Genomic DNA, 144,179 nt, shown 5'->3' on the forward strand with positions numbered 1-144,179 from the left:
TTAGGATACGGGCAGCAGAGTTTTGGATGAGCTCAAGTTTACAGAGGGTGCAAAGTGGGAGTCCAATCAGGAGAGCAATGGAAAAGTCGCATCTAGAGGTAACAAAGGCAAGGATGAGAGTTTTAGCAGGAGCGGAGATGGTCAATGCTATGGAAGTGAAAGTAGAGTCTTGGTGATGGAGGCGATATGGGTTCAGAAGCTCAGCTCAGTGTCAAATAGGATGCAATGGTTGTGAACAGTCTTGTTCAGCTTCAGGCAGTGGCCAGGGAGAGGAAGGGAGTTGGTGGCTAGGTAACAAATGTTGAGACAATGGCTTCGGTCTTCCTAATATTTAATTGGAGAAAATTTCTGCTCATCGGACAAGCAGCATGACAAATCAAGAGACAGTGGAGCAATGTTCCCCGTAATTCTTTTGGGTGCGTGACCCCTTTAAGGAACTGCGTGGTTCATTCAGTGCCACGCACGTGCCAAATTTAACATTGAAAAAGCCATCCAGGCTGCGCAGGACCAGCAGAGAGCTGCATGGCCATGCAGCTTAGAGGGAACGTTGCAGTGGAGATGTCAAGAGAGGTGGTGAAGAGGCAAAACTGGGTGTTGTCTGTGTATATGTGGCACACTGTACATGAGGGGGCCAAGCATTGATCCATGGAGCAATCCGGAGGCAACGGTGCAGGAGCAGGTAGAAGAGAAGCAATTGCAAATGATTTGCATGCAACTAATGGATAGATAGGAATGGAACCACGCAAGGGCTGTCCCACCCAGCTGGACAACAGAAAAGAGGCATTCGAGGAGGATGGTGTGGTTAACCATGTCAAAGACTGTTAACAAGTTGAGAAGAGGAGGGATAGTTTACCAGTCAGTCACATAGGATGTCATTTGTGACTTTAATAGGGGCTGCTTCAGTGCAATGGCGAGGTGGAAACCTGATTGGAGGGGTTCAAACACGGAGTTGTGGTAAAGATGGGCATGGATTTGGGAGATGACAACACGTTCAAAGACTGGAGAGGAAAGGAGATGGGGTAGGTTCCAAGGATAGAGAGGGCAAGTGTGGATTTTTTGAAGAGGGGTTTGATGATGGCAGATTTGAAGGGGAGGGAAAAAGTACCACAGCTGCATGAGGGAAGATGGGAGAGAAACTCAAGAAAGGTAAGAGTTCAGGGTTTGGGCAAGGGCAAACCTTAGGAGGAGAAGTTTGGCTTGGTGGGATGGGGAATGGAGGGAAGCAACAGAGGCATGGTCTCAAACTATTATTTTTGAATTGGTGGATCTTGTTCCTGTTGGTTTCATGGACAATGTCATATGAAGAAAGGTTGAACCTATACTCATTGGAATATAGAAGACTTAGAGGTGAACTCATTGAAAAGTATAAGATTCTGAGGGGGCGTGACAGGCTAAATGCAGAGAGGATGTTTCCCATTGTGGGGAATCTAGAACTAGGGGACATAGTTTCAGAATAAGGGGTCGCCCATTTAAAACAGAAAGGAGGAGAAATTTCTTCTCAGAGGGTTATAAGAAATAGCAGGAGTAGCCATTTGGCCATTCGAGCCTGCTGCTCCATTCAATAAGGTCATGGCTGATCTGATCATGAGCTCAGCTCCACTTCCCTGTCCGCTCCCCATAAACCCTCCACTCCCTTATCGCTCAAAAATCTGTCTTTCTCCACCTTAAATATATTCAATGACCCCACCTCCACCACTCTCTGTGGCAGTGAATTCCACAGATTTACAACCCTTTGAGAGAAGAAATTCCTCCCTTTCTCAATTTTAAATGGGCGGCCCCTTATTCTGAAACTATGCCCCCTAGTTCTAGATTATGCCAGGAGGGGAAACATCTTCTCTTGATAATTCGGAAGGACAGACAGAAAGGAAAAGGAGGTGTGGTAGCACATAAAGGATGGGATCAGTGCGTTAGTGAGAAACGATGTTGGCTCAGAGAATCAAGATGTTGAATCAGTTTGGGTGGAGATAAGGAATATTAAGTGAGAAAAGTCGCTGGTGGGCATAGTCTTTAGGCCCCCTAACAATAACTACAATGTTGGATGGAGTATAAATCAAGAAATAATGGGGGCTTGTAGTAAAGGAACAGTAATAATGGGTGATTTTAATCATCATATTGATTGGACAAATCAAATTGGCCAAGGTAGCCTTGAGGAAGAGTTCATAGAGTGTATTCGGGATTGTTTCCTTGAACAGTACATTGCGGAACCAGGCTATCTTTAGTTCTGATACTGTGTAATGAGTCAGGATTAATAAATAATCTCATAGTAAAGGATCCTCTAGGAAAGAGTGATCATAACATGGTTGAATTTCAAACTCAGTTGGAGGATGAGTAAATTAGATCTCAAACCAATGCCCTGAGCTTTAATAAAGGAGACTACAAAGATATGAGGGTAGAGTTGGTTAAAGTGGACTGGGAAAATAGACTAAAGTCTGGGACGGTTGATGAGCAGTGACAGACATTTAAGGAGATATTACATAACTCGCAACAAAATATATGAGAAGGAAAGACTGTAAGAGAAGGGATAATAATCCGTGGCTAACTAAGGAAATAAGGGATGATATCAAATTGAAAACAAGGGCATGCAATGTGGCCAAGACTAGTGGGAGGCCAGAGGATTGGGAAACTTTTAAAAGCTAGCAAAGAACGATTAAAAAAATGATAGAGACGCAAGATAGATTATGAAAGTAAACTAGCATGAAATATAAAAACAGTAAGAGTTTCTACAGGTACATAAAAAGGAAGAGTGGCGAATGTAAATGTTTGTCCCCTAGAGGATGGGACTGGGGAATTAATAATGGAGAACAGGGAAATGGCAGAGACATTGAACAAATATTCTGTATCGATCTTCATGGTAGAAGACACTAAAAACATCCCAATAGTGGATAATCAAGGGGCTATAGGGAGGGAAGAACTTAATACAATCACCATCATGAATGAAGTAGTACTCGGTAAAATAATGGGACTAAAGGCAGACAAGGTCCCCTGGACCTGATGGCTTACATCCTAGGGTCTTAAAAGAAGTGGCTGCAGAGATAGTGGATGCATTGGTTGTAATCAAAATTCCCTGGAATCTGGAGCAGCCCCAGCGGATTGGAAAACCGCAAATGTAATGCCCCTATTTAAAAAAAGGAGACAAGCATAAAAGCAGGAAACTATAGACCAGTTAGCCTAACATCTGTCGTTGGAAAAATGCTGGAGTCCATTATTAAGGAAGGTGTACCAGGACATTTGGAAAAGCATAATTCAATCAAGCAGAGTCAGCATGGTTTTATGAAAGGGAAATCATATTTGACAAATTTGCTGGCATTCTTTCAGGATGTAATAAGCAGCTGGATAAGGGGTGGGGTGGGGGGGGGGAAATCAGTGGATGTGATGTATTTGGATTTCCAGAAGGCATTCGATAAGGTGCCACATAAAAGGTCACTGCACAAGATAAGGTTCACGGGGTTGGGGGTAATACATCATCATGGATAGAGGATTGGCTAACTAACAGAAAACAGTCGTGATAAATGAGTCATTTTCCGGTTGGCAAATAGTGACTGGTGGGGTGCCGCAGGGATCGGTGCTGGGTCCTCAACTATTTACAATCTATATTAATGACTTGGATGAAAGGACCGAGGGTAATGTAGCCAAGTTTGCTGACGATACAAAGATGGGCAGGAAAGCAAATTGTGAGGATACAAAAAATGTGCAAAGGGATATAGACAGGCTACGTGAGTGGGCAAAAATCTGGCAGATGGAGTATAATGTGGGAAAATGTGAGGTTATCTACTTTGGCAGAAAAACATAGAAAAGCAAACTACAATTTAAATTGAGAAAAATTGCAAAGTGTTGCAGTACAGAGCAACAAAACATTTTTATGCAGGTACAGCAAGTAATCAGGAAGGCAAATGGAATGTTGGCCTTTATTGCAAGGGGGAATCGAGTATAAAAACAGAGAAGTCCTGCTACAACTGCACAGGGTATCGGTAAGACCACACCTAGAGTACTGCATACAATTTTGGTCTCTGTATTTAAGGAAGGATATACTTGCATTGGAGGCTGTTCAGAGAAGGTTCACTAGGTTGTTTCCAGAGATGAGGAGGTTGACTTATGAAGATAGAAAATAGGTGCAGGAGTAGGCCATTTGGCCCTTCAAGCCTGCACCGCCATTCAATGAGTTCATGGCTGAACATGCAACTTCAGTACCCCATTCCTGCTTTCTCGCCATACCCCTTGATCCCCCTAGTAGTAAGGACTACATCCAACTCCTTTTTGAATATATTTAGTGAATTGGCCTCAACAACTTTCTGTGGTAGAGAATTCCACAGGTTCACCACTCTCTGGGTGAAGAAGTTTCATAGCATTAAAAATAGATTTTATCCTTTGTGACACCCAGATGTGGAATATAGCAGGGATTCAGACCCCTGTTCAAAAGGACATTCATGAATCGGAAGAGATCTAGGAATGTGACGATTATAGGATATGGTTGTGGTAAGGAGATACACTGTTGGTCATTGTTCATCAAAATCTCAGATGCCCTGTTATCAGCTCGCACTTCCAGAAACTCCGTGGGCAAATTTCTGGTAAACCTAAATATGCACGAGCAAGTCTAAAACAGGGCATGCTGCGAGATGTCCCGCTCCAGCAAACTCTGGGTCCATGTCTGAAAGTTTGGTCAATTAGCACACAATATTTTAGCAAAAATTGATTTTACCTAGATATGTACTGAACCAATGGTCTATAGTTGATTTTGTTTTTAAACTGGGTATTAGATGATGGAAGTTGTAAGTGATTAATGCAAGGCAGAATTTTTAAATAAGTGTAAAAAATAAAATCAACAGATTGTTACAGCATTCAAAAGCTGAAAAATTTCTCTTATAAAACAAATTGGAAATTCATTCAATTTTTTTTTAAAGCACACCTAGTGTTAAATTGCAAACTCAATTACTTAACGAATCTTGCACATTATGATTTACCTGTAGGTATCTTCCAACATAGTCTATTTGTTTTCTCTAACAATCTCAATAGAATTGAGGCAGGTAAAAAATAAGTCTCTTCTGTCTACTAGCTTTAAGTGTTTTGAGAATTGAGTTTGGGCAGTCTAACATGCATCAGCCTACAGCACAAAAGTAATTGGCAAGTTCACTGAAACAACACAGGATAGCTGGTGTGGAATGTGGTTGGGACAGAATAAATGGCAGCTTTACTCTGCATCTGGCTGTGCTATACCTGACAGTGGAATACTTGATGCTACCGGGTGCCTAAAAGTTCCATTCTCTAGCACTAACAAAAATTTATTAAGATCTTGAACTTACACAATGCTCACTGCAGAAAGCAAAATCTGGTCCAAACGGCGGCAGCCATTCATTACACTTGCCCACAGACTTTCTACAGGATTTTGCATTGGAACTTACTGTAATTAGAGAGCCATTTCAATGCAGCGCCCTCTGGAGGGGATCTAGGAACTATGTGAATAGAGCAAGCAACTGTGTATCTCCATAAAAACATTCCAGATGTATGCTCTCTTTGATAATCATCACCTTATGGTTCAATATGATATCAGCCGTGGCTCAGTGATTGCACTCTCGCCTCAGAGTCAGAATGTTTTGGGTTTAAGTCCCACTCCAAAGACATGCACACAAATTCTAGGTTGACAATCCAGTGCAGGACTGCAGGAGTTCTGCACTGTTGGAGGTGCCCTCTTTCAGATGTGACGTTAAACTGAGGCTCTGTGTACCCTCTCAGGCACATGTAAAAGATCCTATAGCACTATTCAAAAGAGAAGGGGAGTTCTCACTGGTATCCTGGCCAATATTTACCCCTCAACCAACATTGTTAAAACAGATTATCTGGTCATATATCTCATTGCTGTTTGTGGAACCTTGCTGTGCACAAATTATCTGCTGCATTTCCCTACATTACAACAGAGATTATACTTCAAAAGTACCAAATTGGCTGTAGAGAGCTTTGGGACATCCGGAGATTGTGAAAAGCACTATGTAAATACAAATTCTTTATTTAAGTTCTTTCAAAATGTTAATTGTGACATTACCTATTTTTACAACCAGCTATTTTTTTTTTGTGGATTAACAAGACTTCTACAGAAACAGATTATAGATTTATAAAGAAACAATGACCACTGTCAAGTGGGAATATTAGAATGAGGCTATTGAACTTATCAGTAGTGAACACATGAATGCAAGCAACTTTAAAAGGAAAATATTACTTATTCAGCAATGTGGGGTGATACATCATACTGCATTCTGATATACAGTTTGTGGCTACCTCACAAAAACAGTAACTGCAATATAAAGTATTTTATTTAACTGTTTATGCAACTTAAAGAAGAATTACTCATGGAATCTCAATTTCAAACTGTAATCAATTCAAATAGAAAATAAGAAAGTTGCCCAGTTAGTGCCGAAGGGTCATGGACCGAGGGAAGACTTTTCAAATTAGGTTTTGATCAGGCTAGTCACCAAATACAGTATTGGGGGTCGCTGCTGAATGTTTAGTAACCAAAAAAAGCACCTCCAACTGAACATTTGGTCAATCTCCATTTCCAAAACTGCCAACTGTCTATGTTCTTCGTTTTACCAGAACCAATCTCGTGACATAAATTCAGCTAGCAGTTAGCAAGCTCTTGCTTCCACCCCAGCACCACATCCGCACACACAAACCTAAACCATCTTAAGACTTTAAAGCGTACAAAAAGATTCAATTTTAATGGTGGCACAGCCAATCAAAGCTAGGTGAACAAGTTGTAAGACTAAAAAAAGGCAAAAATCACACTTCCTTCACTGATTCTAATGAAATACCAAAAGGAAACGGGTGCACATAAACCAAATAAAGCAGAACTTTCTGATTTACTCTAGTTGGGGGGGGGGGGGGGGGGTGGGAAATGAAGTAGATCAATTACAAAAATAGCATGCGTCAGCACAATACATAAAAAAAATAGATGCTTTTATGATTTCTAGCCTTTCACATGCGCTCCTGCCAATCCATGCTGGTTATAAATTATATTGCAATTCCCATTCTATGCATCAGCCATATTGTTATTATACCATTAACTTCCATTTTGTGGTCTTCTCTTTCTACTGCTTCCACTCTTCTTCTCCACCCCTCCACCAAACCAAGGCTTGATGCCACCAAGACAAGGAATAGAGAGGCAAGGAATAAAATTATTCACTGAAACATCTCTTTCAATTATTCATCTTTCAAAGTCTGACCCTTGGCCTCCGAATCAAAATGAGGTTAATCCTTCTTTTCCAAATCTGCACACTTTCCTTGCTGCATCATACAGCGGCGTACAATGCTGTCGAAGCTTCCCAAGTAAAACAGAGCAATTGTGCGGAAAAGGCCCATGGTAACGATCTGCTGAAGACCCTCTGTAATAGTAGTGACAGATAGGTTGAGTAAGTTGGGTCTATATTCATTGGAGTTCAGAAGAATGAGAGGTGATATCGAAACATATAAGATAATGAAGGGGTTCGACAAGGTGGATAAACTAGGGGACATAGTCTCAGAATTAGGGGCTGCCTATTTAAAACTGAGATGAGGAGGAATTTCTTCTCTGAGGGTTGTAAATCTATGGAATTCTCTGCCCCAGAGAGCTGTAGAGGCTGGGTCATTGAACATATTTAAGGCGGAGATAGACAGATTTTTGAGCGATAAGGGAGTAAAGGGTTATGGGGAGCGGGCAGGGAAGTGGAACTGAGTCCATGATCAGATCAGCCATGATCTTATTGAATGGCAGAGCAGGCTCGATGGGCCAAATGGCCTAATCTTGCTCCAATTTCTTATGTCCTGCATCTACCATGTCCATCCCTCAGAATCTTATACGTTACACTAAGATCACCTAATTCTTCTAAATTCCAATGAGTATAGGCCCAAAGTACTCAATCTTTCTTCATGAGTCAACACCTTCGTCTCAGAAATCAACCTAGTTAACCTTCTCTGAACTGTCTCCAATGCAATTATATTTCTCTTTGAGGAGACCAAAACTGTATGTAGTACTCTAGGTGTGGTCTCACCAACACCCTGTACAGTTGTAGCAGGACTTCTCTGCTTTTATGTTCCAACCCCTTTGCAATAAAGACTAACATTCCATTTGCCTTCCTGATTATTTGCTATACCTGCATACTAACTTTTTGTCTTTCATGCACAAGGACCCCCAGGTTCCTCTGTGCTGCAGCATTTTGTAATTTCTTTTCATTTACCGTATATACTCGCGTATCATGCGACTTTTGAAGACCTAAATTGTAACCTAAATTTGGGGGGTAGCATGATACGCGAGATACAAAATTTGCGGGTGTGAAGTGCTGGCCAAGATTAGGCTGTTAGGCTGTTAAGCAGACCGTATCCATTTACGGTAAGTCAAATAGTACATATGTATATCAAATAAAGATGATTTTGATAAGACTGCTGTTTTACTTGCTGATACACACGTAATGTTTACGCTTTCCAAATCAGCTGAGAGGCATATCAAAATTCACGGGTGTCTCATCCATGTTTCCAATGCACAATAACTTATAGCTGTTAGCTTTGCGATGTTTGATTACAAATGTTTGAAAACTAGTCAGTCACTTTTTCTTCTAATTCTTTTGGGAGTTTCTGTGCAATTTTTGTTTTTCTTCTTAACACAAAGTCATGTCTTTTCATGAACCGCGTACACCATCTGGGACTTGCAGTAAACACACGAATGCCCATTTTTCTTGCTTCTCGTAAAGCATAAAGTCTTATTTTAGATCGTGTTATAATATAACCATTTTCTCGATTTTCGGACATCCACTTTGATACTTTATCTTCTAAATGCGGCCAATGACATTTCGACCCACGATTTGCGCATTTATAGGAAGGAGTTTCCTTCAATTTTTCTTTGTTTTCTCCAGTTTCGGACACAGCTGTCTCCGACACCAAACAGCTTTGCAGCTTTAACGTTGTTGCTTTGTTCCGCTTCGGCAACAACTTGCAGCTTAAATTTGGCAGTATATTTCTTCGCAGATCTTTTCTCCATAGTGGCTAAGGGTAGAATGCAAAACAGCTGTTTCTCATTCGGTTGTTTACGGCGGAAGAGTCGTTTCATGATTCGGTTGTTAAGGTCTGTATTCGATCGTTGTTATGTGTTAGGGTACTTGTTACGTGTTGGGTACTTGTTAAACTTGTTTGAAAGCCTAGCCTAGTGTCATCTGGTATCTCAAAAAAGTGACTCACATGCTACATAAGATATATGATAAAATCATGTTTTGGGGACGAAAATTTAGGGGTCGCATGATACGTGAGATCGTAGGATACGTGAGTATATACGGTAAATAATAATTTGCTTTTTTATTTTTCTTGTGAACGTGGATAACTTCACTTTCCCACATTATACCCCACCTGCCAAATGTTTGCCCACTCATTTAGCCTGTCTATATCTCTTCACAAAAGTTTTGTGTCCTCCTCACAACTTGCTTTCCCACCCATCTTTGTATCATCAGCAAACTTGGCTACATTACACTCGGTCCCTTCATCCAAGTCATTAATACAGATTGTAAAGAGTTGAGGCCCCACTGATCCCTGTGGCACCCCACTAGTTACGGTTTGCCAACCTGAAAATTACCCTTCATCCCGACTCTGTTTCCTGTTAGTTAGCCAATCCTCTATCCATGCTAATATATTATCCCCAACCCAGTGAGCTTTTATCTTGTGCAGTAACCTTTTATGTGGTATCTTATCGAATGCCTTCTGGAAATTCAAATATATGACATCTAATAGTTCACCCTTATCCACCCTGCTCGTTACATCCTCAAAGAACTCCAGCAAATTTGTCAAACATGATTTCCCTTTCATAAAACCATGCTGACTCTGTTTGATTGTATTATGCTTTCCCAAATATCCTGCTACTGCTTCCTTAATAATGGACTGCAACATTTTCCCAATGACAAATGTTAGGCTAATTGGTGTAGTTTCCTGCTTTCTGTCTGCTTTTTTTTTTTAAAAATAGGGGTGTTACATTTGCGGTTTTCGAATGCGCTGGGCCCTCTCCAGAATCCAGGGAATTTTGGTAGATTACAACCAATGCATCCACTATTTCTGCAGCCACTTCTTTTAAGACACTAAAATGCAAGCCATCAGGTCCAGGGGACTTGTCCACCTTGAGCCCCATTATTTTACCGAGTACTTTTTCTTTCGTGATAGTAAGTGTTTTAAGTTCCTCCCTCCCTATAGCCCCTTGATTATCCATTATTGGGATGTTTTTAGTGTTTTCTACCATGAAGAGTGTTACAAAATATTTGTTCAAAGCTTCTGCCATTTCCATCCCCCATTATTAATTCCCCAGCCTCATCCTCTAGGGGACCAACATTTACTTTAGCTACTCTTTTCCTTTTTATATACCTGTAGAAACTCTTACTGTTTTTATATTTGTTGCTAGTTTACTCTCATAATCTATCTTTCCTCTTTTTTTTTTTAAAGCCGTTATTTGCTGGTTTTTAAGTTTCCCCATCCTCTGGCCTCCCACTAATCTTGGCCACTATGTAGGTCATTGTTTTCAATGTGATACCATGCTTTACTTCCTTAATTAGCCACGGATGCTTCTCCCTTCTCTTAAAATCTCTCCTTCTCACTGGAATTCATTTTTGTTGAGTTATGAAATATCTCCTTAAATGTTCACCACTGCTTATCAATCGTCTTACACTTTAATCTATTTTCCCAATCCATTTTAGCCAATTCTGTCTTCATACCTTTGTAATCTGCTTTATTTAAGCTCAGGGCACTGGTTTGAGATCTAACTTTCTCACCCTCCAACTCAATCTGAAATTCAACCATGCTATGATCACTCTTTCCTAGAGGAACCTTCACTATGAAATTATTTATTAATCCTGGCTCATTACACAGTACCAGATCTAAGACTGCCTGCTCCCTGGTTGGTTCCACAATGTACTGTTCAAGGAAACTATCCTGGATACACTATGAACTCTTCAAGGCTACCTTGGCCAATTTGATTTGTCCAATCAATATAATGATTAAAATCACCCATGATTATTGTCATTCCTTTTTTACAAGCCTCTGTTATTTCTTGATTTATACTCCGTCGAAAGGTGTAGCTAGTGTTAGGGGGTCTTTAGACCATGCCCACCAGTGACTTTTTCCCCTTATTATTTCCTTACCTGCACCCAAACTAATTTTACATCTTGATCTTCTGAGCCAATATCATTTCTCACTACTGCATTGATCTCATCCTTTATTAACAGTGCTACCTCACCTCCTTTTCCTCTCTGTCTAACCTTCCTTTGGTATTCTCTACCTCAGAGAGCAGTGGAGACTGGGTCATTGAATGTGTTTAAGGTGGAGATAGACAGATTTTTGAAAGGTAAAGGAGTCAAGGGTTATGGGGAGCGGGCGGGGAGGTGGAGCTGAGGCCAGGATCAGATCAGCCATGATCTTATTGAATAGCGAAGCAGGCTTGAGGAGCCAATTGCCTACACCTGCTCCAATTTCTTATGTTCTTATGTTCACTGGAGCATGGTGGGCAATCGCAATCCTCAGTTTAACTTTGTCTGAATAAAATGAGCAAAAGGAATGAATTTGGCATATTTCATAACAAATATTAGGATAGAACGTCCAATTAGCAAAGTTCACACAATAAAGATAGTGCATATAGAAATGCTGTACAAGTGTATTACATGTTCATACATGAAGTTTTTGCAACCAGAAGTTTAATTCTACTGGATCCAGCTATGAGTAAATATGGTACATTCCTACTTACTGTAATCTGTACACTGTCAAATTTATTCTTTGTATTTATTTCTAATGAGACCCAGTGTCTATTTACATCATGGGTCTCATTAGAAATAAACATAAAGACTATAGGAAAACAGCAGGGGAATGGGATTAATATGCGAGCTCTTTCAAAGAGTCAGCACAGGCACAATGGGTCCAATGGCCTCCTTCTGTGCTGTAAGATTCTATGGCCTAGAAATTCCAGAGCACAGCCAAAGCTGGACACAGTTAACGGCTGCCAGAATTAATAGTTCTGGCAACACCAGTATATTGGTGCTGCTTGCGAATTAAAATTAGTGCAGTGCTAAATTTGCTGTGTAAAGCTGGTTGTTGGGTGGTAGTCTCAGCAGGAGGTCCAACGTAGCATGGCCAACATTCTATTAAAGCCAGTCCGTCAGTTTAGAAACCAGCGTTGGTCACTTCTAAAATGAAAAAAAAATCATTTAAAAATAGGCCGCTTTTAGTGCTCAACTATCATTTAAAAATAGGCAGCTTTTAGTGCTCAACTATCTTTTGAAAAAATAAACATTAAAAATAAATCCCAAATGGCAGTCTTCAGCTCTTGAAGCTGAATTGCCATCTGCTCCCAAGAAAAATGCTTCAGCACTAACAAAAATGGCTAAGCAAGCCAGGAAAAGGGCACCCAGGGTCTCACATGCAGCACTCCAGCCTTGTGCAGGGAATCAACACTGCAAGAGAGGCCCTCCAGAAAGAAGGATGTGGGACCACATCACCGAGGCAGTCACTGCCAGCACGTCCCCAGTACCCAAAGAAGCTTCATGACCTCAGACCACTTCAAAAGCAATCTTCTACCAACTGCAGCACCAGCCACACATACTTCTCAATACATGACTCCCCCAATCACTCACCTACCAACAATCTGTACCAAACAACAAAGCGCACCTCCCATTCCTGACTTCATCATACCCCCTTGGAGGAGACAGTGCTAGCCATTCTTGGCAGAGCATGGCCAAGCCCTTGGCTAGTGGCGGGACTGAAAGGATACAACTCCACTCTTGGGCCTTCCTCATTTCACATCCAAGAAATGCAGCCTGCTCAGCCAGTGGGTGACCAAAAAGAGGGAGAGGAGACACGGTCACTTGATTTCACACTCCCAGCAACCAGCTCTTCAAGGTCGACCCGCAAAGCCATTTGCAGTCTATCCCTCAAAGTCAGCAGCCTTCCACCAGCTATGCTGCAGCCATTGGAGTAGCACCACATTGCATCAGTTGGATAGGCAAAGACACGCACAAGACAACCACTAAAGGAATGCATAAGGGCAGTTAGTTGATTTCTTGATGTCATATAGGATGAATAGATATATAAAGTTGGGTTGAAAAGTTTGCTTTGTGGTAGCTTTTATTTCAACATTGTAGCCAAGAGGATACTGTGATGGTCAGTAAGAGGGAAGTTAAGGTGTGGGACAAATGTTGAAAGGGGAATTGGGATGATTCCATCAGAAAGTAGCTGTCTGGTTTGCATTCTTCTTTCTGCTTCCTCCTCTTCTGCGTCTTCCTCTTTCCTCTGCAAGCGGATGTTGGAAATCTGAAATAAAAGCAGAAAATGCTGGAAATACTCAGGTCAGGCAGCATCTCGATCGAAGGCATGAACTCTCTTTCTTTCTCCATGGATGCTCCCTGACTTGCTGAGTACTTCCAACATTTTCTGTCTTCTCCGACACCTTCCTTTACCATCTAATGCCTTGCAAGCATCCAGCCGCAGTCCCTGCACACTTTAAAAGCTTTTAACATCTATTGCACCAAGCCACGACTTCAATAACATTTTTAAAAATCCAGTCCAAAAGCTTAACAGCAAACTTACCTGAAAGATATGTGTGTTTCTTTAAGTAGCTCTGACAGCATCTCTGTGGGTCTGCTGCACGCTCGCTTTTCTGAGCAAGCTGAAGACCCAGCGCAAAGGTCCAAATTCGCAGAGCGTGGTGTCAAGTCGCCATTGCACGACGATTGACATCACACACTGCAGATTTACATGTCTAGGGCCAGTGCTGCTAACGGCTGGGCTATGACCCTCATCCAAATGGCGGCCGCAGAGTCCCGCACCAGAGGCGAGTGGAAGTGAGATGGCCACTTTTTTTTTCACAAAACGGGCCTTACTGGTTGGTAGTCAGTAAATTTCTAGTGCCATGTTCTATATACTCCTATACACAGTAGGAATAAAATGGAATTGGTAGCAGGACTCAGTTTCATGGTTGCAGACTTCACAGGCACCTTCTCCAACAGGAATATACAGAATCAGATACCCGAATGATCCACATCCCATGATCAGCACCATTTAATCTACTGTACGAATGGAAACCAAGTCTGGTGAAATTGCCCTTGTGCGGTTTCTGGAAGCACATAACATGACTGAAATAGGTTGCCTGTCACAGCACTTGGATCCAGTTCGAACACAGTGGCAACTCAGCCTTACACCCGGTGACTATTATGGGGTAGATTTTAACTTTGTGCAATAGTGTAAAACATAGAAAATAGGTGCAGGAGTAGGCCATTCGGCCCTTCGAGCCTGCAACACCATTCAATAAGATCATGGTTGATCATTCACCTCAGTACCCCTTTCCTGATTTCTCTTCATACCTCTTGATTCCTTTAGCCGTAAGGGCAATATCCAACTCCCTCTTGAATATATCCAATGAACTGGCATCAACAACTCTCTGCAGCAGGGAATTCCACAGGTTAACAATTCTCTGAGTGAAGAAGTTTCTCCTCATCTCGGTCCTAAACGGCTTGCCCCTTATCCTTAGACTGTGACCCCTGGTTCTGGACTTCCCCAACATCGGGAACATTCTTCCTGCATCTAACCTGTCCAGTCCCATCAGAATTTTATATGTTTCTTTGAGATCCCCTCTCATTCTTCTAAATTCCAGTGAATGCAGGCCCAGTCGATCCAGTCTCTCCTCATATGTCAGTCTTGCCATCCCGGGAATCAGTCTGGTGAACCTTCGCTGCACTCCCTCAATAGCAAGAACGTCCTTCCTCAGATTAGGAGACCAAAACTGAATACAATACACTCCAGGTGAGGACTCACCAAGGCCCTGTACAACTGCAGTAAGACCTCCCTGCTCCCATACTCAAATCCCCTAACTATGAAGGCCAACATGCCATTTGCTGCCTTCATCGCCTGCTGTACCTGCATGCCAACTTTCAATGACTGATGTACCAGGACACCCAGGTCTCGTTACACCTCCCCTTTTCCTAATCTGCCACCATTCAGATAATATTCTGCCTTCATGTTTTTGCCATCAAAGTGGATAACCTCACATTTATCCACATTATACTGCATCTGCTATGCATTTGCCCACTCGCCTAACCTGTCCAAGTCACCGTGCAGCCTCTTAGCATCCTCCTCACAGCTCACACTGCCACCTAGCTTAGCGTCATCTGCAAACTTGGAGATATTACACTCAATTCCTTCATCTAAATCATTTATGTATATTGTAAATAGCTGGGGTCTCAGCACTGAGCCCTGCGACACCCCACACAACAGGTGATAGCGAATCGGCACCCCGTTTTAAAACGGGCTGGCGATTCACTAGCGCCTGTTTTACACTATCACACTAAGCCCGGGTCAGCCCACACTGCGATATGTGCGCGCACTAGGCCTGTGCAGCAGAGCAGGTCTCCAGTCGTCCTGGTTAATCCTTACCACTGGATAAAGGCCTAGCTCTGTCAAGTCAGTGTGGTGGCTGATATGCAACGGTCACCACACATTAAAAAAAATCCATGCACAGGCATCTTCCACCCCCTCAATTGGAGTTCAGGACTGGAACATCAGGTCCTTCATTGAAACATCTGTGAACTCATGTGGAAGCAAGTCATCCTCGTTCGAGGGACCGCCTATGATGATGATGAAGTCAAGATCTAGCCCTAGGATACTATATGAGGCAATGTAGAGTAGAATGGCAATTAAGTGACTGTGGTCCAACAGAATCTCGCATCAGATCCCTAAGACAAAATGCAAAGCAAGAACTTGTTTTTATATAGAGCCCGAAATTGATGAGCTCACCGCCCAGTGCTGCCGACATTCCTCTGGAAGATCCGCCTAGTGCCACCTTTGATGTAGGCTGAAGCGGGCGGGAGGGGCGAACCGCCCGCTGACATCAACGGACGGCCAAGTGGCGCAACTGACCTCCCGCCCGCCGAGCTCCCATATTGATGCGGGCGAGAGTTGGCGGGAGTCAGCACCAGAATGGGGACGCTCACTGGCTGGAGGCTGGTCTGTCCCCGACGGTCAGTATGAAGATACTGAAAAAAAGATTAGTAAACATTTTTTTTTCCCCCACAGCAACTTACCTTAATGGGGTCCCCTGAAGGTCTTCCAATGTTTTTTTTTCCTGATGATTTTTATTTTCAGGTCTTCGACCCTCCGTGGGCCTGTCTTCATCCTCGGGTGGCACTTGGGTGGCATCGCCTCTGCCCCCAAGAATGAGATCTCCCGCTGCCTGCCTCCCAGATTGGCGGTGTAAATCCCTCATTCGCCACCCGCCAACCTTCGAGGGACCTTGGTGATAAAAATCCTGCCCAAAGAACCGTCGGGTACCTCGGCGGCCATCTGGCTGGCACTTGGGACGGCAGAGGCCTTCATCAATTTCAGGCCCATAGTGTCTTCTCACATCTTTTGGGAAGATCACAAAGTGCTTCATGCACAATTAATTCTTCAAAGTGCAATCACAGTTATGCAAGTATTTTGCATGCAGCAGCCCCACATAGCCAGCACTGAGATGGAAAAAAAGTTTATCTATTTTTGGTGGAGTTAATCAAGCAAAGAACGATGGCCAACTCTGCTCATTTTTAAATAGTGCAACGGGATGTTTTAATGTCCTTCTGAACCATTGGAACAGGCAGACGGGGTTTGTATCAAGATCTCATCTGAAGGACAGCATCACTAACAATGGAACACTTTCCATTTTACTGCACTGAAGTATCAGCCTGAAATTAAATTTTAATCCACAGCCTTCTGTCTCAGTGACAGACGTGATACCCAACTGAGCCATGCTGACAACAGTCCAGGTCAATAGAGATCATAGACTTTACAGCACAGAAAGAGGCCATTCAGCCCAACTGATGTATGCTCACACAACCACCCTCCAACCTTACTTCATCTCAATTTGTCCCTCATGCATTTATGTAGCTTCCCCTTAAATGTATCTATGCTATTCGCCTCAACTACTCCTTGTGGTGGTAAGTTTCATATTCTAGGCACTCTCTGGGTAAAGAGGTTTCTCCTGAATTCCTTATTGGATTTAGTGGTGACTATCTTCTATTTATGACCCTGTGTTTTGGACTTTCCACAAGTGGAATCATCTGATCAGTGATGGACTTGTTCTGCCTGACATTACAGGCCCTGCACTCCTAAGGGCAGAGTTTTAATTGGTTAGTTCACTGGCTGGTGTTGTGGTTGCTAAGGGGACTGTTTCCTGCGGCAAATAAAAACAGAAAATGCTGGAAATACTCAGCAGGTCACACAGCATCAGTGGTGAGAGAAACAGTTAAGGTTTCAGATCGATGACCTTTCGTCAGAACTGGAAAAAGTTAAAGATGTAACAGATTTTAAGCAGGTACTGAGGCAGGAAAAGGGGGCAGTGGAGGAAAGAAAAACAGGTTGTATTTATATAGCGCCTTTGACATTGTAAAACATACCAAGGCACTTCACAGGAGTGTGAAAGACAAAAAATTGGCATCGGGCCACATAAAAAGAATCAAGCACAGATGACCAAAAGCTTTTAGGTCAAAGAGGTTTTAAGGTGCGTCTTGAAGGAAGAAAGAGAGGAAAAGGTTTAGGCAGGGAGTTCTAGAGCTTGGGGCCCAGGCAACAGAAGGCACAGCCACCGATGGTTGAGCGATTATAATCAGGGATGCTCAAGAGGGCAGAATTAGAAGTGCGCATCTTGGGGAGTTGTGGGGCTGGAGGAGATTACAGAGATCGGGAGAGGTGAGGCTATGGAAGGATTTGTAAATGAGGATGAGAATTTTGAAATCAAGGCGCTGCTTAACCGGGAGCCAATGTAGGTCAGCAAGCACAGGGATAATGGGTGAATGGGAATCGAGACATGGGCAGCTAAGTTTTGGATGACCTCAAGTTTACGTAGGGTAGAATGTGGGACGCCAGCCAGGAGTGCATTGGAATAGTTAAGTCTAGAGGTAACAAAGGCATGGAGGAGGGTTTCAGCCGTGGATCAGTTGAGGCAAGGGCAGAGACGATGATGTTACGAAGGTGGAAATGGGCAGTCTTAATTATGTGGTCGGAAGCTCATTTCGGGGTCAAATAGGATACCAAAACAACAAAAGGTGATGGGGTGGAAGACAAGAGAGATTAATTGACAAATGGTATGATTGTATAAAGCAAAAGGAGAAGGAAATGGGCCAATGGGACTCGAAGAGGTGTAAATGGGTATAGTAGAATCAACAGCTGCCATCTGAAAAAATAGGGGCAAATGTTATGGTCAGAAATTGTTGAATTCAATGTTGAGTCCAGAAGGCTGTAAAGTGCCCAATAGATAGGGTGCTGTTCCTCGAGCTTGCGTTGAGCTTCATTGGAACAGTGTAGGAGACTGAGGACAGAGAGGTCAGAGTGGGAGTGGAGCAGGGAATTAAAGTGACAGGCGACCGGAAGCTCGGGGCCACACTTGAGGCCTGAATGGAGTCCACAAAGCGATCACCCAATCTGCGTTTGATCTCCCCAATGTAGAGGAGACCACATCGTGAGTAGCGAATACAGTATACTAAATTGAAAGAAGTACAAGTAAATCGCTGTTTCACCTAGGAGTGTTTGGGGCCCTGGATAGTGGGAAGGGAGGAGGTAAAAAAGCAAGTGTTGCACAGGAAGGTGCTGTGGGAAGGACCAGGGTGTCACGGAGGGAGTGCTCTCTTCGGAATCCTGAAAGGGGAGGAGAGGGGTAGATGTGTTTGGTGATAGGATCATGCTAGAAGTAGCAGAAATGGTGGAGGATGATCCAATGAATGTAGAGGCTGGTGGGGTGAAAGGTGAGGACAAGGGGAACCCTATGGAGGTTCTGGGAGGAGAAGGGGTCAGAGCAGGAGTGAAATGGACACAGTCAAGGGCCCTGTCAACCACAGTGGAGGGGAATCCTCGTTTGGGGAAAAAGGGAAGTCATATTGGAAGCACTCGTATGGAAGGTGGCATCATCAGAACAGATGCAACAGAGGCGGAGAAACTAGGAGAATGGAATAGAGTCTTTACAGGAAGCGGGGTGAGAGGAAATGTAGTCCAGGTAGCTGTGGGAGTCAGTGGGCTTATAATGGATCTTTGTCAATAGCCTATCCTCAGAAATGGAGACAGAGAAGTGGAGGAAGGGAAGAGTCGGAGATAGACCATGTGGAGGTGATGGAAATGTAGAAATGAGAAGCAAAGTGAATGAAGTTTTCCAGTTCAGGGTGAGAGCAGGAAACAGCACCGATAGTCATCACTGTACTGGAAAGAGTTGAGGGAGGGGCCCAGAGTAGAACTGGAGAAAAGGCAGGCAGAGCAACACCTTTTATTTGGAGATAGTGAGTGGAGTCAAAGGAGAAGTAGTTCAATATGAAGTTGTCCAGGTGGTAGAAGGTAGTGGGGACTGGTTGGGCCTCTGTTCAAAGAAGAAGCGGAGTGCCCTCAGACCATCCTGGTGGGGGATGGAGGTGTAGAGCGATTGGACGTCCATAGTGAAAAGGAGACGGTTGGGGCCAGGAAAATGAAAACTGTTAAGCATAAGAAATAGGAGCAGGAGTAGGCCATTTGGCTGATCTGATCATGGGCTCAGCTTCCCTGACCGCTCCACATAACCCTTTATTCCCTTATCGCTCACAAATCTGTCTATCCCCGCATTAAATATATTCAATGATCCAGCCTTCACAACTCTCCAGGGCAGAGAATTCCACATATTTACAACCCTACGAGAAGCAATTCCTCATCTCAGCATTAAATGGGCGACCCCTTATTCTAAAACTATGTCCCCTACTTCTGGATTACCCCATGAGTGGAAACATCCTCTCTGCATCTACCTTGTCAAGTCCACGTCATTACCTTATATGTTTCAATCAGATCACCTCTCATTCTTCTGAACTCCAATGAGAAGAAGCCCAACCAGCTCAACCTTGCTTCATAAGTCAACCCCTTTATCTCAGGAATCAATCGAGTGAACTTTCCCTGAACTGCCTCCAATGCAAGTACAGGTTGAGCATCTGAAATCTGGAATGTTCCGGAATCCGGACCAATCCTTGGCAGGGTCGTCTAGAATCCCGAAAATGTTCCGAAATCCGGACTCTCCTCCCCCCTCCCCCCCCCCGAACTTGCCTCCCCTCCCCCGCCGGGCTTGCCTCCCCTCCCCCGCCAGGCGGGCCTCCCCTCCCCTTCTCCGCCGGACTCGCCTCCCCTCCCCTTCCCCACTATACTCGCCCCCCCCTCCTCCCCCCCACCGGGACACCTGGACTCCCTACCCCTCCCCAGCCAGGACGCCTGTACTCTCTTCCCCTCCCCCGCCAGGACTCGCCTCCCCACCCCCGCTGGAACGCCTGGACTCGCCTCGTCCCCCCCTCCACTGCCACCCCAAATACACCACATCCACTGGTTCCCCCTTATCCAACCTGCGCTTTACATACTCAAAGAACTCCAGCAAATTTGTCAACATGATTTTCCGTTCATAAAACCATGCTGACTCTGCTTGATTGAATTGTGCTTTTCCAAATGTCCTGGTACACCTTCCTTAAATGATGGACCCCAGCATTTTCCCAATGACAGATGTTAGGCTAATTGGTCTATAGTTTCCTGATTTCTGTTTGCCTCCTTTTTTAAAATGAGGCATTACATTTGGGGTTTTCCAACTCACTGGGACCTCCCCAGAATCCAGGGATTTTTGGTAGATTACAACCAATGCCTCCACCATCTCTGCAGTCACTTCTTTTAGGACTCTAGGATGCAGGCCATCATGTCCAGGGGACTTGTCCACCTTTAGTCCCATTATTTTACCGAGTACTTCGTCTTTAGTGACAGTGATTGTTTTAAGTTCCTCCCTTCCTATAGCCCCTTGATTATCCATTATTGGGATATTTTGTGTGTCTTCTACCGTGAAGAGTGTTACAACATATTTGTTCAAAGTCTCTGCCATTTCCCTGTTCACCATTATTAATTCCCCAGTCTCATCCTCTAAGGGACCAACATTTACCTTAGCTACCCTCTTCCTTTTTATATGGTGCAACGAGACCTGGGTGTCATGGTACATCAGTCATTGAAGGTTGACATGCAGGTACAGGAGACGGTTAAGAAAGCAAATGGCATGTTGGCCTTCATAGCGAGGGGATTTGAGTACAGGGGCAGGGAGGTGTTACTACAGTTGTACAGGGCATTGGTGAGGCCACACCTGGAGTATTGTGTACAGTTTTGGTCTCCTAACTTGAGGAAGGACATTCTTGCTATTGAGGGAGTGCAGCGAAGGTTCACCAGACTGATTCCCGGGATGGCAGGACTGACATATCAAGAAAGACTGGATCAACTGGGCTTGTATTCACTAGAGTTCAGAAGAATGAGAGGGGATCTCATAGAAACATTTAAAATTCTGATGGGTTTAGATAGGTTAGATACAGGAAGAATGTTCCCAATGTTGGGGAAGTCCAGAACCAGGGGTCACAGTCTAAGGATAAGGTGTAAGCCATTTAGGACCGAGATGAGGAGAAACTTCTTCACCCAGAGAGTGGCGAACCTGTGGAATTCTCTACCACAGAAAGTTGTTGAGGCCAATTCACTGAATATATTCAAAAAGGAGTTAGATGTAGTCCTTACTACTAGGGGGATCAAGGGGTATGGCGAGAAAACAGGAATGGTGTACTGAAGTTGCATGTTCAGCCATGAACTCATTGAATGGCGGTGCAGGCTCGAAGGGCCGAATGGCCTACTCCTGCACCTATTTTCTATGTTTCTACATACCTATAGAAACTCACTGTTTTTATATTTCTTGCTCGTTTACTTTCATAATCTATCTTGCCCCTCTATTATTTTTTTAGTATTTTCTTTGCTGGTTTTTACAAGTTTCCTAATCTGCTGGCCTCCTACTAGTCTTGGCCACTTTGTATGCCATTGTTTTCAATTTGATACCATCCCTATTTCCTTAGTTAGCCATAATGGTTCTCCCTTCTCTTAGTCTTTCCTTCTCATTGGAAGATATTTTTGCTGAAAGTTATGAAATATCTCCTTAAATGTCCACCACTGCTCATCAACCATCTTACACTTCAATCTATTTTTCCAGTCCACTTTAGCCAACTCTGCTTTCATACCTTTGTATTCTCCTTTATTTAAGCTTAGGACACTGGTTTCAGATCCAATTCTCTGATCCTCCAACTGAATTTGAAATTCAAGCATGCTATGATCACTCTTTGCTAGAGGATCTTTTACTAGTAGATCATTTATTAATGCTGTCTCATTACACAGTACCAGATCTAAGATAGCCTGCTCACTAATTGGTTCCGCAACGTACTGTTCAAGGAAACTATCCCGGATACACACTATGAATTCTTACTCCAGGCTACCTTGGCCAATTTGATTTGTCCAATCAATATGAAGATTACAATCGCCCATGATTATTGCCGTTCCTTTCTTACAAGCCTCCATTATTTCTTGATTTATACTCCATCCAACAGTGTAGCTAATGTTAGGGGACCTATAGACTATGCCCACCAGTGACTTTTCCCCCTTATTATTCCTCATCTCCACTCAAACCGATTCAACATCTTGATCTTCTGAGCCAATATAATTTCTCACTACTGCACTGATCTCATCCTTTATTAACAGAGCTACCCCACTTTTTCCCTTTCTGTCTATCCCGAATTGTGAAATCCCCATGAATATTTAGTTCCTAGCCTTGGTCACCTTGCAACCACGAATGTGTAATGGCTATCAGGCCATACCCATTTATAGCTATTTGTGTCATCAACTCATCTATTTTGTTAAGAATGCTATGTGCATTCAGATAAAGAGCTTTTAATTTTGGTTTTTCAACCATTTTTCCCTGCTTTGACCCCACTTTCTGATACACTCTTATGTTTATACATTCTGTCCATTCCTGTCACGCTCTGGTTATCATTTCCCCCATCGCTACCCTGCTCTATTGCCTTCCCCTTGCTCTTTGACTTTTTAAATTTCCACTCACCAGAATCCTCCCCCGCACTAATTAGTTTAAAGCCCTGCTTATTTGATTGGCCAGGGCACTAGTCCCAGCACGGTCTAAGTGAAGCCTGTCCGAATGGAACAGCTCCCTCTTACCCCAGTACTGGTGCCAGTGGCCCACGAACCAAAACCCATTTCTCCCACACCAGTCTCTGAGCCACGTGTTTAACTCTCTGATCTTATTTACCCTGCAAATCTGTTTGTGACTCAGGTAGTAATCCAGAGATTATACCTTTATGGTTCTGCTTTTTAATTTCTTATATTCCCTCAGTAGAACCTCTTTCTTTGTCCTATCTATGTTGTTGGTACCCACGTGGACCACGACAACTGGATCTTCCCCCTCCCACTCCAAGTACCTCTCCAGCCCTAAGATGTCCATAACCCTGCCACCGGGCAGGCAACACAGCCTTCGGGACTCATGCTCTCGGCTGCAGAGAAGCGTATCTACCCCCTTAACTATACTGTCCCCTACCACTACAATGTTTCTTTTTACTCCTCCCACTTGAATGGCCCCCTGTATCGCTGCACTGTGGTCAGTTTGCTCATCCTCCCTGCAGTCCCTGCTTTTGTCCACACAGGGAGCAAGAATTTCATACCTGTTGGACAATTGCAAGGGCTGAGGCTCCTCCAATGCTACATCCTGGGACCCCCATACCTGCCTCACTCAGTCACACCCTCCAGTCCCTGACCACGGACCAAATTTGAATTAATTAAACCAAGGGGTGTGACTGCCTCCTGGAACGCAGCGTTCAGGTAATTCTCCCCCTCCCTGATGTGTCGTAGTGTCCGCAGCTCGGACTCCAGCACATCAACGTGGAGCTGAAGTTCCTCGAACTGCAGATGTGGTTGCCGTGGACCTCAATGGTGTCCACCAGCTCCCACATGTTGCAGCACTGACACATCACCCGTCCTGCCATCTATAATGTATTTAGTTAATTAGATTTAGTTTTTAATCCCGGCTCTTAATTTAAAGCAATGCCCAAGAGAGAGAAACTCACCAATCACTTACCTGCCTTCCTGTGACGTCATGCGTTGACTTTTACTACTTATCTCAGCAGGTCAGTTGCTGCTGGTTGGGTTGGCTACTCAGCTCTCTGGTCCTTTGTAGGGTTGCTTCATGACACCCCACCAATCCGCTCTCGGGCTCCGGTGACGTAGAATGTAGTCGCCCTCTTCACCTTTGTCACCGTCTCTGAGCTGCTCCCTGTGGTGGCTGGCTGGCTGTGTGCTGGGGCTGGGATTGCTGCTGTTCTTTATCCTCAGCCGCCGGTGGTGTTCCCTCACAGGTCGGGGGGTCGGCACCGTGTCATGGTAGAGCGTTGAAAGAGTCGCGGATGTAGGGGGGACGAAGAGGAGAAAAAAAGTCGAGATAGGAAGAAATCAATTCGATCGGGCAAAAACAGGCTGAAACGATGAGTCTACCAGGGCACTCCTGTTTATGGATCTTGCGAAGAAGGTAGAAGATGCTGTGCGGGGTTGGGGGGCTATGAGGTTTGCGGGCGTGGAGGGAAGATCTTCAGAGGAGATGAGTCTTGGAAATGATGGCTTGATGTTCAGTGGTGGGGTCATGATCCAAGGGGAGGTGGTGTCAGATAGTTGACGTTCAGCCTCTGCAGGGTAGAGGTCAGTTTGCCAAACAACAGCGCCACCCTTGTCAGTAGGTTTAAGGACAATGTTAGGGTTGGATCTGAGAGAATGGAGTGCTGCAAGTTCAGAGAGAGGTAGGATGGAGTGAGAGAAATTGAGATGGCCGATGTTATGCCACCAGTTCACTATCTAGAGAGGGCAAGAGGGAGGGGTCCAGGTAGAATGAGAATTCTGAAAATGGGGGAACGGGTCTGTGCAGAGAGGGGGAAAGACTCCTGGCCGAAGAAATGGGCATGGAGGCGAAGGTGGCGGAAAGAGTTGAGAGTCACGCAGAGCTCGGAATTCATTGAGGTGGGGACGTAAGGGGATAAAGCTCAGGCCTTTGCTGAGTACTAATCATTTGGGGTCAGAGAGGGGAAGGTCAGAAGGAATAGTGAGATCAGAAGGGGTGAGATTAGAAACAGCGATGGGGTCAGAAGAAAGTGGAGGGAATGCAAGTTCCGGAGGGGAGTTGATATCCAGGAGTTATTGAAGCTTGTGATCCTGAAAGCAAGAAAAATAGTTTTTTGTTAAAAGCGCTGGATGAGGCGAAGGATAACATGAAACTGCGGACTGGGACAGCTTTAACACAGAGTGAGTCAGTGCTGCTGAAGAGGCAAGAGTTTCCTGCAGCATACAGGTGAAGGAAAAATAAGTTGCTAGAGTTTAAGGCCTCGATATTAACCCCTCACAATGGGCAAGAGGGGTTCGGGGGGGGTTTAAAAGTTTTTTTAAAATGGAGAATGCGTCCTCAACCTGCCATGTATGCGCCTGCTGCCATTTTTATGGCGGTGGGTAGCATGGTGTGCAAGTTTCCCGCTGGCAGAACACTTCATTAACGTATTTAAATCAGGCTCCCATAGTGCAATTGGGAGACCAATTTAAATTTAAACAGTTGCCAGCCGTGTTTCCCAGGGCTTGGGAAACCCGGCAGTAAAATGAGAGCAGTTGGCTCCAGAAGGCAAGTGGTATTTACAGCATTCCTTGTGGGTCAGGAGTGCCCCCCTCTCCCCCCACCACCCCTCAAAAAAAGCCTTTCCTTCTGCCGATCGCGGCAGCCTGACTTCAATCTCCCCCCACCCGCCGACCTCTGACTCCCTCCCTCCACCAAGCCCCAACCTCGCCTTCCTGATCGTCAAAGATCGTCCCCAGGGATCCCCAGTTGCCGCTGGTTTTCCCGCCCGGAAACATAGAAACATAGAAAATAGGTGCAGGAGTAGGCCATTCGGCCCTTAGAGCCTGCACCGCCATTCAATGAGTTCATGGCTGAACATGCAACTTCAGTACCCCATTCCTGCTTTCTCGCCATACCCCTTGATCCCCTAGTAGTAAGGACTTCATCTAACTCCTTTTTGAATATATTTAATGAATTGGCCTCAACAACTTTCTGTGGTAGAGAATTCCACAGGTTCACCACTCTCTGGGTGAAGAAGTCTCTCCTCATCTCGGTCCTAAATGGCTTACCCCTTCTCCTTAGACTGTGACCCCTGGTTCTGGACTTCCCCAACATTGGGAACATTCTTCCTGCATCTAACCTGTCTAAACCCATCAGAATTTTAAACATTTCTATGAGGTCTCCTCTCATTCTTCTGAACTCCAGTGAATACAAGCCCAGTTGATCCAGTCTTTCTTGATAGGTCAGTCCCGCCTTCCCGGGAATCAGTCTGGTGAACCTTCGCTGCACTCCCTCAATAGCAAGAATGTCCTTCCTCAAGTTAGGAGACCAAAACTGTACACAATACTCCAGGTGTGGCCTCACCAAGGCCCTGTCCGACTGTAGCAACACCTCCCTGCCCCTGTATTCAAATCCCCTCGCTATGAAGGCCAACATGCCATTTGCTTTCTTAACCGCCTGCTGTACCTGCATACCAACCATCAATGACTGATGTACCATGACACCCAGGTCTCGTTGCACCTCCCCTTTTCCTAATCTGTCACCATTCAGATAATAGTCTGTCTCTCTCTTTTTACCACCAAAGTGGATAACCTCACATTTATCCACATTATACTTCATCTGCCATGCATTTGCCCACTCACCTAACCTATCCAAGTCATCTGCAGCCTCATAGCATCCTCCTCGCAGCTCACACTGCCACCCAACTTAGTGTCATCCGCAAATTTGGAGATACTACATTTAATCCCCTCGTCTAAATCATTAATGTACAGTGTAAACAGCTGGGACCCCAGCACAGAACCTTGCGGTACCCCACTAGTCACTGCCTGCCATTCTGAAAAGTACCCATTTACTCCTACTCTTTGCTTCCTGTCTGACAACCAGTTCTCAATCCATGTCAGCACACTACCCCCAATTCCATGTGCTTTAACTTTGCACATTAATCTCTTGTGTGGGACCTTGTCGAAAGCCTTCTGAAAGTCGAAATATACCACATCTACTGGTTCTCCCTTGTCCACTCTACTGGAAACATCCTCAAAAAATTCCAGAAGATTTGTCAAGCATGATTTCCCTTTCACAAATCCATGCTGACTTGGACTTATCATGTCACCTCTTTCAAAATGCGCTGCTATGACATCCTTAATAATTGATTCCATAATTTTACCCACTACTGAGGTCAGGCTGACCGGTCTATAATTCCCTGTTTTCTCTCTCCCTCCTTTTTTAAAAAGTGGGGTTACATTGGCTACCCTCCACTCGATAGGAACTGATCCAGAGTCAATGGAATGTTGGAAAATGACTGTCAATGCATCCGCTATTTCCAAGGCCACCTCCTTAAGTACTCTGGGATGCAGTCCATCAGGCCCTGGGGATTTATCGGCCTTAAATCCCATCAATTTCCCCAACACAATTTCCCGACTAATAAGGATTTCCCTCAGTTCCTCCTCCTTACTAGACCCTCTGACCCCTTTTATATCCGGAAGGTTGTTTGTGTTCTCCTTAGTGAATACCGAACCAAAGTACTTGTTCAATTGGTCTGCCATTTCTTTGTTCCCCGATATGACTTCCCCTGATTCTGACTGCAGGGGACCGACGTTTGTCTTTACTAACCTTTTTCTCTTTACATATCTATAGAAACTTTTGCAATCTGTCTGAATGTTCCCTGCTAGCTTCTTCTCGTACTCCATTTTCCCTGCCCTAATCAAACCCTTTGTCCTCCTCTGCTGAGTTCTAAATTTCTCCCAGTCCCCAGGTTCGCTGCTATTTCTGGCCAATTTGTATGCCACTTCCTTGGCTTTAATACTATCCCAAATTTCCCTTGATAGCCAAGGTTGAACCACCTTCCCTTTTTTATTTTTACGCCAGACAGGAATGTACAATTGTTGTAGTTCATCCATGCAGTCTCTAAATGTCTGCCATTGCCCATCTACAGTCAACCCCTTAAGTGTCATTCGCCAATCTATCCTAGCCAATTCACGCCTCATACCTTCAAAGTTACCCTTCTTTAAGTTCTAGACCATGGTCTCTGAATTAACGGTTTCATTCTCCATCCTAATGCAGAATTCCACCATATTATGGTTACTCTTCCCCAAGGGGCCTCGCACAACGAGATTGCTAATTAATCCTCTCTCATTACACAACACCCAGTCTAAGATGGCCTCCCCCCGAGTTGGTTCCTCGACATTTTGGGAAAACCATCCCTTATGCACTCCAGGAAATCCTTCTCCACCGTATTGCTTCCAGTTCGGTTAGCCCAATCTATGTGCATATTAAAGTCACCCATTATAACTGCTGCACCTTTATTGCATGCACCCATATTTTCCTGTTTGATGCCCTCCCCAACATCACTACTACTGTTTGGAGGTCTGTACACAACTCCCACTAACGTTTTTTGCCCTTTGGTGTTCTGCAGCTCTACCCATATAGATTCCACATCATCCAAGCTAATGTCCTTCCTAACTATTGCATTAATCGCCTCCTTAACCAGCAATGCTACCCCACCTCCTTTTCCTTTTATTCTATCCTTCCTGAATGTTGAATACCCCTGGATGTTGAGTTCCCAGCCCTGATCATCCTGGAGCCAAGTCTCTGTAATCCCAATCACATCATATTTGTTAACATCTATTTGCATAGTTAATTCATTCACTTTATTACGGATACTCCTTGCATTAAGACACAAAGCCTTCAGGCTTGTTTTTTTAACACCTTTGTCCTTTTAGAATTTTGCTGTACAATGGCCCTTTTTGTTCTTTGCCTTGGGTTTCTCTGCCCTCCACTTTTCCTCATCTCCTTTATGTCTTTTGCTTTTGTCTCCTTTTTGTTTCCCTCTCTCCCTGCATTGGTTCCCATCCCCCTGCCATATTAGTTTAACTCCTCCCCAACAGCACTAGCAAACACTCCCCCTAGGACATTGGTTCCGGCCCTGTGCAGGTGCAGACCGTCCGGTTTGTACTGGTCCCACCTCCCCCAGAACCGGTTCCAATGCCCCAGGAATTTGAATCCCTCCCTGCTGCACCACTGCTCAAGCCACGTATTCATCTGCGCTATCCTGCGATTCCTACTCTGACTAGCATGTGGCACTGGTAGCAATCCTGAGATGACTACTTTTGAGGTCCTACTTTTTAATTTAGCTCCTAGCTCCTTAAATTCGTTTCGTAGGACCTCATCCCTTTTTTTACCTATGTCGTTGGTACCAATGTGCACAACAACTGGCTGTTCTCCCTCCCTTTTTAGAATGTCCTGCACCCGCTCCGAGACATCCTTGACCCTTGCACCAGGGAGGCAACATACCATCCTGGAGTCTCGGTTGCGGCCGCAGAAACGCCTATCTATTCCCCTTCCAATTGAATCTCCTATCACTATCGCTCTCCCACTCTTTTTCCTGCCCTCCCCTGCAGCAGAGCCAGCCACGGTGCCATGAACTTGGCTGCTGCTGCTCTCCCCTGATGAGTCATCCCCCTCAACAGTACCCAAAGCAGTGTATCTGTTTTGCAGGGGGATGACCACAGGGGACCCCTGCATTACCTTCCTTGCACTACTCTTCCTGCTGGTCTTCCATTCCCTAGCTGGCTGTGGACCCTTCTCTTGCGCAAGACCAACTCGCTACACGTGTTACTCACGTCATTCTCAGCATCGTGGATGCTCCAGAGTGAATCCACCCTTAGCTCCAATTCCGCAACGCAGTCAGTCAGGAGCTGGAGGCGGATACACTTCCTGCAGATGTAGTTGTCAGGGACACCGGAAGTATCCGAGTTCCCACATGGTACAGGAGGAGCATATCACGTGACCGAGCTCCCCTGCCATGACTTAACCCTTAGATACACTTAAATTGGCAACAACAATGTTAAAAGTTACTGACTGATATAAAAAAAGAAAGAAAAAGAAAAGCTATTCACCAATCACCAGCCAATCACTTAACTCCCTTGGCTGTGACGTCACCCTTTGATTTCTTTTTACTTCTTTTTTGCTTTCTCTCCCAGCTGGAGCTGTACAAGCCTCGCCTCTCTCGAGGCTCCCCGGACTGCCCGACTGTTGAGCCTTTATAGGCCGCTGCCTCTCGCCGACTCCCGCCTCTCAAACTGTCAATTTGTCTGGTTGCCGGGCGGAAAACGGAAGAAATTTTTTTTAAACGAGGCCCTTCCGTTAAATTCAGCAGGACCTCTACCTCCTCAGGTTTCCCCCCCATCACGCTGCTGCGTACTCTCACGATCCTCCCCACAAATATCGAGGCCTTAAATGTTTCCATGTTCTATTATGTTTAGAAAAGGCAATATAAGCAATTGCTCAAATTATTACTGATGGTCTCTATCAGAATCAGAAAGCACAACAACAGATGCACAAAGCCGCAGATTAAATCTCTAGTCTTTCTTATTCTAAATGGGGACAGGGTGGGGCTGGGAGCATGGAGAGAAAACAAACAAACTTGTTCACATTTCGATGCATCAGCTTGGCGGCTTGGCAGATGAGGTCAAGCCAAGCACGATATTAGCAGTGTTAAGGTGCTGTGGTGTAAACATTGAGGTGCAATGATGTTGAATGGATGATGCAATTCAAAAGATGCCACTGAGGTTTGGGGAAAGCTTAAGGTTATGAGAAGTTATGTTTTCTGGGGTAGTTCACCCTCTCCTCTACTGGCAGAGTCCACCAACACACTCATTTTCCAAGTCTAATTTAGATATTTTTTAATTCTTTTTGAATGTAGGCAGTGCTGGCAAGACTGGAATTTATGCCCATCCCTCGTTGCCTCGAAGGTGGTGGGCCTTCTGCTGAAACCACTGGTACTGATTTTATACAAGTGAGTGCCTTCCTCAGCACTTCAGTGGGCAGTCAAGAGTCAACCACATTGGCGTGGGACTGGAGTCACATGTAGGCCAGACCAGGTAAGGACGGCAGGTTTCCTTCTCTAAAGGACATTAGCGAACCAGTTGGATTTTTAACGATATTTTTTAATTCTTTTTGAATGTAGGCAGTGCTGGCAAGACTGGAATTTTTACTGATACCGGTTTTTAATTGCCAGAAATTTGAGTCAGGTTTTTAAAGCGAAAGTTGTGAAGCAGTGAGGCCTAACAAAAGGCTCGAAGAACACCGCAATGCAGGAGTAGTTAGAAATTAAGTTTGCTTCAGTTAAGCAAGGTGATCCACTGATATAGCATATTTATTAAAAAAGACTTGCATTTTACATAGCACCTTTCATGACCACCGAATGTCTCAAAGCGCTTTACAGCCAATAAAGTATTTTCTGGAGTGTAATCACTGTTGTAATGTGGGAAATGTGGCAGCCAATTTGCACACAGCAAGCTCCCACAAATAGTAATGTGATTATGACTATATCATCGTTTTTTGTTTATGTTGATTGAGGGATAAATATTTGCCAGGACACTGGGGATAACTCCCCTGTTCTTCAAAATAGTGCCACGGGATCTTTTATGTCTGCCTGAGAGAGCAGATGGGGCCTCGGTTTAACACCTCGTCCAAAAGACGACACCTCCGACAGTGCAACACTCCCTTGCACTGCACTGGAGTGTCAGCCTAGATTTGTGCTCAAGTCCCTGGAGTTGTGCTTGAACCCACGAGGCGAAAGTGTTACCCACTGAGCTACAGCTGACACTGCTCTGACATTACACAAAGACAAGTGGTAGCAATTGAACTAAGTGAATTTGATCTTAACTATTGCTCTGTACGCTCACTCGCTGTGAAATAAAGCTGCTTCATGATTCGTGTCAAATCTCCTCTCACCAAATGTTTGTTGGATCCACCTTTGGAGAGACTGAAGGTGTACATGTGAAAGAAATAATTATCCTGTTCAAATCAGTCTGAGATACTATTACTACATCCCTGGGATACACCATCCAGCAACTTAACTCCCAAAATGCTTAATTTGCTTACGGGGGTGATTGTGATGGAGGTTCAGATTCAGGTCAACCTTCTGTAGCAGACTCAGTAATCAGATACCTTAATTATGTAAGTTGACAATACTCTAGGATAGGATACGGATAGTGACAAGCCAACCTTACTCACTAATAGAACCAGGAGGGGGCTACGCAATGGGGACCAGTATGCTGCCTGCTTGGCTCTAAATAACCCCGGAAACCAATATTCTTAAAAAGGTAGCTGGACCAGCAGGGTGAAGCTGAAAAACTGCACAGTTTTAGCTGGTTGAAGTCCTGCACACATTTGGGGTGATGGGGGCGGGGCTGTCACTAAGACTTGGTTCCTCCAAACTGCATTTAAGCTCTCTGAACGTTGGTAAGTGTAGCTTGTCCCTCTGGAGACAGTGTGTGCATTCTATCGCGCAAACAGAAGTTCAGCATGTGTTGATTTTTCAGTAGCTTTGTATGGAGACTTGCCAGGTTTCTGTACCCAACTAACCATATGGAAAAAAAATTAAGAGTCAATTGCCCTTATTGGCTGGATTTATTCTATCCAATATGCAACAAAAATTAAAAGTTTCACATGATGCTGCCAGCCACTGACCATGGCACAGATCACAAGATCAATTATCAGCTATTTTATAGGCAAGGACTTTTTTGTGCAGATATAAAAACATATTTTTAAAATCACGATTACCCTTCAGTCCCAGCATTCTGTTGAACTCAGTAATCACATTCTGATTTGTGTTATATTAGCGGTCAATGAAAATTACTCAAATACAGTTACACCACATGTCTGATGGGAATTGCTACAAGAATTTTCTTGCATGTGATTGATGTCTGTACACATTATATTATGGTAATTTTCAACTAATCACTTTCACCATCTCCTCTGCTGTTTACAATTAACCATCATTTCTATTAGTGATCAATGAATACAAAAGTTCCAAATTTCTATTGCATTAAAGTGTCGACATACAATTAACTATTGACCTTTGTATATTATTGGTTTAAAGTAAAGCTAACTTAAACTGATCTGGAATGCACTGCCTGAAAGGGTGGGTGGAAGCAGTTTCAATAGTAACTTTCCAAAGGGAATTAGATATATACTTAAAAAGGAGAAATCTGCAGTGCTAAAGGGACTAATTGGATAGCTCTTTCAGGAGAATCAGCACAGACACAATGGGCCGAATGGCCTCCTTCTGTGCTGTATGATTCTATGATTAGGTCCTTGTACCCAACACACGGAATTCCAAAATCCTCGTTTATAAATCAATTCCGTCTTTCGGATGAGACGTTAAACCAAGGCCACATCTGCCCTCTTAGGTGGATGTAAAAAATCCCATGTCACTATTTCGAAGAGCAGGGGAGTTATCCCCGGTGTCCTGGCCAATATTTATCCCTCAATCAACATAAACAAAAACAGATTATCTGGTCATTATCACATTGCTGTTTGTAGGAGCTTGCTGTGCACAAATTGGCTGCCACGTTTCCCACATTACAATAGTGGCTACACTCCAAATGTACTTAATTGGCTGTAAAGCTCTTTAGGATGTCCGGTGGTGTGAAAGGCGCTCTATAAAGTCGGAGAGGCGGGAGTTCGGGCGGCAGATCGGTGAGAGGCCTATAAAAGGCCCAGTGAGACCAGGAGCTCGGGGAGTCGGAGAGACGGGAGTTCGAGCGGCAGATCGGCGAGAAGCCTATAAAAGGCCCAGCTTGTGCAGCTCCAGCCGGGAGAAAAAGCAAAAAAGTGGAAAGAAATCAAAAGGTGACGTCACAGCCAAAGGGGTAAGTGATTGGCTGGTGATTGGTGAGTAACTTTTCTTTTTCTTTTTCATATCAGTAAGTAACCTCTTAGCATTGTTGTCGCCAAATTAAGTATATCTAAGGGTTAAGTCATGGCAGGAGAGCTCGGTCACATGATATGCTCCTCCTGTACCATGTGGGAACTCAAGGACACTTCCAGTGTCCCTGACGACTATGTGTGCGGGAAGTGTATCCACCTCCAGCTTCTGACGGACCGCGTTGCGGCCCTGGAGCTGAGGGTGGATTCACTCTGGAGCATCCACGATGCTGAGAATGACGTGAGTAGCACGTTTAGTGAGTTGGTCTTACCGCAGGTGAAGGGTCCCCTGCGGTCATCCCCCTGCAAAACAGATACACCGCTTTGAGTACTGTTGAGGGGGATGATTCATCAGGGGAGGGCATCAGCAGCCAAGTTCATGGCACCGTGGCTTGCTCTTTTGCACAGGAGGGCTGGAAAAAGAGTGGAAGAGCAATAGTGATAGGGGATTCAATTGTAAGGGGAATAGATAGGCGTTTCTGCGGCCGCAACCGAGACTCCAGGATGGTATGTTGCCTCCCTGGTTCAAAAGTCAAGGGTGTCTCGGAGCGGGTGCAGGACATTCTGAAAAGGGAGGGCGAACAGCCAGTTGTCATGGTGCACATTGGTACCAACGACATAGGTAAAAAAAGGGATGAGGTCCTACGAGACGAATTTAAGGAGCTAGGAGCTAAATTAAAAAGTAGGACCTCAAAAGTAGTAATCTCGGGATTGCTACCAGTGCCACGTACTAGTCAGAGTAGGAATCGCAGGATAGCGCAGATAAATATGTGGCTTGAGCTGTGGTGCAGCAGGGAGGGATTCAAATTCCTGGGGCATTGGAACCGGTTCTGGGGGAGGTGGGACCAGTACAAAGCGGACAGTCAGCACCTGGGCAGGACCGGAACTAATGTCCTAGGGGGAGTGTTTGCTAGTGCTGTTGGGGAGGAGTTAAACTAATATGGCAGGGGGATGGGAACCAATGCAAGGAGACAGAGGGAAACAAAATGGAGACAGAAGTAAAAGACAAAAAGATGAGTAAAAGTGGAGGGCAGAGAAACCCAAGGCAAAAAACAAAAAGGGCCAATGTACAGCAAAGTGTAATAAAAAGGCAAGCCTGAAAGCTCGGTGCCTCAATGCGAGGAGTATTCGGAACCCAGGAGAGGGCTCTGAGCGAGTTAGAGTGGGTGAGAGCGCAGATGAACAGGACCCCAAGGAAGAATGCAAAAAGCAGGAGGCAACAGAGCAGAGTAGCACTGGGGTAAGTGTAAACCACAAGGTGATAGGAAGGGACAATATGTATGAATATAAAGGGGCTGCAGGAGGGGTCAAAACTAAAAATCATGTTTAAAAACTAGTATTAAAACACTCTACCTAAATGCACGCAGCATTCGACATAAAGTAAATGAGTTGACGGCACAAATCATTATAAATGGGTATGATTTGGTGGCCATTACAGAAACGTGGTTGCAGGGTGGCCAAGACTAGGAATTAAATATACAGGGGTATCTGACAATTCGGAAGGAGAGACAAGAAGGGAAAGGAGGTGGGGTAGTTCTGTTAATAAAGGATGATATCAGGGCAGTTGTGAGAGATGATATTGGCTCGAAAGAACAAAATGTTGAATCATTGTGGGTGGAGATTAGAGATAGTAAGGGGGAAAAGTCACTGGTGGGTGTAGTTTATAGGCCCCCAAATAATAACTTCACGGTGGGGTGGACAATAATCAAGGGAATAATAGAGGCATGTGAAAAAGGAACGGCAGTAATCATGGTGGATTTTATCGATTGGTCAAATCAAATTGCACGGGGTAGCCTTGAGGAGGAATTCATAGAATGCATACAAGATTGTTTCTTAGAACAGTATGTTACAGAACCTACAAGGGAGCAAGCTATCTTAGATCTGGTCCTGTGCAATGAGACAGGAATAATAAACGATCTGCTAGTAAAAGATCCTCTCGGAATGAGTGATCACAGTATGGTTGAGTTTGTAATACAGATTGAGGGTGAGGAAGTAGTGTCTCAAACGAGCCTACTATGCTTAAACAAAGGGGACTACAGTGGGATGAGGGCAGAGTTAGCTAAAGTAGACTGGGAACACAGACTAAACTGTGGCACAATTGAGGAACAGTGGAGGACTTTTAAGGAGCTCTTTCATAGTGCTCAACAAAAATATATTCCAGTGAAAAAGAGCAGTAAGAGAAGGGATAACCAGTCGTGGATAACCAAGGAAATAAAGGAGAGTATCAAATTAAAAACCAATGCGTATAAGGTGGCCAAAGTTAGTGGGAAACTAGAAGATTGGGAAAATTTTAAAAACACAGCAAAGAATGACTAAGAAAGCAATAAAGAAAGGAAATTTAGATGATGAAAGTAAACTTGCGCAAAACATAAAAACAGATAGTAAAAGCTTTTACCGATATATAAAACGGAAGAGTGTGACTAAAGTAAATGTTGGTCCCTTAGAAGATGAGAAGGGGGATTTAATAATGGGAAATGTGGAAATGGCTGAGACCTTAAACAATTATTTTGCTTCGGTCTTCACAGTGGAAGACACAAAAACCATGCCAAAAATTGCTGGTCACGGGAATGTGGGAAGGGAGGACCTTGAGACAATCAATATCACTAAGGGGGTAGTGCTAGACAGGCTAATGGGACTCAAGGTAGACAAGTCCCCTGGTCCTGATGAAATGCATCCCAGGGTATTAAAAGAGATGATAGAAGTTATAGCAGATGCATTCGTTATAATTTACCAAAATTCTCTGGACTCTGGGGAGGTACCAGCAGATTGGAAAGCAGCTAATGTAACGCCTCTGTTTAAAAAAGGGGGCAGCCAAAAGGCAGGTAACTATAGGCCGGTTAGTTTAACATCTGTAGTGTGGAAAATGCTTGAAGCTATCATTAAGGAAGAAATAGCGGGACATCTAGATAGGAATAGTGCAATCAAGCAGACGCAACATGGATTCATGAAGGGGAAATCATGTTTAACTAATTCACTGCAATTCTTTGAGGATATAACAAGCATGGTGGATAGAGGTGTACCGATGGATGTGGTGTATTTAGATTTCCAAAAGGCATTCGATAAGGTGCCACACAAATGGTTACTGCAGAAGATAAAGGTACGCGGAGTCAGAGGAAATGTATTAGCATGGATCGAGAATTGGCTGGCTAACAGAAAGCAGAGTCGTGATAAATGGGTCCTTTTCGGGTTGGAAATCGGTGGTTAGTGGTGTGCCACAGGGATCGGTGCTGGGACCACAACTGTTTACAATATACATAGATGACCTGGAAGAGGGGACAGAGTGTAGTGTAACAAAATTTGCAGATGACACAAAGATTAGTGGGAAAGCAGGTTGTGTAGAGGACAGAGAGAGGCTGCAAAGAGATTTAGATAGGTTAAACGAATGGGCTATGGTTTGGCAGATGGAATACAATGTCGGAAAATGTGAGGTCATCCACCTTGGGAAAAAAAAAGTGAAAGGGAGTATTATTTGAATGGGGAGAAATTACAACCTGGGGGTCCTTGTGCACGAATCCCAAAAAGTTAGTTTGCAGGTAATCAGGAAGGTGAATGGAATGTTGGCCTTCATTGCAAGAGGAATGGAGCACAAAAGCAGGGAGGTCCTGCTGCAACTGTACAGGGTATTGGTGAGGTCGTACCTGGAGTACTGCGTGCAGTTTTGGTCACCTTACTTAAGGATATACTAAGCCTTGGAGGGGGTACAGAGACGATTCACTCGGCTGATTCCGGAGATGAGGGGGTTACCTTATGATGATAGAGTAGACTGGTTCTTTACTCGTTGGAGTTCAGAAGGATGAGGGGTGATCTTATAGAAACATTTAAAATAATGAAAGGGATAGACAGGATAGAGACATAGAGGTTGTTTCCACTGGTCGAGGAGACTAGAACTAGGGGGCACAGCCTCAAAATACAGGGGAGCCAATTTAAAACCGAGTTGAGAAGGAATTTCTTCTCCAAGAGGGTTGTGAATCTGTGGAATTCTCTGCCCAAGGAAGCAGTTGAGGCTAGTTCATTGAATGTATTCAATCACAGATAGATAGATTTTTAATCAATAAGAGAATTAAGGGTTATGGGGAGCGGGCGGGTAAGTGGAGCTGAGTCCACGGCCAGATCAGCCATGATCTTTTTGAATGGCGGAGCAGGCTCGAGGGGCTCGATGGCCTACTCCTGTTCCTAATTCTTATGTTCTTAAATGCAAGTCGTTCTTTATAGTCTCACCCCGCACTGCTAATGCAACCTCCTCCAGCCCCAGGTTCCAGCTCATGGCCTAAATGTAAGTTATTGTTGTTCTATCAGTGGTAATGGAAAGAAATGGTTAGACAGTGAGTGCAATAGCTGAGCAGACAGCTATTTGGAGACCAGCATGTCACAATACTGGAACAGTAGAGCAGTGGTTCGAAAACTGAACCAGTGATCCAGAGAACAGAGTTCAAACCTGCTGTCATCACTCCTCTCCTCAAAAAACCAACCCTTGACCCCACTTTGTTTGCTAGCTATTGCCCCATCTCCAACCTCCCTTTCCTGTCCAAAGTACTTGAACGTGTTGTCGCCTCCCAAATCCGTGATCATCTTTCCATGAATTCAATGTTTGAATCCCTTCAATCTGGTTTTCGCCCCTGCCACAGTACAGAAGCTGCTCTCATCACAGTCACAAATAACATCCTTTGAGAGCGAGAGAAATGTAAACTCTCCCTCCTCGTCCTTCTGGACCTGTCTGCAGCCTTTGACACAGTTGACCACTCCATCCTCCTCCAACGCCTCTCCACCAACGTCCAGCTAGGTGGGACTGCACTTGCCTGGTTCCATTCTTATCTATCTAATCGTAGCCAAAAAATCACCTGCAATGGCTTCTTCCCATTCCCGCATCGTTACCTCGGATCTGTCAAAGATCTGTCGTTGGCCCCCTCTTATTTCTCATCTGTATGCTGCCCCTTGGAAATATAGTCCGAAAACATGGAGTCAGTTTTCACATGTACGCTTACAACACCCAGCTCTACCTCTCCACCACTGCTCTCGACCCGCTTGGTATCTATATTGTCAGATTGCTTGTCCGACATCCAGTACTGGATGAGCAGAAATGTTCTCCAATTAAATATTGGGAAGACCGAAGCCATTATCTTTTGTCCCTGCCACAAACTGCATTCCTTAGCCACTGACTCCATCCATCTCCCTAGCATCAATCTGAAGGTGAACAAGACTGTTCGCAGCCTGGGTGTCATATTTGACCTTGAAACGAGTATCCAGCCACATATCCGCGGCATAACTAAAACCGCCTTTTTCCACCTCCGTAACATTGTCCGCCTCCGCCCCTGCCTCAGCTCTTCTGCTGCTGAAATTCTCATTCGTGCCTTTGTTACCTCTAGACTTGACTACTCCAACTCACTCCTGGCTGGCCTCCCATATTCTACACTATGTAAACTTGAAGTCATCCAAAATTCAGCAGCCCATGTCCTAACTCGCACCAAGTCAAGATCACCCATCACCCCTGTGCTTTCTGACCGACACTGGCTCCCAGATAAACAATGCCTCGATTTCAAAATTCTCATTCTTGTTTACAAATCACTCCATGGCCTCGCCCCTCCTCATCTCTGTAATCTTTTTCAGCCTAACAACCCCACAAGATGTCTGCACTCCTCAAATTCTGGTCTCTTGAACATCCCTCATTATAACTGCTCAACCATCGGTGGCCATGCCTTCAGCTGTTTGGGCCTTAAGCTCTGGAAGTCCCTCCCTAAACCTCTCCATCTCTCTTTCCTCCTTTAAGACACTCCTTAAAACCTAACTCTTTAAACAAGCTTTTGGTCATCTGCCTTAATTTCTTCTTTTGTGGCTCGGTGTCAAATTTATCTGATTTGTCTTGCAACACTGCTGTGAAACACCTTGGGACATTTTACTACGTTAAAGGTGTTATATAAATAAATTTTAAAAAAAAAATTATAAATCTCACCATAGTTCTAAGAATTTGAATTTAGTTTAATAAAAAAATTGGTATCTGTAAAGTCATGAAATCAGAACAATCCAACTTGTTCATTAATGTCCTTTAGGAAGCCTGGCCCATATGTGACTCTGAACTGCACTCTGAAGTGACCTAACAAAGCCATTTGCTTGCATCAAATTGCTTTGCAGCAGTTCAAGAAGGTGGCCCACTACCACCTTCTCAAGGCAGTTAGGGACGAGCAATAAATGCCAAGCTTGCCAGCGACACCCACATCATGAGAATGAGTTAAACAGACTGAGCTGAGATTGATGATGGTGCTGTGTCAGGGATCCAGCATAACTGCAGAGGAACATCCTCTCTGAGCTAAGAGTGGAAAGAGGACTGGTGAAGGGGGTGGTGCTAAATATTTTGTTCAAAAGGTTGGAAGTGGTGGTTTATATGTTGATTAAAAAAAGATGCCATCTAAAGAGCAACAGCATAATCAGAATTGTATAAATTATATATCTCTTCCAGTCGGTGTCACGGTGCTTCTTTCTCACTCAATTCTTTTTGTCACTAATATTTTCTTTTCCTTTATCGCTGGCACACACTTCAGTAATATTGGTATCATTTTGTCTCACTTAGGTCGTTGTTAAAATCTCAATATTTCTTCGTCTCTCTTTTATAGATCTCCAATATCTTTGTGGCTGTCACTCTTCCTCCTTTACTGATGTACTTAATATCTATTTTTAAAGGCAGAAAAATGATATAATGGGTAGAAAATTGCAGTCGGAGTCTTCCTTCGGATGAACGCCTCCGGCCTAAAAAATTTGTAAAAATACCTGGTGGTCACCTTAGATTGCAGTCGGAGGCCTTCATTCGATGTGCAGCGTATGGGGAGATGACTTCCCCGTAGGTAGGGAAATGCTGGAGTCACGTGGGCCTGAACCACCAATCACTAGGTAGTATTTTCATTGTTAAAAATGGGATCTTGCACAAACAGAGATCCCATTTTTATCAATGAGAAAACCCTCCTAAAACATGAAACACAGCATAACAACAAAAAAAAACTCACATTTAAAATTAATTGAAATTAAATGCAATTAAATGTTTTAGAAAAAAATAACTTTTGGAATTTTTTTTAATGTGTTTTAATAGGATTAAAAATAAACTTACCTTAATGGACAGGGTTTTTAAACATAATGATTAAATTTAACTTTTATATGTTTTAAAACTCTTACACTGGCAAAAGCGATACACGTAAAAGTTTGAAGGACATTCGCTGAGCATGAGTTGGGAATGCAGAGGATATGTTAAGAGAAATCTTGACAGATCGGAAAAGCCGGTTTTCGGCTCTTTAATTGCATAGATCATATTCATATAAAAAAATGGAGGAGGATTTGTTTGCAACTGCTTCATTGATATAAAAGCAAAACATTATATACTGGCCATAAACCAAAAGGAGGGGGGGTCAGAAAATATATAGCTGCTAGTGTGGAGGGACCCTGCTAATAATGGGCAGAGTAAAAACACACTTTATACCTAGACAGGGTGTGGTTCAGATCTAGTACGGTTTGATTGTCAATAATCCTCATCTCCTTTCACCTGTTGAGTGTCAGTTTTCATGTTTGCTGATAGTGACAAATTCCAGCTCTCTCCCACTTCTTGTATCAGCCGTGGCTCAGTGGGCAGCACACTCACTCACCTGAGTCAATGTTGTGGGTTCAAGTCCCACTCCAGGGACTTGAGCACATAAATCTAGGCTGACACTCCAGTGCAGTGCTGAGGGAGTGCTGCACTGTGGGAGGTGCCGTCTTTCGGATGAGGCATTAAACCGAGGACCCATCTGCTCTCTCAGGTGGACGTAAAAGATCCCATGGCACTATTTCGAAGAACAGGGGAGTTATCCCCGGTGTCCTGGCCAATCAACATAACAAAAACAGATTATCTGGTCATTATCACACTGCTGTTTGCGGGAGCTTGCTGTGCGCCAGTCAGCTGCCGCGTTTCCTACATTACAACAGTGACTACACTTTAAAAGTACTTCATTGACTGTAAAGCACTTTGAGATGTCCGGTGGCTGTGAAAGGCACTAGTCTTTAAGTGTAAATCCTTGTCCTCATCTACAAATCCCTTCACCCTATCTCTGCTTCTCCTCCAGATTTCCATGTCCTCCTGGCCCCGACTCCGGCATCCTGTGCATTCTCCATTCCCTCTGCTCCACCATCGGTCGCACAGTCTTTAACCTTCAGATTCCTACTTTCTGGGACGACCTCTTAAATCCCTTCAGTGTCTCCATGCTCAAAATGCTTTTCAAAACTCATCTCTTTGGCCAAACTTTCAGTCACTTTTCCTAATACTCTCAAAGGCTCGCTGTCTGTGCCTTTCTTCTGTGGAGTATATGGGACATTTTTATCTTTAACATTAAAAGCATGTATTAATGCAAGTAGTTGTTGTTTTCACCTGCTCTTGGCCTGGTTGTGGTTTCACCCCGACTGCAGGTCTATTAACATACTTTCAGCTGTGGCTCAATGGTCACACTCTCGCCTCTGAGTCAGAAGGTTGTGGGTTCAAGTCCCACTGCAGATAATCCAGACTGACACTCCAGCACAGCACTGAGGGAGTGCTGCACAGTCGGAGGTGCCGCCTTACGGAAGGTACATTAAACTGAGGTCCTGTATACCCGCTCAGGTGGATTATCTGATCATTATTACATTGCTGTTTGTTGGAACTTGTTGGGCACATATTGGCTGCCACATTTCCTACATTACAACAGTGACTACTTTTCAAAAAGTACTTAATTGGCTGCAAAGCGCTTTGGGATGTCCTGAGGTTGTGAAAGGGGCTATATAAATGCAAGATTTTCTCTCTTTACTTTGACCTTTCACAATCTGTCAGCAGACAAGACGGGTCAGACTGATCACAACAACACCTTTTCCTGGCTTAAGTGTACACATTTGATATGTCCTCTCCTCTTATTGCATTAATGGCTCCAGATTGATAAACTGTTCCAGTATGTTGATATCTGAAAGAAACAAAGCATATGGCGATGCTGGTTAACAGTGGAGGTATGTCAAAATTGTATTGAAGTACCAACTTAATATTAACAAATCATTTTAAAAGCAAGAAAAAATCAAGAGCAGACACATAGAGACAGATAATGAAAGTTTAGCAAAATAGAACTAAATTATTCTCAGATTGCTTTTAACATTCATGAAATACCCAGAGCACAGCAGAGTAGAAAAGCGCAAATAGAAAAGGGGAACCTTCCAACAGACCATACTGACAGACCATTCCCAGAATCCCATGCTGGCTCCAGCGCAGTCTTTTTGCTCAGTGAGAAGCTCAAGCATCCCAGGGAAGAAGTGTGTGCGTGTGGGTTAATTCAGTTCCCTCAATCTGTTTAGGTTAGAAACTCATCCAAACATTTTCCCCAATGTCAGCATCAAGTTTGAATATTGTTATTTAAGACCTTTTGGTGTCCCTCAATCCATGAAGTCAATCTATTTCACATGCATCTCTCACTCTCTCCTTGGAGAGATATCCAAAACCGTCTGTCTGTGTCCATCCTTACAAAGCGCTCTGTATATTTTGAGATCTCTACCAAGTATGAGAAATCATGAAGCTCTATTCGAGTTGCATGGACATCAAGCACTGGCCATGGCTCAGAACAGGAACACAATGCATTGATGCTAATTCTGCCAGTCCAATCAGAAAAGGAGAAGTGTGCTTCAACAGCAGAAATTAAGGGAGTGTTTAGGAACAGATTTCACCGGGATATTGGAGGTGCTACCTTGGAGATAAACAGTAGCGTGGAATGCCTGGGCATGATTGTAGACTCAAATAGGTAAAACTCTATAGACAACAAATTCTCTCACGTGGGCATAACTGGTGATACTAGCAGATTAATGTTTAACATAGTACATCAGCGTTTCCCTGACAACGGAGGCAACTGGAGGGAGATTTAAACATCAGTGTCTCCCTGACAACAAAGGCAACTGGAGAGAGATTTAAACATCAACGTCTCCCTGACAATGGAGGCAACTCGAGCCTGGAGCTATTACAGGTGCTATCAAGACGACAAAATAAGAAATAAAAAGTAATAAAATGATATCACAGGGATGGAGGTCAGTGATTGGTTCTTCCAGATTAATTGAATCACTGGACAGGGAATGAATCTTAAAGACAGCTAATCTCATTTAATTTGCTTCAATTGCTGATTTTCTAATTTTAAACTTGATTTATAATTATGGTATATATTATTTAATTTTGTTTAATTCTAATTAATCTTTATTATATTGATTTTACTATTGTATAATCCTTATTGTATTATTTACAATGTAATTTCAATTTTAAGGTTTTTTTTCCCCGCCTGTGTGTATCTGTGTGCACAATTTGACTGCCGCATCGGACCCGAGCTTTTAACCTCTTTTTACACTTCCTTCTCATGCTTTTTCTCTCTTTCCCTCAATGGTCAGTATCTAACGTGTTGTAAAATTGTTGTGAAGCACCTTGGGACGTTTTACTACATTAAAGGCAACTATATAAATAAAAAAGTTACTATATTCGTATGGCATTCTTCTGTCCACTATTTTAATCCAGGTATTAAATGCTCCCATGCAGCTACCAACAGAGCAGTGTGGCAGATTCCCGATGACTAGTTATTCATCTCCTTCCATTCCCTAGTCACAAGGGCATTTCAGAATAATTTTTAGCAGTTGGATTGGGCAACGACATTAGATTTTAAACAAGACTACTGCCTGGCTGTTCCATTAATGTATCAATGGGTTGGAGATCAGTTTCACATCCCTCATCAGATATATAAGGTAGAGATAAAGACAGATGCAGAATGTGCTGATCTCTGCAGGCTCTTGAAAGTCAATTTTTGGTTAACAGTTTCTTTGCTAACAAACTACTTATATTTACATAGTGCTTTTGACGTAGTTTCACAGGAGTATTATGCGATAAAAATTTGACTGAGAAATTAGCGCAGGGACCAAAAGCTTGGTCAAAGAGGTATGTCTTAAGGAGCGCCTTGAAGGATGAAAGAGGGGTAGAGAGAGGTTTAGGCAGAGAGTTCCAGAGCTTGGGGCCTAGGCAACAGAAGGCATGGCCACCAATGGTTGAGGGATGCTCAAGAGGACAGAATTAGAGGAGCGCAGACATCTCGGGGGGGGGGGGGGTTTGTGGGGCTGGAGGAGATTACGGAGATAGGAAGGGCCATGGAGGGATTTGAAAATGTGGATGAGAATTTTGAAATCGAGGCATTGCTTAACCGGAAGTCAATGTAGGTCGGCGAGCACAGGGGTGAAGGGTGAGTGGAACTTGGTGCGAGTTAGGACACGGGCAACAGAGTTTTGGATGACCTCTAGTTTAGGTAGGATAGAATGTGGGAGGCCAGCCAGGAGTGCAGTGGAATAGTCAAGCCTAGGAGGTAACAAAGACATGGATGAGAACTTCAACAGTGGATGAGCTGCGGCAAGGGCTGACACGGACGATGTCACGGAGGTGGAAATAGGTGGATGCAGTTGAAAGCTCATTTCAGGGTCAAATATGACACCAAGGTTGCGAACAGTCTGGTTCAGCCTCAGACAGAAGTTGGGGAGAAGGATGGAGTCAATGGCTAGGGAACGGAGTTTGTGGCTGGGTCCAATAACAATGGCTTCGGTCTTCCCAATATTTAATTGAAGAAAATTTCTGCTCATCCAAAACTGGATGTCAGACAAGCAGCCTGACAATTTAGAGACCGTGAAGGGGTCGAGAGAAGTGGTGGTGAGGTAGAGCTGGGTGTCATCAGGGTACATATGGAAACTGACGTTGTGTTTTCAGATGACATCGCCAAGGGGCAACAGGTCATGAGAAATAGGAGAGGACCAAGGATAGATCCTTGGGGGACACCAGAGGTAACGATGCGGGGGCGGGAAGAGAAGCCATTGCAGGTGATTCTCTGGCTATGATTAGATGGATAAGAATGGAACCAGGCGAGTACAGTCCCACCCAGCTGGACGACGGTGGAGAGGCGTTGGAGAAGGATGGAGTGGTCATCCATGTTAAAGGCTGCAGACAAGTCAACTAGGATGAGGAGGGATAGTTTACCTTTATCACATGTCATTTGAGACTTTGATGAGAGCCGTTTCGGTAACGTGGCTTGCGTGGAAACCGGATTGGAGGAATTCAAACATGGAATCGTAGGAAGGATGTGTGCGGATTTGGGAGGCGACAACACGTTCATGGACTGGAGAGGAAAGGTTGGAGATGGGGCGGTAGTTTGCAAGGGCGGAGGGATCGAGGGTTGGTTTTTTTGAGAGGGGTGATGATGGCAGATTTGAGGGCAAGGGAGACAGTACCCAAGGAGAGAAAATGGTTAACAATGTCAGCTAACATGGGTGCCAGCATTTTGGTAGGAATAGGATCAAGGGAGCAGGAGGTGGACAGGATGAGCTCGGAAAGGACATGAGGGGAGATCGGAAAGAAACTGGAGAAAGCTGTGAGGTCAGGGCTAGAGCAGGGGGCTCCACTTGAGGAAGTTTGCCTAGTGGGCTAGCGGAAGGAAAGAAAGAGGCGGCCGAACGGATAGTCTCAATGAAGTCCATGCGTTCCTCACATTTATTATCGGAGGTGAGGGTGGAGACTGGGGAGAAGGGTTTAAAAATACAGTTAGCAGTGAAAGCCAGGGTTTATCTTTACATTCCTGAATGATTCCGGAATAGTGAGCAATTTTGGCAGACAAGAGCAGGACCCGATAATGCCTTATGTGGTCCAGCCAGATCTGGCGGTGAATGGCTAAACGAGTTGTCCGCCATATCCGTTCAAGTCTGCATCCCTTGGACTTAAAGGGAGCGAAGATCAGGGCCGAACCAGCAGGAATGGCCAGGGTGAGAGAGAATAATCGTTTTAACAGGGACTAGGGCATCAAAGGTGGTGGTGAGGATGTGATTGAACAGATCGGTAGCTGCAGAGGTGTCATGGTGAATGGAGGGTCAAAGGCTGGACAGTTGAGAGTTCATAAGTCATCATCATCATCATCGGCAGTCCCTCGCAATCGAGGAAGACTTGCTTCCACTCTTGAAGTGAGTTCTTTGGTGGCTGTACAGTCCGATACGAGAGCCACAGACTCTGTCACAGGTGGGACAGATAGTCGTTGAAGGAAAGGGAGGGTGGGACAGGTTTGCTGCACGCTCTTTCCGCTGCCTACGCTTGATTTCTGCATGCTCTCGGCGTTGAGGCTCAGCGTCCTCCCGGAAGCACTTTCTCCACTTAGGGCGGTCTTTGGCCAGGGACTCCCAGGTGTCAGTGGGGACGTCGCACTTTCAGGGAGGCTTTGAGGGTGTCATTGTAAGGTTTCCGCTGCCCACCTTTGGCTTGTTTGCCGTGAAAGAGCTTCGCGTAGAGCACGTGCTTTGGGAGTCTCGTGTCTGGCATGCGAACTATGTGGCCTGCCCAGCGGAGCTGATCAAGTGTGGTCAGTGCTTCAATGCTGGGGATATTAGCCTGGACGAGGACGCTGATGTTGGTGCGCCTGTCCTCCCAGGTGATTTGTAGGATCTTGTAGAGACATCGTTGGTGATATTTCTCCAGTGACTTGAGGTGTCTACTGTACATGGTCCATGTCTCTGAGCCATTCAGGAGGGCGGGTATTACTACAGCCCTGTAGACCATGAGCTTGGTGGCAGTTTTGAGGGCCTGGTCTTCAAACACTCTTCCTCAGGCAGCTGAAAGCTGCACTGGCGCACTGGAGGCAGTGTTGGATCTCGTCGTCGATGCCTGCTCTTGTTGATAGGAGGCTCGCAAGATATGGGATGTGGTCCACGGTGTCCAAGGCCACACCGTGGATCTTGATGACTGGGGGACAGTGCTGTGCGGCGAGGACAGGCTGGTGGAGGACCTTTGCCTTACGGATGTTTAGCGTAGGCCCATGCTTTCGTACTCCTCAGTAAATACGTCGACTATGTCCTGGAGTTCAGCCTCTGTATGTGCGCAGACACAGGTGCTGTCCACGTACTATAGCTCGACGACAGAGGTTGGGGTGGTCTTGGACCTGGCCTGGAGACTGCGCAGGTTGAACAGGTTCCCACTGGTTCTGTAGTTTAGTTCCACTCCAGCTTGTTGACTGCGAGGTGGAGCATGGCGGCGAGAAAGATTAAGAGGGTTGGGGCGATGACGCAGCCCCTGTTTGACCCCGGTCCGGACGTGGATTGACTCTGATGGATCTGTTGGTAAGGATCACAGCCTGCATGTCGTCGTGGAGCAGGCGGAGGATGGTGACGAACATTTGGGGGCATCCGAAACGGAGAAGGATGCTCCATAGACCCTCACGGTTGACAGTGTCAAAGGCCTTTGTAAAGTCGAAGAAGGCCATGTATAAGGGCTGGCGCTGTTCCCTGCATTTTTCCTGCAGCTGTCGCGCTGCAAAAATCATGTCCATTGTGCCCCATAAGGGACGAAATCCGCACTGTGACTCCGGGAGGAGCTCCTCGGCCATGGGAAGACGACGGTTGAGGAGGACTCTAGCGATGACTTTCACAGAAGGAGGTAGAGTTGGGGTTGAGAGGGTGGAAGGGGAATGTGGGTGGAGAGCGATATGAGGAAGTGGTCAGAGATGGCCTTATCTGCGAGTAACACGATGGGAGTAGCGAGGCTACGGGAGATGGCAATGTCAAGGGGCTGGCCGTGAATATAGGTTGGGGAGTTTACATGGAGGGAGAGATTAAAGAAGGACAGGAAGCTAGTGAACTCAGGAGAGTGGGCATGATGAATTGAGATGGAGCTTGAAATCACCGAGGATGAGAAGTCGTTCGGTGCAGAGGGAGGAAAGTAGTGAAGAAATATCAGTAATAAAATTTATTGGGACAAGTTTATACTACAACTTCATCATACATCGCTGTGACGGGGTTTATGAGGCACTTCTCCAATTCTGGCCTCTTGAGCATCTGCAATTTTCATCATTCCATCATTAGTGGCGGTGCATCCACCTGCCTAAGCTCTGGAATTTCCTCCCCGAACCTCTCCGCTTCTCCTCCGTTAAAATGCTGTTCAAAATCTACCTCTTTCATCAAGCTTTTGGTCACCAGTCCTAATGTATCTTTATGTGGCTCTGTCATATTTTACCCAGTAACACCCCTGCAAAGCACCATGGGATGTTTTTACTACTTTACAGGTGCTATATAAAAGCAAGTTGTTGTTGTTAAAGTCGCATTAGAACTGAGGTTAGGGCCGGACCCGATTTTGGAAAGGAGTGAGCCGAGGCCACCCTGGAGGAAGCAGTCTCGCTCGCACTCTTTGGGATCAGCAGTACGAGGAGTTAAAAAGCACTCCGGGGAGGGGGAGGGGGCAAGGGAAAAAAAAAAGAGTCCTGATCTAAATTCACACGTGAAGAACAGCTACTGGGGGGAGGTATCTATGGGTTTCCCTCTAACCAAAAAGTGCTCAGACAGTTGCAACCAACATTTAGCAGAAGCTGAGTGGTCAATTTTCTATCCTTCATGTGAAGTCCTGCTCACGCACTGTAAAAACAATCCAAGCAAAGTGTTCCACAGCTCCCTCTATCATCATTTAAAAAGTCTTCTCTACATTTAAAATAAAACCCATCACTTCTTTCAATGTTAAAAGAAAGTTTCAAGTAGACTTCAAACTTGTTAAGTTTTAAATCCATCTTACGGATGCGATGTTAAACAAAGCCCGTCTGCTCTCTCAGGTGGACATAAAAGATCCCATGGCACTATCGGAGAGCAGGGGAATTATCCTCGGTGTCGGGGCCAATATTTATCCTTCAATCAACAGAACAAAAAACAGATTATCTGGTCATTATCACATTGCTGTTTGAGAGAGTTTGTTGTGCGCAAATTGGCTGCCGCCTTTCCCACATTACAGCAGCGATTACACTTCAAAAATACTTCATTGGCTGTAAAGTGCTTTGAGACGCCCGGTGGTCATGAAAGGCGCTATATAAATCCAAGTCTTTCTTTTTAAGATTACTCACAAAAGTATGTTATCTAGGTATGAAAAGCATGGTTATAAAAACCTCAGCTGTATCATAAAGCCAGTCAAGTTCATTTTAATTCAAATGCATTATCTGGAGAATAATGAATTAATGGTGTTAATTGGAAATAGTGCAACTTCCGTTTTTAAAAAAAAGTTGACTTTTTCCAAATGAAAAACTATATTTCTCTCTATTTGGTCTTGAGAGAATGAATTTCTTCACAAAAAAAAGTGCAACGGAGAGTGAACATATTTGTAAACAAATTTTACTTGCACCAGGAACCCTATCCGAAGAGTGGGACAAAAACATGTTTATTAATGAAAATGCTAATCGAGCACTGTGAAATGGGGAGTGACACAGGTGCATAATTAACAGGCTGGCACACAATGAACCTTAAACTGCCACCGTGGGAGTGATTTTATTGCTTTGTTTTTTTTATTGGAAGCTGGATCTGACCTTTCATGCAATGCTTTTATTATTCTGCATGTTTTTCCAGAGTCCCACTCCCTGCCTTTATCGACTCTCACCCGGCTCCCTCGTTTTCTCTGGCTGCTCTTCACCAGGCAGTTCCAACGCTGTGGGAGGCAGAGTGAAAAGAACATTATCAAAGAGGGAAAGAAGAAGAATGAACTGCAAGGAAGGGGGAAAGAGAGACAATAGTGAAGAGACAAAAGCAAGGAAAAGAATGAGAAACAGAAGTGAAGGAGGAGAGAGAGTCATATTTTGCAGAGTTGTCACTACCAATATTCTGAAAGGGGACTGAGAGGCCAAGTATTTTTTTGGTGGCACACAATCTGAAAAAACATCAAACCACTAATTCAGATAATTTTGTTGAAATTTATTGCCAAGAATGACAACTTAAGCCAGGTTTGTGAGATGGTCTCTGAGCAGGCCAAATTTCCAGTGTCCCTATCATTAGGGTTGGACACCATATCTACACTGCCAGCTCCCATGAAGAAGAACTTACATTTATATAGCACCTTTCATGACCACAGGACGCCGCAAAGTGCTTTACAGCCAATGAAGTGCCTTTGAAGTGTAGTCAGTGTTGTAACGTAGGAAACATGGCAGCAAATTTGCACATAGCAATGTCCCACAGACAGCAATATGTTAATGACCAGATGGTTTTTTTTAAAATGATGTTGGTTGAGGGATAATTATTGGCTAGGACACCAGATAGAACTCCCTTGCTCTTCTTCAAAATAGTGCCATGGGATCTTTTATGTCCCCGAGAGGGCAGATGGGTCCTCGGTTTAACGTCTCATCCGAAGAACAGCACCTCCGACAGTGCAGCACTCCCTCAGGATTGTACTCTGAGCATCAGCCAAGATTTGGTGCTTGGGTCTCTGGAGTGGGACTTCAGCCCACAACCTTGTGTCTCAGAGGGGAGTGTGTTGCCACCGAGCCATGGCGGACACAGACTATAGCACGGAACTGAACTTTGTACGTTTTAGTCCATCTCGTGAGATCGCCCAAACCCTCAAGAACATAAGAAATAGTAGGACATTTGGCCCTCCTAGCCTGCTCTGTCATTCAATAAGATCACAGCTAATCTTCCACCTCAACTCCACCTTCCCACACTATACCCATATCCCTTAATATCCAAAAATCTAGCAATCTGTCCTGAATATTTTTTTTTATTTGATTCGTTCTGGCAAGGCCAGCATTTATTGTCCACCTCTAATCGCCCTCGAGAAGGTGGTGAGTCACCATTTCAGAGGGCAGTTAAGAGTCAACCACATTGTGGGTCTGGAGTCACCTACAGGCTGGACCGGGTAAGGACGACAGATTTCCTTCCCTTAAGGACATTAGTGAACCAAATGTGTTTTTAATGACAATCTGGTAGTTTCACGGTCACTATTACTGATGCTAGCATTTTATTCCAGATTTTTTTTTAATTAACTGAAATTAAATTCCTCAGCTGCCATGGTTTGAACTCACGTCTCTCGATCATTAATCCAGGCCTCTCGGTTACTAGTCAAGTAACGTAACCATTATGCTACCGTAGCCATAAATATGCTCAACGACTGATAATCCACACCTTTCCGGGGTCAAGAATTCCAAAGATTCACAACTCTTTGGGTGAAGAAATTTCTCATCTCAGTCCTAAATGGCTGACCCCTTATTCTGAGACTGTGTCCTCTAGTTCTAAACTCCCCAGCCAAGGGAAACATCCTCCCAGCATCTACCCTATCAAGCTCTAAGAATTTTACATGTTTCAATGAGATCACCTCTTATTCTTCCAAACATGAGAATAAAAGCCTGGACTACTCAATCTCTCATAGGACAATCCTGCCATCCCAGGAATCAGTCTAGTAAACCTCCCTCGAAGGCAAGTTTATCCACAGGGTTAGCTATGGTGCAGTGGGTAGCACACTAGCCTCGGAATCAGAAGATTATGGGTTCAAGTCCCACAAGTGACTACGCTCCAAAAGTACTTAATTGGCTATAAAGTGCTTTAAGACATCCGGTGGTCATGAAAGGTGCTATATAAATGCAAGTCTGTCTTTCTTTCCTTAGATAAGGAAACCAAAAACTGTACATAATACTCATCAAAGCCCTGTATAATTTTAGTAAGACTTTTTTACTCTTAGACTTTATTGCAAAGGAGTTAGAGTATCACATACCATTTGCTTTCCTAATTGCTTGCTGTACCCTCACATTACATTTCTGTGATGCATGTACAAGGACACCCAGGTCTCTCTGAAGACCAACATTTCCCAATCTTACCATTTAAAAAAAAAATGCCACTTTTCTATTTTTCCTACTAAAGTGGATAACTTCACACTTCTTCACATTATATTCCATCTGCCCAATCACTTCACCTGTCTACATCCCTTTGCAGCCTCCTTGGATCCTCCAGTTTACTTTCCTACCCAACTTGATATCGTCAGCAAACTTGGATACAGTCTTCTTTAAATCGCAAACAAGGGTCCCTTGTCTTCCTGTGCAGCTTAGTGAACATTACGCACTGTGAGGAACAAAAGTAATTAAATCCCGTAGAAAAATATCCAGTTGTGGTGTTATTTTGGTCAACAATAAGTACACTTGGGTTAAGATCCCTCAAGTCAAAAAGGCATAGACTTGAACGGATGTGGCGGACAACTGGTTTAGCCATTTACCGCTAGATCTGGCTCAAACACATAAAACACTATCGGTTCTTATTCTTGTCTACAAAAACTGCTCACTATTCCAGGATCATTCTGGATTGCAAAAATCCCAGGCTACTATTCTTTACTGCTAACCATCTCCTTAAACCCCTCTCCCCTGTTTCTATCACACTCACCTCCAACAAGTGTGAGGAGCTCATGGACTTCTTTGTATCAAAGATTGAGACCATCCAATCAGCTGCCTCTGCATGTTCCCTTCCTTCCCCTAGTCCACCGGGGCTCAACTTCATCTGATGATCCACCTGCCCTAGCCCAAAACACATCTTTTTCTAGTTTCTCTTTGATCTCCCCTCTTAATCTCTCCAAACTTATTCATGGGACCCACTTCCTGCTCCCTTGACCCGATTCCCACTAAACTGCTGACCACCCAACTTCCTTTTCTGGCTCCCATGTTAACCGACATTGTTAATGAATCCCTGTCCTCAGGTACTGTTCCCCTCTCCTTCAAATCTACTGTCATCACCCCTCTCCTTAAAAAAACCCAACCTTGATCCCACTTTGCTTGCTAGCTTCGCAGGGGGATGGGAACCTGAAAATAGATTCAGTAGGGAAGGGAGTAAAGCTGGAATTGGAAAGCAAAAAGGAAGAGTTTGAAGGAGAGAGGAAACAAGCAGGAAAAAAGGGTTAAAAAAACAAATTTAAAGGCACTTTGTCTAAATGCACATAGCATTTGTAACAAAAGAGGAGTTGACAGCACAAATAGATACAAATGGGTATGATCTGATAGCCATTACAGAGACATGGTTGCAAGGTGACCAGGACTGGGAATTAAATATTCAGGGCTATTTGACAATCTGGAAGGACAGACAGAAAGGAAAAGGAGGTGGGGTAGCTCTATTGATAAAGGATGGAATCACTGTAATAGTGAGAAACGATATTGGCTCAAATGATCAGGATGTTGGGTGGAGATAAGGAATAATAAGGGGAAAAAGTCATTGGCATTCGTGCCTTTGTTACCTCTCGACTTGACTACTCCAACTCACTCCTGGCTGGCCTTCCACACTATGTAAACTTGAAGTCATCCAAAAATCAGCAGCCCATGTCCTAACTCGCACCAAATCAAGATCACCCATCACCCCTGTGCTTTCTGACCTACATTGGCTCCCAGTTAAACAACACCTCGATTTCAAAATTCTCATTCTTGTTTACAAATCACTCCGTGGCCGTGCCCCTCCCTATCTCTAATCTTTTTCAGCCTCACAACCCCACGAGATGTCTGCGCTCCTCTAATTCTGGCCTCTTGAACATCGCTCATTATAACTGCTCAACCATCGATGGATGTGCCTTCAGCTGCCTGGGCCCTAAGCTCTGGAACTCCTCCTCTAATCCTCGACTTCTCTTTCCTCCTTTAAGACGCTCCTTAAAACCTCCCGCTTTAAACAAGCTTTTGATCATCTGCCTTAATTTCTTCTGTGGCTCGGTGTGAAATTTATCTGTTTGTCTTGTAAAACTGTTGTGAAGCGCCTTGGGACATTTTACTATGTTAAAGGCCCTATATAAATAAAAGTTATTAATACTAAGATCTTCCACTGATCTTATACTCAAGCATTTGTGGAAAGTTAGTAACATAACCCATGGGATCCAAGGCAAAATGGCAAGTTGAATCCAAAATTGGCTCAGAGGCAGGAAGCAAAGGGTAATAGTTGATGGGTGTTTTTGTGACTGGAAGGCTGTTTCCAGTGGGGTCCCACAGGGCTTCGTACTAAGTCCCTTGCTTTTTGTGGTATATATTAATGATTTAGACTCGATGTAAGGGATATGATTAAGAAGGTTACTGATGATACAAACATCAGCTGTATGGTTGATAATGCAGCAACAAAGGATTGTGTGGAGCTGACTAGAGCTTTGGCCAAAGGAGGTTGATTTTTTTATAAAGGAGGTTTTTGAAATTTGGAAGAGAGGCAGCAAAGCTGGGCCATTAAGGAGGTGAGTTCTAGAGTTTAAGGCCAAGGTGACTTAAGGTTGTAGGCGAACACATGAGGCCAGAGGAGATTGCAGAAATAATCTAGGGCAAGACCAGGGAGGGATTTGTAAATAAGGATGAGGATTCTTAAATTCAATATGTTGGGGATGGGGGGGCAGTGGAGGATGGGGTAGATGGAGAGAATGATTTGGCGTGAGATAGATTTTGGGCAGCAGAACTTTGAATGAACTTGTATGGTGTGGTGCTATGGTGAGCAAGGAGAGAGGTGGAGGGTGAAGTATGGAGGTGTGTATTGTGGAGGTGGAATCAGGTAGTCATAGTGATGGAAAGGATGGAACTTGAAAGCCAACTTGTACGGAATTTCTGCTTGGACCAAAGCAGAATTCCTTTAATCTTGTTCATGTTAGGTCGAATAGCTCATCTAAAACTTGATGTCTCACATATAGTCCATTAGCACATTGGTAGTCTTGGAGTCGAGAGTGGTGATGACAGGTAGAGCTTTGATTTTAGCATAGATGTGGAAACTGATTCCACACCTTCGACGATGACAATGCAGTCCAGCATGCAAGCAAGGAAGGAGGGAACATTGGAAGACTCGCAAGGTGACCCTAGGGGTGAGAGAAGGTGATATGTGCACTCCATCGGGAAAGCCGAGTGCAGAACCAAAGTGAGAAAGGTGCCACAGAGATGGATCATGTCAGAGAGATGGTGGCGAATGAAGTGATTGACTATAGAGAGATAGTGCGCCCTGGTCACCATCAAAGAGAATGTCATTGGTGACCTTCATCACGGCAATTTTGGTGTTGTGGATAGGCCAGAAAAACAGATAGAATCATACAACAAGGGGGGCATTTAGGGTTACCACTGCTCTTTCCGAATAGCCCTGCAAATTTTTCCTTTTCAAGTATGCATCCGATGCCCTTTTGAAAGTTACTACTGAAACTGCTTCCACCACCCTTTCTGAATGCATTCCAGAGCATAATAACTCACTGGGTAAAAATAAATTCTCCTTATCTCCCCCCTGGCCCAATTATTTTAAATTGGTGTCTGCTGGTTACCGACCCTCCTGCCACTGTAAACAGTTTCTATCAAAACTCTCAATTTTGAACACCGCTATTAAATCTCGCCTTAACCTTCTCTGCTCGAAGTAGAATAACCCCAGCTTCTATAGTCTCTCCAGATATCTGCAAACCCTCATCCCAGGTACCCTCTATAAGCCCTTGACTTCCTTCCTAAAGTGTCATGCCCATAAAGATTCAAACAGCAATGATGGGAAACATGAGAACATGAGTTTTTTTGATGAGGTAACAGAGAGGGTGGATGAGGGTAGTGCAGTTGACGATGTGCATTTGGACTTCCAAACGACATTTGTTAATGTACCATGTACTTGTCTGGTTAGCAAAATTGAAGCCCATGGGATAAAATGGGCAGTAGCAGCATGGATACAAAATTGTCTAAGGGATAGAAAACATGTGGTGAATGGCTGTTTTTCAGATTAGAGGGAGGTCTACAGTGACATTCCCCAATGTTCAGTCCTGGGACCACTGCTGTTTTTGAAAGACATTAATGACTTGGGGGTACAAAGCATAATTTCAAAATTGGCAGATGACATGAAATTTGGAAATGAAGCAAAAAGTGAGGAAGATGGTAATAGACTTCAAGAAGACAGGCAGGCTGGTGAAATGGGCAACATACGGCAGATGAAATTCGATGCAGAAAAGTGTGAGGTGATTCTTTTGCTAGGAAGAATGAGGGGAGACCATGGAAACTAAATAGTACAATTTTAAAGGGGGTGCAAGAAGAGAGAGAGCTGGGGATGTTTGTGCAGGATGGCAGGACAGATTAACAAAGCAGTTAATAAAGCACATGGGATCCTGGGCTATGGAAGGATAGAGTACAAAAGCCAGGAAGTTATGCTAAGCTTCTTTAAAATACAAGTTCAGTCCCAACTGGAGTATGGTGTCCCATTCTGGGCAGCACACTTTAGGAAGCACGTGAAGGCTATGAGAGGGTACAGAAGGGACTAACTACAATGGTTCCAGTGATGAGGGATAACAGTTACCTAGATAGACTGGAGAAGCTGGGGTTGTTCTCCTGAGAGCAGAGAAGGCCAAGAGATTTGATAGAGGTGATTAAAATCATGAAGGGTTTAGATAGAATGAATAGAAACCGTTTCCAAGGGCTGAAGGGTCAATAATTAGAAAGCACAGATTTAAGGTGATTGGCAAAAGAACCAAAGGCGACAGGAGGAAAAACTTTTTTTTTTTAAACTCAAATGAGTGGTTAGGATTTGCAGTGCATTGTCTGATAGGGTGGTGGATACAGATTCAATAGTAGCCTTCAAAAAAATATTGTACATATACACACTTGGAGGAAAAAAATTGCAGGGATATGGGGAAAGAGAGGGGGAACTAATTGGATTGCTCTTTGAAAGAGCTGGCACAGACTCGATGGGGCGAATGGCCTCCTTCTGTGCTGTACTAGTCTACGATTCTATGATATGAACAAAACTCGTTAGTGATAACATATTCAAAGACCATGGAAGTTAGACATAGGGCAGTAAATTGGAGAGGACAGCAGGTCTGAGGGTAGGCTTTTTCAGGAGCGGTCAACAGCAGCAGTTTTGATGGACATAAGAAATAGGAGCAGAAGTAGGTCATTTGGCCCCTCGAGCCTGCTCCGCCATTCAATAAGATCATGGCTGATCTGATCATGGACTCAGCTCCACTTTCCTGCCTGCTCCCCATAACCATTTATTGCCTTATCACTCAAAAATCTGTCTATCTCCACCTTAAATATATTCAATGACCTAAACTCCACAGCTCTCTGGGACAGAGAATTCCAGATTTACAACTTTCTAAGAGAAGAATTTCCTCCTCAACTCAGTTTTAAATGGGCAGCCCTTTAATCTGAGGCTATGCCCACTAGTTTTAATTTTCCCTCATTATCTTAGCTGTTTTGAGAAGATCACCTCTCATTTTTCTAAACTCCAATGAGTATAGGCCCAACCTACTCAACCTATCTTCATAAGTCAACCCCCTCCACATGGGAGCAAAGAGAATGTTAACAGTGCTTCGATGTAAGATAATGCACAGAGTAGGTCTCACAACCGGAGATGAGCCTGATACAAGGTGATCTCCAACACAGGCACTATACATTCAAAACTTGAACTCTTAATCCATCCAAGTTTCAATTCCTCTGCCATTAATGGAACTAAAGAAGTGTTCAAAAAGCAAACTATAAACAATTTTATTTAGGATATTAGTCACTGCACAATTTGCCTTTTAATGTGTATTTTAGCTTATTTAAAATACGAATTTCAAACTAAATCAGCAAAAGAGAAGTAAAATGTGAGCAATGTTTTGCAGAGATCTTCAATAACACTGAATTTATTTCTTATATTTTTCACTCAAAAAATGTATTTTGTATTCTTCTCAACTTTTACATAGGATTCAAAGTATAACAAAAAAAAGTTGCAAGAAACTTAGGCTGGGGAAATAAAGCTTACAAATCTTACACTACATTGCTCACCTGCAGTCTGTATAAGATTTGGGAACAGAATTTATCATCTTTAGCTCCTGTGTCTTTAAATGGACACATCCAAGTGAATGCAGCAACTCATATTGCTGCGTCACTTTGGCGGGATACCCAGTCATCATCGGTCTCAGGATCATGTGACTCCGGGGCTCGGACCCGCCCCTTCCAGCTCGAGCCGCCCAGCCAATCCCGTCCGGCGCCGTCCCGTCACGTGGGTCCCAAAGCTCCGGCGCGCGGGAGAGTGTGTTTGCCCCCACAGTTCGGACTGAAAGAGGAAAAAAACCCGCCATTGCTGCTTGGGGGTGTGACGATAAACTTTCGGTTGGCAAATGATCAATTGACCGCTCATAAACAACAACAGATAGGAAGGCCTCGCCACATTCTCTCACCCCGCAGGCGGCAATGTTTAAGCAGCGCCTTGCAGTCATCGCCTGACGCAGCGCGCGGAGGTCGTCACGTGACCCGCGGCGCACGGGGTTTCCGAGTCGGCCGTGCAGGAGGCCGCCGCTAAATGTGGTGCTGTTTGTAACTACACACGGCAACAGTCATCACGGTGAGTAGGCGATCCAGCAGCACAGCTTCCCTTACATATATATATATTATAATTATATTCTCGCTCCGGCTCGAACGTCTCCGACTCGGACATTTCCGCCGCCAACGCCCCGCCAGGTGCTTCGGCAATTTCCGGAACTCGCCACTAGGCGGCTCGGCAATTTCCGACCCCACCAATCCTGTGCCAGGTATGCAGAGTGAAGGAGCTTCAGGTGCAGTGACAGCCAGCGAACCTACGGTCATTTCCCTCTGCTGCACGTCCCTTCTCCTATTGACCCACCGTTGCAGTCTATTCGTGCAGCAGAAGTTGTTTTAATGAGGCTCGGTAATATTGCAGCTTCTGCGACAGATACCAAAGTTCAGTCCTGTTGCAAAAATTAGAAAAGAAAGACTTGCATTGAGAAAGATTTACATTTATATAGCGCCTTTCACGACCACGGACGTCTCAAAACGCTTTACAGCGAATGAAGTACTTTTGGAGTGTAGTCACTGTTGTAATGTGGGAAACGCAGCAGCCAATTTGCGCACAGCAAGCTCCCACAAACAGCAATGTGATAATGACCAGATAATCTGTTTTTGTGATGTTGAAAGAGGGATAAATATTGGCCAGGACACCGGGAATAACTCCCCTGCTCTTCTTCGAAATAGTGGCCATGGGATCTTTTGCATCTACCTGAGAGAGCAGATTGGGGCCTTGGTTTAACGTCTCATCCAAAAGACGGCACCTCCGACAGTGCAACACTCCCTCAGCACTGTGCTGCAGCATCAGCCTAGATTTGTGTGTTCAAGTCCCTGAAGTGGGACTTGAACCTATTGACTCAGGCGAGTGTGCTACTGAGGCTCGGGGTAGCACATTCGATGCACAGTAGATCAGTCAGCATCTGCAGAGAGAAAAGGCAAGTGAATTCTTCCAATTGCAATCTTTAGCACTGAGAGATTAAATGAGCATGTTAGTTGAATGAGGGTGGAAAGAAAGAAAATGATTCTGGTCAGAAGTTGAGCAAAGAATAAATACTACATTTTCTTCCCAACTTTCCCCTAATTCTGAATGGGAGGAAACCTCGAGTCCACATCTGAAATGTTGATTTATCTGTTCTGTCCAAAGATGCTTCCTTACCTGTTGACTTTCCATTAATTTTTTGGGGTTCCAAAGAGGAAGCTAATTGGTTGAGTGGCCTGCAACCTGATTAAAATAAAGGTAGGAAATTGTTGGATAGTAATGGTAACTTTTTTATTTATATAGCACCTTTAACATAGTAAAACGTCCTAAGGCCCCTCACAACAGTGTTACAAGACAAATAGTTGACACCATGCCACAAAAGAAGAAATTAAGGCAGATGACCAAAAGCTTGTTTAAAGAGGTAGATTTTAAGGAGCGTCTTAAAGAAGGAAAGAGGTAGAGAAGCGTAGAGGTTTGGGGAGGGAGTTCCAGAGCCTAGGGCCCAGGCAGCTGAAGGCACATCCATCGATGGTTGAGCAGTTATAATGAGCGATGTTCAAGATGCCAGAATTAGAGGAGCGCAGACATCTCGTGCGGTTGTGAGGCTGAAAAAGATTAGAGATAGGGAGGGGCACGGCCACGGAGTGATTTGTAAACAAGAATGAGAATTTTGAAATCAAGGTGTTTAACTGGGAGCCAATGTAGGTCAGAAAGCGCTGGGGTGATAGGTGATCTTGACTTGGTGCTGGTTACTACACGGGCTGTTGAGTTTTGGATGACTTCAAGTTTACGTAGTGTGGAATGTGTAAGGCCAGCCAGGAGTGAGTTGGAGTAGTCAAGTCTAGAGGTAACGAAGGTATGGATGAGGGTTTCAGCAGCAGAAGAGCTGGGGCGGAGGCAGACAATGTTAGTGGTAGAACAAGGTGGTTTTAGTTATGTCGCGGATATGTGGCTGGAAGCTCATTTTTTGGTCAAATATGACACTTAGGTTGCGAACAGTCTTGTTCACCTTCAGATTGATGCTAGGTCATTGGTTAGGGAACACAGTATGTTTGCGACAGGGACCAAAGATCCCAATATCCAGATCCCAATATTGAATTGGAGAAAATTTCTGCTCATCCAGTACTGGATGTCAGACAAGCAATTTGACAATTTAGATACCAAGCAGCGGTCTAGAGAAGTGGTGGAGAGGTAGAGCTGGGTGTCGTCACCGTACATGTGGAAACTGACTCCATGTTTTCAGATGATATTGCCAAGGAGCAGCATATAAATGAGAAATAAGAGGGGACCAAGGACAGATCCTTGGGGGACACCAGAGGTAATGGTGCCGGGACGGGAAGAGAAGCCATTGCAGGTGATTTTCTGGTTACGATTAGATAGATAAAAATAGAACCAGGCGAGTGCAGGCCCACCTAGCTGGACATTGGTGGAGAGGCGTTGGAGGAGGATGATGATGATGATGGAGTGGTCAACTGTGTCAAAGGCTGCAGACAGGTCCAGAAGGATGAGGACGGAGAGTTTACCTTTGTTACAGTCACAAAGGATGTCATTTGTGACTGTGATGAGAGCAGCTTCTGTACTGTGGCAGGGGCGAAAACCAGATTGAAGGGATTCAAACATTGAATTCATGTAAAGATGGTCACGGATTTAGGAGGCGACAACACGTTCAAGTACTTTGGACAGGAAAGGGGTTTGGAGATGGAGCGATAGCTAGTAAGCAAAGTGGGGTCAAGGGTTGGATTTTTGAGGAGAGGGGTGATGACAGCAGATTTAGGTGAACAGTACCTGAGGAGAGAGAGAAGTGTTAACAATGTCAGCTAACATGGGGGCCAGAAAAGGAAGTTGGGTGGGCAGCAGTCTAGTGGGAATAGGATCAATGGAGCAGGAAGTGGGTCTCATGGACAAGATGAGTTTGGAGAGATTGAGAGGAGAGATCAAAGAGAAACTAGAGAAAGATGTGAGTTTAGGGCTAGGGCAGGTGGAAGTTTGGTCTGTGGGCTAGGTGAAAGAAGGGAACTCGCAGAGGCAGCTGATTGGATGGTCTCAATCTTTGATACAAAGAAGTCCATGAGCTCCTCACACTTGTTGAAGGTGAGTGTGGTGGAGACAGGGGGGAGGGGTTTAAGGAGATGGTTAGCAGTAGAACATAACATCAGCAAATCATAAGTACATAAGAAGCAGGAGAAGGCCCATCGAGCCTGCTCCGCCATTCAATGAGATCATGGCTGATCTACCTCAACTCTACCTTCCTGCACTATCCCCATATCTCTTGAATCCCTGAATATCCAAAAATCTATTGATCTCCATCTTGAATATACTCAACAACTGAGCCTCCACAGCCCTCCGAGGTAGAGAATTCTAAAGATTCACCACCCTCTGACTGAAAGAATTTCTCCTCATCTCAGTCCTAATTGGCCGATCCCTATTCTAAGACTCTGACCCCTAGTTCTAGACGCCCAGCCAGAGGAAACATTCTTCCTGCATCTACCTTGTCAAGCCCTGTAATAATTTTGTATGTTTCAATGAGATCGCCTCTCATTCTTCTAAATTCTAGAGAATATGGGGTCAAGTTTCGGGCCGCGCCGAGAACGGCACAACCCCGACATGGACACACATTTTTCACGCCTGAAAGTGCAACAAAAATCTACTCGTAATTCTCGGGCTCCTTGCTAGTCCCTGGGAGCTCGGCGTGGCGCGCAGACAGCAGCGGGGGGGGGGGGCGGAGCCACAGAGTCATGCCGATTCTGCAAGTGGAGGCGGGCGGGGCTAAGTCAAAAGAGGGAACGTCGTGCTGGCAGCCCTGCGCGTTGGCGCGCACGCGCAGTTGCCCAGAAACATTGACACTCGGCCATTTTTAAAGGAACTTAAAGAAAAGTGCTGATTTGTCTCGTGGACCTCTGGAAAGGCTTGGGATTGAATTTTGGTGATTTTTTTGGTGTCTGAAGGAGTGCTTTTAGCAGCACTGTTGAATAAATCACCTGCTGGAATCAGTGAGTGCTGCTTTTCATTGCTAAACTTCCAGAACCGGTGCTGCATAGGTGCATGCAAATTAAGGACTGTGTATTTTGAAAAATAAGAGTGTCAATTCAATACAGCAATGGAACAAAGTCCACCAAGAACAAAGAATTTCTTGCATGAGGAAGTGGAGATATTAGTCAACGTCATTGAGCAGAGATGGCAGGAGCTAGATATCAGCAACAGAGGTCACATAAAAGTGCCACCTAAAGAAATGAAAAAACGCTGGAACCAAGTTGCAGAAGATTAAAGCGCAGTGATGCATACCATGAGATCTGGAAGCCAGTGTAAAACGAAATGACATGACCTTGGTTAAGTAGTTAGTGTAAGTAATATTTTCATTTTTTAATGTAATCGTAATTGTAACGTGACAATCTGTATGTCCCACCCTGCAGAAAGACGCACTCTGTAAAAAGTTGTATTTTACTCTTTGCAGAAGAAATTGGCCCACAACAAAAGGGAAGCAACTCGGACAGGAGGAGGCACGCCCACTCTGCATCCACTGACACCCTTGGAACAGAGGGTAGCTGCTATGATGAGTCGTACATGGAGAAAAGCAATCAATACAGCATAAGCTGGGCCCGCACGCGAGGAAGAGGGTAAGTCCTGAAAATGCATCGTGGCCCTTCAAATCAACCTGCTGCCTGCCCTGCTATGTGTGAGAGTACTCATGCCACCCATCCTGCCCCCTCCCTTGCTGCTAAACATTTGACTGTTTTGATATGTTTTGCAAAACATGATGATGATGAGGCTGCCAACCCTGAGGATCCTGAAGATACAGAACAAGAACCAGTACAACCAGATGTGGACGATCCAGACTGGATGATGGCAGCGATTACTGAAATGTCTACAGGGGAGAGCTTCCAAATTAATGTTTGAGCCCCCATTAAGGGGCATCAGAGTTTCAACCCCTTGCATAGGTTCTGATTCCACCTTCCATGGTTTTGATTCCGATGTTGCGGGTCCCAGTGGTGCTGCTGGTGTAATGCAGCAGTTTACAGGCAGTGCACCACCGTCCGAGCCTACGCCTCCCACTTGCATAGGTTCTGGTTCCACCTTCCATGGTTTTGATTCCGAAGTTGCGGGTCCCAGTGGTGCTGGTGATATAATGGAGCAGTTTACACCCATTCACACACCATCCCAGCCCATGGCTCGCACTCGAGTGCTGTCGTCTGGAACACCGAGCGCCCCACCATCCCAGCCCGCGCCTCCCTATGTAGTGGTGCTGTGTGGAACACCAAGCGTCCCACCGTCCCTGCCCGTGCCTCCCAGTGCAGTGGTGCCGCAAGGCAGACCCAGGCAGAGGAGAAGGAGATTGGAGACACGCTCTCCTGAGATACAGCGTGCAACAGATGCAGCTCAGGTTGTGGCATTGGGTATGGAGACCAATGAGCTTACCCGATCACTCATCAGTAGCGTCACTGCAGTGGGTGAAGAGGTGACGGTCCTGACTGGAGAAATAGCAGTAATGACACGGGAACTTAGGGAGGGAATGTCCGAGGGAGTGCAATCGACGGCACAGGCCGTCAGGGAGGGCATACAGGCGACGGCACAGGCCCTCATGGAGGTAGCTGCTGCAATAAGGGCACACAGCCCCGACAATCGATTGAAAGCCCCATGAAGAAGTGAACATTCACTGAGATGTGGATGAGAGATGGTTGCAGCCTTTCTTTGCTGCTTTTGTTCTTGTTCTTGATGTAGCTGTAGTGGTGTTTTTCAAATTGTAATTGTTTTGTAAGTTTTGTAACTTTACAACTTATAAATGATCTTAGGGTTTTTAAGTGATCTTGTAGTGTAAATGCTCTTACCTTTTTGTAACTTATTTAATTTTACACCTAAAAGTGATCTTGAAGTTTGTGATCTTAAGAGTGTAAGATTTTTCACATTGAAATTGTTCTGTAACTTTACAAGATTTTAAAGAGATCTTCAAGAGTCATATTAAAAAGTAAAGTTTGATATAACAAATATTTTATTACCGTGACGTTAACTTTTCAATAAAATATTTTTTCATTAAAACTGAATCATCTTCCATCAACACAACGTAGGAACAACTCCAAAGAATAAAAATGTCCATGCGCAACAGTGGTCGCAGAGCCCTCGGGCATCAGTAATTGAAGTGTTCACGGATGAACTGCTGGCGCAGGGCTCGAGCAATCGTTAAAGGAGCACGATGGACGGCCCTCCTCCGATCTCGTGGTCCAGCATCAGGCACTTGCATGCTTTTCTGATCGTCGTCGTCATCATCCTCATCCTGCACTTCCAAAATACTGTCATCAGGCACTGGACCCTCACATGGGTCTTCTGGTTCCACTACCAGCTCCTGCAGCCTCATGATGGCTAAGTTATGGAACATGCAGCACACAACAGTAAAGTGACAATCTGAGGAGAGTATTGCAAGTGGCCTCCGGAATGGTCCAGGCATCGGAATCGCTGTTTCAATATGCCAATGGTCCTCTCAATGATGCTGCGCGTCGCAATGTGCGCCATGTATTGACGGTCAGCTTCTGTCCGTGTCACGTGTAGGGGCGTCATGAGCCAGGTGATCAGGCCGTACCCTTTGTCCCCCAGTAGCCAGCTCTGCCCTTCCTGCTGCTGCTGAAACATGTCAGATATAACGCTGTCGCGTAGGATGAACGCATCATGGGTGCTGCCAGGGTATCTCGCATTGACTGACATGATGCTCTGCTTGTCGTCACACACGAGCTGCACATTGATGGAGTGGAAACCTTTTCTATTCCTGTACTGCTCGGAATCCTCCACAGGTGCTCGCAAGGCTATGTGTACAATCAAAGCAGCCCTGTACCTTTGGGAAGCCAGCACTCCTGAAGAAGCCCACAGCCCCCTCATGGATCGCTTGTGGGGTCATTGGGAAATTGATGAAGTCATTCCTCCGTGCATACAGTACAGCCATGACCTGGTAAACGCAGGCATGTATTGCACGTTGAGAGATGGCGCACACATCTCCAGTTGTAGCCTGAAACGATCCCTAGGCATAGAAAGAAAGTGCAGCTGTTACCTTCACTTCAACAGACAAGGCAGTTGGCGTTCTGCTTCTGGGCTGCAAATCTGCTCTCAGCATATCACAGATCTCAACGACAACTTCTCTGCGGAAACGCAGCCTTTTGACACAATCGGCCTCGCTCATGTCCAGGTACGAGCGCCTGGCTCGATATTGCCGACGTGGGTAAGGTCTCCTGCCCATCAGCCTACAGGCTATGACGTTCCTGGTGCGGTGAGCTCTAACCAATTCTCTCCTATGCAGTGAATTGCTGGCGAACCAGTGCATAATCCGTGGTGTTGACAATGCAGCACCCATTCTGCAATTACAAATTTAAGTTTCAAACTGGCTATCTGGCTGCCTCTCCCTTGTCCTGTGGCCGAATGGCCTCAGCTTCCCTCGCAGCTTGAAGGCTGCTTGCTGTGTCTTTGGCTGCCGTCGAGCCACTGTCGACGCCCCGTCTCCTACATGGAAGGAAGGCCTGCCTGAAGCACCGCAGCTCGAAGGCTGCTGCTGCTTCACACAGGTAGGAATATTCAATATTTTGTATTTGCTTTGTTTATAATTTTTTATTCAGGATGGCTCTTTCTTTGTATAAGTAAGACTGTTGAATGCTTGTAAAATTTAATTACTTTCCTTCGCCCCACCCCACCCCCGGTTCCCTACGCCTGATTTCTAAAGTGTAGGCAAGGTTCTTCAGAGCGTAGAAAAATCTAGACTTACTCCATTCTAAGTTAGTTTGGAGTAAGTTTTCACTGCCTAAACTTTCAAAACAGGTGTAAGTGGCTGGACACGCCCCCTTTTGAAAAAGAAAATCTGTTCCAAAATGAAACTGTTCTAACTGACTAGAACTGCAGCAAACTAAATGCTGAGAATTGCAATTTCTAAGATACTCCATTCTAAACCAGTTGCTCCAAAAAAATTGGAGCAACTCAGGCCAAAACTTGACCCCTATAGGCCTAGTCTACTCCATCTCTCCTCATAGGACAGTTCCCCCCCCCCCCCCCCCCATTCCACAAACCTGTCTGATGAACCTTCATTGCACTCCTGCTATGGCAAGTATATCCTTCCTTAGGTAAGGAGACTAGAACTATACATAGTACTCCAGGTGTGGTCTCACCAGGGCCCTATATAATTGCAGTAAGACATCTTAACTCTTATACTCAAATTCTCTTGTAATAAAAGCCAACATACCATTTGTTTTCTTAACATGCAGGCACAACAATCAATTAACGTTTAGTGATTTGTGTCCAAGGACATTCAGGTCCTTCTGAACACCAACATTTCCCAATCTCTCACATAGGATATATGGCACAGAAATAGACCAGTCCAAGCTGGCGTTTATGCTCCACTTGAGCCTCCAACCCTCTTCCCTCATCTAAATCTCTCAGCTTAACCCTCTATTCCCTTCTCCTCGTGCTTGTCTAGCCTCCCCCTAAATGTGTCTATACAAGTTAAACCCCTTCAACCACTCCCTGTGGTAGTGAGTTCCACATTCTCACCACTCTTTGGGTAAAGAAGTTTCTTTTGAATTCCTGCTTGGATTTCCTGGTGACTCTTATATTGATGGTCTCTAGTTACACTCTTCCGCACAAGTGGAAACATTCTCTCGATGTCCACTCTTATCAAAACCTTTCATCATTTTAAAGACCTCTATTAGGTCAGCCCTCAGCATTTTTTTCGAAAGAAAAGAGACCCAGCCTGTTCATCCTTTACTGATATATGCACTCGCATTTCTCGTATCATCACCCTCTCCAGTGCCTCTATATCCTTTTTATAATATGGCGACCAGAACTGTACGCAGTACTCCAAGTGTGGTCTAACTAAGGATCGATACAGATTTAGCATAACTTCCCTACTTTTCAATTCTATACCTCTAGAAATAAACCCCAGTGCTCGGTTTGCTTTTCTATGGCCTTGCTAACCTGTGTCGCAACTTTTAGTGATTTGTGTATTTGTACTCCGATATCCCTTTGTTCCTCGACCCCTCCAAGTAATGTGACATAGAAACATAGAAAATAGGTGCAGGCGAAGGCCATTCGGCCCTTCAAGCCTGCACCACCATTCAAAAAGATCATGGCTGATCATTCCCTCAGTACCCCTTTCCTGTTTTCTCTCCATACCCCTTGATCCCCTTAGCCCTATGGGCCATATCTAACTCCCTCTTGAATATATCCAATGATCTGGCATCAACAACTCTCTGCGACAGAGAATTCCACAGGTTAACAACTCTCTGAGTGAAGAAGTTTCTCCTCATCTCAGTCCTAAATGGCCTACCCCTTATCCTAAGACTATGTCCCCTGGTTTTGGACTTCCCCAACATTGGAAATATTCTTCCCGCATCTAACCTGTGCAGTCCCATCAGAATCTTATACGTTTCTATGAGATCCCCTCTCAACCTTCTAAACTCCAGTGAATAAAAGCCCAGTTGATCCAGTCTCTCCTCATATGACAGTCCAACCATCCCTGGAATTAGTCTGATAAACCCTTCGCTGCATTCCCTCAATAGCAAGAACATCCTTCCTCAGATTAGGAGACCAAAACTGTACACAATATTCCAGGTGAAGCCTCACTAAGGCCTTGTACAACTGCAGTAAGACCTCCCTGCTCCAATACTCAAATCCCCTAGCTATGAAAGCCAACATGCCATTTGCCGCCTGCTGTACCTGCATGCCAACCTTCAATGACTGATGAACCATGACACACAGGTCTCGTTGCACCTCCCCTTTTCCTAATCTGCCACCATTTAGATAATATTCTGCCTTCGTGTTTTTGCTCCCAAAATGGATAACCTCACATTTATAGACATTATACTGCATCTGCCATGCATTTGCCCACTCGCCTAACCTGTCCAAGTCACCCTGCAGCCTCTTAGTGTCCTCCTCACAGCTCACACCGCCACCCAGTTTAGTATCATCTGCAAACTTGGAGATATTACACTCAGTTCCTTCATCCAAATCGTTAATGTATATTGTAAAGAGCTGGGGTCCCAGCACTGAGCCCTGCGGCACTCCACTAGTTACTGCCCCCCATTCTGAAAAGGACCCATTTATGCCGACTCTCTGCTTCCTGTCTGCCAACCAGTTCTCTATCCACGTCAGTACATTACCCCCAATACCATGCGCTTTGATTTTGCACACCAATCTCTTGTGCGGGACCTTGTCAAAAGCCTTTTGAAAGTCCAAATACACCACATCCACTGGTTCTCTCTTGTCCACTCTGCGAGTTACATCCTCAAAAAAACTCCAGAAGATTCGTCAAGCATGATTTCCCTTTCATAAACCCATGCTGACTTGGACCGATCCTGTTACTGCTTTCCAAATGCGCTGCTATTTCATCCTTAATGATTGATTCCAACATTTTCCCCACTACTGATGTCAGGCTAACCTGTCTATAATTACCCGTTTTCTCTCTTCCCTCCTTTTTAAAAAAGTGGTGTTACATTAGCTAACCTCCAGTCCATAGGAACTGATTCAGAGTCAATAGACTGTTGGAAAATGATCACCAATGCATCCACTATTTCTAGGGCCATTTCCTTAAGTACTCTGGGATGCAGACTATCAGGCCCCGGGGATTTATCAGCGTTCAATTCCATCAATTTCCCTAACACAATTTCGCACCTAATAAGGATATCCTTCAGTTCCTCCTTCTCACTAGACCCACTGTGCCCGAGTACATTCGGAAGGTTATTTGTGTTTTCCTTCGTGAAGACCGAACCAAAGTATTTGTTCAATTGGTCTGCCATTTCTTTGTTCCCCATTATAAATTCACCTGAATCCAACTGCAAGGGACCTACATTTGTCTTCACTAATCTTTTTCTCTTCACCTATTCATAGAAGCTTTTGCAGTCAGTTTTTAATGTTTCCTGCAAGCTTCCTCTCGTACTCTATTTTCCCCCCTCTTAATTAAACCCTTAGTCCTCCTCTGTTGAAATCTAAATTTCTCCCAGTCCTCAGGTTTGTTACTTTTTCTAGCCAATTTATATGCCTCTTCCTTGGTTTTTACACTATCCTTAATTTCCCTTGTTAGCCATGGTTGAGCCACCTTCCCCGTTTTATTTTTACTCCAGACACGGATGTACAATTGCTGAAGTTCATCCATGTGATCTTTAAATGTTTGCCATTGCTTATCCACCGTCAACCCTTTAAGTATCCTCTGCCAGTCTATTCTAGCCAATTCACACCACATACCGTCGAAGTTAGCTTTCCTTAAGTTCAGGACCCTAGTTTCCAAATTAACTGTGTCACTCTCCATCTTAATAAAGAATTCTACCATATTATGGTCACTCTTCCCCAAGGAGCCTCGCACAACAAGGTTGCTAATTAGTCCCTTCTCATTGCACATCACCCAGTCTAGGATGGCCAGCTCTCTAGTTGGTTCCTTGACATATTAGTCGAGAAAACCATTCTTAATACACTCCAGGAAATCCTCCTCCACCGCATTGCTACCAGTTTGGTTAGCCCAATCAATATGTAGATTAAAGTCGCCCATGATAACTGCTGTACCTTTATTGCACACATCCCTTATTTTTTGTTTGATGCTGTCCCCAACCTCATTACTACTGTTTGGTGGTCTGTACACAACTCCCATTAGCGTTTTCTGCCCTTTGGTATTCCGCAGCTCCACCCATACAGATTTCACATCATCCAAGCTAATGTCCTTCCTTACTATTGCATTAATTTCCTCTTTAACCAGCAATTCCACCCTGCCTCCTTTTCCTCTCTGCCTATCCTTCCTAAATGTTGAATACCCCTGGATGTTGAGTTCCCAGCCTTGGTCACCCTGGAGCCATATCTCCGTGATGCCAATTACATCATATCCGTTAACTGCTGTCTGCGCAGTTAATTCGTCCACCTTATTCCGAATACTCCTCTCATTGAGGCACAGAGCCTACAGACTTGTCTTTCTAATACACTTTGCCCCTTTAGAATTTTGCTGTAATGTGGCCCTTTTTGTTTTTTGCCTTGGGTTTCTCTGCCCTCCACTTTTACTATTCTCCTTTCTTTCTTTTGCTTCTGCCTCTATTTTATTTCCCTCTGTCTCCCTGCATAGATTCCCATCCCCCTGCCATGTTAGTTTAACTCCTCCCCAACAGCACTAGCAAACACTCCCCCTAGGACATTGGTTCCGGTCCTGCCCAGGTGCAGACCGTCCGGTTTGTACTGTTCCCACCTCTCCCAGAACCGGTTCCAATGTCCCAGGAATTTGAATCCCTCCCTGCTGCACCACTGCTCAAGCCACGTATTCATCTGAGCTATCCTGCGATTCCTACTCTTGACTAGCACGTGGCACTAGTAGCAATTCTGAGGTTACTACTTTTGAGGTCCTACTTTTTAATTTAGCTCCTAGCTCCCTAAATTCGTCTCGTCGGACCTCATCCCGTTTTTTACCCATATCGTTGGTACCTATGTGCACCACCACAACTGGCTGTTCACACTCCCTTTTCAGAATGTCCTGCACCCGCTCCGAGACATCCTTGACCCTTGCACCAGGGAGGCAACATACCATCCTGGAGTCTCGTTTGCAGCCGCAGAAACACCTATCTATTCCCCTTACAATCGAATCCCCTATCACTATAGCTCTCCCACTCTTTTTCCTGCCCTGCTGTGCAGCAGAGCCACCCACGGTGCCATGAACTTGGCTACTGCTGCCTTCCCCTGATGAGTCATCCCCCTCAACAGTACCCAAAGCGGTGTATCTGTTTTGCAGGGGGATGACCGCAGGGGACCCCTGCACTACCTTCCTTGCACTGCTCTTCCTGTTGGTCACCCATTTACTATCTGTACCCTTTACCTGCAGTGAGACCAACTCGCTAAACGTGCTATTCACGTCATTCTCAGCATCGTGCATGCTCCAGAGTGAATCCACCTGCAGCTCCAGTGCCGCAATGCGTCCCAAGGCTTCTGACCAAAATATAATACCTCACATTTATCTGTGTTGAACTTCATTTGCCAATTATATGTACATGATGCAAGTTTATTAATGTCCTCCTGTCAGTTGTTGCAGTTCTCCTCAGTGTTGACGATCAATTTGGTGTCATCCACAAAATTAGAAATTGGATAGAGAGAGAATGTTTCCACTTGTGGGGAAGAGCATAACTAGAGGCCATCAATATGATAGTCACCAAGAAATAACCATTTAAAAAATACTCTGCTTTTCTATTTTACCGACCAAAGTGGATAACTTCACATTTCTCTACATTATATTCAATTTGCCATGTTCTTAACCAGTCACTCTTGCCTTACTCACTCTTGCCTGTCTATATCCCTTTGAAGCCTCTTGCATTCCCACCTGGCTTTGTATCATCAGCAGACTTGAATATATTATATTTGGTCCCTTCATCATTGATATACATTGTGAATAGCATTAATCTTTTCAGCACCCCACTAGTTACAGTCTGCCAACCCAAAAATGAACCGTTTATTCCGACTCTCTGTTTTCTGTCCGTTAACTAATCCTCAATCCAAGCTAGTATATTACCCCCAATCCCATGAACCCTAATTTTGTTCAATAACCTCTTGTGTGGCACTTTATTGAATGCCTTCTGAAAATCCAAATACACCACATCCACTGGTTCTTCCTTATCTATTCTGCTAGTTACAACCTCAAAAAACTCTCAACAGCTTCATCAAACATGATTTCCCTTTTATAAATCTGTGTTGACTCTGCCCAATCCTATTATTTTCTAAGTGCCCTGTTACCACATCCTTAATGATAGATTCTAGCATTTTCCCAATACTGATATCAGGCTAACTGGTCTGTAGTTCCCCATTTTCTCTCCCTCCTTTCTTAAATAGCGGGCTTACATTTGCTACCTTCCAATCTGCGGGAATCGTTCTGGAATTTTGGAAGATGACCACTAATGCATCCACTATCTCTCTAGCCTCCTCTTTCCAAAGCCTAGGATGTAGGCCATCAGGTCCAATGGAGTTATCGGCTTTCAGTCCCATTAATTTCTCTATTTTATTACTAATACTAATTTCTTTCAGTTCCACATTCTCGCTAGACTCTTGGTTCTCCACTATTTCCGGGTGGTTTTTTTGCAACTTTTTCTGTGAAGACAGACCTAAGTATTTGTTTAATTTCTCTGCCATTTCCTTTTTCCCAATTATCATTTCTCTTGTCTCAGCCCGTTTACTTTCGCTAATCTTTTCCTTTTTACATACCTAATAGAAGCTTTTACAGTCTGTTTTTATGTCTCTCGTGAGTTTACTCTTCATATTCTATTTTCCCTTTCTTTATCAATTTCTTGGTCCTCCTTTACTGAATTCTAAAATCCTCCCAATCCTCAGGTTTACTGCTCTTTTTAGCAACGTTATAAGCCTCTTCATTTGATCTAATACTGTATTTAACTTCTCTTGTTAGCCACGGTTGGACCACTTTTCCTGTGGGGTTTCTGTGCCTTAAAGGAATGTATATTTGTTGTAAATTATGTATTAATTCTTTAAATGCTAGCCATTGTTTGTCTACCGTCATACCGTCTCATCGCCGAGAGCATGCAGAAATCAAACGCAGGCAGCGGAGAGAGCGTACGGCAAACCTGTCCCACCCACTCTTTCCCTCAACGACTATCTGTCCCACCTGTGACCGGGACTGTGGTTCTCGTATTGGACTGTACAGCCACCTAAGGACTAATTTTTTTTTTTTAAAGAGTGGAAGCAAGTCTTCCTCGATTCAGAGGGACTGCCTATGATGATGACCGTCATACCTTTTACTGTAGTTTCCCAATCTACCTTAGCCAACTCGCCCCTCACACTTGTGTAGTTTGCTTTGTTTAGATTTAAGATCCTAGTTTCGGATTTAACTAAATCACTTTCAAACTTAAAATAAAATTCTTTCATATTATGGTCACTCTGCCCTAAGGACACCTTTACTACAAGATGGTATATGCATTTTTCTTTGTAATGTGTTCGCTTTTAAATAAAAACTAACTGGAGTTGGGTGAAATAAAGACAGGAAAGGAGGCAATTGTCACACCATTATTAGTCCTCTCATTCAATAATTTCCTGGCCTTCACCTAATCACAGCTCATTCTTTTTTCGAAGTAACTATGTGTACTGCACTTTTCTTTGACAGACAGCCTTCCGTCAAGCCCCCCGCCCATACTGCCCTGTTTTGACCAACAGGCGACAAGCCCCCACCCCCTGTGAAGCTCCGCCCCTCCCGAATCATTACATGCATGTGGTGCTGAGAAGCAGGACCTGAGGCTCCAACTTTCTTTCTCCCCCCCTCCTCCCCCCACCCCCAGCCGGTGTGAGGGAGCCGAGTGCGGTGATCCTGGGCCTGATAGCGAGGGAGATGCTGAAGGGAGAGTGAGAGAGGCTGGGGAGAGAGAGACAGACACAGGTGGGGGGGAGGAATCGGAGGGGAGAGAGGGAACTTGGGGAAGATGATCGCGTTCTTCCAACCCCCTACAAGGTACATCATTGGAGTGGATGATATCCAGAAGTCACAACACTGTCACTATTCACTTCATACCCAATAAACCTGTTAACAATCCGCACACAATGCCCTATCTATGGGAAGGGTGGTGGGTGAAGGCATGAATTTGGGGACTTGGGGTAAGGTAAGACACTTCGGATGGGGGAGGCATGCACTTGCGCTGGGGTGCGGGAATTTGGCTGGGGGAGGGATGTACCTGGACTGGGGTACAGGACTTTGGCTGGCCCTTGCTGTTTTCTGGGGAGCTCTGTCCTCTATCGCTTCAGGAAGTCAAAGTGGATCGAGTTACAATTTGGAAAGTCAGACCTTGGGATGGGTGGTTCCAGTTACACATTCCTGTGAAACTTCAGGGTGTGGCTTATCCTCCAAGGGGACCAATCAGAAACAAAGAGTAGAGCATTTTGCATGAAACACAAAAGGATAGTATGCAGGTACAGCAAATGATCAAGAAGGCCAATGGTATCTTTATTGCAAAGGGGATGGAGTACAAAAGCAGGGATGTCTTGCTACAGCTATATCAGGTATTGGTGAGGCCACACCTGGAATACTCTACAGTTTTGGTTTCCATATTTACAAAAGGATATGCTTGCTTTGGAGGCAGTTCAGAGAAGGTACACTAGGTTGATTCCGGGGATGAGGAAGCTGACTTGAGGAAAGGTTGAGTAGGTTGGGCCTCTACTCATTGGAATTCAAAAGAATGAGAGGTGATCTTATCGAAACGTATAAGGTTATGAGGAGGCTTGACAAGATGGATGCAGAGAGGATGTTCCCACTGATGGGGGAGACTAGAACTAGAGGGCATGATCTTAGAATAAGGGGCCGCCCATTTAAAACCGAGATGAGGAGGAATTTCTTCTCTGAGGGTTGTAAATCTGTGGAATTTGCTGCCTCAGAGAGCTGTGGAAGTTGGGACATTGAATAAATTTAAGACCGGAATAGACAGTTTCTTAAACGATAAGGGGTTATGGAGAGCAGGCGGGGAAGTGGAGCTGAGTCCATGATCAGATCAGCCATGATCTTATTGAATGGCGGAGCAGGCTCGAGGGGCCGTATGGCCTACTCCTGTTCCTATTTCTTATGTTGGCCATTTTGGCAGTACAAATAAACACGTCCTTTTTTCTCCCTGCTCCCTTTTCCTGGCTCTGTTCCTCCTTATAAGCTCAGTTCTGATGCAAAGCCAACAACCTGAAACGTTAACTTTGTTTCTCCCTCCACAGATGCTGCCTGAGTGCTTCCAGCATTTTTCTGTTTTTATTTTGGGTTTCCAGCATTGAGGTGATCTTACTTCGGGTTAGGTGGAAGCTGTCTTCCCTGAGCAAGGCCTTAAACTGATACTGGAGTCAGGTTGTCTAGAGGAAAGCAGACCACATTGCCTGATCTATTAGTTAATCAGATAAGGAGGCTGAGCTAGGCAGGAGTCTCCAGGAATTAAAGATTTAACTCCCGGACACTGCTGCAAGCAACTTGGAGAACAATTATAGAGGCATTGAAAATAATTGTTTCATACATTTTTCCTTGAATACTTTTGTTTATTAGTTATAAATATTATTGAAGTTGTGGGGGGGGGGAAGGGGGAAGAGGTTGTTTAACTGGGCGGGGGGCAGTTGGATGTGGGAGGTCATGTGGTAAAACCTCCAGGAATACGTGCAACCAGAGTTGGCAATGCTAGAGTTAATGACTACAACATGTAGCAATTTCTGAATACTAACAAAGGGTTATATCATGCTAGATTGTTTCCATTTGTTGGCAAGGTGGTAATGAAGGGGAACAAATTTAGGAAAATTATAAATTAATTAACAACTTGTATTTATATAGCACCTTTAACGTAGTGAAACATCCCAAGGTGCTTCACAGGAGTATTGAGATTAAAAATTTGACATCGAGCCGCATAAGTAGAAATTAGCAGAGGAAAGAGGTAGGTTTTAAGGAGCATCTTGAAGGAGGAAAGCGAGGTAGAGAGGCGGAGAGTTTAGGGAGGGAGTTCCAGAGCTTGGGCCCTAGGCAACAGAAGGCACGACCACTAATGGTTGAGCGATTATAATCAGGTATGCTCAAGAGGGCAGAATTTGAGGAACACAGACATCTCTGGGAGGGACGGGTGGGATTGTGGGGCTGGAGGAGATTGCAGAGATAGGAAATTAAAGGGAAAGTTTTCAAAAAATCTTTACACAGATGATGGTTTAAATGTGACATTCTCTGTCACAGACCATTGTTGAATCAGTTAGTCAATAAGTATTTTCAAAAGGAAGTAGATGCTTACATAGAATTTACTGCACAGAAATAGGCTATTCGGCTCAACCAGTCTATGCCGGTGTTTACATTCCACCAATGTTCCCTTTGTTCTGCGCGGACTTTTTTTTCAATACAAAGTCCTTTAAATGTCTGCGCATGCTCAGTGTTTCCATTGTAAAAGCTTGTGAGCGGCCTGCGTGGGGCCTTGCAGATTACTGCTCGCCCGTACTCGAGCGCAGTTTAGAGAGAACATTGTGCGTCACTCGAGTCTCCTCCCATCATACTTTGTATTCCCACAGTCTGCCAATAGGGCTTCAGTCTACTAGCAAGAGGCTTTCAGAAACGCTGGAGTTACCAACAGTGACAAGGCCGTACTCTTTACGATTCCCACCTTCCTTCATTTTTTTCATCCATTTTAACCACTGTGTTTGTGCTTTGTTTAAAAAGAAAAGAAAATCTTGCATTTCTATAGCGCCTTTCATGACCTCAGACATCTCAAAGTGCTTTGCAGCCAATTAAAGTGCTTAAAGAGGAATCTTAAAGCATACAGGGAGCAAATAGGAGAAAGGAATTAGACTAGGTGGTTCAAGCAGAGAAAAACACCAGGCCAGTCTCGATGGATTAAATGGCCTGTTTCTTTGCTATAACATTTAATGATTCCATGAAGTCACCAGACAACGTCCAGGAAGTTGAGAACCATTTGGTTTGCGGCTCGAGCCGAGTCTAGATACAGATTTAAAAATCCTCCCAGTTAGCGAGGGTTAAAAATAGCTTGGCAATAAACTATTTGAGCTGCAAAGAAATAGACGTTTATGGTGATATTACTCACCCTGAAGTGCAGTAGATAGGATTATTAAAGAATGTTTCCTACACTTCAAAAGTGATTCATTAGCTGTAAAGCACTTTGGGACATCCTAAGGTCGTGAACGGCACTTATATAAATGCAAATCCTTACCTTTTTCTGTTTCGTGATAATGTTGAGGGAAAATAGGAGCTTGTCTTTGAATAATGAAAGCGTTCAAAAATGTATTGAGGCTTGAAAATCAGCCAGAATGGAATTGAGTTCACAATTTTAATATAAAATCAAATGCAATAGCCTTTTAAGAAAGAAAAGCAGATCACAGAAAACAATCTTTCCAAAGTCATAAGTTTATTAGTTGTATTTTTATAGATGAACAGTGTACGCCCCAAGACAATAATGCCTCTTCTGCTGAGGAAGCCATTGTCGTCCCTGAGGCGGAAAGCAGTTCTTAAAAATCCAGGGCCCAAAGTTACCTCAGTGGAAGAGGTCTCCAGGGAATGGATTTAAAAAAATAATTTTAAAATGCTGAAATGTGATGGAAACAAACGCATTTGAAAAGAGAGAAGGCAGGTTAAAACTTCAGGAAAGATCTTATAACTAAACAATAAGTAAGAACATAAGAATTAGGAGCAGGAGTAGGCCATTCGCCCCCTCGAGCCTGCTTTGCCATTTAATAAGATCATGGCTGATCTTCCACCTCAACTCCACTTTCCTGCACTATCCCCATTTCCCTTGATTCCCTTAATATTCAAAAATCTATCGATCTCTGACTTAAATATACTCAACAACTGAGCATCCACAGCCCTCTGGGGTAGAGAATTCCAAAGATTCACCGCCCTCTGAGTGAAGAAATATCTCCTCATCTCAGTCCTAAATGGCTGACCCCTTATTCTGAGACTGACCCCTGGTTCTAGACTCCCCAGCCAGTGGAAACATCCTCCCTGCATCTACCCTGTCAAGCCCTGAAAGAATGTTGCATGTTTCAATGAGATTACCTCTCATTCTTCTAAACTCTAGAGAATATAGACCTAGTCTACTCAATCTCTCCTCAAAGGACAATCCCCCCCATCCCAGGAATCAGTCTGGTGAACCTTCGTTGCAAAGATAAGTAAGCCCTTTATTAGGACTAAAAAAAATTAAGAGGGAAGGGAGGAAAGCAACAGGTAAGTCAAGAGACATCAATTCTGACTGGTGTTACAAAGAAGCAAACTGTGGGCATATACCGTGAAAAGTGCAGATAAAAAAAGTTTGAAAGAAGTGTATCTTTGCTTAGACAGTCCTTAGGAGTCGAGGGTGACTTGATTCCACACTAATATGAGCTCTCATGACTGATGAGTCCGATGCGGGACCTACAGTCTCTGTCACAGATGGGGCAGATGGTGGTTGGAGGGACGGGTGGGTGGGGTGTTTGGGTTGTCGTGCGCTCCTTCCGCTGTTTGCGTTTGGCTTCCGTGTGCTCCCAGCAAAGAGACTCTGTATTCGGCGCCTTCCCGGATGCTCTTCCTCCACTTTGAGTGATTTTGGGCCAGGGATTCCCAGGTGTCGTGGGAATGTTGCACTTTTTCAAGGAGGCTTTGAGGGTGTCCTTGAAGCATTTCCTCTGCCCACCTGAGACTCGCTTGCCGTGTCGGAGCTCTGAGTAGAATGCTTGCTTCGGGAGTCTAGTTTCGGGAATGCGGACGATGTGGCCCGTCCATCGGAGCTGATCAAGCGTGGTCAATGCTTCGATGCTGGGGAAGAACTGTATATCTGGTGTGTGTGATACACAAAGATCATTAGGCATATTAAAAAAAGAAATCAAAAGGTAAATGGGGAGTAAAACAGCTTATTGGAACAGTGAATCGAGTTCAGAGGATGAACGATCTTTCTGACCAAGCTTTTGGTCATCCCTCCTAATATCTCCTTTGGCTGGGCATCCACTTTTTTTTCCTCTTGTGAAGCATCTTGGGATGTTTTTCTACATTAAAGGTGCTCTATAAATGCAAGTCGTTCTTGTAGGACGGGGTCTAAAGCAGCTCGACAAAGGCAATGAAAAAGCATCAGAACAAAATGGGTTGCGATTCAATGGACCAGCTGGTTGGCAATTTTTGTAAAATGAAGTGGAAAGCGGTTGAAAGAAATATACACAAATATAGGCAGAACAGCTTTAGCGTGTTGAGGAAAAAGATGAGATGTTAGGGTAGAATTTCCGAGACGGGAGTGGCCAGCATGGGAATGGTGCACAGCCCAGCATCCACCTGACACACTGTGCATTCCCATTCCCACCTTGACTTTAAGTTCGACACGCGCTTAAGAATTCCATGCAAGCTCTCCTCATGCCGTGGGCTAGCTTTGGGAGTCGTGCACAAGGGAGATGGGATTTTCTGCTTCCCTAATACTGAGCAAACTGTTTTTGACACGATGGATTACGAAGGGCAACTAAAGTAACAACTGGCGAACTGGAACAGATGGGAGATGTTTATTTCAAACGGAAGTAGGAGGCTTTAAAATGTTGTAGCTCTTGTTATTTTACTAGTGCAGGACATAAAAATGGCACGTCACAATGACTCACTGGGACGTATTTGGGGCATATGGGAGAAAAGAACATGCTGTCCTTATCTATCCTAGGAATAAATGAGATGGAAACAAAGCTGTGCAGTTGCATAAGAGTTACGCAAACAAGGAAAGTGAGTACACAATTTTATCTACACTAAAAATTGACACGTTACCAGAATTGATGAAGAAAGATTGAATAGGCTGGGGCTCTTCTCTCTAGAAACGAGAAGGCTGACCGATGACCTGATAAAGGTATTTAAAATTATGAAGGGGTTTGATAGGGTAGATGTAGAGAAGATGTTTCCACTTGTTGGGGAATGCAAAACCAGGATCCATAAATGTAAGATAGCCATAAATAAATCCAGTAAGGAATTCAGGACAAACCTATTTTCCCAGAGAGTGGTTAGAATGCGGAACTCGCTACCACATGGTGAGATTGAGACAAATAGCATTGATGCATTTAAGGGGAAGCTGGATAGGCATGTGAGGGAGAAAGGAATAGAAGGATATGCATATGGAGTTGGATGAAGATGGGTGGGAGGAGGCTCATGTGGAGCATAAGCCAGCTGAGTCGAATGGTCAGTTTCTGTGTTGTAAATACTATGTAGTGAGAAATCACAAAGTTGTGGCCAAAGTGAGCTTAAAACATTTTGCACTGTGTTCAGGATCTCTCATTACTTTTATTCATTTATTTGCATTTCACCTTGAAAAGCAGAATCTGTTTTAACTCTGAAATTTGTAAGACAGTGACATTTCTTTAAAAAGCAACATCTGGTAAGTTAAGAAGGCAGTGGTGAGCAAACTGCAGCAAAAGTCATATTTAAGGTTTCCTCTCATGACCTATTGGAGTAGATCTTGACTTTGTGTGACAGTGTAAAATGGGTGTTAGCATGTCGGCAGCCTCTTTTTTACATCTTTAGATTTTTATTTCCATGACTTCAACGGGAATAGAAATCGCAAGAGATGTAACCAGGCTGCCAGCTTGCTGTCGCCAGTTTTGCAATATGGCACGAAGTCAAGAAATGTAAAAACCTGTTGAAATTCAAATCAACGAATTGTCTGAACTATGCTCCCATTCTGTAGGAACCGAAGGGCGGATGTTTAAGGATTCGCACTGTTTTTCAACCAATGTAGGGTTCCTAAAAGCATACAGCATGTTTGAGGATGGTGCTGGCGCACATATTGTGTCAGAGGTGTTTTCCTGGTTGACACTTGAGTATTCTCCCCAGAGATAGCTGATAATAGGCATTTGGTCTTTGAGATGCCAGACAACTGGTTGGAAATATGGAAGATGGCAGCAGAGATGAGGAACAGAGTCAAACTGATGTTACCCAGCAGATTCCTGTAGCAAGTGCCTGTCCCAAGTATGCATGACAAAATATTTTCTCAGAACTGGTTATTCTTTTACTGCTCCAAAGATGTTTGATTGTTTAGCATTCATGGCTGTGGCTCGATGGTAGCACTTCGCTTCTGAGTCAATCCCTCAACCAGTATCACTAAAACAGCTGATCTGGTCATGATCACATTGCTGTTTGTGGGACCTTGCTGTGCCCAAATTGTCTGCTGCATTTCCTACATTACAACAGTGACTAAACTTCAAAAATACTTAATTGGCTGTAGTGTGCTTTGTGATATCCTGAGTTTGTGAAAGGCGCTGTATAAATGCAAGTTTTTTTTAATGGCCATAAAGTGATAGACCACACATGCAGGTTTGCAAGTTACATTTAGATTTGTTGTCATAACTGGAATCTTAATGGTGCCTTACACAGTAGATCCTGTCTGTGCACTCTAACTGCTGTATTTTCAGTTAGTATCAATGTGTGCCTCCTGCATGACAGTAGCAGTGACCCCCCCCCCCCCCACTGCCTTTGTTTGTATGATGCTGCTATTGCTATTCAGTGGGAACAACAACAGCTTGCATTTATATAGCCCCTTTAACGCAGTAAATCGTTCCAAGGTACTTCACAGGATCGTTATCTAACAAAATTTGACACCGAGTCACATAAGGAGATAAGGGGGCAGAAGAGGTAGGTTTTAATAAGTGTCTTAAAGGAGGAAAGAGGCAGAAAGATTTAGGGAGGGAGTTCCAGAGCTTAGGACCTTGGCTGCTGAAGGCATGGCCGCTAACAGTGGCTTACAATACGGGATGCACAAGTGGCCATAATTTGGAGGCGCACAGAGATCTCTGAGCATTGTAGGGCTGGAAAAGATTACAGAGCTAGGGAAGGTAGAAGCCCTGGAGGGATTTGAAAACTAGGATAAGAATTTAAAAATTGAGGCGTTGCCGGACTGGGATTTTTGCACAGGGATGGTGGGTGAATAGGACTTGGTGCAAGTTAGGGTATGGATAGCAGAGTTATGGAGGGTGAAAGATGAGAATCCGGCCAGGAGTGCATTGGAATAGACAAGTCTAGAGGTAATCTTCAGTCTTCCCAAAATTTAGTTGGAGAAAATTTCTGCTCATCCAGTAATGGATGTTGGACAAGCAGTCTGAAAATTTAGAGACCGTAGAGGAGTCTAGATAGGTTGTGATGAGGCAGAGCTGGATATCGTCAGTCAACATGTGGAACCTGATGTGTTTTTGGATGTTATCGCCGAGGGGCAGCATGTAAATGAGGAATAGGAGGAGGCTAAGGCTAGATCCTGGGGGACTCCAGAGGTAATGGTGTGGGAGCAGGAAGAGAAGCCATTGCAGACGATTCTCTGGCTACGACTTGATAGATAAGAATGGAACCAGGCAAGTGCAGTACCACCCAGCTGGACAACAGAGGAGAGGGGTTGGACGAGGATGGTGTGGTCAACCATGTCAAAGGTTGCAGACAGGGCGAGAAGGATGAAGAGGAAATATTTACCATGGGCACAGTGACAAAGGATGTCATTTGTGACTTTGATGAGGGCCATTTCAGTACTATGGCAGGGGCGGAAACATGATTAGAGGGATTCAAACGGAGTTCTGGGAAAGATGGGCACAGATTTGGGAGGCGACAGCACGGTCAAGGGACTTTGGAAAGGAAAGAGAAGTTGGAAATGGGGCGGTAGTTTGCAAGCACAGATTGGTCCAGGGTGGATTTTTTGAGGGGGTGATGATGGCAGATATGAGAGCGAGGGGACGGTACCCGAGGAGAGAGAACTGTTAACAATATCAGCTCACATGGGGGCCACGAAGGGAAGCTGGGTGGTTAGAAGTTTGGTGGGAATGGGAAAAGGAGATGAAAGAGCTGTCCCTGTGGAACAGCGCACCAATCACTTTGTCACAGCCATGGGCAGTAAATTGGCCCACACTGCGGATAATCCCAATGCTTGCCTGGGAGGAGGTTGAGACACAACTAGTGAGTGGGTCGGTAACCTTGAATGACGCCAGCAGTGTCCTTGTGAAGATTGGCTTCAGGTGTCTTCACGGCAGAACTTAGCAGCTGCTTCCCTGCTGATGTGAAGGCAAGTTACCCTAGACCATTACAGGTTGTACCTCTCCAGTCCACCACCTTCGGGACCTGACCAGTGCTGGAACAGAGAATTTCCCGAACCATGGGAGGTCTCGCTTACCAGTACCGGTGGACAGTGCCTGGGCTTCTGTGTCTGAGTGCATGCTGGTACCCTGTGGGCGGCTCCCTCAGTACCCGCGCACACACTCACTGACTGACAGCCACTCCTAGCTGATCGGCAAACATACCGATGGCAGCCGATGAAAACTTAAAAAAAAAATAACCTGCCATTCAGGCCAAACTGATGCCGAACTATGGATGTTTCCGGATGAGAGTGTCCCGGACTGGAGAGGTACAACCTGTATTGCGTCGGTGTATCAGGGTCCATATACAGTTGGTGAATAATGGTGTATGAGAAGAGTCCACCTCTGGTGCCAACTGATCTTCCTGGCATTCCTTCTTTTATTGTCTGCAAGCAAGAAAACCTGTGGGACATTGAAAGCAAGCCTTGTATTAATGAAAAGCTGCCAGTGTAAGCAATGACTCTCCCTCTCGGAGCTCCATTCCCCACGTGTGCGAATACTGCTTGCTTTTAATATCCACTTTGAACGGCTGAATATCTGCACAAAACTCTGAAAATGGGCGGGATATCAAAAGCCTAATCCATCTGTGTTGAGCATTCATAATGAAGCTCTGGCAGGAAACACAGGCTGGGAAATTGTGAGATGCATATTCAGAGTGGGGACCCAGAGACCTCATTGGAGCGATGTACTGGTGGCAAGATTATCAGTGATAGGATCATTCCTGCACATTGGTCGTCTCGGAAGCCAATGGTCAAATGGTGAGTGTGGGAAGTGAGCCAAAGGGGAACCAGGGCCATACATGTGATCGGACAGGAGATGTTGGACTGTGTTGATACTGGCAGAGTGTAGAAGTCCGCAGCACAACTTGTGCGTTGTGGCACCATGTCTGAGACTGGTACCTGTCGTACAACTTTAGCAGCCCAAAGGAAAGCAGGACAAAATTAATCTAGCAGAAGCCAACCCCCATATCATTTACAATCTGTTAAAGTGTATGAGGCAAAGTCATAAATGACCAGTTATTCAATGGCCACGACAACAACAACTTGCAAATTTATAGCGCTCCTCTTGTGCAGGAAGATAGGTCAAAGCGCTTTGCATGAGGAGGGGAAGCGAAGGGTTGGCAGAGGGTCAAGCGCACAATCAAAGAAAAGGGTTTGAAGAGGTTTCTGAAGATAGGGAGGGAGATAGCAACCTGCGAGGAGCTGGCAAGGGAAGTCTAGATACCAGGTATAAAGGCTGTAAATGGGATGAGGAACAAGAAGTGGCCCGATGTGTTAGAATAGCCGAGGGAAGTGTGCAGGGACACGAGGAGGGAGGAGATCACTAAGAAAGGTGGGGTGGGGGGTGGTGTGGAGAGCCATGGAGGGATTTAAAAGTGATGGCATGAATTTAGTTCAATTCTCCAGAGCATAGCAAGCTGATGGAGCTCAGAAGTGCTTCCACCATCCATTCAGGCAATGCATTCCAGAGCATAACAAGTCGCTGTGTTTATGAAAAAATGGTCTCCTCGTCTCCCCTTTTTGCCAATGATCTTCAATCTGTGTCCTCTGGTTATCAACCGTCCTGCCAGTGGAAACAGTTTCTCATTATTTACTCTTATCAAAATCCTTTATAACTTTAAATCTCCCCTTAACCTTATCTGCTCTACGGAGAACAATCCCAGATACTCCAGTCTCTTCACATAACCGAAGCCCTCCATCCCTGGTATCATTCCAGTAAATCTCCTCCTCTGCGTCCTCTCTAAGGCCTTGGCATCCTTCCTAAAGTGTGGCACGCAGAATTGGACACAATATTCCAGCTGGGGCCCAACCAGTGCTTTATAAAGGGTCATCACAATACATTTTGAAATGCTTTGGAAACTCCTATGTCAACAATCTCATTGAGAAAATGTATTATAAAAGTGCTTACATTTATCTGCAATACCTGTTATGACTGCAGATGGTACTGTGACAGCCCTGCACAATGTTAAATGTCACAGAGCTCTTGCTGTGTAGTGTCGTTGAGAAATAGCTTGCATTTCCACACCAACGCCACTTGATGGCTTTGCAGCATGTGTTGGATGTAACCACTGTGATTTCTTAATTAGGTGGCTTTGCTTAACTCACACTAACCCTTTACAACTTTATGCCATTTACCACCGATTCCAAGTGGCTTCTGGAACTATCCTTGCATTCTGACCAATAGACATGGAACACTATGATTAAAATTCCATTACCAATCCTTTAATGGAATAAAATCCCCAAACCTGCAAGCTAATCTGAGGAAGGACGTGCTTGCTATTGAGGGAGTGCAGCGAAGGTTCACCAGACTGATTCCCGGAATGGCAGGCCTGACATATGAGGAAAGACTGGATCGGCTAGGCTTATACTCATTGGAATTTAGAAGAATTAGAGGGGATCTCATAGAAATGTATAAAATTGTGACGGGACTGGACAGGTTAGATGCAGGAAGAATGTTCCCGATGTTGGGGAAGTCCAGAACCAGGGGACACAGTCTAAGGATAAAGGGTAGGCCATTTAGGACTGAGATAAGGAGAAACCTTTTCACCCAGGGAGTTGTGAATCTGTGGAATTCTCTGCCACAGAAAGTTGTTGAGTCCAGTTTGTTGGACATATTCAAAAGGGAGTTAGATGTGGCCCTTACGGCTAAAGGGATCAGGGGATATGGAGAGAAGGCTGGGGTGGGGTACTGAGGTTGAATGATCAGCCATGATCATATTGAATGGTGGTGCGGCTCGAAGGGCCGAATGGCCTACTCCTGCACCTATTTTCTATGTTTCTATGTAAAAGAAAGATTTTGAGGGTTATTTTTGACTTTCGGCACTAGTGTGAAACAGGCGACATTGATACATCTCTCGCTTTTCATTTCCATCGAGTCAGGACCAGAACAGACTGCAATCCACCTGGCTAGCCTCCAAAACAAATCCCCCTCAATTGCCCTTCTTGAAATAATTATCCAATTCTCCCGTCAATTTTTCCACACTATCCATCTCCCTGGACTTTCCATTCCACAAATTCCTCTGTATAAAGCAGTTAAATCTGAACTGTCTGTATACTTTCCCTCTTTTTAAGTTTGAGCCTGTGTCCACTGATTCTAGAGTTTGTGTCAGTCTTGAATGTATTATATAGAACATGCCCAGTGCATGGATTTTCCATGAACGATGTCAAGGGAAATCTACTGATAGTGCTTTAAAAACAGTACGTATACACGTACTTCTTATGCACCATACTTTCAATATTTGTCACTTAAGTTGTGACAAATTTCTGTGTCACACTTGATAGTTGACAGCTAATATTCAAGTTTGTCCCACTTCAATTTAAATTTCTTTCACCTTATTGCTAATATGCAAATTTTCTAATTGTGTTACGAATTTATTAATTGTGAGTCACGTAAATATCTTGGCAAGGAGAAGACACGTTGGTCAAGGTGCTTCTTGAAAATTCTTTGCTTCACCAATTTTTTTTTTACCTTAATCTTCCGACAGCAGGTTTAAAATAACATAAAAAATTACTGAGCTTCCAGTCGCCTGTCGTTTTAATTCTCCGCCTGCTCCCACTCTGACCTCACACCATTTTAATGAAGCTCGAGGAACCGCTCCATATCTTTCAATTAGGCACTTTCCAGCCTTCCAGCCTCCACATTGAGTTCAGCAATTTCAGATCATAACCACTGCTATTTTTTCGGGCAGCAGCTGTTGGTAATGATTCTGCTATTGCCATTTACACCTCTAAACCCATCTTTTGTTTCTTTTCTTGTCCTATTATCACCCCCTTTGACCTTGTACCATCATCTGATTTGTCATTCAATCTCTCCTGCCTTCCATCCTAGCACAGATCTTCCCTTTTGTTCTTCACTACTTGCTCTCTCAGCCTCTGCACCAAATGACTTCTCATCCTCTCTGATTTCAACCTCCATCTCAATTCATCACGCTCTCTCTCCTCTGAATTCACTAGCCTCCGTTAATCTCTCCCTCCATGTAAACTCCCCAACCCACATTCACGGCCACCCCCTCGACCTTGCCATCTCTCGTGGCCTTGCTACTCCCATCGTGTCATCTCTGACCAATTCCTTGTATCGCTCTCTATCCACATCCCCCTTCCACCGACAACCGTACCTCCTGTGTCCACCCCGGGAAAAAAAACTCTCAACTCTCTTAAAACTGCACTTATGAACGCGCAACTGTCCAGTCTTTGACCCTCCATTCACCATGACATTTCTGCAGCTACTGATCTGCTCAATCACACCCTCACCACCACCTTTGATGCCCTAGTCCCTATTAAAACAATTACTCTCTCTCACCCTGGCCATTCCCGCTGGTTTGGCCCTGATCTTCGCTCCCTTAAGTCCAAGGACGCAGACTTGAACGGATACGGCAGACAACTGGTTTGGCCATTCACCGCCAGATCTGACTGGACCATATAAAGTATTATCGAGTTCTTGCTCTCGTCTGCCAAAATTGGTCACTACTCCAGAATCATTCTGGAATGTAAAGATAAACTCCGGCTTCCATTCTCCACTGCTAACCGTCTTTTTAAACCCCTCTCCCCAGTCTCCACCCTAGCCTCCGACAATAAGTGTGAGAAGCTCATGGACTTCTTTCTCTCTAAGACTGAGACCATCTATTCGGCCGCCTCTGCCTCTTCCCTTCCCTCCCCTAGCCCACCAGGCCAAACTTCCTCTAAGGTTCCCCCCTGCCCTAGCCCTGACCTCACATGTTTCTCCAGCTTCTTTCCAATCTCGTCTCTCAACCTTTCCGAGCTTATCCTGCCCATGTGACCTACTTGCTGCTCCCTCGACACTATTCCCACCAAATTGCTGACCACCCAACTTCCTTTTCTTGCTCCCATGTTAGCTGACATTGCTAATGGTTCTCTGTTAAATCTGCCATCATCACCCCTCCTCAAAAAAACAACCCTCGACCCCTCCATCCTTGAAAACTACCGCACCATCTTCAACCTCCCTTCCCTCTCCAAAGTCCTTGAACGTGTTGTTGCCTCCCAAATCCGTGCCCATCATTCCCACAATTCCATGTTTGAATTCCCCCCCAATCCGGTTTCCACGCCTGCCACAGTGCCGAAATGGCTCTCGTCAAAGTCACAAATGACACCCTTTGTGATTGTGACAAAGGCAAACTATCCATTCTTGTGTTCCTTGACTTGTCTGCAGCCTTTGACATGGTTGCCCACTCTATCCTTCTCCAATGTCTCTCCACTGTCATCCAGCTGGGTGGGACTGCACTCGCCTGGTTCCATTCTTATCTATCTAATTGTAGCCTGACAATCACCTGCAATGGTTTCTCTTCCCATTCCCGCATCGTTACCTCTGGTGTCTCCCAAGGATCTATCCTTGGCCCCCTCCTATTTTTCATCTACATGCTGCCCCTTAGCGACATCATCCAAAGACACAGCATCAGTTTCCACATGTACACTGATGACACCCAGCGCTCCCTCAATACCACTTCTCTCGATTCCCCCCTCGGTCTCTTAAATTGTTAGCCTGCTTTTTCAACATTCAGTTCTGGATGAGCAGAAAATTTCTCCAATTGAATATTGGGAAGACCAAAGCTATAGTTTTCGATCCCCGCCACAAGCTCCATTCCCTAGCCACTGACTCTATCCCTCTCCCCAACTCCTATCTGAGGCTGAAACAGACTGTTCGCAACCTTGGTGTCATATTCAACCCTGAGCTGAGCTTTCGACCACATATCCGCAGCATAACTAAGACCGTCTATTTCCACCTCCGAAACATTGCCCGTCTCCGCCTTTGCCTCAGCTCATCTGCTGCTGAAGCCCTCATCCATGCCTTTGTTACCTCTAGACTTGACTATTCCAACGCACTCCTGGCTGGCCTCCCATATTCTACCCTATGTAAACTGGAGGTGATTCAAAACTCAGCTGTCCTAACTTGCACCATGTCCCGCTCACCCTGTGCTCGCTGACCTACATTGACTCCCGGTTAAGCAACGGCTTGATTTCAAAATTCTCATCCTTGTTTTCAAATCTCTCCATGGCCTCGCCCCTCCCTATCTCTATAATCTCCTTCAGCCCCACAACTGCCCCCCCCCCCCCCCCCCCCCCCCCCCCCCGAGATGTCTGCGCTGCTCTAATTCTGCCCTCCTGAGCATCCCTGATTATAGTCACAACCATTCTGTTGCCTAGGTCCCTAAGCTCTGGAATTCCCTGCCTAAACCTCTCCGCCTGTCTACCTCTCCTCCTCTAAGACGCTCCTTAAAACCTACCTCTTTGACCAAGCTTTTGGTCACCTGCGCTAATTTCTCCTTGTGTGGCTCGGTGTCAAATTTTTTGTCTCATAATACTCATGTGAAGCACCTTGGGACGTTTCACTGTTAAAGGCGCTATATAAATACAAGTTGTTACTGTTTCCTCCCCGTGCCCCTTTCCCTGCCTGTGTACTTGCTTAAAACCTGTTACATCTCTAACTTTTTCCAGTTCTGATGAAAGATCGTCAACCTGAAACGTTGACTCTTGTTTCTTTCTTGACAGATGCTGCCTGATCTGCTGAGTGTTTCCAAAATGTTCTATTGCTAAACATTTACTTATTTCACTGATTATACTTATAAAGCTGCTTTTTGTGTCTGACCAGCTTCATTTACCAATTTAGTTAAAAGTCTCTGCCTCTCTTTTAAAAACTTGGTTCTGAAGCCGTGGCTCAGTTGGTAACACACACGCTTCTGTGTCAGAAGGTCAAGTCCCACTCCAAAACTTGAGCACAAAATCTAGGCTGACACTCTAGTACAATACTGAGGGAATGCTGCGCTGTTTGCGGTACTGTCTTTCAAATGAGACATTAAACCAAGGCTCTGTCTGCCCTCCCATGTTGGCGCAAAAGACCTCCGCTTCACCATTTCTGTTTTGTGCACTATAAGGATCCTGGTTGTGCCCTGGCTTCGGCCATGATGCGGTTGCGCAAGGATGTCACCAGCCACGTCTGTAGAGGGTATCCCTTGTCCCCCAGCAACCACCCTGCCATGATCCTTCCAGGATCGAATAGTGGAGGATGGTAGAGTGAGTATAAAAGCATTGTGGCAGCTCCCTGGGTATCTCGCACAGAAGATAATGTACTGCTCGACCCAGGTAGGAATACATTGGTCTCCTGCTTAATGCAGCTGTGATTTGCAGCCTGGCTGATACAGCCCCCTGTAGCAAACTGAAAGAATCCAGTGGCATAAAAGTGCAGGGCTGTGGAGACTTTGGGGGTCACTTGACATAACAGCAGGTCCTGTTCCAGGAGGCTGCAGAGGTCTGCGACAGCCTGACTGTTGGAGCACAGCCTCCTCATGGAATCATAGAAATTTATAGCACAGAAGGAGGCCATTTCGGCCCATCGTGTCCGCGCTGGCTGACCAAGAGCTATCTAGCCTAATCCCTCTTTCCAGCTCTTGGTCCGTAGCCCTGTAAGTTACGGCACTACATCCAAGTATTTTTTAAATGTGGCGAGGGTTCCAGACCCCCCACTACCCCCTGAGTAAAGAAATTTCCCCTCAAGTCCTCTCTTAAACCTCCTCCCAATTACTTTCAATCAGTGACCCCTGGTTGTTGACCCTTCTGCCAAGGGAAACAGGTCCATCCTATCCACTCTATCCAGGCCCCTCATAATTTTATACATCTCAATTAGGTCTCCCCTCCGCCGCCTCTGTTCCAAAGAAAACAGATCCAGCATCTCCAATCTTTCCTCATAGCCAAAATTCTCCAGTCCAGGCAACATTCTTGTAAATCTCCACTGCACCCTTTCCTGTGCAATCACATCTTTCCTGCAATGTGGTGACCAGAACTGCACACAGTACTCCAGCTGCGGCTGAACCATTGTTTTATACAGTTAAAACATAACCTCCTTGCTCTGGTATTCTATGCTTCGACTAATAAAGGCAAGTATTCCACATGCCTTCTAAACCACCTTATCTACCTGGCCTGCTACCTTTAGGGATCTGTGGACCTGAACTCCAAGGTGCCTTTGTTCCTCTACACTTTTCAGTGTACCATTTAATGTATATTCCCTTGCCTTGTTAGACCTTTCCAAATGCATTACCTCACACTTATCCGGATAGAATTCAATTTGCCACTGTTCCGCCCACCTGACCAGTACATTGATATCATCCTACAGTCCACAGCTTTCTTCTTCATTATCAACCACACAGCCTATTTTAGTGTCATCTGCAAACTTCTTAGTCTTAACCCCAACATTCAAGTCCAAGTCATTGATATATACCACAAAAAGCAAGGGGCCCAGCACTGAGCCCTGCAGAATCCCATTAGATACAGCCTTCCAGTCACAAAAACACCCATCAATCATTACCCTTTGCTTCCTGCCTCTGAGCCAATTTTGGATCCAACTTGCCACTTTGCCCTGGATCTATTGGGCTTCAACTTTTGTGACCAGTCTGTCATGTGGGACCTTATCAAAAGCTTTGCTAAAATCCTGCACTGCTCTTCAGATAGGTCCAGAACGGTGACCCTGTGTGCTGTGTATGTTCTCCTGCACACAACCCCACCTCACCCAGAGCTAAACAGAGAGTTATGGAAGATATTAAGGCCAAGAGATCAGCAATGGGGACTAGAATTTCCTCATATATCTTTGGGAAAGTTAACGTAACACAACAATAGGTACCAGACCTTTTACGGGCGGAGAGTCCAGAGGACAAGGCCGCTGAGTGGATGGGGAGCAAGGGGCATAGAAAGGCAAAAGAAAAGGCCATCTGGCTCCTGTGTCTGCAGAAGCAAGTTCAACTGCTCAGGGAGCAGCTCGGTAGGCATAAGGCAGAGCTCAGAGTCAGAGGAGCAGTCAGCCGCAAGGGCTGTGGTATGAACGAGGCATTTAGATGAGTTGAGCAAAGAAAAGCAGGAGAGGCACACTCCCGTAACAAAAGGGAGTACCTGCCGTGTCAGGTTACAAAGGCCAAGCTCAATGAGCAGGTCGCACAGGAGGAGACTGCTCGTTTAGCGAGCAAAGTAAACGGGTTGGAGGGGTAACTGAAGGATATTAAGATAGCTTACAGGGTAGCTAGCAGTAGGGGTTTGAGAGTGGGAATCACGGGCCCTGCCGAGAAAAAATCCAAAGCTTGACTCAAGCTCTTGCCGAAGCCAAAGGCATGGTTTGCTTGATGGCCCCGGGGGAAGCTCGGGTGGACTGGGAAGAGGAAGAAGATAGCGAGGATTGGGAGCAGGGTAAGGACGTCCGATCACTGCTTGAAGCGCCAAAGGGACCGATATGGCTCATACGGCAGCAGAAGTACGGTGCACCCATAAACGGCCAAGGTCAGGGGGCGCTGCAAAGCGATTTTGTGGTCCCATTCACAACCCCACAGCTGCAAAATATGATTTTAGGGATGTCCAAGCTTACCAATGAAGGAGACCTATCGGTCCAGTTCACGGAGTTGGAACAGGTAGGAGGGATTAATGAGTGTTACGAAGCGGAGGTTCACAAGCTGGTATTTTCCCTGGAGGAGATGATGTATCAGGCCCTAGCTGCCGAAAGCAAGAGGGAGCAGGGAACCATAGAGGGCTTAAAGGAAGAAATCTTAAGAGCAATGGGTCACACCCAAGGCAGTCCATTCTCCAGGGTGGAAAGGATGCTGCAACTGGCTGGAGAAGCACACCAGGCTTTTGCAGATCGGCTCTGGCTGGTCTATAATAAAGCCTGTAATGGAGTGCTGGACCGAGCGCAGTTGCAGGGGGAGCCAAGGAACCATTGGCTCAGGACCCTGGTGTTTGCCCGGATTAGGGTAAGGTCCGAGAACTGGTTTGACCCTGAGAATCTCCAGAACACGGAGGCTAATGTGCTCCATCACGTGAGTCTGGCACTTACGGCCACCGTGGAGGAGGAGGTGGTCAAACCAGTTGAAGGGACGGTTCACGAGTTAAAGGCCAGTGAGGGTAGAAAAAGGGAATGGCGCCAGGAAGGAAGCAGCTCAGAGAGGGCGAGGACATGTTTCGGGTGTGGGAAGACGGGATACTGAAGGAGAGACTGGCGGAGGGGGCAAGGCAAAGGGGATCCTCCAGTGCCTAAGATGAAACCTGTTGAGGCGAAGGGACCAACCTCACAACAATTTGATGTTCTGGTGGCCGCCCTTCAGACAGCTTTTGTGCCAGAGCAGGGAAGGGTAGACTCTGCCGTGAGCAGGGAAATCCCGACCGCTCCGGTAATCCCACCACCCTGACTAGCGCGCAACCAGCCTGTGTACCTGTGTTCGCTCATGTACGATGAGTGGAGTAGACCATGCGTGAAGATGGGGGTGGAGAAGGTAGTGGGGAGGTTTTGTTGGACATCTGGGCTTCCAGCATGGTGATTCACGCAAATGATCCGACTACCTCACCTTTGTCTAGCAAGGTTCCACACAGTCTAGTGGGATTCACAGGGAACGAACAGGTGGGGTTGATCTCCAGGCTGCTAGCCATCGAGTTAGGATCACTCCACGCAAAATGGAAGTGCGTTCTGCTGAAACTGGAGCAGCCGGGTCAGGAGTCCTAGGGGCCGACTTTATGTTAGCCCACAGAATCATAGTGGATTTAAGGAATCACTGCCTTTGGGGAGCAGTGGGTTCCAATAAGGAGGAAGAAGTTGTAGTGATCCCAAGGAAGGGGGAGGGTAAAGGCACAGTGTGTATGATGAAGTCGAAGGGTTGTTACAACCTAGAGCAATTGGTCAATAATGCCCCGGCCGAGTGCCAGGCTTGCGCGCGGGACAATCTCGCATCGTTCGCCACACACAAACACAACTGCGGTAGAGTGATGGGGGTAGAAGTCAGGATACAAGGAGACTCCATGTCCCAACCGCAGAAACAGTATAATTTCCCAAGGGAGGCAGGGGCTGACTTGGAGACGGCACTGGGATCCCTGGTAGCTCAGGAGGTGTTAAGGCCCATAGCCACACAATTGAACTCTCCACTTTGGCCGGTTCGGAACCGACCAAAGTGGAGAGTTCACGTGTATGGCTATGGGCCTCAACACCTCCTGGGCTACCAGGGACCCCAGTGCCGTCTCCAAGTCGTGGAGGGCCACCGTGGACTATCGGGTGCTCAACAAGAACATCCCAGCTTGCGCGCCCACTGTTGTGGCCATAGCTGACCCAATAGGGAGCATTCCAGCATCCGCGACCACATTCACGGTGCTGGATATGTCGAACGGGTTCTGGTCTATTCCCCTCAAAAGAGGACTAGTACAAGTTCGCATTCACATTTAAAGGGCAACAGTATACCTGGACGTGCCTTCCCTAGGGTTTCCACAACAGCCCCTCTATTTTTCACCAGTATTGAAGGGTTTCAGCAGGCCCCAGTAGTTGGTTCAGTATGTGGACGATTTGCTTCTGTTCTCCGACGAGGATGAGGAACATGGTCAGCTGCTGGCCAAGCTGCTGGAACTGTTGAAGGACACCGGGTTCAAGGTTAATCCCAAGAAAGCTCAGATCGGTCAGAGGGAAATCAAATTCCTCGGGCTGATCTTAAGCGCTAGGGAAAGGGCTATAGACGAGGCCAAACGGAAGGCAGTACAGGAGTTAGCAACCCCTACGACCGTGACGGAAGTGACATCCTTCCTGGGGCTCATGGGGTACTGTAGGGATTTTATTGAGGATTATGCCGCCACGGCAGCCCCTCTACTTCGGCTCCTCCGCAAGGGAGTCCGATGGGAGTGGGATGAGTTCAATCGTCTCAAGGGAGACCCGCAGACGGCACCCGCACTAGGGGCGATTAATGGTGGGGAGGACTTTTTAGAAGTAGCAGCCAGCAGAGACAGTTTGAGCGCGGTGCCGCTCCAGGAGCGGCACGGCAAACTGAGACCCGTGGCTTACTCCTCAAGATTCCTCACAGATGTAGAACGGGGGTACTCCAATTGCGAGAGGCATCTCCTTGCCACGCATTGGGCCGTGAAGCACTCCCAGCTCTTCACGGGGTCATCCCAGATCACCATACCCCCACTCAGATGTTATTAGATGGGAGGATAAAGGACGGTACAGTGAGCAGTGCTCGCATTGCTCGCTGGACTTTATTGCTCTCTCAGATGAATCTGAGAGTGCAAGGCCTGTGTGAGCCCAAGCTGGCAGCTAACATGATCTATGCAGGGGTGGCCCATAAGTGTTCGGTAGAGGGTGTATGGGATGTAGACATAGGATTTCGGGCCGGGTCGCAAAATATATGTCGACGGATCCAGTTCGGTGATAGCAGGGGAACGTTTCACGATGTGGAATTTATGACCCGATGACAGAAATTGCAAGGGCCCTGAGCGCTCAGCACGCCGGACTGTCGGTAGTGGTGTACGTCGTTACCCACGCCAACGAGTTCCCGACCCCATACACCATCTGCTTGGATTCCATGTTTACATGCAATTCGTGCACCGAATACTTGGCCATCTGGTCTCTTCGCGGTTTCATTTCCACAGGAGGGAAGCCCTTAGCAACCAAACCACAGTTACAAAGGATCTTAAAGGCCACGGGAACCCAGGGAAGCCATAAGAACATAAGAATTAGGAACAGGAGTAGGCCATCTAGCCCCTTGAGCCTGCTCCGGACGAGTACCAGTCCACAGACGAAGTTGCCTTCAATGCAGATGAAACCAGCAATATTGTCAAAGATTGCATTGACAATATTATCGGAGGGGTTGATTATAACCTGCTCCTGATCATGGCTGATCTGGCCGTGGACTCAGCTCCACTTTCCCGCCCACTCCCCATAACCCTTAATTCCCTTATTGGTTAAAAATCTATCTATCTGTGATTTAAATATATTCAATGAGCTAGCCTCAACTGCTTCCCTGGGCAGAAAATTCCACAGATTCACAACCCTCTGGGAGAAGAAATTCCTTCTCAACTTGGTTTTAAATTGGCTCCCCCGTATTTTGAGGCTGTGCCCCCTAGTTCTAGTCTCCCCGACCAGTGGAAACAACCTCTCTGCCTCTATCTTGTCTATCCCTTTCATTATTTTAAATGTTTCTATAAGATCACCCCTCATCCTTCTGAACTCCAACGAGTAAAGACTCAGTCTACTCAATCTATCATCATAAGGTAACCCCCTCATCTCCGGAATCGTCTCTGTACCCCCTCCAAAGCTAGTATATCCTTCCTTAAGTAAGGTGACATTCATAAAGTAAAGGCCCATTCCAAGACAGAGCCCAGAGGGGAAGGCAACCAAAAGACTGATGAGTTAGCCAAGGAGGGAGCCAAACCGGAGAGTTTTGGGACCCATACAGGTCCAGCCCAGTAGCAGCGATCCGGGACAAAGGGGGGATACAAGGGAGTGTAGGGGCCGCATTGGCCCTGGACTTGAGGAAAGTCCAGGCACAGGATCCCGTCCTCAAGGTTGTCCTGGAGCAGCTGGCTAGGGGAGAAATGATAGAAGGCCCATTCCGGGTAGCGGGCATTACTTTAAAGAAGGGAATGCTTTTCAGGGTGACGATCAGTGGGCAGTTCCAGAACAGCACCAGAGGGAATTCCTCCAGATAGCCCACGGGGGCCCAGGAGCAGGACACCCAGGGCCGGAGACTACCTGGCAGAGGATAGAACAGCAGGGTCTGAGGGAGGATGTCCGCGATTTTTGCGCAGACTATTGGTGTGCGCAGCGAACAACCCCAATCCCAGAAAACAAAGGTTCCCATGGGACACAAGAGAAGGGTAGAGGGACCATGGCAATCGGTACAGGTTGATTCCATCGGGCCATTGCCCACCGCAAAGGGGGGTTAAAGGTACTGTTTGGTCCTAGTGGACGTTTTCTCGAAGTGGGTTGAAGCCTTCCCTTGCCGATCCGCCACAGCATTGGTGACGGCAAAGATCTTGGTGAGGGAAGTGTTCTCTAGGTGGGGACTGCCACAGATCGTGGAGTCCGATAGGGGGGTCACTTCACAGGGCTGGCTACCTTGAAAGTGCTAGGGATAGAAGGAAACATAGAAAATAGGTGCCGAAGTAGGCCATTCGACCCTTCGAGCCTTCACCACCATTCAATAAGATGGCTGATCGTTCACCTCAGTACCTCTTTCCTGCTTTCTCTCCATACCCCTTGATCCCTTTAGTGGTAAGGGCCATATCTAACTCTCTTGAATATATCCAATGAACTGGCATCAACAACACTGCGGTAGTGAATTCCACAGGTTAACAATTGACTGAAGAAGTTTCTCCTCGTCTCAGTCCTAAATGGCTTAGCCCTTATCCTTAGACTATGTCCCCTGGTTCTGGACTTCCCCAACATCGGATTACCCTGGATCCGGTTATGCTCACATGCTCTCGTCATTGTACAGTTTTTGATTGTGATATACCTGTTGTGTATTTCTTGTAAAAAGAGAAGTTAGGCGCTCCGGAGTCGATGGGAGGCCATAGTTAATGAACCTTGAATGTATCTACGTGGTAACAGTGCGATGCACAGTTGTATTTCGGAGACTTATATTTGGGGTGTTTTAAAAGTAAAAGAAGATAGGATTGGTTGGGAACCACGATGCTTGCTCACTAGCGGACGTTGCTATGTTCTTGAAGACTCTTGAAATATCATAGGGGCTACTGTAAGGACTGGAAGATCGAACCCCAAAAGATTTATTGGACATTGCATTTAATATTTTTCTCACCGTCGCAAGAAAGCTGGAAGTTGTTTGTGGGAGGGGCCCAGGTGCGGCTCCATGTTGGACTTAGAATGACTGGCAGGGAGTCTGGAATGACAATGGCCAACATAAGGCAGGAGATGGGCTAATGGAGTCCATTGTTGGGCACGGTGACCTTGTCAATCAGTGATTACCTGGATGAGTTACCAGAACAATGGAGAGCCATTAAGCCCAGACTGCCTGGAAGCGAAAACCCATCACTGGACTCGAACACAGGAAGCCTCGAAAACAAGAAACTTTATTGGGTAAAAGCAGAAGACACACCAACAGGAAGCTTCGAAACAAACTTTATTCAGCCTGAAAAGGCAAACAAACTTAGGATATAAAAGCATGCCATGTGGACACAGCTCTCTTGCCTTGCTTCGCCCCTACAAGAATCCAACCCTCCGTATTGAGACGGAGAGAAGAAACCAGAAGAGACATTTTTTCATCGGCAGAAGCAGTGAGTAAGCCAGTGAAATCGGTGAGCATTTCTACACACACATCTTTTTAAGATCACAGCCACGGTGTGAGGGAGTTATCGTGCGTTCTCCCAACCAAATTCTTAGGGGTTTACAGGGGGAGTGTTTTATACGTGGGTACTTCGCGTTAGGGGTCTGTTAGACAGGCCACGCTGTGTATTGGACTGCATTTGTTTGCTTTACACACCAGGGTGTGTGTGGTTTTACTGGGTGCAGGTGTGTGTTTAGCTTTAATAAAGCATTGCCGGTTGAGACCGAGGTATTTGTCCGTGACTCATTCATCTGTTTAGTTCAGTAATCACTCCCAGGTCTAGAACTAGTGTAACATTGGGGTGCCTCAAACACCTAAGAGAAACTACTTACATCCCTACAAAAGGAGAAAATAAAAGAACATCTAGAAACAAAAAATATAATAATGTACAGTCAACAAAAGGGAAAGTCTTGCTTGAACAACCTTACTGAATTTTTTGAAGAGATAACAGAGCAGACAATGGTAATGCAGTCGATGGAATTTGTCTAGATTTTCAAAAGGCCTTCGATAAGGTACCCTATCATAAGCAGTCCCTCGAAATGAGGATGACTTGCTTCCATGCCAAAAAGGATAAGTTCACAGGTGTTCCAATAAAGGACCTAAAAATTCCAGATCCTGAACTAAATATTTAAGGGTGGAAGATGTCTGTATGTGGATTTTTTTTTAACGTGTGGTGGCTGTTGCACATGGGCTTGACAGAGCTAGGTCTTGGTCCAGTGGCAAGGGTTAACCAAGACCAATGCAGACCTGCTCTGCTGCACGGATCTAGTGCGCACACATATCTCAGTCTGGGCTGGCCCGTGCTGGCCCTGGCCCTGAACTCACTCCTCCTCTGGGCCCCGATCACATTGCTCCTCATTTCGCTTGTTGCTCCTTCGCCCCGACCTCGCCACTCCTGCTGTATCTGCCCACGCTCCAATCACCGACCTGGACCTTGATGACGTCACTCTTCGCTGCCGTCGCAGCTCGCGCTGCTCCCTGGTGTAGTACGCCTCCACGCTGCTCCCAGCTCCTTTTTGGCCCCGACCTGCCGCTGGTGTTCTCATGCAGGTCGGGGCCGCTACGCTGCTCGCCACTCCTTTTATGGCCCTGACCTGCCGCATAATAGACTGATGAACAAGGTCAGAGAATGTGGAGTTGGGGACAAGTACTAGAATGGATTTCTAGATGGCTTCAAGACAGAAAGCAGAGAGTAGGAGTAAAGGGTAGCTATTCGCAGTGGCAGAAGATGGGTAGTGGTGTTCCACAGGGATCAGTGCTGGGACCACTACTGTTCACAATTTACATTAACGATTTAGACTTTGGAATCAAAAACACAATTTCTAAACTCACAGGTGACACCAAATTGGCTGGGGGGTGAGTAGTCAATACAGAAGGACTGCAACAAATTACAAGAGGATATTAATAAACTTGCAAAATGGGCATATAATTGGCAAATAAAGTTCAACACAGATAAAATCTGAGGTATTACATTTTGGTAGGAAGAATAGGGAGGTCACTTATTACTTGGAGGGTGAGTCTGGGTGGGGTAGAGGAACAAAGGGATCTCGGCGTACAAATACACAAATCATTAAAAGTTATGACACAGGTTAGCAAGGCCATTAAAAAAAGCAAACTGAGCACTAGGGTTTATTTCTAGCAGTATAGGATTGAAAAGTAAGGACGTTTTGTTAAGCCTGTATCGATCCTTGGTTCGACCACACTTAAGAGTACTGCGTTCAGTTCTGGTCGCCAATTATAAAAAGGATAGAAAGAAGCGCCTTTTACTATGTTAAAGGCACTATATAAATACAAGTTGTTGTTGGATATAGATACTGGAGAGGGTGCAGAGAAGATTTACAAGGATGATACCAGAAATGCGAGGGTATACATATCAGGAAAGAATGTACAGGCTGGGTCTCTTTTCTCTTGAAAAAAGAAGACTGATGGGTAACCTAACAAAGTTCTTTAAAATTGTGAAAGGTTTTGATATAGTGGATACAGAGAGAATGTTTCCACTTGTGGGGAAGAGCATAACTAGAGGCCATCAATATAAGACAGTCACCAATAAATCCAATATGGAATTCGGAAGAAACTTCTTTACCAAGAGAGTGGTGAGAATGTGGAACTCACTACCACTGAGTAGTTGAGGCGAATAATATAGATGCATTTAAGGGGAGGCTAGACAAGCATATGAGGGAGAAGGAAATAGAGGATAATGCTAAAAGATTTAGATGAATGATGGGAGGAGGCTCGGATGCAGCATAAACACTGGCATGGACTGGTTGGGTCGAATGGCCTGTTTCTGTGCCGTATATCCGATGTAATCCTATGTAAGATCATAACTAATCTTCGACCTCAACTCCCCTTGCCCACCCGATCCTCATATCCCTTGATTTCCCCTAGAGTCCAAAAATCTATCTATCTCGGCCTTGAATACAAGTAACGATTCAGCATCCACAGTCCTTTTGGGGTAGCAAATTCCAAGGATTCACAGCCCTCAGAGAAGAAATTCCTCCTCATCTCAATGTTAAATAGTTGACCCCTTATCCTGAGACTATGCCCTCTCATTCTAGATTCTCCAGCCAGGGGAAACAACCTCTTAGCATCTACCCTGTCAAGCCCCCTTAAAATATGTTTCAATGAGATTGCCTCATTCTTTTAACCTTCAGAAAATATAGGCCCAATCTGCTCAATAGGAAAAGATTATCCGGTGCATCAAGTCTGACCCACACAAGTGTGATGCATGACACATCATGATTAGACACCCTCTTACACACCAGTAGCCATGTCGTCCTCATCTGCCACCAAAACCATAGAAACATAGAATGATACAACACAAAAAGCTTATCGTGCCTCATTGAAAGAGCTGTCCAATTAGTCCCAGTCCCCTACACTTTCCCCATTGCCTTGCAAATTTTTCTGCTTCAAGTATTTATTCCAATTCCCTTTTGAAAGTTACTATTGAAGCTGTTTCCATCACCCTTTCAGGCAGTGCATTCCCGATCATAAGCACTCGGTGCGTGGAACATTTTCTCCTCATCTCCCCTCTGGTTCTTTTGACAATTACCTTTGTGATATATTCTTTACGACATCACAAACACACACATACAAGATGGCTCGACTGGAACTTGTCAGGTTACCTGGTCACATGGCCCTTTTATTATTATACATCAGCAGTTGCATTACCATAGTAGTCCATTAGGTGGAGCAGTCATCATCATAGGCAGTCCCTCGCAATGGAGGAAAACTTGCTTCCACTCTTAAAATGAGTCCTTAGATGGCTGAACAGTCCAATACGAGAACCACAGTCCCAGTCACAGGTGGGACAGTCGTTGAGGGTAAGTGGGTGTGGGACAGGTTTGCCGCACACTCTTTCCGCTGCCTGCGCTTGATTTCTGCATGCTCTTGGCGATGAGACTCGAGGTGCTCAGTGCCCTCCTGGATGCACTTCCTCCAGTTAGGGCGGTCTTGGGCCAGGGACTCCCAGGTGTCATTGGGGGTGTTGCACTTTATCAGGGAGGCTTTGAGGGTGTCCTTGTAACGTTTCCTCTGTGCAATTTTGGCTCGTTTGCCGTGAAGGAGTTCCGAGTAGAGCGCTTGCTTTGGGAGTCTCGTGTCTGGCATACAAAATATGTGGGATGCCCAGCGGAACTGATCAAGTGTGGTCAGTGCTTCAATGCTGGGGATATTGGTTTGGTTTGGACACTAATGTTGGTGTGGCTGTCTTCCCAGGGGATTTTGCGGAGACATTGTTGGTGGTATTTCTCCAGCAACTTGAGGTGTCTACTGTACATGGTCCATGTCTCTGAGCCATACAGGAGGGCGGTATTACTACAGCCCTGTAGACCATGTGCTTGGTGGCAGCTTTGAGAGCCTGGTCTTCGAACACTCTTCCTCAGGCGGCCGATGGCTGTACTGGCACACTGGAGGCGGTGTTGAATCTCGTCATCAATGTCTGCTCTTGTTGATAAGAGGCTCCCGAGGTATGGGAAATGGTCCACGTTGTCGAGGGTCGCGCCATGGATTTTGATGACTGGGGGGCAGTGCTGTGCGGCGAGGACAGACTGGTGGAGGGCCTTTGTCTTACGGATGTTTAGCATAAGGCCCATGCTTTTGTACGCCTCAGCAAATACGCCGACTATGTCCTGGAGGTGGAGCAGTAGTCCACTAGGTGCAACTATATTACAACCTTAAAATTTAGCAGCACTCCCTCAGCACTGCACTGAAGTGTTAGCCTAGATTTATGTGCTCAAGTTCCTGGAGTGGGACTTAAACCTACAACCTTCTGACAGAGGTGAGTGTGCTGCCCATTGAGCCACAGCGGACACAGGACAGTGAAGAGTAGTGGGCCCAGGACTGATCTCTGGGAGACACCGAGAGTAATGTGCCTCCAGTCTGAACCACATCCATTAACTACAACAAAGGGTTTGTTCTTGCAAACAGCCAGCTTCAACAGGACTGGCCTCCCTCCTTTGTACTATAAAATTCTTTGGGGCAGATTTTCCGGTCCTTTGCACTATGTTTTTCGTCCCGGAGCGGTGGTAATGGTGGCGGTGAGGTCGTTTGGGCGGGCAGTCAGCCTCCAGCGCACCGCGGGGGGTTTCGGGGCCGATTTTGCGGCGGCTCAGAGCATTACCGCCCGGAAGAGCTGCGCCGGTGTGCAACGCCCCTGATTGCGACACCGGCACGGTTTTTGACTCCCGCCCGACCTGTACCCGCAGTGCGCCCTGCAGTGGTGCCTGGGAAACGGGGCGGGGAACAGATACCGACTGCAGAGAGGTGAGTAATGCTGTCCTAAGGTAAGTGCGATTGTTTTTTCTTTTCATTATATTTTTGCAATTTATGTTGTGGTGGTATGGGCTATCGCGAATGTTTTTGTGGTGTTTTTAGGTTTTTTCTCCCCAGGCATCTCTCAGAACGCTCCAGGCCCGGCTCTTTAGCTCGGGAGTTTTGTATGCTAACGCCTCAGAGAGGTGTGTCACGCCTCCTTTAGCGCAGCGCCCCACACTCGGGGCCCAGCTGTCCAATTTTGATGACTGAAGCGCAAACTGTTACCGAGCGCAAACTTTTCCGCCCGGCTGCCATTACCGTCCCGAAATCATCAAAGCTGAAAATCCAGCCCATTGCTTCTAAAGTTTACCTAAGCTAACACACACGCCGTAGGTCAGAGGAATTATGGCTTTTGTTGAAGATTTCTCTTTTTTAGGACGAACCTGTCTGGGAGCAGGGCCTGTCTACAGCCTTTTGAGTTCCAGTCTGATCTGCTCATTTGTGGCCCATTTTTTTGAAGGACAACTGAAAAACAAAGGAGCCCTGATATGAGAACAAGAAGATCAGAGAGAGGGAGAATACAAAATACTTTCTCCTCCCTATGTTTAAGACCTCATCCATCCTTATCCACAAAATGCTATTTTCACACCCAATCTACTGTGTAGTGTCTAGCTGAGGCCAATAGATGGTGCTGACAGCTTAGTTTGCCATCCACCTACTAAATGGAACAAAATGAAAAAAGAGCTGGATTTATAGAGTGCCTTTCACAACCTCAGGACGTCTCAAAGTGCTTTACAGCCAATTAAGTACTTTTGGAGTGTAGTCACTGTTGTAACAGTAGTCAATTTTCACACAGCAAGCTCCCACAAACAGCAATGTGATAATGACCAGATAATCTGTTTTTGTGATGTTGATTGAGGGATAAATATTGGCCAAGACACCGGGGATAACTTCCCTGCTCTTCTAGAAATAGTGCCATGGGATCTTTTACGTCCACCTGAGAGGGCAGACGGGCAGTCGGTTTAGCGTCTCATCTGAAAGATGGAAGGATTTATAAATGAGGATTTTTGAATTCAGTGTGTTGGGTACAAGGACATCATTGACACTTCAACGGATGCTGCACTGTTAGAGATGCTGTCTTTTAGATAACACATTAAATCAAGGCCTTGTCCGCCCTGTTAGGTGGATGTAGAAGATGCCACGGCACTATTTCGAAGAGGCCAGATGCCAGCTGATTGATGGTTGTGGGCAAAACATCTCGGGGGTCATTGCAGCTGCATTTGTTGGACCCTCAGGAGCTGCTCTTCAATTTTGCAACATGTTTGGAATTCCTGAAGAAATATTCACCCTTGGCTCTTTGTATGCAATTCGAAAGCCAGCAGAAACCAAGACTGATGAAGAAAAATATTGATAGAGGAAGAAGCTCAAAGTGGGAGACTGCTCAGCAACACCAACCAAAGCAGCAGGAGGGGAAGGAAAAAATGCAAACAAAAAACCTTGAAAGCCTCCATTACTTTGAGGCCTACTTGTGCAGGCCTGGTCCTGGGACTTACCTACTTTTTGTGGGTAAGGTCAGTGTTGGCAGAGCTTTACCCAAATGTTTGGGACTGGATGGGCCCAGACCTGCTGGAAGTGTACAGGGGTATGCTTCTGGCCGGCAGTATGTCAGAATCAATGAGGAAAGGCATCATCACCCTCATCTACAAGCAGAAGGGGAAGAGGGAGGAAATCAAAAACTGGCGGCCCATTTCGCTGCTCAATGTGGACTACAAGATCCTGTCTAAGGTCATCGCAAACGGGGTCAAGTCTGCTCTGGAGCTGGTGATCCACCTGGCCCAGATCTGCGCTGTCCCCGGCAGGAAGATCTCTGATAGCCTCGCGCTACTCAGGGATACGATTGCCTACGTGTGGGACAGGAGGGTGGACACCTGTTTAATCAGCTTGGACCAGGAGAAGGCCTTTGACAGGATATCGCACACGCACCTGATGGATGTGCTCTCCAAGATGGGGTTTGGGGAGGGTATCCGCAATTGGATCCAACTGCTCTACACAGACGTTAGTAGCACAGTTCTAATCAATGGGTGGGAAACTGAAAGCTTTCCGATCAGGTCTGGAGTCAGGCAAGGCTGTGTCCCCTCTCCTGTCTTTGTGTGCTGTATCGAGCCCTTGGCCGAGTCCATCAGGAAGGATGCGGGCATTAGGGGGGGGTGACAATCCCAGGCAGCAGAGGCGCTCGGGTCAAGATCTCCCTGTACAAGTTACCGGCTTTTGCTCGGATTCGCAGTCGGTCCGCAGGTTGCTCACAATCTGCGACCAGTTTGAACTGGCCTCGGGAGTGAAGGTAAATCGCAGCAAAAGTGAGGCCATGTTCTTTGGAAGCTGGTCCGACCGATCCTTTATTCCCTTCACCGTGAAGTCAGTTTATCTGAAGTTTTGGGAATATTGTTCGGGGCGTGCATCAAAAACTGGAAGGAGCGTATCGCTAAAGCGAAACGTAAACTGGGATGGTGGAAGCTGCGCTCACTCTCCATTGCTGGAAAGAACCTGATCATCAGGAGTGAGGTGCTCTCGCTATTGTACGTGGCGCAGGTCTGGCCCATACCCCGCTCCTGTGCCGTGGTAGTCACCCAAGCCGTCTTCCACTTGGTCTGGAGATCGAAAATGGACCGCGACCGCAGAGACACGATGTACAAATCTCTGGACAAGGGGGGAAAGGACGTTCCGAACGTGGCCCTCATCCTGATGGCCACCTTTGTGTGTGGCTGCATCAAGCTGTGCATAGACCCTTCGTACGCAAACACCAAGTGTCAGTATGTGTTGAGATTCTATCTGTCCCCGGTGTTGCGAAGGATGGGTCTGGCCAGGCTGCCGTGGAATGCTCTGAGCAGTTGGACCATGCCTCAGCACCTGTCCTTCGTGGAAAAGTTTTTCAAGAAAAACACTTTTGACCACAAGGCCATAAAGCAGTGGTCGGCATGCAAGGTCCTGGACGCCCTACAAAAGAAGGCGATGATGGATCCTGTCGGACGGTTCCCCGAGCAAACTGTCGAACTCGTTTGGCAGAATGTCTCATCGCTAGAACTTTCACATAAGCACCAAGACGTAGCTTGGTTGGCGGTGAGAAGGGCCCTACCCGTCAGATCCTTCATGCACAGCCGGGGTTTCAGAGACATGGCACTCTGCCCCCGAGTTGGCTGTGGTGCAGACGAGACTGTCATCCATCTCCTTTGGGATTGCCCCTTTGCAAGGCAGGTCTGGAAAGAGATACAGTGGTTGTTGTCGAGGTTCATCCCGAGCAGCTCCGTAACACAGGACTCTGTGCTCTACAGACTGTTCCCAGGGACACACACCGGGTAGACAGACGACATCTGCTGCTGGAGGGCCATCAACTCGGTGAAAGATGCACTTTGGTCTTGCCAAAATTTGCTGGTCTTCCAGAGCAAGGAGATATCCACGTCTGCGTGTTGCAGACTGGCGCAATCCAAGATCCAGGAGTACGTGCTGAGGGATGCACTAAAAATTGGTGCAGTCGCCGCAAAGGCACGATGGGGAAGAGCCACAGTTTAAGGCCCTTCCGCCACAGTAAACCCAGGGGCTGGAATCAGTATAAAACTCCCCTCGGGCTGTGTTTGTAAACCTTTGTATACATAGAGCACCGTGATCTGAAAACACCTATGCAGTGCCATGTATAATGCAAGTTCAGCAACTGTTTAGTAATGTATGTTGTAAAGAAATGTAACTGTACCCTCACCCGTTCCGTGTACTGTATAGTGCCACATGTAACGTAATTTGATGACTGTATTACAATGTATCTCGGATTGTACAGAATTGTACCCTGAAATGTAAAGCAAGCAAATGAATTGAACGGAACTGCCGTCAGCATCCAAGTGTATTGTATGGAATTGCTGACCGCATCCAAATGTACTGAACTGCCTTCCAATGTATCGTGCAAATTTTTATATGAATAAAGTATATATTTTGAAATAAAACAAATGAAATTTGGTGCTGGACCATTTATGAGTGTTTTTGCGTAATCCATGACAGTAGTATGAGCTCAGGTCACGCCCGGCAATGACCCTTTGTAAAGTTGGACTCCCTGCAATTCAGTCATGCAAGGTCAGGTGCCCAATTTCTTAAGCCACGCTCACTGCATGCAAGGCCACAGTTTTTAGGGCTTCACAAAAACAGGACTTGTGTGTGAAGGTGGAAGCTGCATCATTATCCACCCTGTACCTTGAGTTGTGTGTTGATTGGACTGCGTTCGAAGTGGCCACACCGCGGTGTAAGGAAACGGTTAAACTCTTTATATTAACTTTAGCTTTTAAGTGAGTTTCTGTTAGCAATCTTCAGTTCATAAGAGATTCCAGTCGGTAAGTGTTTTAGCTGATAAGGAAAGGCCACTAAACTCTGTTAGCCCAAAAAGGCACCTGCCATAGATCTGGAAATTTTGGGACGGAGTCAAGATATGGGGAATTATTCTTGTTAAAACTGAAGTGGTTGCAGCTAATACTTTTAAACATGTAGATCCTCACATAGCTAAAGTAGGATAAAGGTATAAAAAGTGGGGCGTTAGAATAGATGCTTCAGGATTCGACAAGGCAGTAGTGAGAAATGATATTGGTTCAGAAGATCAAGATATAGAATCAGTTTGGGTAGAGATAAAACGTAATAATGGAAAGAAGTTACTGGTGAGAGTGGTCTACAGGCCCCCAAACAGTAGCCACACTGTCGGACAGAGTATAAATTAAGAAAAAATGGAGGCTTGTAAGAAAGGTATGGCAATAATCATGGGTGATTTTATTCTTGATATTGATTGGACAAATCAAATTGGCAAAGGTAGCCTTCAGGAAGAGTTCATAGTGTATGCGGGATGCTTTCTCGGAACAATACATTGTGGAACCAACCAGGGAGCAGACTATTCTAGATCTGGTAATGTGTAACGAGTCTGGATTAATCAGTGATCGCGTAGTGAAGATCCTCTTGGGAAGAGTGATCATAGCATGGTAGAATTTCAATTTGAGGGCGAGAAACCTCGGTCTCAAACTAGTGTCCTGAACTTTAAACGTAATTACAAAAGTATGAAGACAGAGTTGGTTAAAGTGGACTGGGAAAATATATTAAAGGGTGAGACTGTAGAAAAGCAGTGGCAAACATTTAAGGAGATATTTCATAACACTCAGAAAAGATATATTCCAGAGAGAGAAAGACTCTAAAAGAAGGATGAACCATCCCTGGCTAACGAAGGAAGTAAAGGATGGTATCAAATTGAAAACAAAGGCATACAATGTAGCGAAGAACAGTGGACGGCCAGAGGATTGGGACATTTTTAGAAACCAGCAAAGGAAGACTAAAAAAATGATCAAGGCAGAGAAGATAGCATACGAGAGTAAACTAGCAAGAAATATAAAAACAGACAGTAAGAGTTCTATAGGTATATAAAAAGGAAGCAAGTAGCTAAAGTAAACGTTGGTCCCTTATAGGATGAGACTGGGGAATTAATAATGGGTAACAGGGAAATGGCGAAGACTGAACAAATATTCTGTATTGATCTTCACAGTAGAAGACACTAAAAACATCCCAATAACTGATAATCAAGGGGCTATAGGGAGGGGGGAACTTAAAACAATCACTTATCACTAGAGATAAAGTACTAGGCAAACTAATGGAACTAAAGGTGGACAAGAGGCAGCAGCACTGGTTGCACAGACTGCTGTGGTAGGGGAAGAAGAAACGAAGTTGATTTACAATGCAGGTACGACAACTAACGAAATATTGCAACATGAATTTCACAGCACTAAACAAGCTGCTACCCCCACACACAGACAAAACCGGGAGAACAGGTTCTCGACAGCAGGCAGAAGCCATCAAAGGCCACAGGAACGGCCGTTCACACCTCATCAACCCACAATGCGAGCAATCAACTACAAACTGAGAGAAGCTCAAGAGAGATCAGCCAGATGCAGCTCATTCTTTGGAAACTCTTTGAACAATGGAACAGGTCTGTGCTGGAGGTGTGGGGATGGGCACTCGGCAAGGGGATTTCAGCAGGCTGTTTGCAGAAATTGTGAATATACAGGGCATTTGGCCCGCATGTGCAAAAAAACGGCTGCTCGGCTAGTATACGAATCGGATGGGTCGGAAAGCGGACCAGAATATGGTGGGGACAGTACCCGGGACACCGGTGTACAGCGGGTCAACACGATCAATGGCCGCTGCTCCTACAACAGGACGCCTCCTATAATGATGAGGGTCCTACTCAATGGGATATCTGTCAACATGGAGCTGGATACGGGAGCGAGTCAATCTCTCATGGGCGCTCAACAATTTGAACAACTGTGGCAGCATAAAAGAGACAGACCAAAACTCACACAAGGGTCGACACCACACTAAGGACCTATACCAAAGAAATCGTACCAGTCCTCAACAACGCCATGCTCTCTGTCACACACAAAGGGACAATGAACCGACTGCCCCTGTGGATTGTCCCCGGAGACCCCCCAGCACTGCTGGGGAGAAGCTGGCTGGCAAAACTAAACTGGAAATGGGATGATGTCCATGCCATGTCATTAGAGGAACGGACCTCCTGCTCAACAGTTATTAAACGATTTAAACATCTCTTTCAACCAGGTGTGGGCACTTTCAAAGTGACCAAAGTCAAAATCTACATCACACAATGCTAGACTGGTCCATCACAAGGCCAGAGCTAAACCCTATGTGATGAGGGAAAAGATTGAACACGAACTAGACAGGCTTCTGCGGGAAGGCATTATATCACCTGTGGAATTTAGCGACTGGGCAAGTCCCATCGTCCCAGTCATGAAGCCTGATGGATCCGTACGAATCTGTGGGGACTACAAATCTACCATAAACAGAGTCTCCTTACAGGACCAGTACCCGCTGCCCAGAGCGGAGGACTTATTTGCCACATTGGCTGGAGGTAAACTTTTCTCAAAATTAGACCTCACATCTGCATAAATGACGCAAGAATTGACCGAGGAATCCAAGCTACTCACCACCATCAACACACATCGAGGCCTTTTCATGTACAATCGATGCCAATCGGCATCAGGTCGGCAGCTGCCATATTCCAGCGCAACATGGAGAGTCTGCTCAAGTCCATCCCGGGGACGGTTGTATTTCAAGACGACATACTTATCACGGGCAGGGACACCGACTCCCATCTCCGTAATTTGGAGGAAGTACTAAAGCGGTTGGATCGGGTAGGCCTACGAGTCAAGAAATCCAAGTGCATGTTTCTCGCACCCGAGGTTGAATTTTTGGGCAGAAGGATTGCCGCTGATGGAATCCGCCTAACAGAGTCCAAAACAGAAGCAATTCGCCTGGCACCTAGGCCCCGGAATGTCTCAGAACTGCGCGCCTTTCTTGGGCTACTCAATTACTTTGGGAACTTTATGCAGAACTTAAGCACGCTGCTGGAGCCTCTCCACGTGCTACTCAGAAAGGGGTGCGATTGGTTTTGGGGGACGCCCAGGAACGCGCCTTCAATAAGGCACGCAACCTTCTGTGTTCCAACAGAGTTTTGACTTTCTTTGACCCAGGTAAAAAGCTAGTTCTCACATGCGATGCGTCAGCGTATGGGGTCGGGTGCATTTTGCAACATGTCAATAGTGCGGGCAAATTACAACCCATAGCTTATGCCTCCAGGTCACTTTCGTGGGCGGAGCGCGGGTACGGAATGGGAGAGAAGGAGGCGCTCGCGTACGTGTACGGTGTCAAAAAGATGCACCAATACCTTTTCGGGGCCAAGTTCGCGTTAGAAACCGACCACAAGCCCCTCACGTCCCTCCTATCTGAGAGCAAGGCAATAAACGCCAATGCCCCGGCGCAAATTCAACGGTGGGCACTCATGCTGGTGTCCGACGACTATACCATAAGGCACAGACCAGGCACAGACAACTGTGCCGACGCGCTCAGCAGGCTACCCCTGGCGACCACGGAAGGGTCTGACGAACAGGACTGTGAGATAGTCATGGCAATCAATGCCTTTGAGTCCACAGGTTCGCCCATGACGGCTCACCAAATCAGAGTCTGGACGGCCAGTGACCCCACATTATCCTTAATAAAAAGATGTGTCCTAACCGGTGACTGGGCAGAGGCTCACGATGCCTGCCCAGAGGAATTAAAACCCTTTCACAGGCGCATGCATGAGCTATCACTACAAGCAGACTGCCTGATGTGGGGCAGCCGAGTAGTCATGCCTCTGCGAGGCAGAGAGGCATTTGTCCGGGAGTTCCATCGCGAGCACCCGGGGATCGTTCTCATGAAGGCCATAGCCAGATCCCACGTCTGGTGGCCTGGTATTGACGCAGACCTGGAGCTTTGCGTCCAAAGGTGCACCATTTGTGCCCAACTCAGCAATGCCCCAGGGAGGCTCCACTGAGCTCCTGGCCCTGGCCTACCAAACCATGGTCGCGGGTGCACGTAGACTATGCGAGCCCATTCATGGGCAAAATGTTCCTCGTAGTTGTAGATGCATTTTCAAAGTGGATCGAATGCACCATTTTAAACTCGAGCACAACCTCCACCACTGTGGAGAGCCTCTCAACCATGTTTGCAATGCATGGAATCCCTGACATATTGGTCAGTGACAATGGTCCGTGCTTCACCAGCGCAGAATTCCAAGACTTTATAATTGACCACGGCATAAATCACGTCAAGACGGTACCGTTCAAACCGGCCTCCAACGGCCAGGCGGAGAGAGCAGTGCAAATCATTAAACAAGGCATACTTAAAATCCAAGGTCCCACGCTGCAGGGTCGCCTGTCGCGACTGCTGCTGGCATACAGATCTCGTACAACTGTTGATGAAAAGAATTTTAAAAACAAGGCTCTCATTAATCCTCCCAGACATGCACGAAATCGTTGAGGCAAAGCGCCGTAAGCTGACTGAGTACCATGACAGAAATTCGAGGGGGCGATGGAATGAGATAGGGGACAAAGTGTTTGTACTAAACTATGGCAGGGGTCCCAAATGGCTTGCAGGGACAGTAACGGGCAAGGAAGGAAACAGGCTACTGGTAGTACAAATGGACAATGGCAAAACCTGCTGGAGGCATGTAGACCAAGTCAAAAGCAGATTTACAAATAACACTGCGGAACCAGAGGCAGACTACAATGTGGAACTCGCACCACACCTGGTGGACAGACAGAGGGAACAACCTGAGGAAAGGGCAATCCCAACAGACAGCCCAGGCGAGTCAACAACAATCATACCAATCGAAACAGACAGCCCAGGCGAGATACCAGCAACCACACCCAAAGAAAAACAGACACCAAGGCAAACAACTGAACCACAACTCAGACGCTCCACGCGAGAGCGTAGACCACCTGAGAGACTGAACCTATAAAGACAATAAGACCTTGGGGGAGGGTGATGTCATGTATCTTACATTATTATATATAACTGTATCCTAACATGCTATACATGACTGTAATAAGATATGACCTGTAAACACCAGCATACCTTACCACCAGGGGTGCACTTGCAAGAGACAGGTATATAAGGGCAGGTCTCAGGCAAGTGCAGCATTCCAGAGCTGTGAAATAAAGCTGCAGGTCCAGAGTGACCTTGACTTCACTACATGCCTCGTGTGAATCAGTACTGAGGGGACAGGACTTTACAAGAACCATTAACAATGTCGGCTAACATGGGAGCCAGAAAAGGAAGTTGGATTGTCAGCAGTTTAGTGGGAATAGGGTCTTATGGACAAGATGAGCATGAAGAGGTCAAGAGGGGAGAATAGAGAGCAACTAGAGAAAGATGCGAGTTTAGGGCTAGGGCAGGGGGGGAGCCTCAGTTGAAGTTGGGCCCGGTGGGCTAGGAGAAGGAAGGGAACTTGCAGAGGCAGCTGATCAAATGGTGTCAAACTTTGAGACAAAGAAGTCCATGAGCTCCTCACACTTGTTGTTGGAGGAGGGTGTGGTGGAAACAGTGGAGAGGGGTTTATAAGGACGGTTAGCAGCAGAGAATAGTAGCGGGGTTTTATCTTTGCATTCCAGAATGATCCTGGAATAATGAGCAGTTTTTGCAGACAAGTGTAGGATCTGATAATGCTTTATGTGTTCGAGCCAGATCTGGCAGTGAATATCTACACTAGTTGTCCGCCACATCCGTTCAATTCTGCGCCCCTTGGACTTGAGGGAGCGAAGATGAGGGCTGTACTGGGGGAACGGCCAGGGTGGGAGAGAGTAATAGTTTTAATAGGGACTAGGACATCAAAGGTGGTGGTGAGGGTGTGGTTGAGCAGATTGGTGGCCGCAGAAATGTCATGGTGTGTGGAGGACCAAACTTTGGACAGTTTAGAGTTGATAAGGTGGAGTGTTGTAGTTGGATAATGTAATGCACCGACCACCAATTACGGGTACCTTCCTTTCTCATTCGCCCACTGATGTTAAATAAAGGACCTAAACTGAAAAGGGTGAATTGTTAATGCTCTCAATCTGCTTTGCTCCTTCATTCCCTCTCACTCACCATTGGTTCCTCGGCACTCCACCCTGTCTGTACCAATGTTCATCTTCTCTGCTGTGTGAATTTGTTCTTCATTTATGATCTGATTTGTTCTTCAACAATAACCGCACAAAAATTACAGACTGCCCTCATTATAAGGTTCTTCCCTTGAACAAGCATTTGCTGGACGATTGTTTCCATTGCGCTAGAACTCTTTTTGTTGATATAAGAATGATGGAACATATTGATCAGCTGGTAGGTATGATGTTTTGGGGCCAAAATTCAGCTCCCCCAAAAATTTGCTTACCGCTGGAATGCGGCGACCAGGCAGTGGAGACATAAGAACAAAAGAACATAAGAACATTAGAACATAAGAACATAAGAATTAGGAACAGGAGTAGGCCATCTAGCCCCTCGAGCCTGCTCCGCCTTTCAACAAGATCATGGCTGATCTGGTCGTGGATTCAGCTCCACTTACCCGCCCGCTCCCCATAACCCTTAATTTCCTTATTGGTTAAAAATCTATCTATCTGTGATTTGAATACATTCAATGAGCTAGCCTCTGCTTCCTTGGGCAGAGAATTCCACAGATTCACAACACTCTGGGAGAAGAAATTCCTTCTCAACTCGGTTTTAAATTGGCTCCCCTGTATTTTGAAGCTGTGCCCCCTAGTTCTAGTCTCCCCGACCAGTGGAAACAAGCTCTCTGCCTCTATCTTGTCTATCCCTTTCATTATTTTAAATGTTTCTATAAGATCACCCCTCATCCTTCTGAACTCCAATGAGTAAAGACCCAGTCTGCTCAATCTATCATCATAAGGTAATCCTCTCATCTCCGGAATCAGCCTAGTGAATCGTCTCTGTACCCCCTCCAAAGCTAGTATATCCTTCCTTAAGTAAGGTGACCAAAACTGCACGCAGTACTCCAGGTGCGGCCTCACTAATACCCTATACAGTTGCAGCAGGACCTCCCTGCTTTTGTACTCCATCCCTCTCGCAATAAAGGCCAACATTCCATTCGCCTTCCTGATTACCTGCTGCACCTGCAAACTAACTTTTTAGGATTCATGCACAAGGACCCCCAGGTCCCTCTGCACTGCAGCATGTTGTAATTTCTCCCCATTCAAATAATATTCCCTTTTACTGTTTCTTTTTCCAAGGTGGATGACCTCACATTTTCCGACATTGTATTCCATCTGCCAAACCTTAGCCCATTCGCTTAACCTATCTAAATCTCTTTGCAGCCTCTCTGTGTCCTCTACACAACCCGCTTTCCCACTAATCTTAGTGTCATCTGCAAATTTTGTTACACTACACTCTGTCCCCTCTTCCAAACCATCTCTGCATATTGTAAACAGTTGTGGTCCCAGCACCGATCCCTGTGGCACACCACTAGCCACCGATTTCCAACCCGAAAAGGACCCATTTATCCCGACTCTCTGCTTTCTGTTAGCCAGCCATTTCTCGATCCATGCTAATACATTTCCTCTGACTCCGCGTACCTCTATCTTCTGCAGTAACCTTTTGTGTGGCACCTTATCGAATGCCTTTTGGAAATCTAAATACACCACATCCATTGGTACACCTCTATCCACCATGCTCGTTATATCTTCAAAGAATTCCAATAAATTAGTTAAACATGATTTCCCCTTCATGAATCCATGTTGCGTCTGCTTGATTGCACTATTCCTATCTAGATGTCCCGCTATTTCTTCCTTAATGATAGCTTCAAGCATTTTCCACACTACAGATGTTAAACTAACCGGCCTATAGTTACCTGCCTTTTGTCTGCCCCCTTTTTTAAACAGAGGTGTTATATTAGCTGCTTTCCAATCCGCTGGTACCTCCCCAGAGTCCAGAGAATTTTTGTAGATTATAACGAATGCATCTGCTATAACTTCCGCCATCTCTTTTAATACCCTGGGATGCATTTCATCAGGACCAGCGGACTTGTCTACCTTGAGTCCCATTAGTCTGCCCAGCACTACCCCCCTAGTGATAGTGATTGTCTCAAAGTCCTCCCTTCCCACATTCCCGTGACCAGCAATTTTTGACATGGTTTTTGTGTCTTCCACTGTGAAGACCGAAGCAAAATAATTGTTTAAGGTCTCAGCCATTTCCACATTTCCCATTATTAAATCCCCCTTCTCATCTTCTAAGGGACCAACATTTACTTTAGTCACTCTTTTCCGTTTTATATATCGGTAAAAGCTTTTACTATCTTTTTATGTTTTGCGCAAGTTTACTTTCGTAATCTATCTTTGCTTTCTTTATTGCTTTCTTAGTCATTCTTTGCTGTCGTTTAAAATTTTCCCAATCTTCTAGTTTCCGACTAACCTTGGCCACCTTATACGCATTGGTTTTTAATTTGATACTCTTCTTTATTTCCTTGGTTATCCACGGCTGGTTATCCCTTCTCTTACCGCCCTTCTTTTTCACTGGAATATATTTTTGTTGAGCACTATGAAAGAGCTCCTTAAAAGTCCTCCACTGTTCCTCAATTGTGCCACCGTTTAGTCTGTGTTCCCAATCTACTTTAGCCAACTCTGCCCTCATCCCACTGTAGTCCCCTTTGTTTAAGCATAGTACGCTCGTTTGAGACACTACTTCCTCACCCTCAATCTGTATTACAAACTCAACCATACTGTGATCACTCATTCCGAGAGGATCTTTTACTAGGAGATCGTTTATTATTCCTGTCTCATTACACAGGACCAGATCTAAGATAGCTTGCTCCCTTATAGATTTTGTAACAAACTGTTCTAAGAAACAATCCCGTATGCATTCTATGAATTCCTCCTCCAGGCTACCCTGTGTGATTTGATTTGACCAATCGATATGTAGGTTAAAATCCCCCATGATTACTGCCGTTCCTTTTTCACATGCATCTATTATTCCCTTGATTATTGTTTGCCCCACCGTGAAGTTATTATTTGGGGGCCTATAAACTACGCCCACCAGTGACTTTTCCCCTTACTATCTCTAATCTCCACCCACAATGATTCAACATTTTGTTCATTCGAGCCAATATCATCTCTCACAACTGCCCTGATATCATCCTTTATTAACAGAGCTACCCCACCTCCTTTCCCTTCTTGTCTATCTTTCCGAATTGTCAGATACCCCTGTATGTTTAATTCCCGGTCTTGGCCACCCTGCAACCACGTTTCTGTAATGGCCACCAAATCATACCCATTTGTAATGATTTGTGCCGTCAACTCATTTACTTTATTTCGAATGCTGCGTGCATTTAGGTAGAGTATTTTAATACTAGCTTTTAAACCATGATTTTTAGTTTTGACCCCTCCTGCAGCCCCTTTATATTCATACATATTGTCCCTTCCTATCACCTTGTGGTTTACACTTACCCCAGTGCTACTCTGCTCTGTTGCCTCCTGCCTTTTGCATTCTTTCTTGGAGTCCTGTTCATCTGAGCTCTCACCCACTCTAATTAGCTCAGAGCCCTCTCCTGGGTTCCGAATACTCCTCACATTGAGGCACTGAGCTTTCAGGCTTGCCTTTTTATTACATTTTGACCCTTTAGAATTTTGCTGTACATTGGCCCTTTTTGTTCTTTGCCTTGGGTTTCTCTGCCCTCCATTTTTACTCATCTCCTTTCTGTCTTTTGCTTCTGTTTCCATTTTGTTTCCCTCTGTCTCCCTGCATTGGTTCCCACCCCCCTGCCATATTAGTTTAACTTCCCCCCAACAGTACTAGCAAACACTCCCCCTAGGACATTGGTTCCAGTCCTGCCTAGGTGCAGACCGTCCAGATTGTACTGGTCCCACTTCCCCCAGAACCGGTTTCAATGCCCCAGGAACTTGAATCCCTCCCTGCTGCACCACTGCTCAAGCCACATATTCATCTGAGCTATCCTGCGTTTTCTACTCTGATTAGCACGTGGCACTGGTAGCAATCCCGAGATTACTACTTTTGAGGTCCTACTTTTTAATTTAGCTGCTAGCTCCTTAAATTCATCTCGTAGGACCTCATCCCTTTTTTTACCTATATCATTGGTACCAATGTGCACCACGACAACTGGCTGTTCACCCTCCCTTTTCATAATGTCCTGCACTCGCTCCGAGACATCCTTGACCCTTGCACCAGGAAGGCAAAATACGATCCTGGAGGCGGATACACTTCCCGCACATGTAGTCGTCAGGGACACCGGAAGTGTCCCTGAGTTCCCACATGGTACAGGAGGAGCATATCACGTGACCGAGCTCTCCTGCCATGACTTAACCCTTAGATACACTTAATTTGGCGATAACACTGTTAACAGGTTACTTACTGATATAAAAAAGAAAAAGAAAAGCTACTCACCAATCACTTATCCCTTTGGCTGTGACGTCACCTTTTGATTTCTTTCTACTTTTTTGCTCTTTTTCCCGGCTGGAGCTGTACAAGCTGGGCCTTTATAGGCCTCCCGACACCACGCTGCTCCCGGCTCTCGCCGACTGCCGCTGACCGCCGAGCGGCCACAGACTTCCGGTCCAAATGCCGCCGCCAGCGGGGCGTTTTTCCAGCGGTGCCCACTTCCGCCCTGCTCCCCCCACTCCCGCCCCGCTCCCCCCACTTCCGTCACGGTATTGTGGATGCGGTCGTAATGATGCAATCAGAGCACGCACCGCTGCCGCTCCACCGTGGAGCAAAATTCACCATAAAAAATGCAACCTGCTGCCTGACGGTGCTCCCGACAGCTTTTTGTGTCAGAGCACTGTGCCGGGCTGCTTGAGAATCACCAGCGGAGGAGAAAGGAGTTTTGGTGGGATCGCAATTTTTTTGACTAAAATTTTGCAGAGTTGTAAAAAATTGATGGGTGTTGTATAAACTTTTGCGGACTTGTGAAAACTTTTGCGGACTTTTGAAAAGTTTATCACTCGCCCCTTTGACATCGGCAGTGATTACTAGTGGCCTGGCGTCCTCATTCTGTACTCCACAGAGGCCTCATAGTGAGGGTTGAGCCTGCGGACGCAATGGGCTCAATGTTAGCAGGGGAATGCCTTGTCCACATTGTGAGAGTCAGGGAGGCACGCAGGAGAAGGCGGTGCTGTCAGCAACGGGTCCAGAGACAGTGGGCAAGGGAGGCAGCAGCATAAAGAAGGGCCTGTAGATGGCCGCAGACCTCAAGAGAGGTTGGCCAGGAAGGAGCTGGCGTCAGGAGGAGGGTGAGGTCCCCTGACCCTCTGCACCAGATAGTGGGTGAGGAGCCAGATGCTTGCCATCTTTAGCCTGCAGAGGTTGAGGAGCATCAAGAGGATGAGGGAGAAGGTAATCAGTCAGCTGCCATCGGAGGGGCCCTGCACAGAGCTGGGGGAAGGAGGCCCTACGATGCAAAGATGTATTGACATCAGTTTTCATTCCTGGAGCTCAGCGATGATCAATGTCTGCGAAGGCTCCGATTCAGGAAGGACATCCTGAGGGAGCTGTGCAATCGCCTGCGGCCAGATCTGCAGCCTCAGACAAGGCTGAGGACAGCTCTGAGCAATGAAACAAAAGTCACCATCGCACTAAGCTTCGACACAACTGGCCCTTTCCAGTCTGCATCTACAGATATTTCTAATATCTCTCAGTTCTCCGCCCATCGCTCCATCCAAGTCACCGATGCTCTCTATAGGAGAAGGCTGCAATACATTACTTTCCCAATGAGCAGGGAGAAACAGGTGGAGCTGCAGGCTGGATGAGTCCAGATTGCTGGGTTCCCCAGGGTGCAGGGGGCCATCGACTGCACACACGCGGACTGAGGGTACCACAAATCCATGCAGAGATGTTTATGAACAGAAAGGGATTCCACTCCCTCAATGTCCAGCTGGTGTGCAACCATCAGCGCAGGATCATGGCGGTTGATGCCCAGTATCCAGGCAGCACCCACGATGCCTTCATCCTGCGCTGGGGCAGTGTGCCTGCCCTCTTCTCCGGGCCAAACCAGGATTGTGGATGACTGCTCGGTGAGAAGGGATATCCCCTGTGCACTTGGCTGTTGACTTCCCTTCGCAACCCCAGGACTGCTGGCGAACATGCCTACAATGATTCTCATTCTGCCACCAGATGCATCATTGAGCAGTGCATCAGGATCCTCAAACAGGTTCCTTTGCCTGGACCGCTCTGGTGGAGTGCTGCAGTACTCGCCTGAGTGGGTCTCCCTATTCGTGGTCATCTACTGAATGCTTCACAACCTGGCAATCATGAGGGGCCAGCCATTGGAAGTCGATCCAGCAGCACCACCTGAGGAGGAGGAGGAGGCACAGGAGGAGGAGGAGGAGCAACAGGAGGAGGAGGAGGTGCAGGAGGAGGAGGAGGAGGAGGTGCAGGAGGAGGAGGAGGTGCAGGAGGAGGAGGAGGAGGAGGAGGACCAGGAGGCGTCGTTGCCATCCCAACCCTGCAAGGGAGATGCAGACCCATCTCATTGCTGCTCGTTTCAGATGGTTTAATGCCCATATCACCCTTCAGCTTTGCTTTTCCATGGCCATCCCAATGAGTCCTTTCATACATCATTGGCCACCATCAAATTATAGACCTGCCTAGATATAGGAAGACAAAATAAAGATTTATTACACAATAAACAATGGTGCAAAAAACTAACACATCATTTCTCACCCTTGTGCATTTCCTTATAACCCCTCTTACGCAAATTGATCCTACTACTACGCTGCAGTGCCTCCCCTGTGGCTGCCTCGGGTCTGGGAAGGCTGCTGTGTTTCCTGTGTGGAAGCTACAGATTTCCTTCTAGGACACCTCAACCAGCTCTGGCCCTGGAAGGGCTGGCTGGAGACAGGTCAGCACCCTCCTTGGAGGGTTCAGTCGGCCTTGGCTTGGGCGAGTCCATGCTTGGAGGCAATGACGGACTGACAGATCTGAGGTCAGGAATGGTGTGATCCTGAGAGAGCACATCAGGAGGATTCTGGTCAGAGGAGCCTGCGGCACTTTCCGGGGGCAGCACACCACCACCACCATCAATCTGAGGGAGCTCAGGTCGGTGCTGTGTCCCACACTGGAAGGTCTCCTGTGGCCCGTGGTGGCCCCAGCCGCGAAGACAACACTGAAGTGTGTCAGGTGGCATCCAGCTGAGACTGCATGAGAGCAGCCACAGTCTCAAAGCCACCAGAGATGACAGCAGTTAGACGCTCCATGGTCTGTTGCCCAGAGTGCATGAGCATTCTGAGCTTCCAGGGCCACGGCCATCCTCTCCAAAGCAGCACTGATGTGATCGTTCCCTTGCGTCAGTACTGTAATGGCATCTGCCTCATCACTAAAGAGTTGCGGCATCACAACTGGATCCACATTGTCTCTGGGAGTCCACCATCGCCTGTACACTGGCAATGATGGGCTCCATGGTGTGTGCAGAGCTGTCGACAATGCGGGAGGTGGACTTCTCCACGTTCCTGACCACTTTCGACAGCCTGTCCAGCACCCTTGTCACGGCCCCCAACATCTGGGAATGCGTGGCCTCCACCCTTCTTTCATAAGCCCCAATATCGATGGGCTCATCTGAGTCCTGCTCAGCAGGACGCCTATGCGGACTCGCCCCCCCCCCAGAGAGCTCGCACCCGAGGTTCCCTCTGTCCATCACCACGCTGCAACCCGCTAGGCCCTGGTGCAAAACCCAGTGCAGACCCATCTGCTATATCAACTAGATCGGACTGGGTACTCCCGGTATCTGAGCTGGCGTGTGTGAGTGGAAGCAGTGACACGGTGCTGCCAGCAGTGTCCCCCTCTTCCTCTGCCTCATCTGAGATAGCGCCAATGGATGGAGGGGGCTGCAGGATCTCATCAAGGCTCGAGCCCCCAATGTCCTCTAGCGTGTCAGGATCCCCAGGGCTTTCAGTGCCCTTAAGGCTGTCATCCAGGCCTCGCCTCCCAGTCTCCATGTCATCATCTCCCTGGCCTCGGCTGCCACTGCCCTCAAGGCTGTCCTCCTGAATTGCCATCCCACTCGCACCAGCACTAGGACCCTCTCATTGGCTGTCACTTGATCTCTCATCTGCAAGCATAAATGGCAGAAGGGATGACGCGAAGGGGAGGTAGGGGATTGACGCATGGAGGCTGCAACTAGCACATTTTCAGAAAGGCACAGTAAGCGCTGGGGCTTTCAGGAAGAGATAGCATTAAAGGATAGCAATACAGGGGCATTGGCAGTACCGGAGATCACAGGGATGGCAGCATGTCTGCCCACTAGCGCCTGGAACCTCTCTTCAGGCATTGGTGCGTAACCCTGGCCTGCAAAACAAAGAATGGTTACTGAGTAGCAGTGTCATGAGGCATCAGAAATGAGTGCACAAATGTGTGTCCCTGACATGTAGCTGTAACTGTGACATGTATATATAGAGTATATAACAGTGAAATGCTGGTTCAGTGACTATGTAGTGAAGATGGGAAATAAGAGAAGGATAAAGGACAGGCTCGCAGATGGAAGATTCAGCAGCTGGTTCAACAGATACTCACTTTCATCAGATCGATGATGTTGTTCATCCTTTTTCAGCACTGGATGGTGGTCCGGTCATGAATGGAGGTCCCTGACACCTCCACAGCTATCTCTGTCCAGGCATTGGTGAAGACCTCGCGAGTTGGTCTGCCTGTGTTGGGTACAGGACTCAACTCCTTCCCTCCACAGCCTGCATCAGTGTCTCAAGTTCTGCATCGGAAAAACAGGTTGCCCTCTTCACTACAGGTTCAGCAGCCATGGCCTTCACTCAAACGTCTTCCCTCCACAGGGCCTAGCTGCAAACCCTGGCCTTTAAGAAATACAGGAAGACGCAGGCTCATTAAGACCAAATTAGCAGAAGATGAATTTCCCTGTGCAAACTCCACTCCCCGCTCCCCACCCACATTGCGGCCAATACTGCTGGGCACCATTTTTTTTTGAAAAATCGCTGAATTTCGGTTGAATGGCCGCCACGGGCAGCCAAAAAGCAGTAGGTGCGCCCCGTTTCAGACAGACCTGAATTTCGGCCCCTGTGTCTTTTTGTGTATCTGAAAATTTTGCAAACACTTAAACTGATACATTTCATGACACCATTGTTTTATTACTTGCATAGATGTCCAATGCATACCCAGGGTGACAAAAACAGCCCACCTGTTTGTTTCCATTTGTCGTCAGTGTCTCAGTCAGGTTGCCAATAACAGCTGTGATTTTTTTTCTACATTTCCGTCAAACCAAATCACTTGCAAGCTGTTTCCTGTTAGAAATATATCAATTGACTCATTGCATTGGAAATTCAAATAACCTCATTGAAATTTCTGCTATGAAGATCAGAATGTGAAGTTCCAAGGTATACTTCTCAAACTCTTCTAAGCTCTGCCGTGCCAACATAACTTGAATTCCCTTTGTGTCCATTCGCTGATACATTTTGGATGCAGCCCCGAACCCAAGCCCTTAATTTCTATCTCCCTTTTTCTCCCTTGGCCCCTCTTGGGCTCTTCTCTCCTGTCTCCTCCCCTTCCTGTTTCCCAGTCATGCCACCTTTCCTTTCTCCCCTTGTGGGTACTTCATACCATTCAATCCCTACCCCAGCCCATTACTATACATCCCTACTTTCCCCTCCACCGATCCAGGCTTGAATTCCCCTCTATCTTGGCATTCTCTTACAGGCCCACTGTGGCACCTGGCACTCCCACCTTGCAGGCAGTGATTCCATTTGCCCCATGCTCCTCTTTTGCCAACCTTCTTGCCCAGCTGGGGACCAACCTTGCCAACCTTTCTTTTCATCCTGCCTACCCCAACCCACCCAGCGGATCAACAATCACCGCCCATCTCCACATTTCCATCCATGTCTCCGTCACCTCCAGACTCAATTATTCCACTGCTTCCGCCCATCCTCCATAAACTTGAGTTAGTTGAAAATTCTGCTGCCTGCACCAAACTCCCGTTCACCCATCACCCCTCTCTCCTGACCTATAATGGCTCCCGATCTCTCAACACCACAAATTTAAAATTCCTATCCCATGCTTCAATCCCTTCATGGCCTTTCTCTATCTCTGTAATCCCCTCCACTCCTGAAATCCCTCTTCCTGTACTCTCTGTTCCTCTGACTCTGGCTTCTTGTGCATTCCCTGTTTTTTGTTTCATGGGCTCTACTCTCCAGAATGGCCTCCCTAAACCCCTCCACCTCCCTCTCATCCTCTCTCGCCTTTCTTAAAACTCATCCCTTTACCAAACTTATGGTCATCTGACCAATATCTCCTTCTTTGGCTTTGAATTCAAATATGTTTCCTTTCTTATCAAAAATCCCTTTCTCTTAATATAGTTTCATGTTGCTTTACTTATAATTCTACTTACTTTGCTCAATGCAAATTAAAAATTATATTCATTTCCCTTTTTCGGTATTTTCAGGCCCCAAATTTATTCACACTTTTTGGTGTTTTAGTGGCTCGGAATTGGCACAACCCGATTTTCATGCTGGTAAGGAAGGAACATAGGAACAGGAGGAGGCCATTCAGCCCCTCAAGCCTGTTCCACCATTCAATTAGATCATGGCTGATCTGTGCCTTAACTCCATTTACCCTCGTCGGTTCCATAACCCTTAATACCCTTGGCTAACAAATATCTATCCATCTCAGTTTTGAAATGTTCTATTCACCCTCAGCCTCAAGAGCTTTTTCGGGGAGAGAGTTTCAGATTGCCACTACCTTTTGGGCTAGAATTTCAGTTTTAAACGGTAGTTTTATGCCAAAATTACCGTTTTCGCTTCACTACCATTTTTAAGCCCGCTTTTCGACCTTTAATTTGCACATCGGTAAAAATCAGCATTGCACGAGGATTCACGATGCAAACCGCGAATTTCGGCAGCTTTAGTCCGGGGCTGGGAGCACTGCGAGAGAGGCCTTGGGAGGGGGAAAAAAACAACAAAACAAAATTGCAAAAAACGAAAAAAAATTCACGAAACATTCACAAAACCCTTACCTACTAAATCGCTGAAAAAGAATTAAAAAATGAAAACTTTAACTTACCTTTTTTGCAGGTCTTCAGACTTACCACTGCTGGCAGGGCTGCACACAGGTTTGACCCTGTCAGTATTCTGGCCGCAGAATACGGGTCCTGAGAGAGCCAAAAATCGATCGCAAATGCTATTGCCGGTGTTGCACGCCGGTGCTCCTCTCCCCAGCGGTATGTGGAAGTGCCATCGCAAGAAAATGTACCTCGAAGATCCCGCCGACTGGGTTTTCACCGCAGAGGGTCAAATCACGGCGAAAACCCGGTTGCAAAATTGGCGAAATTCCAGCCCTTCGTGTCAAGAGGTGCTTCCAGACATTATCACTGAACAGCCTGGCTCTAATTTTAAGATTATCCTCCCCTTGTTCTGGACTCTCCCACCAGAGGAAATAGTTTCTATCTATCCTATCAAACCCTTTAATCATCTTAAACACCTAAATTAGATCACCCCTTCATCTTCTATACTCAAGGATAACACAAACCTAGTCAATGCAACCTGTCCTCATAATTTAATCCTTTTAGTCCAGGTATCATTGTGGTGAATCTGCGTTTCGCCCCTCCAAGGCAACTATATCCTTCCTGAGGGGCGATAGCCATGTCCACCAGTATTCAACCGCAAAATCGACGCATGTGAGTTTCTGATGCTTGTTTGGGCCTCCCATGGTCCATCTGCCTAGTCCAAGTAGAGCTTATTAACATTTATTTCAGAATGGCTGTCATTGAGGATTCCTCAGTGACTGCTGCAAGGGGCATCTGAGCACAACTTATGGGTGAAGTGTTCTCATCTGCTTAACGCAGTCTACCTTCATTGCAAGTGTTGTACATTTCCTATGGCTGTGACCAGCAGTAAGTTGCAGGTTCTAATTTGTAATTTTAGAGGCTGAATTTACATCAATGTCAGGGTGAATCTGGCACTATAGAATATAGTAAGACAACAGCAAGAGTGAGCATTCTGGTTAGGTAAGGGTACTGATGGTTACCGAACCAAAGCGTTTGCTGGAGTTCAGATACAGATCAGTCATGATCAATGTTCCCTCTAATGTTTATTTGCACTGAGCAGGCCACAAACTCCTCTGAGCGTGACTTTTTTGTCCAGGGGCAATTTTTACAACCACAACCAAATCCACTGAAAGCATACAATAATGTGAGTAAATAAGGTTGATATTTATTGAACATGACTTACAGTTACATCATGCTGGAAATTTTTACCATCTGTCTTGCTCTGTTTTCCAGTGATGGAAAATTCTGTTCAGGTTGACAATCCACCTCTCCTCTAACAGATCACAATATACTTCTACTTTCGCATGTTCCAATCCACCTCTCCTCTCACTGGTCCCATTCTCACCCTGTTCACTTCCTCACACATCCCATTCCCCCTCTCCTCACACGTCCCATTCCCCCTCTCCTCACACGTCCCATTCTCGTCATCGTCACACATCCCATTCCCCCTCTCCTCACACGTCCCATTCCCCCTCTCCTCACACGTCCCATTCCCCCTCTCCTCACACGTCCCATTCCCCCTCCCCTCACACGTCCCATTCCCCCTCCCCTCACACGTCCCATTCCCCCTCTCCTCACACGTCCCATTCCCCCTCCCCTCACACGTCCCATTCCCCCTCTCCTCACACGTCCCATTCCCCCACTCCTCACACATCCTATTCCCCCTCTCCTCACACATCCCATTCCCCCTCCCCTCACACGTCCCATTCCCCCTCTCCTCACACGTCCCATTCCCCCACTCCTCACACATCCTATTCCCCCTCTCCTCACACATCCCATTCCCCCTCTCCTCACACGTCCCATTCCCCCTCTCCTCACATGTCCCATTCCCCTCCCCTCACACGTCCCATTCCCCCTCCCCTCACACGTCCCATTCCCCCTCCCCTCACACGTCCGATTCCCCCTCCCCTCACACGTCCCATTCCCCCTCCCCTCACATGTCACAATCCCCCTCCCCTCACATGTCCCATTCCCCCTCCCCTCACACGTCCCATTCTCATCCTCCTCACACGTCCCATTCCCCCTCTACTCACACGTCCCATTCCCCCTCTCCTCACTCGTCCCATTCCCCCTCCCCTCACACGTCCCATTCCCCCTCTCCTCACATGTCCCATTCCCCTCCCCTCACACGTCCCATTCCCCCTCCCCTCACACGTCCCATTCCCCCTCCCCTCACACGTCCGATTCCCCCTCCCCTCACACGTCCCATTCCCCCTCCCCTCACATGTCACAATCCCCCTCCCCTCACACGTCCCATTCCCCCTCCCCTCACACGTCCCATTCCCCCTCTCCTCACACGTCCCATTCCCCCTCTCCTCACACGTCCCATTCCCCCTCCCCTCACATGTCCCATTCCCCCTCCCCTCACACATCCCATTCTCATCCTCCTCACACGTCCCATTCCCCCTCTACTCACACATCCCATTCTCATCCTCCTCACACGTCCCATTCCCCCTCTACTCACACGTCCCATTCCCCCGCTCCTCACACGTCCCATTCCCCCTCTCCTCACACGTCCCATTCCCCCTCTCCTCACACGTCCCATTCCCCCTCTACTCACACATCCCATTCTCATCCTCCTCACACGTCCCATTCCCCCTCTACTCACACGTCCCATTCCCCCGCTCCTCACACGTCCCATTCCCCCTCTCCTCACACGTCCCATTCCCCCTCTCCTCACACGTCCCATTCTCACCCTCCTCACACGTCCCATTCTCACCCTCCTCACACGTCCCATTCCCCCTCTCCTCACACATCCCATTCCCCCTCTCCTCACACGTCCCATTCTCACCCTCCTCACACGTCCCATTCCCCCTCTCCTCACACGTCCCATTCCCCCTCTCCTCACACGTCCCATTCTCACCCTCCTCACACGTCGCATTCCCTCTCTCACACGTCCCATTCCCCCTCTCCTCACACGTCGCATTCCCCCTCTCCTCACACATGCTCAGTAAACCAATCTGCATCATATATCTGCCCATCGGAAAGCATTAGGTGCTCATTGAGAATAAATCCATTGATCAACTTCACCCCAGACTGTATGTGTTTATCTGGCCATGACGGGCTGTGCCCACCGGATTTGTTGGCCTTTCTGGGTCGAGGTGGATTGGGAACTTAAAACGGCGACGGAAAACATCCTGAAAGCGGAGTATGTCGTCCATCCGAAACTGAGCTGATTTTCCCGAACCCTATTCCTAGTTATTACTGAAGTGGGAGGTGATGGAGGGAACCAAGTGGAGGTCTGCACTTACCTGAATGCATTGTGTGCATCTTTTGCAGAAAAACATCGTTAGCTGTGAGCGTATGCAACATCTTTAATCAAGCTTTGCACTGCATGTTGAATTCATCCTTCCACTGCGGGCTTCTATAGGTATTATTATATAATTCACATTCCTTACACAATGATTCATTGACAAATAACAAGATGGAGAATATGTTATTTTAAGATATTTTTCATTGTACAATTTTGCTGTATTCGGCATCTCATTACTCAAAGGCCGTTAAATCAATAGAGAGCACGGCCTGACATAGGCGACCAAAGTTACATGGAGAAACTTGATATAATGGGCCGATTCCCACTGTCGCATAGGCGGCTAAAAGATTTAATTGAGCTTTTAAAATATTATCAAGGGTTTTTATGGGGTAAAATATAAACTACTTCCTCCAGCTGGGGAGCCAGGGATAAAGGGTATGCAATGTAAAATAATCACTAGTCAAATAAGGGAAGGGTTAGGTGACTTGTTTTGATACAGACTTGTTGAAACAAGATCTTTGCACTCATTAAAAGGGAAATTGGATAAATATTTCAAGCCCAGGAAGAAACAGTACTATGGGTAGAGATTTTGTTTTGTATTCTTCTAAGAAAGAGCCGCCAAACATACGATGATCTGACCATTGTCTCCTTCAGTCCATTGGTGCAAACTGTTTAACCGACCTAGTATTTCAATACATCACTTTGTTCTTTGAAATAAATATTAAATTGCTGGATTTGCGTGAGCTCAAGTGCAATTTATAAAGCTGGTCCTGATTCTCAACCTCAACTGAATGGCCGTGTTTTTAGCACACAGCAAATACATATTCCCAGAAACGACTATTGACTCCGCGATTAATATAATCATTTAGTTGGCATTGTACGCAATGTGGTTTGAACCAACCTGAACTAACTTGTCAAAGCTCAGTTTCTCTGTGTGTTGTCTGTCAGTTACAGATTAAGAACCTCTTCTTCTTCTGCTGAACTGAAAGAATGACTCGACTGGGCGCCTGACATGAACTTCAGTCAATGTGCTGAAAGGCAGTACTTTTCCTTTGATTAGACACTAGTACTGAGCACTTCAAGTTGAAATTTGGTCAATTTATATTCTGCGACTACCCTGTTCCTTTGTTGTAATGTCCAACCTCTTACTCTTGAGCTAGAAGCCCAACTCTGATAAAACTATTCAGATAGCAACAAACACTGATTGTGCGAAGCATGATTGACTCAGATGCTGAGGCCGCAGTGAAAGGTAAGGATGGAAAAATTAGATGAAACGGAGGGAAATGTGCTGATTGCTGAAGCGGGCGGTTATTGTTCGCTTCCGCGCGGCTCGTTGTGTAACCTCGCCACCCTGTGTGGTGTTTGCCCCAACGTTCCAGGGTTGAACCACACTAGACTGGATAGCTCTTGGTTGGCCAGCACGGACACAATAGGGCGAAATGGCCTCCTTCCGTGCTGTAAATTTCTATGATTCTATGTCTCGGGAGTGATGATTGGCTCAGGGGCAGTTCGTTGGGATACTGCAATTGGTCGCAACACCTCTGGACAAGAGAGTGGATAAATCCTGCTCCATTCTTATCCATTGTTTCCCCCGCCCCCATTCCCGCCAGAATCCAGCTGTGTGGAAATCGAGATGGGAGCGGATCGCTGTATCAAGATATGTTCCGTCTGGGCGCACAGTAACAAAAGTGGTGCCATCTCCCGAAGTTGTTTAATTTTGTAATGTATTTGCTTCCTAGGTTCTTTGCTTAATAATTCATAACAACACATTGCTATTAAGAACTGGTTGGTTTATTAGCAAAGGTTTAACAATCACATTACACATCACAACCACCTGCCTCATCGTGGATCCCTGAACCCAACTGGCTAGGGTTTTATTGAGTCTTGTGAACATCATGTGACTGGCTCAGCCACTCACAACTCAACAGCTCTACAAACCTGTGAGCATCCTCACACGGTGCATACATTACAAATATCAACAGCTCGAGGGAGGGACTTGAGAGTTCAAAAAAGATACACGGAACCCCACTTTTGTTTCCTACTTTTCCTAATGGCCTGTTTGGCATCTAAATCTGCTGTGACTTGTTAAGCTTCAAAGTACCACTAATGAGTTCTCAGAGAGATGCGATAGTCATTCAATGCGGCGAGTTTTGAAACTGCCCATAAGAATGACATTTTCCTCTGAGGTAAAGTTAACTGCCAAAGAAAAGAAAGACTTGCATTATATAACACCTTTCACAACCATCAGCCTAACAGCCAATGAAGTACTTTTTGAAGTGCAGTCACTGTTGTAATATTGGAAATGCGGCAGCCAACTTGCGCACAGCAAGTTCCCACAAACAGCAATGCAATAATGACCAGATAATCTGGTTTTTAGTGATGTTTATTAAGGGATAAATATTGTCCAGGCCACCAGGGATAACTCCTTTGCATCTGAAATAGCACCATGAGAGAGCAGACGGGGCCTCAGTTTAATGTCTCATCCAAAAGGCAGCACCTCCGACAGCGCAGCGCTCCCTCAGCACTGCACTGGAGTGTCAGCCTAGATTTATGTGCTCTAGTTCCTGGATTGGGACTTGAACCCATGACCTCTGAGTCAGAGGCGAGTGTGCTGCCCATTGAGCCACAGCTGACAGAATTGACTCGTAGGCAGAGTATCTGCTCAAACAGATTTTGTTGCAGTTGATTTGTCAATTGGTTCTGTCGCACCAACCCTAGCCATTAGTTCAGGGACATTTAAGTAGCTGATCAGACGTTCCCCACAGGCACTTTAATCTACTGAGGAGCAATTTATATTTAAAAGCGTTAACTGAATTGATAGTCCACTCTCCCTCATACAAAATCCCAAGGGCTAGACTTTCAGCATATATTCACCCATTTATCGCCCCTATAACTGCCGAGATTCAGTTTATAGCCCATTTTTTGATGAGAAATGGAAACTACTGCCCGATTATTGCCCATTTATCGCCGGCGGAACTTTTGACATACATGAAAGCTGAATCGTTCGGCCTATTTTAAAAAATAACATCTGACATCATCACTCGTGCAGCACCCAGAAGACTGTTTATAATGGAAACTAACACCCAAATATCGCCCAGATTATTGCCGAGTGCTACTTTTGCCATATTTTGCCCAAATGATTGCTCGCCCAAAAAGACGCTCAAGAAGAGCTGCACTCACCTGACCTTAGCCATTTTGTAAATTGGAAGTTTAATAAAAGGCTGCTTCAAGTTGATGGGAGCATTGAAGTAATTTGTGGGTGATTTTAAGGGCGTTTTAAAATCTTGCCAATCATCTAATCACATTGTGGTCAATTTCGAGTTTATATTGTGTTTGTTGAGGACAATTTAAGAATTTTGAAGTCAGATTAGGACATTTATAGTGATGGGGCCTGTAATTTCTCAACCAGTATTGATGACCACTCACATGCTGCAGAATAGAGATGAGAGGAGGTTTATTGAAGAGCATTATGTGCCCAATCAAAGAGGTGGCAGACTGCTGAAGAGGAGACCTTACACCCAACGCATTTACAGGGATAAGCGGTTATTCCTGGACTTGTCTGATAACACATGTGTTATAAGGCTGCGCTTCCGAAAGGAGGTCATCAATGAGATATGCCAGCTAATTAAGGGAAATCTGCAGCCTTCCAGCACACAGGACCGCACTGCCCCTGGAGGTTAAGGTTACTGCGGCACTTTCCTTCTATGCATCGGGCTCCTTTCAAGCCTCAGCTGGTGACATTTGCTGCATCTCTCAGCACGCCACACATTGCTGCATTTGACAGGTGACTGAAGCCCTTTACGCTCATAGAGAAGTCTATGACCAGGGAAGCACGAAGTGAGAGGGCGTTGGGGTTTTCGAGAATAGCAAACTATCCCAAGGTGCAGGGAGCAATAGACTGTATGCACATTGCCCTGCGAGCACCTTTACAGGATGCAGAGGTTTACTGTAACCGAAAGGGATTTCACTTCCTGAATGTACAGCTCGCTGTCGATCACAAGCAAATAATCGTGGCAGTAAATGCAAATTTTCCAGGGAACATTCATGATGTGCACATCTTGCGTGAGAGCACTATCTTTGAGCTGTTTAAGAGTCAGCCACAAGGTCACGGTTGGATGCTGGGAAATAAAAGATATGACCTTGCCCCCACCGCGAAAGACTCCGACAGAAACTGAGAAGCGCTACAACGAAAGTCATATAGCCATACGCAATATCGTCGAAAAGACAATTGGAGTGCTGAAACAGTGCTTCAGATGTCTGGACCACTCAGGAGGCAACCTACAATACCACCCTGAGCAGGTTGCTGAGTTCATTGTGGTGTGCTGCATGTTGCATAACCTAGCTATCAGGAGAGGACAACAATTGCCAGATGGGACTGCCGGTCCACCTCAGGAGAGAGGGGAGGAGGACGAGGAGGAGGAGGACGAGGACCTCAGAGAGGACAATCAGCCTGGCGATGAACCCATGCTCCCACCACTCCCCACATCACTGGAAAAGCCCTGTGGTAGTTACGCAGCTGCAAGACTGTTGCGTCAGCAGCTCGTAAATGAACGCTTTGCATGAAGTTACGTTGGTGACAGTTACAGTTGCGTTACATTTCATCCTTGCCTGGCCTGGCCTGACCTGACCATTGTTTGCAAGCCTTGTATTGATGTTTAATCTTACGTTATTAGAAGACACTGCACAACAATTGTAAAGTTTAATAAAAATGTTTATTAATTTAACAAGTGATGTAAAAACATTTTTAAACAAACTGTAACACCCATCTTCTCACCCACCCCCAACAGTCAACAGCATTTTTTACCCAATAATAAATTTTCAATATCGATAACAGTACAAAAACACCCTCCCACCACCCCCAACATTTAACAACAGTCAACAATATTAATTAAAACAGATTTAGGACCCCCCCCCCCTTACCTGCGGCCACGCTTCCCTCCTCTACCTCTACCCCCCTCAACATAACTCTCCCTTTCACACTTGCACTCCCCTTTCTAGTAATGTGGCCAAGTCGTCTTGCAGCAGGGGACCTCAACACCTCAAATGCTGTTGCTGGGGGGGAGGGGGGAGGTGACGTTGCCAGATTCAATTCAGGGGGCCCAGGAGAAGACATTTCTGAAGAAACATCTTCCGAGTCAGAAGCAACTGCTTCCTCCTGACTCGCATCTGTCGACATTGTTGGTGGTACGGCACCATGTGGTGCAGTGCCGTATCCCGAAACCATCGTCTGCTGCATGGCATCAACGGAGTCGGCCATTCACCACACTGCTACAACCATCTGCCCCATGTCCTCCGAGATTCTAGCAGATAGTGTGGCAATGTTATCAGTCAATCCACCAATCGCTTGGAGGAGCTCTCAACCAAAGTCGACGCTCGCCCTCGACAGAGACACCATGTCCTGGTTCACATCTGCCCGTCGCTGCGCGTGCCTACCTCGCTGACCCAACCTCCGCGGGATCGGCGTGGGCACTAGATGACTTGGAGTGCCCTGTTGCAAGCCGCTTGGCCCCGCTACTGGATCCACTGAGGATGACGTGGCTGCAGGTACTACAGATTTCTCAACCGGCTCATCATCCTCCTCCTCAGTTGTATCTTCTTCCCCCATGGTCAGCACGACCTGCAGTGATTGGGGTGATGCTCCAGGGGGCTCCCGTTGCACCTGGGGAGCTGGAAAACATAATTGAGGTTAGTAGAAGAGAAGGGAAGACATGAGAATGATTGCGCTGCGCAGGCATATGTACGAGGAGCAACACTACTGCAATAACTATGAACAAGAGATGTTACATATAATTAACATGAGAGTACAGAGAGTACAGAAGCTGCATGCATAACATTACATCATTCATATATTATAATCAAATTACTTTAAATTACCTCTGGTTTACACATTACTCACATGGCGCACCATCAAGGGTGGCAGAACGATTATGCGCCCCTACAAGGGCTGAGGCACGCTCCTCCAGGGCGGCTAACTGAAAAAGATCTACAGGCCCTCCTCCAGTCCGCCTGCGCTCCGCCCGATTCTTAGATATCTTCTTCTGCAAATGTGACAAGAGCATGGCATAAGCTCATTGTCTAGGTACTAATACAGAAACACACAGATATTGTAATCCACAATTAGTCATCGCACATGCTATTCATCGTTAACATTATATGCTAATATGGTTTGTATGCAATTGATGCATGGTTATAACGTCTACGTTCAGAGAAGAAATTTAATAAGATTGTGGTTAGGAACTAATGCGTGACACCAACCCACTCGCTTACAATCCTGAGGAAAGGCCCCATTCACAGGCCGTGCCATTCTCCGCCTGAGGGGAGGGAGCCAGGTTATTGCAATCGATGGAGGTCCCCGGGGAGAATCAGGTCCGCTGGTGAGCTCGGCAATGACAGGACCATGAAGGGAGGAGGCACCGTGTCCCTGGGCTGTGCTCGGAGACCTCCGTGTGGCTGGAGCTAATGTCCCAAGTGTCCCAGGGCAGACAATGAGCCAGGGCAGCTCTCCCCAAGTCCAAGCTGGGTCACTGTGTGATTGACAGCAACTGGAGAGACTCACACAGTCTGGGCAAAGCTGAGCGGCCACCTCAGTGCTCAGTCGTGCCCCCATCCACCAATCTAATCAAAAAGGAAACGGTGCCCAAGTTAAAGAGTTGCTCACAGCACACAAGCAGCGATATAATTTAATAATTCTCCTTCTAAACTAAAGTGGTAGAAATGCTGAGTGTTTGAGGTCTGTCTGTTCCCAGTCATTCCTTTGATCACAATTTTCAATCAAGGCGTTTAAATAATAATTAATACCGTTGATTCAGCTTAAGGCATCTCAGCCAGATTACGAAAGCACATTTGCACAGAATGGCCCTGCCCTCCCAGGGTTAGAGTCCCTGGCCCTGCCCTCCCAGGGTTAGAGTACTGGGCCCTGCTCTCCCAGGGTTAGTGTCCCGGGCCCTGCCCTCCCAGGGTTAGAGTCCTGGGTCCTGCCCTCCCAGGGTTAGAGTCCCTGGCCCTGCCCTCCCAGGGTTAGAGTACTGGGCCCTGCTCTCCCAGGGTTAGAGTACTGGGCCCTGCTCTCCCAGGGTTAGTGTCCTGGGCCCTGCCCTCCCAGGGTTAGAGTCCTGGGCCCTGCCCTCCCAGGGTCAGTGTCCTGGGCCCTGCCCTCCCAGGGTTAGTGTCCCGGGCCCTGCCCTCCCAGGATTAGAGTCCTGGGCCCTGCCCTCCCAGGATTAGAGTCCTGGGCCCTACCCTCCCCCTGGGGTCAGAGTCCTGGGCCCTGCCCTCCCAGGGTTAGAGTCCTGGGCCCTGCCCGCCCAGGGTCAGTGTCCTGGGCCCTGCCCTCCCAGGGTTAGAGTCCTGGGCCCTGCCCTCCCAGGATTAGAGTCCTGGGCCCTACCCTCCCCCTGGGCTCAGAGTCCTGGGCCCTGCCCTCCCCGCCAGGGTTAGAGTCCTGGGCCCTGCCCTCCCAGGGTTAGATTCCTGGGCCCTGCCCTCCCAGGGTTAGAGTCCTGGGCCCTGCCCTCCCCCCCCAGGGTAAGAGTCCTGGGCCCTGCCCTCCCAGGGTCAGAGTCCTGGGCCCTGCCCTCCCAGGGTTAGATTCCTGGGCCCTGCCCTCCCAGGGTTAGAGTCCTGGGCCCTGCCCTCCCAGGGTCAGAGTCCTGGGCCCTGCCCTCCCAGGGTCAGAGTCCTGGGCCCTGCCCTCCCAGGGTTAGAGTCCTGGGCCCTGCCCTCCCAGGGTTAGAGTCCTGGGCCCTGCCCTCCCTCCCAGGGTTAGAGTCCTGGGCCTTGCCCTCCCAGGGTTAGAGTCCTGGGCACTGCCCTCCCAGGGTTAGAGTCCTGGGCCCTGCCCTCCCTCCCAGGGTTAGAGTCCTGGGCCCTGCCCTCCCAGGGTTAGAGTCCTGGGCCTTGCACTCCCTCCCAGGGTCAGAGTCATGGGCCCTGCCCTCCCAGGGTTAGAGTCCTGGGCCCTGCCCTCCCAGGGTTAGAGTCCTGGGCCCTGCCCTCCCAGGGTCAGAGTCCTGGGTCCTGCCCTCCCTCCCAGGGTCAGAGTCCTGGGCCCTGCCCTCCCGGGGTCAGAGTCCTGTTCCCTGCCCACCCAGGGTCAGAGTCCTGGGCCCTGCCCTCCCAGGGTTAGAGTCCTGGGCCCTGCCTTCCCAGGGTCAGAGTCCTGAGCCCTGCCCTCCCTCCCAGGGTCAGAGTCCTGGGCCCTGCCCTCCCAGGGTCAGTGTCCTGGGCCCTGCCCTCCCAGGGTCAGAGTCCTGGGTCCTGCCCTCCCTCCCAGGGTCAGAGTCCTGGGCCCTGCCCTCCCAGGGTTAGAGTCCTGGACCCTGCCCTCCCAGGGTCAGAGTCCTGGGCCCTGCCCTCCCAGGGTTAGAGTCCTGGGCCCTGCCCTCCCAGGGTCAGAGTCCTGGGATCTGCCCTCCCAGGGTCAGAGTCCTGGGCCCTGCCCTCCCAGGGTCAGAGTCCTGGGCCCTGCCCTCCCAGGGTTAGAGTCTGGGCCCTGCCCTCCCAGGGTTAGAGTCCTGGGCCCTGCCCTCCCTCCCAGAGTCAGAGTCCTGGGCCCTGCCCTCCCAGGGTCAGAGTCCTGGGCCCTGCCCTCCCAGGGTTAGAGTCCTGGGCCCTGCCCTCCCAGGGTTAGAGTCCTGCGCCCTGCCCTCCCAGGGTCAGAGTCCTGGGTCCTGCCCTCCCTCCCAGGGTCAGAGTCCTGGGCCCTGCCCTCCCAGGGTCAGAGTCCTGTTCCCTGCCCACCCAGGGTCAGAGTCCTGGGCCCTGCCCTCCCAGGGTTAGAGTCCTGGGCCCTGCCTTCCCAGGGTCAGAGTCCTGAGCCCTGCCCTCCCTCCCAGGGTCAGAGTCCTGGGCCCTGCCCTTCCAGGGTCAGTGTCCTGGGCCCTGCCCTCCCAGGGTCAGAGTCCTGGGTCCTGCCCTCCCTCCCAGGGTCAGAGTCCTGGGCCCTGCCCTCCCAGGGTTAGAGTCCTGGGCCCTTCCCTCCCAGGGTCAGAGTCCTGTTCCCTGCCCACCGAGGGTCAGAGTCCTGGGCCCTGCCCTCCTAGGGTTAGAGTCCTGGGCCCCGCCCTCCCAGGGTCAGAGTTCTAGGCCCTGCCCTCCCAGGGTCAGAGTCCTGGGCCCTGCCCTCCCAGGGTTAGAGTCCTGGGCCCTGCCCTCCCAGGGTCAGAGTCCTGGGCCCTGCCCTCCCAGGGTCAGAGTCCTGGGTCCTGCCCTCCCAGGGTCAGAGTCCTGGGCCCTGCCCTCCCAGGGTTAGAGTCCTGGGCCCTGCCCTCCCAGGGTTAGAGTCCTGGGCCCTGCCCTCCCAGGGTCAGAGTCCTGGGCCCTGCCCTCCCAGGGTTAGAGTCCTGGGCCCTGCCTTCCAGGGTTAGAGTCCTGGGCCCTGCCCTCGCAGGGTTAGAGTCCTGGGCCCTGCCCTCCCAGGGTCAGAGTCCTGGGCCCTGCCCTCCCTCCCAGGGTCAGAGTCCTGGGCCCTGCCCTCCCAGGGTCAGAGTCCTGGGCCCTGCCCTCCCAGGGTCAGAGTCCTGGGCCCTGTCCTCCCAGGGTCAGAGTCCTGGGCCATGCCCTCCCAGGGTCAGAGTCCTGGACCCTGACATCCCAGGGTCAGAGTGCTGGGCCCTGCCCTCCCAGGGTCAGAGTCCTGGGCCCTGCCCTCCCAGGGTCAGAGTCCTGGGCCCTGCCCTCCCAGGGTCAGAGTGCTGGGCCCTGCCCTCCCAGGGTCAGAGTCCTGGGCCCTGCCCTCCCAGGGTCAGAGTCCTGGGCCCTGCCCTCCCAGGGTCAGAGTCCTGGGCCCTGCCCTCCCAGGGTCAGAGTCCTGGGCCCTGCCCTCCCAGGGTCAGAGTCCTGGGCCCTGCCCTCCCAGGGTCAGAGTCCTGGGCCCTGCCCTCCCAGGGTCAGAGTCCTGGGCCCTGCCCTCCCAGGGTCAGAGTCCTGGGCCCTGCCCTCCCAGGGTCAGAGTCCTGGGCCCTGCCCTCCCAGGGTCAGAGTCCTGGGCCCTGCCGTCCCAGGGTCAGAGTCCTGGGCCCTGCCCTCCCAGGGTCAGAGTCCTGGGCCCTGCCCTCCCAGGGTCAGAGTCCTGGGCCCTGCCCTCCCAGGGTCAGAGTCCTGGGCCCTGCCCTCCCAGGGTCAGAGTCCTGGGCCCTGCCCTCCCAGGGTCAGAGTCCTGGGCCCTGCCCTCCCAGGGTCAGAGTCCTGGGCCCTGCCCTCCCAGGGTCAGAGTCCTGGGCCCTGCCCTCCCAGGGTCAGAGTCCTGGGCCCTGCCCTCCCAGGGTTAGAGTCCTGGGACCTGCCCTCCCAGGGTCAGAGTCCTGGGCCCTGCCCTCCCAGGGTCAGAGTCCTGGGCCCTGCCCTCCCAGGGTCAGAGTCCTGGGCCCTGCCCTCCCAGGGTTAGAGTCCTGGGCCCTGCCCTCCCAGGGTTAGAGTCCTGGGCCCTGCCCTTCCAGGGTTAGAGTCCTGGGCCTTGCCCTCCCTCCCAGGGTCAGAGTCCTGGGCCCTGCCCTCCCAGGGTCAGAGTGCTGGGCCCTGCCCTCCCAGGGTCAGAGTCCTGGGCCCTGCCCTCCCAGGGTCAGAGTCCTGGGCCCTGCCCTCCCAGGGTCAGAGTCCTGGGCCCTGCCCTCCCAGGGTCAGAGTCCTGGGCCCTGCCCTCCCAGGGTCAGAGTCCTGGGCCCTGCCCTCCCAGGGTTAGAGTCCTGGGCCCTGCCCTCCCAGGGTCAGAGTCCTGGGCCCTGCCCTCCCAGGGTCAGAGTCCTGGGCCCTGCCCTCCCAGGGTCAGAGTCCTGGGCCCTGCCCTCCCAGGGTCAGAGTCCTGGGCCCTGCCCTCCCAGGGTCAGAGTCCTGGGCCCTGCCGTCCCAGGGTCAGAGTCCTGGGCCCTGCCCTCCCAGGGTCAGAGTCCTGGGCCCTGCCCTCCCAGGGTCAGAGTCCTGGGCCCTGCCCTCCCAGGGTCAGAGTCCTGGGCCCTGCCCTCCCAGGGTCAGAGTCCTGGGCCCTGCCCTCCCAGGGTCAGAGTCCTGGGCCCTGCCCTCCCAGGGTCAGAGTCCTGGGCCCTGCCCTCCCAGGGTCAGAGTCCTGGGCCCTGCCCTCCCAGGGTCAGAGTCCTGGGCCCTGCCCTCCCAGGGTTAGAGTCCTGGGACCTGCCCTCCCAGGGTCAGAGTCCTGGGCCCTGCCCTCCCAGGGTCAGAGTCCTGGGCCCTGCCCTCCCAGGGTCAGAGTCCTGGGCCCTGCCCTCCCAGGGTCAGAGTCCTGGGTCCTGCCCTCCCAGGGTCAGAGACCTGGGCCCTGCCCTCCCAGGGTTAGAGTCCTGGGCCCTGCCCTCCCAGGGTTAGAGTCCTGGGCCCTGCCCTCGCAGGGTTAGAGTCCTGGGCCCTGCCCTCCCAGGGTTAGAGTCCTGGGCCCTGCCCTCCCAGGGTTAGAGTCCTGGGCCCTGCCCTCCCAGGGTTAGAGTCCTGGGCCTTGCCCTCCCTCCCAGGGTCAGAGTCCTGGGCTCTGCCCTCCCAGGGTCAGAGTGCTGGGCCCTGCCCTCCCAGGGTCAGAGTCCTGGGCCCTGCCCTCCCAGGGTCAGAGTCCTGGGCCCTGCCCTCCCAGGGTCAGAGTCCTGGGCCCTGCCCTCCCAGGGTCAGAGTCCTGGGCCCTGCCCTCCCAGGGTCAGAGTCCTGGGCCCTGCCCTCCCAGGGTTAGAGTCCTGGGCCCTGCCCTCCCAGGGTCAGAGTCCTGGGCCCTGCCCTCCCAGGGTCAGAGTCCTGGGCCCTGCCCTCCCAGGGTCAGAGTCCTGGGCCCTGCCCTCCCAGGGTCAGAGTCCTGGGCCCTGCCCTCCCAGGGTCAGAGTCCTGGGCCCTGCCCTCCCAGGGTCAGAGTCCTGGGCCCTGCCCTCCCAGGGTCAGAGTCCTGGGCCCTGCCCTCCCAGGGTCAGAGTCCTGGGCCCTGCCCTCCCAGGGTCAGAGTCCTGGGCCCTGCCCTCCCAGGGTCAGAGTCCTGGGCCCTGCCCTCCCAGGGTCAGAGTCCTGGGCCCTGCCCTCCCAGGGTCAGAGTCCTGGGCCCTGCCCTCCCAGGGTCAGAGTCCTGGGCCCTGCCCTCCCAGGGTCAGAGTCCTGGGCCCTGCCCTCCCAGGGTTAGAGTCCTGGGACCTGCCCTCCCAGGGTCAGAGTCCTGGGCCCTGCCCTCCCAGGGTCAGAGTCCTGGGCCCTGCCCTCCCAGGGTCAGAGTCCTGGGCCCTGCCCTCCCAGGGTCAGAGTCCTGGGTCCTGCCCTCCCAGGGTCAGAGACCTGGGCCCTGCCCTCCCAGGGTTAGAGTCCTGGGCCCTGCCCTCCCAGGGTTAGAGTCCTGGGCCCTGCCCTCCCAGGGTTAGAGTCCTGGGCCCTGCCCTCCCAGGGTTAGAGTCCTGGGCCCTGCCCTCGCAGGGTTAGAGTCCTGGGCCCTGCCCTCCCAGGGTCAGAGTCCTGGGCCCTGCCCTCCCTCCCAGAGTCAGAGTCCTGGGCCCTGCCCTCCCAGGGTCAGAGTCCTGGGCCCTGCCCTCCCAGGGTCAGAGTCCTGGGCCCTGTCCTCCCAGGGTCAGAGTCCTGGGCCCTGCCCTCCCAGGGTCAGAGTCCTGGGCCCTGCCCTCCCAGGGTCAGAGTCCTGGGCCCTGCCCTCCCAGGGTCAGAGTGCTGGGCCCTGCCGTCCCAGGGTCAGAGTCCTGGGCCCTGCCCTCCCAGGGTCAGAGTCCTGGGCCCTGCCCTCCCAGGGTCAGAGTCCTGGGCCCTGCCCTCCCAGGGTCAGAGTCCTGGGCCCTGCCCTCCCAGGGTCAGAGTCCTGGGCCCTGCCCTCCCAGGGTCAGAGTCCTGGGCCCTGCCCTCCCAGGGTCAGAGTCCTGGGCCCTGCCCTCCCAGGGTCAGAGTCCTGGGCCCTGCCCTCCCAGGGTCAGAGTCCTGGGCCCTGCCCTCCCAGGGTTAGAGTCCTGGGCCCTGCCCTCCCAGGGTCAGAGTCCTGGGCCCTGCCCTCCCAGGGTCAGAGTCCTGGGCCCTGCCCTCCCAGGGTCAGAGTCCTGGGCCCTGCCCTCCCAGGGTCAGAGTCCTGGGCCCTGCCCTCCCAGGGTCAGAGTCCTGGGCCCTGCCGTCCCAGGGTCAGAGTCCTGGGCCCTGCCCTCCCAGGGTCAGAGTCCTGGGCCCTGCCCTCCCAGGGTCAGAGTCCTGGGCCCTGCCCTCCCAGGGTCAGAGTCCTGGGCCCTGCCCTCCCAGGGTCAGAGTCCTGGGCCCTGCCCTCCCAGGGTCAGAGTCCTGGGCCCTGCCCTCCCAGGGTCAGAGTCCTGGGCCCTGCCCTCCCAGGGTCAGAGTCCTGGGCCCTGCCCTCCCAGGGTCAGAGTCCTGGGCCCTGCCCTCCCAGGGTTAGAGTCCTGGGACCTGCCCTCCCAGGGTCAGAGTCCTGGGCCCTGCCCTCCCAGGGTCAGAGTCCTGGGCCCTGCCCTCCCAGGGTCAGAGTCCTGGGCCCTGCCCTCCCAGGGTCAGAGTCCTGGGTCCTGCCCTCCCAGGGTCAGAGACCTGGGCCCTGCCCTCCCAGGGTTAGAGTCCTGGGCCCTGCCCTCCCAGGGTTAGAGTCCTGGGCCCTGCCCTCGCAGGGTTAGAGTCCTGGGCCCTGCCCTCCCAGGGTTAGAGTCCTGGGCCCTGCCCTCCCAGGGTTAGAGTCCTGGGCCCTGCCCTCCCAGGGTTAGAGTCCTGGGCCTTGCCCTCCCTCCCAGGGTCAGAGTCCTGGGCTCTGCCCTCCCAGGGTCAGAGTGCTGGGCCCTGCCCTCCCAGGGTCAGAGTCCTGGGCCCTGCCCTCCCAGGGTCAGAGTCCTGGGCCCTGCCCTCCCAGGGTCAGAGTCCTGGGCCCTGCCCTCCCAGGGTCAGAGTCCTGGGCCCTGCCCTCCCAGGGTCAGAGTCCTGGGCCCTGCCCTCCCAGGGTCAGAGTCCTGGGCCCTGCCCTCCCAGGGTTAGAGTCCTGGGCCCTGCCCTCCCAGGGTCAGAGTCCTGGGCCCTGCCCTCCCAGGGTCAGAGTCCTGGGCCCTGCCCTCCCAGGGTCAGAGTCCTGGGCCCTGCCCTCCCAGGGTCAGAGTCCTGGGCCCTGCCCTCCCAGGGTCAGAGTCCTGGGCCCTGCCGTCCCAGGGTCAGAGTCCTGGGCCCTGCCCTCCCAGGGTCAGAGTCCTGGGCCCTGCCCTCCCAGGGTCAGAGTCCTGGGCCCTGCCCTCCCAGGGTCAGAGTCCTGGGCCCTGCCCTCCCAGGGTCAGAGTCCTGGGCCCTGCCCTCCCAGGGTCAGAGTCCTGGGCCCTGCCCTCCCAGGGTCAGAGTCCTGGGCCCTGCCCTCCCAGGGTCAGAGTCCTGGGCCCTGCCCTCCCAGGGTCAGAGTCCTGGGCCCTGCCCTCCCAGGGTTAGAGTCCTGGGACCTGCCCTCCCAGGGTCAGAGTCCTGGGCCCTGCCCTCCCAGGGTCAGAGTCCTGGGCCCTGCCCTCCCAGGGTCAGAGTCCTGGGCCCTGCCCTCCCAGGGTCAGAGTCCTGGGTCCTGCCCTCCCAGGGTCAGAGACCTGGGCCCTGCCCTCCCAGGGTTAGAGTCCTGGGCCCTGCCCTCCCAGGGTTAGAGTCCTGGGCCCTGCCCTCCCATGGTTAGAGTCCTGGGCCCTGCCCTCCCAGGGTTAGAGTCCTGGGCCCTGCCCTCGCAGGGTTAGAGTCCTGGGCCCTGCCCTCCCAGGGTCAGAGTCCTGGGCCCTGCCCTCCCTCCCAGGGTCAGAGTCCTGGGCCCTGCCCTCCCAGGGTCAGAGTCCTGGGCCCTGCCCTCCCAGGGTCAGAGTCCTGGGCCCTGTCCTCCCAGGGTCAGAGTCCTGGGCCCTGCCCTCCCAGGGTCAGAGTCCTGGGCCCTGCCCTCCCAGGGTCAGAGTCCTGGGCCCTGCCCTCCCAGGGTCAGAGTGCTGGGCCCTGCCGTCCCAGGGTCAGAGTCCTGGGCCCTGCCCTCCCAGGGTTAGAGTCCTGGGCCCTGCCCTCCCAGGGTCAGAGTCCTGGGCCCTGCCCTCCCAGGGTCAGAGTCCTGGGCCCTGCCCTCCCAGGGTCAGAGTCCTGGGCCCTGCCCTCCCAGGGTCAGAGTCCTGTGCCCTGCCCTCCCAGGGTCAGAGTCCTGGGCCCTGCCCTCCCAGGGTCAGAGTCCTGGGCCCTGCCCTCCCAGGGTCAGAGTCCTGGGCCCTGCCCTCCCAGGGTTAGAGTCCTGGGCCCTGCCCTCCCAGGGTCAGAGTCCTGGGCCCTGCCCTCCCAGGGTCAGAGTCCTGGGCCCTGCCCTCCCAGGGTCAGAGTCCTGGGCCCTGCCCTCCCAGGGTCAGAGTCCTGGGCCCTGCCGTCCCAGGGTCAGAGTCCTGGGCCCTGCCCTCCCAGGGTCAGAGTCCTGGGCCCTGCCCTCCCAGGGTCAGAGTCCTGGGCCCTGCCCTCCCAGGGTCAGAGTCCTGGGCCCTGCCCTCCCAGGGTCAGAGTCCTGGGCCCTGCCCTCCCAGGGTCAGAGTCCTGGGCCCTGCCCTCCCAGGGTCAGAGTCCTGGGCCCTGCCCTCCCAGGGTCAGAGTCCTGGGCCCTGCCCTCCCAGGGTCAGAGTCCTGGGCCCTGCCCTCCCAGGGTTAGAGTCCTGGGACCTGCCCTCCCAGGGTCAGAGTCCTGGGCCCTGCCCTCCCAGGGTCAGAGTCCTGGGCCCTGCCCTCCCAGGGTCAGAGTCCTGGGCCCTGCCCTCCCAGGGTCAGAGTCCTGGGTCCTGCCCTCCCAGGGTCAGAGACCTGGGCCCTGCCCTCCCAGGGTTAGAGTCCTGGGCCCTGCCCTCCCAGGGTTAGAGTCCTGGGCCCTGCCCTCGCAGGGTTAGAGTCCTGGGCCCTGCCCTCCCAGGGTTAGAGTCCTGGGCCCTGCCCTCCCAGGGTTAGAGTCCTGGGCCCTGCCCTCCCAGGGTTAGAGTCCTGGGCCTTGCCCTCCCTCCCAGGGTCAGAGTCCTGGGCTCTGCCCTCCCAGGGTCAGAGTGCTGGGCCCTGCCCTCCTAGGGTCAGAGTCCTGGGCCCTGCCCTCCCAGGGTCAGAGTCCTGGGCCCTGCCCTCCCAGGGTCAGAGTCCTGGGCCCTGCCCTCCCAGGGTCAGAGTCCTGGGCCCTGCCCTCCCAGGGTCAGAGTCCTGGGCCCTGCCCTCCCAGGGTTAGAGTCCTGGGCCCTGCCCTCCCAGGGTCAGAGTCCTGGGCCCTGCCCTCCCAGGGTCAGAGTCCTGGGCCCTGCCCTCCCAGGGTCAGAGTCCTGGGCCCTGCCCTCCCAGGGTCAGAGTCCTGGGCCCTGCCCTCCCAGGGTCAGAGTCCTGGGCCCTGCCGTCCCAGGGTCAGAGTCCTGGCCCTGCCCTCCCAGGGTCAGAGTCCTGGGCCCTGCCCTCCCAGGGTCAGAGTCCTGGGCCCTGCCCTCCCAGGGTCAGAGTCCTGGGCCCTGCCCTCCCAGGGTCAGAGTCCTGGGCCCTGCCCTCCCAGGGTCAGAGTCCTGGGCCCTGCCCTCCCAGGGTCAGA

The 144,179-nt window shown here is 47.5% G+C and overlaps 1 long non-coding RNA gene across 3 annotated transcripts; it reads right to left on the reverse strand.

Moving 5' to 3' along the window:
* Nucleotides 1–11,810: 11,810 nt before the first annotated feature.
* On the reverse strand, nucleotides 11,811–58,627 carry LOC139262257 (uncharacterized). Of its 3 annotated transcripts, XR_011592931.1 has the most exons (5): nucleotides 58,171–58,627; nucleotides 52,371–52,516; nucleotides 50,002–50,120; nucleotides 42,499–42,591; nucleotides 11,811–12,167 (listed from the first exon to the last, which is right to left on the reverse strand). It is a non-coding gene; the product is annotated as an uncharacterized lncRNA (long non-coding RNA). The 3 variants fall into 3 exon arrangements; XR_011592929.1 differs by lacking the exon at nucleotides 11,811–12,167 and having other exon boundaries at nucleotides 40,816–42,591; XR_011592930.1 differs by lacking the exons at nucleotides 11,811–12,167; nucleotides 52,371–52,516 and having other exon boundaries at nucleotides 40,816–42,591; nucleotides 58,171–58,625.
* Between the last annotated feature and the right edge of the window lie 85,552 nt (nucleotides 58,628–144,179).

The sequence above is a fragment of the Pristiophorus japonicus genome, chromosome 4, assembly GCF_044704955.1.
Source record: "Pristiophorus japonicus isolate sPriJap1 chromosome 4, sPriJap1.hap1, whole genome shotgun sequence".
NCBI lineage: Eukaryota > Metazoa > Chordata > Chondrichthyes > Pristiophoridae > Pristiophorus > Pristiophorus japonicus.